Here is a 144,179-nt window from a genome sequence, read left to right on the forward strand (position 1 = left end):
AAGCTCTCTTGTTTTGTATTGCAATGCTGGTGAGCTTAGGAGGTTCACAGTATATTGCAAACTAGCTTTTAAAGACAGCAGTAAACAGTATAAATAAATATCCGGATCAGAATCCAACTTTTGAAGCCATAGGGAGAGCACAAGTGTTTCTATAACCTTCCTGTGGAGTTTCCTGTTTTAGACATTTAACTGCATTACTTTTATAGCCTTCTGCATTTCTATTTCAACCTCTGGTAAAAAAAAAAATCTGATAAATCACCTTATCTTTTACTAAATGTTTTTCATTGTTTATCCCTTATTCCTTCAGCAATGTTGTCTGCAAGTTTAATCTTAATTAAATATACGATCAACTACTTTGCTTGATCAGGGTCTTATACATCACATAAGCTGGTGTTTTTCCAGTTAAACTTTTTTTTTTCAGTAGATGTGATTCGTAACACATTTTGACTTGAAAAAACAAGGTTTCACTTGATAGCAAAACACATCTGTACATTTATGTCATGAAACCAACCTTGTACACATGAATATGTATATAGCAATCACATATTTAAGTTTTAGATGAAACAAATAACAAAATCACAGAAAAGCAGACATCTTAAACAATCATGACAATCATCACATTTTTGTATTTGTTATCAAAGAAAACTTGACACTTAAGAACCTATTTATATATTCAAATTTTGATAGCAACTGCAGCTCTTGAGTGCATTTTTCTATACTTGTCACATAAAATATTTTCAAAACCCAAAATTCATTAGCTTAATAAATTTAATGGTTGAATGTGTCAGCCTGATAACTTATTTACCAAATTTCAGCATATTTCTGTCAGAAAATAAACTCTTTGGTCTTTTTCTTTTTTTCCACATTCATTAGTCATAACAGCAAGGTGTCCAGCTACAATTAAAGTTCAACAGATCTTTGCAGAACTGGGGACAAATTCACAATTATTCGAGAAATTATATGAGAGAAATTGATAAAATTCTCAACAGTCTATTTCTAAAAGTCCATTACTACCAGCTGAATTCAGTGCATGAGGCTAATGTAATCGAACACCTATGTTAAAATCTGTTTATCTCTGTATCAGTGTAACACCACTTACAGCCCTAGTTCAGGTAAACAATATTTGAGACACAATGAGACTTAAGGACATGCTGCATTTAAATACACTCAAAAATTGGATGAATCTGGGATTTGGCCACTAAGGTTGTTCATCTTCTCTATATCTGACTTTATTCTTCAAAGAGTAAGAACAGACATATTCCTAACATAACTTAATGGAGTGATCTGTTAAAGCACATCGTATTTTTAGAAACAAAGACTGTCTACTGTTGTAATACCTTTTGGAAATGATATTTCTAGGTTCCTCACCCTTAAAAAGGGGCGAAATTGATCATATTGGACTAATGGTAGGTATTGAACTTTACTGTGTTCTTAAAATGTAAGATGAACCATAAAAAACTTTACTGCCTTTTGAAATATTACACACATTTCAGACTGGAACAGCAAATTATGTTCTTAAAGTTCTCTCTGGCATTTAAAGTTGTGTCCTCATTTTCCAGTTAGGTTAAACAGCAAATGTAATGTTAAAAAAAAGAGAACTGTTAAAAATGACTACTTTAAGACTGGGACATATTTCACAGAAAATGTGGAAAATCTTGTTTAAAAATCATAGTAAACAATCAAGTATTCTTCAGTGCACATAATTAGTATGTACATTATAATTTAAAACTGAGTATTGATGACTGCTGCTGATGATATTTTAAAATCTCTTACGAATAGGATAGCCAAGAGAGGATAGCTGATAAACCATGACATGAGGTTCTCTGGTTCTCTTTTCCTCCTTTTTTTTTTTCTTCTCCTCTCTTCTCCACTTGCGCTGAAGTTTCTTCTGGCTTCTTCAAGAAAGTGCACACACATACACACACAAATTAATTCCAAAACCATTTTTCTAAATTTCCAATGGACTTGTATTCCTGGTGTCTTTTCACATGATCACAAGCAAGACATGCGTGTGATTCCCAGAACCTAGGAAGGTGCACTGAGAAATCCTTCTTCCAGTTGAAATAACTAAGATACATCTTGTTATTTTTGTCAAGCATCAGAAGGTATTCTGCCAACTCTCTGGGGGAGAGAAAATCTTCCACATGTATGAAAGAGTCTGCTGGAATGTAATTCTCATAGTTTTCTCTGGAAGGGCCCAGTACAACTGGTACTGATCCGGCCAGAAGAGCATTGTAAAGTTTCTCAGTAATGTAATCTTTGTGGATTGAATTTTCAAAGGAAAGGTAAAATTTGCAAGTGGAGATAGTTGGAATCAAGTTTTTATCATTGACATAGTCTCCAAAGGCTTGTCCGTAGGTATGGATTTCAATGTATTTGCTAAGCTCATTGTAATACTTGACTCGAGCGTGCTCAGGGTTCCAGTTACTTACAACCCAACAGACCAAGTTTTCCTTACTTGGAACTTCGGATGTAAAGGAACTTGTACCGACCATCATGAAGCCATAAGGCACCTGAATATCTGAATCACGCCGGTAAGTCAGGGTCAGGTTAAAGAGGTGTTCAATGCCACTCTTTTGTGGAGTGTGAGTTGGAGACTCCAAGTTCATCCAGATCCACTTCTGGAATGGTGGCCTGGCTTGCTGAGGTAAGTTAGTCAGATCCCAGCTAATATCCCTGTGATGAATGAGAACAGCATGGGATTTGTTATATAGTGAGCGGTCAATAGTCAGATGGCACCCACGGATATTGAACATTGTTTGGCAGGATGTTAGATCAAATGTTTGACCAAATGGCCAAACCCAGATCAAAACAGTAGTTTCATTAAGATTATCAGTTTTGGAAGAAAAAAAGCTCTTCATTTTCAAAACTGAACTGGCTGATTCTATGGGACCAGAGATCCAGCTATTTGTTGGTTTGATATAAATTAGTATCAATGCCATGAAACAACCAAGGACAATGAAGATAATAAAAAATGGCCGGAAAATTCCTTTAGATGTCGATGTCATAATTTGTTCTGAGAAAAAAGAGAAGAAGAGAAAGAGAAAATAACATCAGGTATTAAATTGCATGTCCTGTTAAATTATAATGAAATAATTATAATTGAAATATATTTTAATGTATCAATTAAATATGCTCATAATGGTATAATTACATTATATGTCTGGTTAAAGCAATCAATCAGACATGAGACATCAAAATGGATAGAACTTCAGTATCACCAAGCTATAACCTCAGAAATTTCCTTTGAGTGGATAGGGTAGAGGTTCTTGCATGTTATTCGTAATGAAGTTACAATATTTCTCTTCTTCACATTAAAAGCTAATTGACATTAATTAAAAGCAGAATTTTAATGCATTTCATACTTGGTATAAATCAGTATGTATCTTGAGAAGTCTTTTTGCTTAGAACCTAGGCCAAGAGTTTAAGAAACACATTACCCTTTGATTCTGCCCTTGTGCCTGTAAGGGATAGCATGCTGCAGATTTTGTCCACCAATATTCGTGTGCGTATATGTATGGAAGATATAAGATTAGAGGAATGAAAAAGGAAGGGACTGGAACTTAATTCTGGAATCAGTAATACTGTAGAAAACTAGTTCATGTCTACATGGGGCTACATGGGGATGAACATTCATGCCTTCTCCAGAAGACTCCTAAATTAGCTAGGGAAGTATAGCAGCAATAGAGCAGCAATAGAACAGCTCGTCTGATCCCTTATGCAGCCTTACATAGTTCCCACATAAAGAAAAATTATTAAAAAAAGTGTCCTTAAGTATTTGATTATGTTTTTATGACACAGCTCTGTGTTAAAAATTAGGAAAAGTAGAGGTATGCTGCATCTTTGTGAGGTACCATTTTTTTCCATGGGGAAAAAGAGGTGAGGAGTTCATATAGCTTCCTTTGTCCTCTCTCTGGTTATCTCTTTCTGAGGGAAACAATAAAGCTCTTTCCAGAACTTCTATTCCACATGGTTCTTGTGAAACCTAGCGAAGTTAGGGGTTGCTTATTGCTAACATTTGCTTCTGAATGTAGCCCTAGAACTTGGAGGTGTTCTAAAAATGAAAACATGTAACCAAGGAAAAAGGAGTGGAAGTTAGTTTCCAAAAAGTTTTCTGAATATACTAGTTTACTGTAGAAAGGTAATTCTACAGCACATTTCAATGACTATAAAATTTGTCTGCCTTCCTTTTTCTGCATATTTTTCAATTATTTGGGGTTTTGTTTTTGCTAGCTTACTTACTTTACTAGCTAGATCCACATTTTTTTAATAGAAATCCCATCCCTTATATATACTATATAATATATACTAAATATATAATATATATGAATATATATATACAGTTGCAGAAAGGGAATTTCAGGCCTTTTAAGCCAGTTTCACAGCTCATCTCCTCTAACCTGTGAAATAAGTAGTTAAATTCAGAATGAAGACATGTTAGAATGTGATTCAGAGGTCCATTAATACAACATAACTTTGCTGCTGTGTGAGTGTGAAAACTAATGTGTGAGTGTAGCACTACAGTTACAACAAAAATGTTTTCACATTCATTGTTGAGGAAATGAAAAAGGAGAGAACATCACGCTTAGCTTTACTGTAACATTATAACTTGAGGAAAAAGGAATGCGCCACAGTGCGTTATCTGTTTTGGGAAGGCAAATGGTCTTAATTCTGACTTTTGTTATTGTGGTGGGTTAACCTTGGCTGGCTGTCAGACACCCCCCAGCATCTCCTCAGAAGGACAAGGGGGAGAAAATAAGATGAAAATCTCATGGGTTGAGGTCAGGACAGGGAGATCACTCACCGACTACTGTCACAGGCAAAACAGACTCACCTTGGGAGAATTAATGTAATTTATTGCCAACTAAAATAAGTTTGGATAGTGAGAAACAAAGACAAAAGTTAAAATAATACCTCCCTCAGCTTCTTCCCAGGCTCAATTTCCTTCTTCATTCCCAACTTCTCTACCTCCTCCCTGTCCCTGAACAGCGCGCAAAGGGATGGGGATGGAGGTTTGCAGTCAGTCCAAAACATTCCTCTCGGCCTCTTCTTCCTCCTCACATTTTTCCCCTGCTCCAACCTGAGTCCTTCCCATGTGATACAATCCCTTCAGGAAAAAAACCTCTGTTCCTGCGTGGGCTGTCCATGGACTGCAGTTCCTTTAGGGCATATCCCCCTGCTCTGGTGTGGGGCCCTCCTTGGGCTGCAGTGTGGGGTTCTGCTCCACTGTGGTACTCTGTGGGCTGCAGGGGAATCTCTTGTCTAGTGCCTGGAGTACATCCTCCTTCCCCGACCTCGGTGCTCACAGGGTTGTTTCTCACATTTTTTCCCCTTCACTCCTCACTGCCTATCCCTGCCTTTAAACACGCTTCCCCAGGGGTGCCACCATCTTGACCATGGGGCCCAGCTGTGCCCTGTGTTGGGTGAGTTGCAACCGGCTGTGCCCTGCATGGGGCAGCCCCAGCCTCTCCTCACACAGGCCCCTGCAGCCCCACTGCCAGCAGCTGGGCAGGGACTCACAGCACAGTTACATAAAATGTACTGGTATGTTGAGTCTCTTTTGTCTGGGCCCCTTTCTTTAGGACATAGTTAACAGGTCCTCTCTGCTCTCAGCAAAATGATCCTGAAGGGTTTAAAAGGAAGGAACTGCAGCGCCCATGGCTTTTGCGCTTATCCTCATCAGTTTAAATACCTCTGAAAGAAAGATGTGGCTTTACAGCAACATCACATAGGATTTCTTTAGCCTATTTTGGTTTTTGCTTGAAAATATGTTTAGAAGGGAGGTTTTGACCTACAAGAGCAGGAGGCTGCTTCCCTGCCTTACTATAATGGAAGTCAGAATGGGGCCTCTGAGGAAGAAGGGATTTAGGTTGAGCAGCTCTAGGAGATGAAGCTCAAGGAAAAAACAAGAGGCTGAGCTGATCTTCACGTAACTTCGTTCTTCAGTTCTGTGCTATTGAAACCAACACACAGAATAGGTATAGCTTTTAACCGAACAGATAGCATGAGCTAAATTTGAACAATAGGTTGGGAAAGGTTTCTATTCACGGAGACTGATCATTTTCTAGGGATTTAAATGGATGAGAAATCAGAAAAGGGCCTTAACATTGTGCCTTGTAACTTAGTCACTCTCCAGTTAAAAGCCCTTTGACACGAGCCTCTCTGATAGGGATTATTTTACACTAAGCTCTTCTCCTAACTAATAAAAAGCCCTGCATCATCACATGGCAATTCTTGCCACATCGGATATAACCAGATATTATGTAGTCTGTTCTCTGCTTTAAATTCTAGTGTGTCACGATGTTACAATTGTGTAGGAAGCTTTTGAATTGCGATGCCAATGTGAGGATAAACACTTGCTGTTTGTGCTACCCAGAGCACAAGTATTAACATCTCACAACACTGAACAGGTGAATATCCCCATTTTATCCCTTCCAGATCTGTTTGCTCACATTGCTTTGCTGCCCTGTGCCCCTTCCTGATCTGGGATCATGTTTCGTATATTTTGCCTTTCACCAAAACATTGGCCTACAGCCAGGGTAGTCCTTTCTAGTTTTTCATTGTTTGGGTTCAGAGAACTAATCATTTATTATGCAGACTCATGCATCCATTAGATGTATAGGCATCTCTGACATGCTTCACTTTGAAGCTACTGCTAATGGAATGGTGGAAAAAGGTTGTAAAAGCAAGACCCATTAAAACCTGGAATGAGAGGTTTGCAAGGAAGCAGAAGACCTGAGCAGACTCAGAAACCCCAAGGAGCTGGACAGAATTTTGTCATGGAACTCTATTTTTCTATTTCATTTTGTGTTAACTCCAGTGATAACTATGAAGATGTATACTGGGATTAGCAGTAGCTTTCAGGATGAAGTGCTAACCTCAGATACAATAACTTTTGTGCTTCATAAAGCAGGTTGAGGAACCTATGGAATGGACCAGCAAACTCTACCTTCATGGCTTTTGAGACTGAGTCCTGTACACAATCAGGCAGCAATACAGTGAAGGCATAAGGTAAGCCTTCAGTTGATAAATACTATTTTCTTGAGAAGTAACTTGTACTTTTAGGAAGTATAGTTGCAGTTTTTTGTTTACCCACTAGAATTCATGGAATATCTTTTTCCCAATATTCTCCAAAATGTGGAGTCTTTTCCATATTTCTTTATTTCCTGCTTCTCTGTCATGCCCAAGGCAACTATTGATCCTCCTGCTGTAATTCTCACTATAAGGGTGGCTCTAAGGAGACATTTGTTATAAGACATCCAGCCAAGTAACCTTAGCTCACCCGTCCTCTTCCATGGTTTTCCTTCTACCACAGAATCACAAATTTCCTTCTTGTGGATCCCCTCCCCCATCAATCTCTGGCATTCCACACTCTGAAAAGTAAACTTTGTCAAAAAAGAAAAAAAAAAAAACGTGTTTACTGACACTTTTGCCAACTGGAAGAATTTGGTATTTTTGATAATTTTGTTATAAAGCGCATTTTGGAATGTTGTGACATAACAAGTATTTTCTAGATGCTTTTTTCCCAAGTTGAAAGTATACTATTTCATCGGTAGAAGACTATTTTTCTTGGTACAAAACCTAGCAAGGCTCCTTTTTAAGTGCAAAACTTGGCGTTCCATCAGCAAGCAATTCCATTTACTAGCAACACAAACAGGGAGGTAGTAATGGGGTACCAGCAGTGTTAACCCCAAGTACACCAGCCAAGGCTTGCAAAAATATATCTATTTTGTGAAAGCATCATGTTCACTAAGAAATAAAATGGAATTTTATGAAAACTGTACGGCTTCATTACCACAGTGACTTCTCATTCATTCCAGAAGAGATAGGCATGAGGGGTTTTTTCTGGTTATGTTAACACTGTGTATGGGAGAAAATGTAACCTTTTTGGTCAATAAAATCATTGCCTGTTTCCCTGGTATATTTTTCCATCAGTTTCTCTGGTATACCTTCAAGGTTTTGCCATTAGCCCAAAATATATCACTACTTGCAGAGGTATATACTAGTCTAGAATATATTTTCCTAAGGAAAAGGACAGTATTTTAAAATTAAGCTGGAGCAAAGATTTTTGAAATCGTGACATGAATAATGAATAAAAAAATATCACCTGTTACTTTTCTCATCTTAGAATTCTTAAATGTTCAGGGCTAACTCTTTATCAGCACTGGGTCTCAGGGTAACTCAAGAAGAAATACTCAACAACCTCAAGATAGTCTCTGAAGATCACTCCTGGGATCAGACCAGGCATTTCTGAAACAGAGGACTTGACTTACTTAAGAAGATTTTGGAGCAGAAGAACACAGGGGCAAACAGAGGTGTAGGCCCATTTAGAAGCAGATAGCTAGCTAGGTAGGTACTCTGAGAGTATTAAAATGACAGTCAAATGCAGTGGGAACTGATAGGAATCACAAGCAAACAATTGTTAGAAAGAAGGCTTATTTGAAATTGCTCTCCCTGTCCTCTGGCATGTTTCATCAGCTTTGGTCATGGCATATCTGCATTTGTGCTAAGAAGAACTCTGTTTTCTTAGAACACACTTCCAATTAACCGGAGTTTTTTCACCTGCAGAACTAAAAGAAAAATTATAGCCTCAGGATAGCCTTAGTGGGACTTCTTATCTCCAAGTCGCTGCTGTGTGGACGTGCCCCAAAATGCTTTGCTTTAGCTCTCTGAGACTGAAGAATGCTTATTTCTATTGGAATTAACTCTCACTGCTCCTGGTTATTCCTCATCTGTTGCAACTGGAATGGCGGATTTTCACCCCACTATCCAAACACAGGCTTGCTTCCAGTTCTTTCCACGCCTGTCCCACAAATTTTTGAAAGCAGCCCAGTATGAAAAGGTTTGACAGAGCTGCATACAGTTAAAGGCTGAAAGATGAATGAGCTGCTAATCTCAGATGGCATGTTTTTACTCTATTGTTTGCAACATTCTTTTCTTCCCCTCTCCTCCTTCTTTGTTTTTGTGTTTGTTCAATTCCTCAGATTCCAGTTTTGTGTATTTGCACTGTGAGAACAGCATAGAATAATTTTATTCAATAGTGGTAATTTTTATTTTTAACAGTTTTAGAAAAATTATCTAAGAGCACCCTGAGGACAGGTAGCCATTAAGAGAGATTGCTTAGGGATAGAGCTGAACCTATCACTGGGGACTGCTAAGAACAGGATACACAGGCACCACTAAGCAATGAGACATCAGACTCTGCCCCCAGGTCCAGAGGCTGGGCTAAAAGACCTCACTTTTCATAGATTCATAGAATCATAGAATCGTAGAATCATAGAATCAACTAGGTTGGAAAAAACCTGTAAAATCATCAAGTCCAACCTTTACCCCAAGACCATTTGCCTTCCCACCACTAAATCACGCCATTTGATTCCTTCCAGCCTTGTGCTCAGTGATAATATTAAACACAGATTATTGTAAAATGCACCTAATAATAACATAAATCAGCAGTCTAAAACTGCAAAGAATTGCTGAATAAATTAGTAAAAAATTCTCCCATCTTGAAACTTACATTGCAAACTATGAAATAGCCATAATGTGCACAGTGAAAATGTGAAGGAAGCTGAAAAATTGCATGGACAACAACAACAAAGCCCCTATTTTCACAGGCTAAATGTAAGGCTTCCTGGCAATTATGAGCTGGGGTGCTGCTGATTTTTGAGAATCTCTGAATCTTGCCCCCTCAGGCTTTGCTGAGGAAAACCCTATTCTCAGCAACCTTCTCCCAGTTGCTGTGCAATGCACAGCATGCTGCTACGGCTCAGCAGCCCCAAGCCTTCCCCTGTGGTTGCCATCTATCCTCTCCTCCCCACAGCAGTCACACACTGTCACTCTCCAGCTGCTTAGGCAACAGCTCAGTGGTTCCTTTCTGCAATCCAACTGTACAGCAAAAGGCATTAGCCAGGAACACAGAGTGTCTCAGAATAATGGATGAAATGGCTACAGCACTGCTGTCCGTACTATATCCGCCCCTACTGCCACATATCAAAATAAATAAAAAAAAAAATTGAAATCCTGTCAGCCAGGAACTTTTTCAGGCAATCTGGCATAAGTGTCAGGACACCCCACTCCACACTGCAGTTGTGTCTTTTTGTAATTTTGACCTTTTAGGTTTGTCTCAGAAGAAACATGAATACTCTCCATTCCCTCCCTGGCACACCTGGAAAAGACATGCATAGCACAAAGCTATCAGAAACCTAAGCAGCATTGCAGCCTTGGTAACATGCAGATACAGGATCTTTTGTATCTTAACTTCCATGTTGGCTTGTTCACATCACAGCTAATTTACAACTAAGCATTCTGTGAAAGGAGTGGTGGTTTTCCATAGTTTGCTACCTACAGAAAAGGGAGTTTTTCAACACAGTAGCTTAGTAACAAACTTTATCTGCTTTGCCAGATTTTCATCTTCCTGAAGATAGAGCTCATGCTAGTGTTACAGAGTAAGACAGTCCACGCTTCCTTCAAAAACCCTGAAAAGGCTCTGCAACAAATGAAGCTGAACAAATGAAGCTGAGAAAAGCTGCTCCAGAAGCAAATGGTCTCTTTCTCTCTTTTTTCCATGTGGCTTGAGGACAGCAGACTGCTGTTGTCTCTGATTCTACCAGAAATGCAGAAAGAGCTCTCCCGTAGCTTTGTGACTGGCTTGTAAAACTGCAACTGAGCAGCTGAAATATGAATAACATACCTGCACAAGCAGTGTATCTGTGATCGTGACCAGCCCACCAGAAAGTCCTGGTTAACTCACAGTAGCTGTGAAAATGGTGTGAGGTAAGCCAAACAGAGGTGCAGCATGAGGTGGCAGAAGAAGAACCATAGGCTTTCGTGTATGTGTGCTGAAGTCCACATCCCAGAATCATAGCTGCTTCTGGCTGATTTCCTGGTATATAGTTCCCTAGTACAATGGAAAAACACCTCCCCATGCAAAGCAGGCAAATCAGAATCAGGAAAGAGCAGAGGATGTCTGCTTATAATGGTGAACACTTACTGTAGGGGACATGACTTCTGTGGCAAAGCAAGACTTTCGGAGCTCTAAGCAGCAGCTGTTCGTGTAGATATGATTAGAGGCTGAGTGCAGTAGTTACACTGCTGAATCTTGCTGCATAGGCAAGCTCAAAAGTTTTAATTGGGATTTAATGCTGCTTTTTTTGCAGATACAACTGCATAGATCTGGAGGTTTCTGCCAGTGGCAGCATAACTCCTGAGACAGCTCTGTAGCCGATGAAGAAAGCCTGAGAGGCCTCTAAAAAAATACCATAAAATCCTCATAATCTTATCTCTACTTAACATTTCACTTCTCTGCCTGCCTAGCACCTTTTCCTTAAGAAACTCATTATAGCTCTGGGTTTAGAATCTCTACTGATGTAACTGGGTTTTTTTAGGATGCAGGTCAATGTTCTTGCTGTAATTTGCAAAGTTGTAAGTGCTACAGATACTAGTTGCCAGAGAGATAACAATTGCCCTAGAGAGAAAAGAAAGCAACTAATGTACTTGAACCAGTTGCAATTTGCTCTATGGCTGAAAGGGAGAATGGCATTTACTAATACAGTCAGAAGAAATGTGGTGAAGAGAGGTGATGATTTATAAGCCTATTTTTTTTTAAAATATGTTCATAATCTTTGCAAATAAGATTTTTTATCTTTTTTTTTTCTTTCTCCTCCCCTCACAGGGTGGAAGGATGGACATTTGTTTTAGAAATCCAGCCAACTGAATTGGATCTCTTGACTATCCTGAACAAAGAAGTAACTAAGTACTGGTCAGCAGAACTCATGATAGACAAGAGACCTTAGCCAGGTTCTACTAGTTGTTGTCTAAATGACTCAAGCAGACATCCTCACTGCTCTAACTTTCAGTATAAGAGCATCAGTGACTCAAAGCTTCGGGTTAGAGCCTGTGTATAGAGAATAAAAATCCTTCATCTTATACTGAATGAAAAAAATGATCGTTCCTTATTTTCCATCTGGGAAAAGTGCATTTCAACTAAGTGGTGTAATGTAGACCACCGTGGGCTATTGGAAAAATCATTTTCCTATTGCGCACCAACAGCTACATTTTCAAGGTGCCTTGTGTTGGTAGTGCTAAGCATTTTAAAGAAAGAGGCTGGTGATTCTAAAACAAGACTCTTAAATGAACTGCTTTGTCTTGCTGGAGCAAACAAATTTGTAATTCACTACAAAGAATAGCCAAGTTTGGACACTGAAAACAAGAACAGAAGACTTTGAAGAGTCCAGTCCGAGTGGCTTCTTACTCATGCATAAAGAGAAAGAACCCATAAAAAGTAAATTCAGAATCATTCCTAATAATATTATGAGAAGTTTAAATATATGCACACACAGAACACAAATAAAATGAAATCCCCCAAAACCTGAAACATTAAATAGGAAGAATGAAAGCATATTTTAAACAGAATATATATTTTAGATAGTGTATATAGTAACACCAGCAAAAATAACAATTCCTAAACCTCTCAAACTGCACACTCCTCTGAGAAATCAAAACCACAGATGAGAGAAAACAGTGGTTAATTTCTTCAAGTGTCTTTTTGTGTGCATAACAAAAGGAAGAGCAGAGAGCTGAAACTAGTATAAGAAGCTGATCAATACAAAGCTTAACAAAAAGTCACTGAAAAGACTTTTTATGTAGAAAAAAATATCTTTCAGAAGAAATAGCAAATACATAAGAGGAATGGGTTGAGGGAATAACAGTCTGAAAAAATCCGCTGGTAGTTACAAACTCCTGCATGTTCTAAGGTGATGTCTTCCTGTTACCGCTTACTGTCTGGTTTGCACTGATGCCTCTGAGAGCAACTCTCCAGGTTAGAATACAGGAATGAAGAATATTCTGCACAGGCTGTTGACAGTACATTGTACAAAGCAGATCAGTAGTTAGTCCGGAGATCACACTTCATTTGAAAAAACTCAAGCTATTTGCTATTTCTTAGCTTATAATTTTCCTTTTTATGTTTGTTAAAAGTTAAATATTTGTGGTGTAAGTAAAAGCAGTTCATTCTGATGTTCAGTTACTGGGTTTTACTGTCATACATTATTCTACTCTTAATAGAGCAAAAATTCCACAATGAATTAGTAAAATTTTTACCACCACTTTAACAATTTAATGTAAAATTCTTTTCTATATCTTGGGAATAGAATTTGCCAAGCAGTCTTTTTCCCATCTTAAGATTTGCAGCCCATAGTCTTTCTATGATACAACCCTACTGTACAAAAGAAAACCAGGTATTCAAACAGGGCAAAGAAAGTTTTCTTTTGTTCCTTCTACATGAGGAAGACTTTATATAGCCATCTTAAGCAGAAAGTAACTTTCTAAGGAAAGTCAGCCGAGACAGCTAAAACGAAATACAAGGGAAAAAAAGAGAGAGCAAGAGAAATAAATTGGAAAAGGGTAAAAAAAGGAGCTAGATAAGAGGTCAGCAGCACTCTATTTCTGTATTCTGCTTTAAGGACACTGGTGTAAAGAAAGATTAGTCAGGCAGCTGCTTTTGCAAACAGTCTGTGAATCCCTGCAGTTAACACAGCTTACCAAATGTGGGTAGGACTGATTTGATGACAAGAATGGTAAGAGGGACCTAAACCTCGGGTTGATTAGGCTACCCCAGGCCCCAGACCAGAGGCAGGCACTACTAGTAGCTATCAGGGAAAATGCTGGTATCTGGCTCTGAAACTGCAACCCTGAAAATCTCTGGGTTTTTTTTTGTCTTTTAGTGTGGTCATGCTTAAACTCTCACTGGCCCTCTGCCTTTCAGGCTCCTGTGCACTTAGCAGCCTGCTGCTGGCACATCCCCAGAAGAGGCTCATTCTTCACAGGGAAGGGCCACTCAAAATTGATGAATTGAGCTATTACCTCAGTTCTCAGCCCTAAGGATGTAGATGTGCCTAGAAGAGCAGACTTCATCTTCAGTGTGATGGTAACAACTGTTTTTTGTTTGTCTGATTTTTAAAGAAAAAGACATAGTATGAAGTCCCCTTATGCAGTAGTTAAAGCTATGACCTATTAGGTATGGAATCCTGCTTTAGCTTGTAGTAATTCAGACCTAGATATTTCACTTTCCTTACAGATTTCCTAGCTTCTAGGTGACAATGGCTGTCGAATTTAAAATGTGTGAAGAGCTTTAGGATTAGAGACGAAGAATCCTTTCCTCCTTATTGGTGCCCCAGCTGCTAATCAAGAAACTGTTTTCCCTTGACTTCTTTCTGTCTATTGCTTATTGATTCCCTAATGATTTATGCCCAGGGCCACATCTGCATCAGTAGAGGGTGGAATCATCTTATTTCTCTGCGCAGTTTACAACCCTCTAAAGGTAGCAGAGGTGGTTTGAATTTCCTTTTTTTGGAAAGCTCACTAAAACTTTTTTTTTTTTTTGTGAATCCTCGACTGGCTGTGTTCCAAAAGGTGCAATTCCCTAATTTCTTTATAAAAGAAATGGGCCAGGGCTCCCTGATCTCAAGGGAGGATTCCCAGCTCTGAACCCCACTCCTCCAGAGCACTGGATGTGCCTTGGTGAGGGATGGAGGAAGACCATCCCATTCCCGTTCTGGGCAGTCTCTTCTACTGCTTGTGCTGTGTGTCGCCATCCTTGGGTGCCTAACTAATTTCCTGTATCAGGTAGGTGGTCTAGTCAGCCTAAGGAGGCTTTTGGGCTAACAGCCAGGCATGCTAATGTTTGGCCCACAAGCTGGCCTTTGAGTGCAGCCTTTGGTCTGCATGATCAGATGTGGTCAGATGTCACACAGAACAAAGATTAAAATGCCACAAAGTCTCCCTCCCAGACAAAGTAAATGGAATTTCTGCTAGAATATATATACTATAAGTTTTGCCAGGGCAGCTATAGAGCCTGCTAGTGCCCTGACAAGTCTGGCAGAGGACAAAGTGGTAGGATGACTTCCTGGCTCTTCTGTCAATTTAACCTGAGTTTAGTTGAGTGAAATTTAATTTATGTTAATTTAAGTGTTAATCACTTTCTATCTCATAGACATATAGCATGATACTAATGACACTTTCCCTCATTTAATTCTTTAAAATCTGCAAATTAAAAGCACAATAAAATGGTTCTCTATTAATAACAATAGTTCCATTTCTGAAATGGTTTCCACTAAGGAATCTTTCGGACTTTTGCTAGCAGTAATTAAGTTCTAATCACAGCACAGTTAGAAAATTATTACTGAAACTGCTTTATGTGTAGTAAAGGAGGCATGGAAATCAAGTACGAAAAAGATAAAGTGATTTTCACAATATCACAAAGATTTTAACAGATATTTGACAATGATGACTTCCATTTACATCAAAACATTTGAGTCTGTGGAATAGAATATTTTCCCTCAAACAAATGTCACCAAAACCTAGTCATACCATGTTTATTAAGATCAAATATCGCTGGCATGTATTTTTGTTTCAAATCTCTGAAAACACATCCTAATCTTCTTGATTGTAGTAAATTAGTAAAGGGAAATGGAAGATTTAATTAGATTAAAGTCAATGACACCTTGATCTGTACAATCACAGAAACCACAACCCTTTTTCAGAACTATAGTTGAAACTGTCAGCAAAACTGAATTTGCTGAAAGACAAGAAGTATCAAAGATGCAATCTTAGTCACAGAAACACTGGAAAACCTATTAATTTCAGTATGCTTAGGGTTTTGTTCTTTCAGTTGATTGCAGCAACATGTAAGAAGTGAGAAAAAGAGCTCAACAGCTATTCCTTTGTGATTAAAGTTAACTTAGAAATGAAAAACCTAAGGCAACTTGGGAGACAGCAAGACAGATGTAAGTCAGAGCTCAGGGAATCTAAACACTGGAACAAGTTACAAACAATAAACACTCCCATATACAGACATATACACAGGCACGCACAGTCTGTAACCTTAAGAAAGATTTAATCACCCATTAAATGTGCTTCACAGTTTTCACACCTGCAACATTTTATAAATAGCATAAATATAGATACAGATATAAATATAAACATAAATATAAATTAAAATATAAATAAAAATAGAAATATGTACACTATTTGTGTGGCATTTATAGCACCCTTAATTCCTTAGATTCCCTGAAATGTGTCTTACCAATTCTGCTTTATATTTCTTTGTATGCATACCCTTACATCCATCTGTATGTATGTAGTATATACACATGCACACATGTTTGTGAATACCTAGGGAACTACTGCCCATCCTTCTGGATGTGAACAGAGGCAGTTGTCCTGATGAGATGTGCTACTGCTTTGCAATGTGACAGCCAGCAGGTGCAGAAGGCAATGGAGCGACTACTACTGCCATACTGGCAAACAGGAGGAAGAGAATCAGAGTATTGAATTCACTGAGGCACTGAGCTGGGGAGGGAAGAGGCGGTGGAAAGTGGGGACAGGGATTATTATTATATGAGAAATAATATCTTTTTCTTTCTTATGAACCTGAACTCTTTTATCAGAAAGGCCATTGCAGAAGGCAGTGATCTCAAGCAGTTCCTTCAGCAAGAAGCAGAGCAGCAGGCTGAATCCTGCAATCCTGAAGATTATTTACAGCATGAGATGCATGAGACCTCTGTATAAATATCTGGAGATGGGAAATCTGCCTTTACACTTTTGGAAAAACTCTAGCAAGGAAGAGAAGGCAGTTGATGATGAAGTATGTCATGGGGGAATGGGGTGGATTTACTCAAGAATCTTTCCTAATAAAAAAGCAAGCACGTTTATTGACACAGTTGATATAGATAGAAAGGTTCAAAGATAAAGGATTCTTAAAATCCAATTTGGTTTTCATTTGTATTATGCCCCTTTTTGTACTTCCAGTGTCAGCAATTATAATCAGCTTCATTTTTATTACCAGCCTGTTTCTTTCAAGTTTTCTACGCTTTTAGGTTTTGAGTCATGAGTATAACATATATGATAATTGTTTTCAACCATCTATTTCTAGTGGCTTAATTTTAACTGCAATTCAAAGGTTTAAGATTTATGTACGTTTGGTTTTTTTTTAATAAAAAAATCTAAGGACATTGTAGAATAGACTCTTTCAAAGTTTTTTGTTTCCACATATTTCCTCCTTTCATGTAATCTTAATATCTTCTGTTCATTTTCTGAATTATTCTGTTCTGATTCCTACGTCATGACCAACACCTTAGCATATGGTTTTGTAATTTATTGTTCTGAAATCATGCTCTACAATGCCAAAAAGGAAGATTAAAATGTAAATAGAATATGTGGGAATTTATTCTATTTAAACAATTCTGTACTCGCAGAGGTGGCTGTTTTGCTCTGTCCTGCATGCAAGAAGAGGATGACCTGAGTGCACACATAGAGTTTGCTTTCTTAGCACTGTTGAGACTAGATGCCTGCCTGGGAAATGTACCTTCAGCAGAACTCGGCTTCTGTGTAGGATCAGTCTCTTACTGACCGCAACCTTCAGCAACAGAGAGGGTTTCTTTCATGGAGCTTTATTCATCCTGCAGACTGATTTGCCACTAGAGAAAGTTTGGCCAAGTCAGAACAAAGAAGGCATTGTATAAATATAGATGAAGGCAGGAGGAGTTTTTGTAACTCAGTCTTTGGTGTCCATTATGGGATAATCAGCAGGTGGCAGCTAATATGTGCTTGCGTAATAGGTAAATACACCATGTGTAATATGCATGTTAACTGAATGCATTTTGCTTCCTTTAAACAAGTAGAACAAAACATGCTTGTTTCAAACTGTTAGAAACTAGAAATATTCACTAGAAATGTGAGGTTGAAAACCTAGCTGTGAGTCATTTCTACCTTATGTCAATCTGTTTGAGCACGTAATTAAAGTGAATTCATGATTTTAGTTCTTGGATGTTGAAGGAGTGGCAAAGAGCCTGACGATGTAGTTGCTGGCGGCAGTGAAGAGGAAAACATTCATAGCATGTTAGAAAGTGGATGGCCCTTTATAAAGCGTGAGAACCATTCTAGGCTGCTGTAGGAGCTCTGGCTGGTTTGGAAGCCCTGTTGCTTAATGCAGGAAGGGTTCATGCTGAAGGACCCCACGCTAGTCCAGCCCTCACCTTCATTTGGAGCTGAATATCCTTATGAAGCCATGGAGAAATTTTGAAACAAAGCCTCTGACTACTTCTTAGAAAGGAAAATATTCTGTGCACACATAAATGTCTTTAAAAACTGAACCAACAGCCAGCAAGGGAAAGCAGTCAGGAAATCCTTTTCAGAATTGCAATATGGCTTCAAAGCAGACCATTTATGCAGAGAACAATCACAGCAACAGTCACAAGAATAATTAACCATGCTTGATTATTTTCTTACAATCTCAACAGCAAAATATGCCAAGACCTGGTATGTTTGCCAAAGGAACAAAAATAACCTGACGTATTGGATGTATGCCTAATGGTATATAAGGATAGTGTATCTGCAAGTTATTTCTGAACTTGTTTGTAGTTCCTAGTGAGCTCCCAGTGACACCTACTATTAGCAATTGATTCAACAGATAAGGAGAAAGACTACATTTAAAGATCAGAGGAGTACTTTTAAAAATTGAGTTACTTCAGATTGTTAGAGGTGTAACTACATGTGCAGAATACTTTTTCTAGTTTCCAAGTACTGTAAAATAAACTGCAAAACACAGTTTTTCAGGTACTCATGAAATATTTAGAAAATTCCTTACAGCTCAAAGGAAGTCTTTCTGCTTTAAGCTGTTTGTCTGAATGCCAAGCAAGCATTTATTCAATGTCCATGGGGTAAGCATTTAAACAGAAAGTAAAAGATTATTTAACAGAACTTGTGTGCGATTGACAGATATTGGAATTTGACTGCATTTCTGAGTTATTTAAGATGATAACAAATGAAATGTGTGCATCCAGAAAAGCTGGTTTTGGATGGATGACCTTTGCTTGCTGATGAAAGTAAAATGAAATAAATTACATTTCATCTTCTCTGAAACTGCCATATAATGCTGAGCTGAATTGTAAATATTTCACTAGGAGACTTCTAATAGGTTCTCAAAGATTTTCTTTTTCTTTTCTAAATAGAGAACAAAATATGATAATCTCCCAGGAGACTTCTGCAAAGATACTTTAAATTGTCATTTTGTGCAAGGAAGCAAGACAGAGTTTTGCAGAGCTGATGTGTTGATAGTATGATTGCTCTAGCTAGATTTATTTTTCCATTGGGATTTTACACCACTGTTTTATTTAACTGCCACATATAAGGGAAACTACATAAAAGGAATAGTGTTCAGGCAAATGTGGCACAGAATTTAGCTTTGGAATAACTTGACTTTTACAAAAGCTAAAAACAATAGCAATGTTTCCACTGCTATTATTGTTTGGAATGCAGAGGAAAGATTTTTTATTTCTTTTACAGATTTCTGCAGTGTATAAGCTGTTTTTCTCTGCTAGTGGAGGACAAACTCAAATTCACTGGACAGTTTCTGTAAATTATGTTGGAAATTACTTTCTTGTTTTCATTGGACAAGGTGAACTAAGTGCCCTTTGTTTCCTATTCTCTCTCCATACATTGATTCTCAAATGATTTTGGATTCTGATGCACTGGGCATAAAACTGTATTTTGATCTATGAAAATTCAGGGAGACTTGATCACAAAATGTTTAATTTTTTTTTTTTTTTTGTCCATTATCAGTTTGTCAAAACTAAAACGTATCTTGAGAATGCCACATTTGTTAACATTTTCTCTGGGATATTTTTTGTAAGATTTTGAACAAATTTTCGGGGAAGCCCATAGCTGCTTTAATACCTGCTGACCTCATTAGGGAGGGAATGGTTTGAAAGATTTCAATTTTACTCTGATAAAAATGAGAACATTTTCAATATCGCAAAAATTTTCAGAGGAAAAGAAATCATTCCAGCTATCAATTTATGATACACTTAATGGCTGGAAGATTTCTCACCCCCTGTCAAGCCTGAAGGACAGGAGCACAGTGTCACATGCTGACAGGATGGGATATGACAACAGCACCATGTCTTTCTCCTTGAGCTATTCAACTGGATTACCTTCTAAAGCAAAGCAAGGGTAGAAGAAATATATCTCTACTTGATATAGATGTAGCCTGAGTAATTAGCAGTTTCCATCACAAGATAATCCAGCAACTGTTGCTCTAGCAGCAAGCACCCAGAAAAGTACCATGCTTCCCAGTGTCCCCTAAGCTTTTAGATAAGGGTACCTCAAAAAATCTGCTTAAAAACTTGTAGCTGTAACATGCACACATACAATACCACTGAGATATCTTACGAAAATTTCAGTCTCCTCACTGGTCCTATACTGGTAACCTCTAAACCAGGATGATTATAGTGATAGCTTCATGGTCTCAGTCTTGGACATTGTGATTCTTATTAAGAACAGCTTCAACCCACTCTCTTACCTACCTACCTCTTTCTTTTTTTGTTCTACTGCTACTGAAAAAAGATCTTTTCTTCATCCTCTGACCCTGTTTTCATCTTTACTTCATTCCTTTTGGGGGCAATATCACAACCTTTCTCAGAATTAGCAACAATTAGGGAAATCTGGCAGTTCCAGGAGCATCCTAAAAACTTACTGAACTAATCTAATACTACTGCCAATGTCACTTTTCCTATTCTTTGTCCTGATTTAGAGTTTGCTATTTTCTATGTATTTGCCCATTTTAAGGCACATCGACAGAACTTTGAGTGTTCTTGATAGGGCCCAACACGTTAATCCAACAGTTGTTAGATACATAGAAATTGCTGGAATAAAGTCCTGTGAGAAGGCTGGGAGAAAAGGACTTGGAAGCAATGCATTTTTTTATTTCTGGTATTACTCCTCAGAGAGGGGAAAGATTATCAGTGCTCAGATAACTAGAGCTAGATAAAGAACTGGAAACCTTAGGACTTCAAGAGGTTCAGGAAAAACAGGATCTTTAGACTCGCCCTAAGTAAAGGTTGCAGAATAGAAGCAGTTTCTTGATAGTGTTTTTTGTTTGTTAAACACATTTTGTATTACATACATATCCTACTGTGTTATTTATTCTGTATTATCAATTCAGAACTGAAGATCTATGGCTTTACTGTGTTATTTGCCATGCAGAATTAATTTCCATGCCTACAAGTGTATACTTGACTAAGGTTGCTAGTTACTTTCACGGAGACATGGTACAGCATGTATTACATCCCTGACATTTCCTACAAACTTATTTCTTAATCTTATATGCACTTCATACCATCCTTGCTCTGCTAATTATTCATTACTAGAGTTATTCCTCATTCCCCCAGCAGCAGACACTCGAAGTTAAAAATGTCTGCAGGATCCAGACCATCGATGCTTTCAGGCGGAATCTTCACCTGATTAATGAGCATATATTAAAATCCCATTAATTTAGTTATAACACTGGTGTTTTGCATACGTTTTCTGGACCTATGATTGTAGTCTTCATGTAGATTGCTATGTAAATGCCTGATTTGAAATAAGAGGCATTATGTTCTTCCACCTGTGTTCAGCTCTGTCTACTTCTAACCCCAGTTCCCTCCCTGCTCTGCTTCTCAGGTCTTCTGGAAGATTCTAGGTGCAGGTGACAGTGCTGCCACCACATAATGCTGCTCTGAACCACCAAGTCAGTTCTTCCTGTGTTCCCCAGTAAGCCTGTACCAGAGTCCTGCTCTGGCCTGACATCCAGCTGACACAGGTCCTGCTCTGATGTTTAGTGGGGCTCCATGCTGTGCCTCACTTTTAATATGTTTTTACCTTGCCAAATGGGAAGTGCTGTTCTTAAAGTTACCCTAATGGTTGGCACAGTATAAATATGACCATTAAGCTATCAAGATATTTATAGCCCAAACCATTCAGGCTATGATACCACAAAAAGCAGCATAGTAAACAAAGACACAGAATAATACAGAGAATAACTAATACCAAATTGAAAACAGCACACTAAAGCAATTCCTGCTGTAGCTGCAAAAGGAGAAAAATCACTTAGTTACAGCAAAGAAAGGGAGGCTTGGAAAATAGATCATAGAATCATAGAATCAACCAGGTTGGAAAAGACCTTCCAGATCATAAAGTCCAACCATTACCCTAGGATTGCCAAGACCAACACTAAACCATGCCACTGAGGGCCTTGTCTGCACAGTTTTTGAACACTTCCAGGGACAGTGATTCCACCACTTCCCTGGAAAACCTGTTCCAATGCCTGATCACCCTCTATGTGAAGAAATTTTTCCTAATATCCAGTCTAAACCTCCGCTGATGCAGCTTGAGGCCATTTCCTCTTGTCTTATTACTTGTTATCTGGGAGAACAGACCAACCCCCACCTCACTGCAACCTCCTTTCGGGTAGTTGTAGAGCGCGATAAGGTTCCCCCCTGAGCCTTCTCCTCTCCAGACTAAACAACCCCAGCTGTTCCTCATCAGACTGGTTCTCCAGACCCTTCACCAGCTTCATTGTCCTTTTCTGGTTGTGTTCCAGCATCTCAGTATCTCTCTTGTAGTGAGTGGCCCAGAACTGAACACAGGATTCGAGGTGCAGCCTCACCAGTGCTGAGTACAGGGGGATGATCACTTCCCTGGTGCTGCTGGTTACTCTATTTCTGATACAGGCCAGGATGCTGTTGGCCGCCTTGGCTGCCTGGGCACAAGCTGGTTCATGTTCAGCCAGCATCAATCAGCACCCCCAGGTCCTTTTCCACTGAGCAGCTTTCCAGCCACTCTTCCCCAAGCCTGTAGCATTGCATGGGGTTGTTGTGGCCCAAATGCAGCAGCAGGCACTCCCATCCAATGTGGTGTCACCTGCAAACTTACGGAGGGTGCACTCAACCGCCTCATCCAGGTCATCAGTGAAGGTATGGAACGAGACTGGCCCTAATACCGAGCCCTGAGGGACACCACTAGGGGCTGGTTGCCAACTAGATGTGACACCATTTACCGCCACCCTTTGGGTGCTGCCATCCAGCTGGTTTTCAATACAGTGAAGGCAATTCTTAGCCTTCTGTCTTTGGACTTTAATGGAAAAGTGTCCTAAGCAGAACACTTCCAAATGGTGGGATAAGGAGGGGTAACAGAAGAACTTTCTTCTAAGTGCGAAAAGATATGGGCACATCTCCCACAAATGTGGGCTTCCCTGGTCCTCAATCAGCACTTTGCATTTTGCTTGGCAACTTTGAAAGCTGTTTTGTTATGCCCTGAATAATAAGGCCCACTTTCTGTGTATTAATGATGGCAGATGTTTGCTACCATGCATCATAAGTCTGAAGGTGTATTTCCATTGTAAATACAGAGTATGAAACCTACTATTTGAATGTCATTCCCACAGCTCGACTAACACTCTGTCACTGTCATTTTAGCATCCTAATTACATCAACATTGTCCTTTGTGACTCATACTGCAGATTTCCAATCAAAATGTCTCTGATGAGGCAAGTAGTATTATGGCAATCAAGCAGCTGAACAACATCTCTAAATAATCCTAGCCTGTTCAACATCCCAACTGCACTGTAGAGCATAGATCTGAACAGCTAAATGTGGCAGGAAGGTGCGCATCACTATGAACTGCTCTAGCTTAGATAGCTATTGAGGAGCAATTAAATATGCATGAGAATTGCCAGACTTCAGTGTATCTCACCCCTGGAACCAGATAACATCCAATGATAGTAAAGAAACAGCAAGAAAATATAATTTATGTCCGTTGGTATCCTTCCTGTATGCTTGCATACATGCAAATGAATTCACCCAAAAAAATTCCCACACCATGGACATACTACAAATGTTTTCCCCGGGAAGCCTTATGTTCCTGGCTACTGCAGCACTGTGAATGCACAGAACTTTCATTTTCCCAAGGAAATAAATTTCTAGGAATCACAGCTGTAGAACAAAGGTTCAAAAAGTAACCTGGTGTCCTCCAAAAACTAGAGAGGAAAAAAATGCAGTACCGATTAAAAGAAATCCTATTATGGGACTGTGGGAAAGCAGCTCCAGAGTTTCACTGTTTGTTACTTCCAATACAGTTTACAGAACTCGATTCTTGTTCTCTCAAGGCAGAGGACTTTTAATGTGAAGGTTTGAAATCATCTCAAACAAATGCTCTTTTTTTTACTTTTTTTTTTTCTTTTCCTTAGATGTCACACAGATCTGAACCATGACTGCAGACTACTTTGTGTCTTGAGCAAAATTAGGCTGAATACACTTGGCTGCAATGCTTCATTAGGAACTGGTTCAGCAATTGAGTAGACCCAGAGAAGAAAAATGCTTGAGTGAAATTCTCTGCATTTTGGAACTCATCAGAGATGGTCTGAACTGCTCTAGCACTATTACTGTCACAGGATGACTGCTACAATTTGGAGAAATTTGCCATTGATTAGATGCTCCTGTGCTGTTTTACCGCGTGTTAAGCCTATGCTAGTTAGGATGAGCTACGGTGTATTTTCTGCATAGTTTTGGGTGGGGTTTTTTTTTGTTTTTCTCCTAAAATGATTCATGAAGTTCTGTAGTGCAGTGTCGCATTTTCTGTTCAGTACTCCAGGACTAGGCCACTGGTGAAGCAAAGATTCTTCCTGCTTAAGCTTTTCTCCTCCCTGAGAATGGTATGTCACTGCTGTCTGCACAGGATTGCCATTTGGTAAAGAAAACAATGCCCGTGGTTTGCCAGCAATTCTAAAATCACTGCCCTCACTTCTAAAACATGAAGTAAAATGAAGAATGAGTTTAGTTTGTAATAGTGCAAAAATACATAGAACTTTTGTTCTGCTAGAGAAAGATATCCTGAAATGAAAAAACCTCAAATGTTTCAGAGCTACTTATGCTATAAATAGCTAAAAGTGATCTGAGATCTGTTCTTGGGCAGGAATCTCATCTTCAACCATCAGAACTCTCTGTTCTGAACAGAACATTGATCTGCAGCAAGTCTTCCGAAATGCTTCCCCATTCACATTCTACTCTTTTCCACAGATTTTCCTCTGATTTTCAATCTTAACTCTCAATCAAGATATCAGTTTTTAAAATTGCTTCCAAAGGATTGCTGACTGTTACAGCGTAGGTTTGGAAGTGCTGCTATCTCTAAGGCATAGTTAGCCTGTAAACAAGCCTCCTTTTCCAAGTAACTGTGGAAATCATAATGACTGGGCTGGTATTAAATTCTGCTATGAATGAAAGATTTATCTTACATAAGTAAAATCTCCCTCTATACTAACAAGGAGAGGTTTATCTCAGTGTAACTAAGACTGGTTCCCTTGTACTGATTGAATCCTCTATTAAGTGAGTAATTGGGATCTGTGGCAGCTTTGGGCTTGCAAATCAGCACAGATGAGATCCAGCAGACTGGAAAAATAAAAAGGGAAAAGTAATCAATCAAATTACTTCCTAATATCGTTATCATGTCAAGTGCATGAAATGGGTTGTACTGATTGCAGAAGAAACTGAGCTGCACCTCTGGTATGTCCATATCATTGGATCGTAGCCTCGGCATGTGTGCCCTCCAAATAAGCCCAAAGTAAGCCATTTAGGTTGAGATATCATGTGAGCACAAGCTGTAATCTATGTCCTTCAGGAAAACTGTCTGTGCTAATGCTCTAAAACACAACCCGGAGCAGAGCTGGCTTGCTTCTTGAGTATGGCCAGAACAGTTATACAGCACAAACCTTATATAGCATGAATACTGTGACAGTCCTTAGAAATTATAGTTTTTTAGCGCTTCTATTAATTTGTGCAAGAGGGCAAGGAGGTCAGAACTTGCTCACAGAAGGTATGTACTGGTAATGATACACTACACAGCACTTATGTGTAAAGGTTTTGCCATCAGAAAGATTGTCATGCACTTTTTTTATGGACATCAAGCTTTTTAATTTGGTAGAATATAACCTCTATTCCAGTATGACTTGAATGCCTGAAAGAAGCAGTTCTTAGTCTCAAGGTGATATGAAGAAAGGATAGATGGATACAGAGGAAGAGCACAGTAGGTAAAAACACTCCAAGCTTATATGTAGTACCGCTATTATTTTTATGTTTTCTCTCCCTTTGTAGATTGTATGTTTAGAGACTTTGTGAAAAGACAAACAATATGCTATAAAAAAGCAAATGTTAAGTAAAGATATAGTCATCACAGGAAAATGACCCAATCTATCACTCCATTTTCTGAAAGAGGAGTAGCTAGTATCAGCAGTCTCTGTTCATCTGTTCATTACTTTCAGAGATGTTTCAAATGCTTTTTAGTCTGCATGGATCTAAAAAAAAAAAAAAAATATAGGAAGAAAGGAAGACAAAGAAGCAGACTGTGGCAGATATGCAGTAGTAAAAAGAAAGAAAGTATTTATGGATATCTCTCCTGTGATAACTCCTTACTGCATGTTACTGTTTTGTTATGCCATTGTGACCTGTTGTTATTAAGACACAATAACAAAGGAATATTTTGAAAAAGATTACAAAGGTTTTGGTTGGGATGGACTCCGCTAAAGCAAAGTTATCCCTAAAGCAAAAGTTATCCCTACCTGCTTCCTTAGTTCTCTTCTCTCAGATAATTCAGATTATTTCCCCAAATCATGATTTCCAATTCAGAGCAATTACAGCTGTGATCACCGCTAACGCATTTTTCTGTACTGTAACTTTGACACTGTCCATTACAAATCTGTAAGAATATGCTGTTTGTAAACTCATAATATTGTTTTATAAACTTAGTCATCCTGTCATCCATATGGTTTAGAAATCCACCACTATTTTCAAAACTAACCTAGGCATTTTAATTAACCTGGGGACTTCAATTTCCTAAAAGTTAGGTGTCTGTTCAAAGCTGATTTTATAATCCACTTCTTATATTAAAGGAGAGAGATAGAAATCTCAGTAAGTAATTCAGCTTGTCATAAAATAACTGTCTGGGAGGGAAAGTAGATGCTTATTTTTTATTTCCCCTGGGGCTGTAGAGTCATCAATCCTCTTTTGGAGTCAAGTGTATAAAGCAAGGTCAGTCCTTTCTGCATTGGCAGGTAGGGGATGTAATGAGCAGCTGTCTATAACACTGTTCTGGAAATAGGAGAATCAGATCCAAATCCCTTCTATGTGTGATCTGGCTTTATTCAGAATATTCAGAAATAAAGGTCTTCGTGTATTCCAGGTGAAACTTAAATGTTTAACTACTGTAGCAAAACATGAACCTAACCAAAACAGTATGGTGGTGGAGACAAATATTCTCCATCCGTGATGTATCCCAGAATACAGCAGCTTTATGTGAGAGCCTGCAGAAGATGTAAATCTCTGCTTCAAAACGTCAAATAAAACAGATTTACATATCATGGCATTGTAGGTGAGTACTTTCAGCTACATGTCAAACAGATATCCTTCTCCTCTCTCCATGCTGGCTCATGTGAAGCTCAGGAATGCTCCAAAAATGGCAATATCAGGTCCAAGAATGCAGGTAGCACGGGGAGAACACATTTGGATTTGAGAATCCTAGCAAGGTAATAGTATGACCCTGGGCTTTCAACAGTTCAATCGTGGTAAAAGGGTGTGTGGTTTCCTCAGAGCTCAGAAGCCACTATATGGACTTTTATGCTGAAGACTTCAATGGCAAAGTCTTGAATGCAGAGATCTCCAGACAGGGGAAGCCTATGTGGCAGCTGAGAGGGTGTAATATCTCACAGGTGCCTAAATGTTTGAATTTAAGAACATGAAGTGTCTATAGGTTAAATGTTCTCCTTTTATGTCAAAACTTAAAAATTCAGCTAATGTGCCAGGGGGAATTTTGTAAAGTTTCTGGGTATTATTGTATTCAGTGATTAACATTCATACCTTCAAATACTGCCTTCTCCAACCCTTGTACTTTTGAAAATGAGAGTTTAGAAATTGTTGCATAACATGCTTTTAAAAACTACCCTCCCATTTCTTCAGAAAAATATAAAGCTTTTGGTGGTTCAAACAGTGCTTTAATTTTCATAACAACGGGTTTGCTTAGAATGTTATGGAGAAGAAATAAAGAAGGAGAATGTAAGTGCTAGTCTTTTAGGGCTTTGATATGTTTGAAAATGGAATCCAATTAAACCTCTGTATTTGGTAATCTTTGTCTTAATAAAATTTCTGTGGGTGTTATTGGCTGTTTTTACCATGAAAACATGAAAAAACAGAATGATTATTTTCAGATTTGTGTTTTGATTTTTTTGCCATCATAATTGCATGAGAAAACTGCTTGAATATATTCAATATTAAAATCAGCAAATACTTTTTAAAGGAGAGAAGGTAATTAACTTCCCTTCTTAACGATGCTTCTAATTTAGACTATGCATGAGATGTACCATGAGTGAGAGAGATGTTGCAGAAAAAGACTGGATAAAGAGCCAAACTGGGAATCAGCAGAGTTTAAGTTTATTTTCACATCTTCAGCAGACTACTGTGTGACCTTAACCAAAGTATTTAATTATTCTGCTCCACAGTTTATCTGTGAAATGGAAATAATGACAGTCAACTTGCTGAGAGGTTGTGGGGATTAATTATTTAATATTTAGATCTTCAGATGGAATACACATAGAATTGCAGAGTATGACAGATGATTAACATTATTTTGCTATTACTGAGATCTGAAATTATTTCCTGGCTAATTTATTGCAGAAAAATCTTCACTTTTTATAGTCCTTCATCCAACAACTACCCTGACTGAAATGTATTGAGCAACAAATGTGAAGTCCTTCTCTTGGCTCTTAAATCTAATTAATACCCAAATTACTCTTAGAGGCAGCAGAGAACAATAATGTGCAAGTCTACCTTTGTTGCTTGCACCTGCCAGTTCCACAGAAGGATGAGTTAAGGGTATCTTTCAGATAATGTATATTTAGCACAATCTAACAGTTTAAAAAATAACCAAAATCAACACAGAGCACATTGACTGCAGGCTTAGAATGCAGGTCCAGGAGATGTAAAAAACCCCCAACTTTCTGCTGCTTGTCAGAGCTGGAGAGTATGCTCACAGGCAACAGAAAATACTTGTTTTGAAGGTGCTGGGCTTCTGAAACACAGGTCTAGCCCACACAGCTGCTGAATTTGGCTACCTCACATAGCATATTAAGCAAACCTCTCAAGCAGTAATTAAAAGAAAAAGGCTGCATATATGCCCCAGAAGTGTGCCAAATGCACTCTCATTGATGCCGATGCGTTGTTCGGAGTGATGTACAAGTACTGCCATTTTGAACCAAAAAGTAATTACCAAAAAAAGTCTTTAAAAATTTCCGACATAGTTCTATTCAATATACAGAGTTAAATGGTCTTTTTAATCCAAACACGTTCTTGCTGTTATTGACTGTACTTCATGAGTTATTACTTTGGATTGGGGTATGTTGGCAAAGGTCTTCAACTTCTTTAAACGCCTGATGTAAGGTTTGCATCAGGTACTGAAGCAAGTTTAACTTCCCACCTGATTTATCTGTCAACACAAGGTGGCATGTATCATTTCTGTTATTAAAAGGAATGAGGTGTTGAGTATATGATTGGTATATCTGTGACCATATCCTAAGATGAGTCCTACATACCAACGTCCTGCTCCTGACTATGGTCAAAGCACACAGTAAAGCCCAGGTTAGCTTACAGCTCATCTGTGGTCTCTCCCTACATACATGCAAGGAAAAGTGATTTTTACTGTAGAGCTGAGGCACAGTTTGAAGAACAAAGAACTCATGCAATTACTTTGGAGAAAAGAAGAGAAAGCAAGACTCCATTCTTTTCTAGCAAGGCACCCAACAGATTTAGAATAGACAAGAGAGAAATCCAACGGTTTTACCTTTGCTACTCTCATGTCTGAGGATGACGCCACTAAAAGGGGAGTATATCAACCTCATATCTTAATATGAAATTTTTACAAATGCATTTGATTCATGTCTTCATGAACAAGGAGGTCCCCTGTGAAAGGAAGATTAATTGCAGGAGCCTTGGGAGACCAACCACTGTGATGTTTAAAGCAGGGGTAACAGACATAAATTAGCCTATGATCTTGCAATGCTGCTGCGAGCAAAGATTACGCTACATGAAAGGATTTGTCTGTAAGGGTTCATGAAGCTTCAATACACAGTCTAAATGACTTTTCTTATTTTGTTACTTTCCGTGAACTCCATTTCTGAGTGTGGCAGTATAAACATAGATAATTTTAAATACCCTAACCTGTGTAAATGCCATGTAGGAAAGGTCTTCCACCTGTGATTTGAATCTCTCTGTATCTGTATCACCTTTGGACTTGGAAACTCTTTCTGATAACCCTAGATCCTGCTCTGCAGTAAATAGGGATTCTCACCCCCAGCTGCCTGGGAAACTTGTATTTCTTGGTCTTGATGAGGAAGCGAAAGTCCTGCTAGTTCTGCAACATGAAAAAGAGTGAAACCAGGCATAGCTCTGAAGCAGCTCAGTTCTTGCATGACTGCTGCTCAGAGACAATCATGCACTAGGCAGCCAGAAAAATGTAACATGAAATTGCACTACTTTTTCTCACATAGAACAGAAATTACTGTTTTGAGGGCAACTAAGCCCACCAGAGAGCCTTATTCAGAGCCTATGAAATCTGAGGATCAAAATCTGTAAGGTAAATCCTGCCAGCTTTTTCTTCTTGCTAACAAGATCCCAGATGTGGTGATCACCAATGTGAAAAGTCATCCTAGGGCTAAGGTTTTTTTGTCCAGTAAAGAGAAAAAGAAATCCACATTTTCATGGAGAAAAGTCTAATATCATTATAAAAAGCATTTTCTTTAGCACAGAGAAAAATCTAATGCTATCACATAAAATATGTAAGTACATAGATGCATTGTCATGAGCAGTAAGTATGAAGTGCAACAACATCAGAAGCATTCTACACCTTGTCTGTAGACTCAAATGAATTGTATAACTTGAACTGGTATAAGGTGGAGGGTAGTGTATATACACCTCTTGTCTTTACATGTCTTATTTAGCTTCTTTCAAAATAAAAATTTAAAGAACAGTGTCACTAGCTAGAGTGTTGCAGATTTTGAGGAGCTTGTTATTGATTAACTGCCAGCACTAACCCAGGATCTAAATTCCATCATGCAAACAGGCCGTTGTAAACATGAAATGAAAAAAACCTCAGAAAATAAAAGCTGTTCACAATAAACACAGATCCAAATATGTTTTATGATAGTGTTGCAGCAAAGAAAATGTCAGAATAAAATAATTAGAAAGTAGGGAACAAAGACTGCTGTTTACTTATTCAATTAAAATGATAATTTCATTTTTGTCATTTAAAATGGTATTAGTGACATGCAAAACTATAAATAAGTTTTACTGTGATTAAGAAAAACCATGTCTTTTCAGGACAGAATCATAACCTTTTATATCAAGCTCATACAGAATTAAACATATGTCAGTGTGAACATTATGAAATTCACAAAAACTAATACAGGGAGGAAGAAATTACAATTTCATATTGTTGAATGACAGCTATGGACATCAGACCCACTGGCCATGATAAGCGAAAAGGACTGATTTGAACCACATAATAAATAAAGCCCAAATATGTTTTGTAAACTAAGAAAGCAAAGGAAAAACCTCCACTATTTCCAACTTACAGGTCAAAAAATTGGGGATGCCCTTAGGATGACAAGATGCCAATACTTCAGATGAATATGATTATATTCTTAACATGTCGATTACATCTGCAGCCCTGGATACACATTTGCAATCTATCAGATTAATCTAACTGTCAGATGTGATTTGAAGCAACAGAAGGAAGCAATGCAATTAGAATACTAAAAAGGCACAAGATGTTTATCCCTTTTTTTTATGTTCTGTCAAAGTTTCCCATGTGTTTGTCACACCTCTCCAGTCCAAACTCCAGGAAATACAACCAGAACATCAAGTATCTTATTTTGCAGACTCATAACTTTTTTTAATTTTTTTTTCCCCTTTCGTAAGCATTTTGGAACCATTAAGTATTTCAATTGTAGTTTAGGTCTTTTCAAACTTAAAGAGAAGATTTAAGTTTGTAAAGGTTACGAAAAATGTTGATTTTTGTATGCTTTGTACACACTAAAAGATTTCACTTAGTTCACTGCTGTTGACTATCTTGGTAAGTGCCTCAGTGTTGCTCTTGATTAGTCTCTATTTTTCTCTGGATTATGCCACATTCTATTTCAAAACTGAGGTCAAAGCCTTTTGAACATTCCCAGCTTGCTGCTGTATAGGGCAAGCATTTCAAGTTAATGTTGAAGCTTGCATCTTTTTGGTCTGCTATAAGGATACAGCTAGGCCTGTGCCAAATGCGCCAAATGCACAGGAGGCTTTGGGGCACAGCTCCAGGAGATAACAATTATGCTGTACACCCTTACCTTCAAGCACCTGAAGAACTCTTGGGTTAGAACATGTATTAGATATGTGCTTATAATGCAAAAATTGTACTGCAGGTAAACATGCTAACTTAAAATGAAATTAACAGCTACTTGCTATAGTAAGGTTTACCAGTGAGGAGTCTCCTGGATACCCTGAGCAGTTTCTAACACAAAATATTGAAAAAAGGCAGCACAAACCCTCTCAATTCTCTACATTTACAGATGGCATTTTTTTCCACTCCCCAAGCTCCAACAGACTTTTATCTCAGTGTCTCTGTTTACCCTGCCAGAGAAGTAAAAAGTGTGTGTCTTTGTTCTCTTTTGCTCCATCCCATATCGTATTAGCTCTCAGTCACCCACATTCTCATGAGCTCTCAGTCTGATCTCATCTAGGAATCATAACCATTAGCTCAGCTGAAACAGCAGTTTACAAAGTCATCACTAGTATAATATACATAGTACAGAGTCAAGGTCAGATTGCTTAGTGTATGCATTTGTTCAGGTGTTTTTGACTTACTTTGTGCAAATGTGAGCTTGGGGACTGGGTTAGCAAGTTCGATGCTCTCAGAGATCATAAATGGAAAAATTAAAGGTAAGTTTCTTCAGAGACATCTGCAAAATTGGGGTTTCAGACTGGGGTTCTAAGATTTCTTGTGGTGTTGTTTTAAAGACCTTTTTTGTTTTAAATGTTAGCTAATATGTATAGAAAAGACATAAAGTCAGAGAGCATTACATTATCTGAGAAATACTGAAATGCATGGAGATAGTGACTGTACTATAAAACACGTGGAAAAGAATAAGGTTAAGACTGCAAATGTAAGTTGTCATTTCCTGATGTCTCTAATCTGTGCTGCTATATATTACCAGAAAAATTGTCACTTCCCTCCCCCCACCACATACCACACAGAGATGATTTAGGTCATTTGGAAACCTGAAATACTTTTTTGTATATGATATATTTTATTATGAATGTTATTAATTCAGTGAAATTTGCCTTGCACTTTTCTATTAAGAGTGCTGTCTACCTTATGTAATGGATGATAGGCAGAGCCTACTTCAAAACTGAGCTGATTTGGGTCATGAGGTGGCTCAAACTTCTTTAATATTTTGCAAAAACCACATGAGCACAGAACCCTCTCCTTTAAAAAGGTGTATGGGTTTGGCCAGCTGATGTACCACTTAGTTATAGTTTCTAAAATAGCATAGAAATAACATATCTTTTGGCAGGTTCCTGGAGGACCCCATCAGAGCAGAAATTTGATTGTATTTGTATTAAGAACATTCACACGCAGGTGGAAAATTTGCCACAAGGAATGATTTGTCTGAGCCAAGATAAAATAAAGGATTGCTGCAAAAGATAAGACAAAGATAGCAGAAGCAAGATTGATATATCATGATATATCAATCATATTGGGCAGAGAAGAGATTCAGAGCAGCCCTGCAGAGAAGGACTTGGAGGTGTTGGTTGATGAGAAACTGAACATGAGCCTGCTTCAGTGTGCACTCGCAGCCCAGAAACCAGCTGTGTCCTGGGCTGCATCAAAAGAAGCGTGACCAGCAGGTCGAAGGAGGTGATCCTGCACCTCTACTCTGCTCTCGTGAGACCTCACTTGGAGTATTGTGTACATTTCTGGTGCCCTCAAAATGAGAAGGGTATGGAGCTGTTGGAGCAAGTCCAGAGGAGGCCATGAGGACGATCAGAGGGCTGGAGTACCTCCCGTGTGAAGATAGTCTGAGAAAGTTGGGGCTGTTCAGCCTGGAGAAGAGAAGGCTGCCTGGAGACCCATAGCAGCCTTCCAGTGTCTGAAGGGGGCCTACAAGGATGCTGGGGAGGGACTCCTCATTAGGGACTGTAGTGATAGGATAAGGGGTGATGGGTTTAAACTTAAACAGGGGAGATTTAGGTTGGATATGAGGAAAAAATTCTTCACTGTGATAGTGGGGAAGCACTAGCACAGGTTGCCCAAAGAAGTTGTGAATGCTCCATCCCTGGCAGTGTTCAAGGCCAGGTTGGAGAGAGCCTTGAGCAACCTAGTCTAGTGGGAGGTTTACCTGCCCATGGCAGGGGTGTTGGAGCTAGATGATCTTAAGGTCCTTTCCAACCCTAACCATTCTATAATTCTCTGATTGTTTAGTATATTGTGCACCTGCAATTGGTAGCCATAGTTACATAGTTACTGCATCTTGGGCCTGGGACAAAGTGAACCTCTTGAAACAATAAGGAATTCATGGGCAAAACCAGATCCTGGTCTTGTTTGAAAGATGAAGGGAGAAAATTCGAGATTGGTAATACTAAAGGATGAGTTATTTGACATTTTGGCAAAGTGACCATTTGATTACCTAACTTTGCAATGAAACTAACTTTTCAGGTGTCCTGAAGTGAACTGCCTTCATTATAATACTAAAAATCACACCCACAGGTCAAAAAGATCACGGCCCAGGGGAAGACCCCTCCTCTGAGCATGCATGGTGATTAGAAGGAATGACACAACAAATGTTATAATTATATGAGGATAATGGATTTAGACCATTGCAACTGGGAGTGTACTACCTTGTAATTTTTGTGTATATATATAATGAGAAAGCTGGCATTGGTGTGCTTGATTTGTAAAAAGATCCACCGAGCACACAGGCATGAATAAACACAGTATCTCTCCTGTGGAACTGGGTTAGTGCACGCCGGGCACGAATCCTCTTTTCAGTCAACAAGATCATGTGTTTAATTATGCATGTCCAAATTGCTTTAGAGAGTTTAAAATAGATCTATATCAACCATTCCTTTTGCTGGTGAATTCACAGCAGTCTGCTCCCTTTTTTTTTTTTTTACTTTTTTTTTAGGTACTTTTTTGTTTGGGTTTTATTTTTTTAAAAAAAGGTTTATTTCCACACAGTGTGTCCTTAGATGTTAATGGGAAGATCAACTTTAGGAATCTATTGCAGCACTAAGGGGCTTAGGAGGAATCTGAAAGATGTTTGCCACCAACCATAGCAGCAAAGTGACTAAGGGTGGACATGTTCCAAGGTGATGTGCAATGGCAAAAGCACAAAGGCTGCCTCTGATGTGGTAGGAAACAGGGAAAGAAGGTAAAGCATCAATACAGAGGCGAGCCTGCCATAATAACCAACATGACTATTTTGGCAGCTCTATTTTATATGAGCAGGAAAGTGCAGTGAGAAGACTAGTTAAAAACCCAAGATGAGAGCTTTAGCAGCAATCGCAGGAAAACACAACGTAAATTCTTTTGGAGGAACAAGTGGCCATAAGTAGCCTTATCATGGCAACAAAGGCAATGCAAAAGGAGGAACTGAGAATTTTCTCTAGCAAGTTGAGGGATCACTGTTGTTTATACCATTTGGGTTGGCCAAACACTTTGCAAATAATGCCTTGTGTCAATCCAGACTAATGGTGAGAAGGAATGGGCCATCTGAGTAAAAGAAACACAGAAAACCCTTATGTCCACATGCTAAATCAATGCTCTCACTACTGCTCCTCAGTTTATTCCCTTTCTCTCCAGCGTACTTTACAACTGCTCTAGGTAACAAATATTCCCCAGCATGGTCTTAAGTATCTCCAGGCTGATTTCTATTTGCAGGAGGGATTTTCACCTGTCAGAAGGTGAAACACTTTGATGAGTAAACCAGTCCAGAGCAGGACGAATCTACAACTCTATTTCTGTTACAAGTAAGCATCTTAAGGTGGTAGGTAATCATGTTTCTTAAACTACAATAAGAACCCTGAAGCCCAGCACCTGAACTTGGCTGCCAAAGTGAGTGTTGGCTGACCTTTGCTTCCTATGATGTAAAGGACACATGACTGTAGAGTACAGTACTCAGCTGGAGCAAGTAGTCACAGAAGATTGTCCAAGTCAAAAAGCAGTAACTCACTGTGGAAAGAAGTTAGTGAGATAATTTTTCTTTTTTTTTCGCTGTTGCAACTTGTCAGCCAAGAATATAAAAGACATGGAGTCAGTTCAAAACCAAAGCTTGAAAGGCTTGTATCTTGCATATCTTGGGAACACAGAGCTTTGTGTTTATAATATTCACCCTAGAAAGAGCATGCTAGAGGTCTCCTGCCAATGTCCTCAATTGTAACTACTCAGTAAATGTATTGCTCGACCTAGAGATAATTGGAAAGATAAGAAGTGAATTCACCCTGCATTGAGGAGGAGGCATAAAGCCAGCATAGTTACATTGCCTTAAAACACTCATCTTCAAAACAGAAGAAGCTGCCTTGCTTGAAGAAGCCTGGTTGCTACCTTGAATTTATACTTGGAAATGTTTATATTTTTCCATTTGAACCTTCTGAATGTTTACACTTAAACTCAGCAGAACTACTCATAAACTTAGCGTTGATTGCAGGCAAAGTATTTGGATGGCCGCGGACACAAAGTCAGATACATGATGATTAGTAGTAGAGATGGGTTTTTCAAGATACATCTATCTAGGTTAGTATAGACTTATCTCCCTTACCTTCTAACTCATATATACAACTGGCATGGCTACTTTGGCTCCAAATGACAAGGTCCCTATTTGCTTCTGGTCTGCTGGGAAAGCCTCTCTTCGGGAAAGATCTTTGTGAGTCTTGTAAACCTTTTTCTACTTTCTCCAGCTTCATTCAAGAAAACCTATTTGGTTTTGATCTTGACACTATGTAAATCCTTTTGATGGGAATCAGCCTGTATGATGTTTTCCAGAATGCAACTAGCCTCTTGAGACCTGAAAGCTCTTCTACATTAAAGGGCTGGTTGTTGATTATTTCTTTCTTGGTTCACATAGGCATAAAAATATCAATAAGCATTTCTGTAAATGCCAGGATTAGTCTAAATATCATTGAAAAACTGATTAAGACTTACTAGTGTTCTGTGACAAAAAGGTACGCTATACTACATAATTGTCTTTATTAAGAACTAAACCCTTCACAACTGTATAACATTTTATCTCCTTTTGCTGCCTGTGAGTTCAGCTGGCATATAAAATTCAGTAATTATAAAAAAAATTATGTATTTATGTCTAAAGTGAATGTCTAGTCTTTTTATAAAACAAATCTGCTGCTTCAACCTCAGATAGTTACTCTTGTAGCATCATTAAGCTGATTGACAGCCAATCCACATTGTTCATCAGAAAAGTTGAGAAAGTCATTTGCATCACAAGTTCTTCTCTTACTTTTAAAAGATCAAATAACTTCCTGTATCTTTCTAGCTGAAATGGCATTCACCATATCTAAGAATTTATTTATTTTTTTTAATCCACTGGTTATCTTCATTTCACTTTTTTTTTTTTTCAGTTTTATGCTTCTTTTCTATTGTCCCAATTTATTCTAATCCTGCTGTTGTTAATTTTTGATCTTTTTTGCTATTTCTCTTAGTCTGTAATATATTTTTCTTATGCTATTTCATATGCTTTTATTTAACTGGTTATGATATATATCTACTCAGCTCACAAAAGATGATTTAACAATATTTTCTTAACTAAGTTACTTCAAGACACAGAATAGATGTTAATATAGTTTGCAATAGCAGCCAAACAATTTCTATAAATTAATAACTAGAATCACTTTGCCTTTCTCCACTATTCAAAATACTATAAAGTTCTTAGTATTCCTTAATGCAGTAAGTTTCTAAAGGAACTATCATTTACATTAATGCATTCTGGTAATTCTACTGAACTGTTGTGTAGAATTAAGTACATGCAAAAGCATTTCACAGGAATAATTTTAAGACAACAATAATCTTTGTGTAGATATTTAGAGAATACTACTCTGGAACAATTTGAATTCAAGCACCAGATTTTTGGTTTGCAAAAGGCAAAACTAAGACGCATACACATCTTTCTTCATACCTGCATATAAGTGCTAATATTTTTGGCACCCTGACTAAAAAAAAAAAACCAAGAGCATTGCTTAGGTATCTGTAATGTGAACAATATCATTGTAGCTTGTCTATATGATATATATAAAAAAATGGCATTGGATATCCTTCTAGAAGTTCTGCATGAGTGAAGAGTTTATGACAAATTCCAAAATCAATTCCCAAATCAAGGCTTATAAGAATATTTGCCCCCACATACATGTTTGTGTCCTGTGCCTCTTGAAGACACTGCAGCTACATGTAGGTAAATATGATACATAGCAGAACAGTCTTAATAAAAATCAACAAGAGATTTGTTTGAATAAGGATGATCATGTTATTTACCAAGAGGCTGGCAACTATCCAAGGCTACAGGACCTTAGAGGGAAAGAATACTCTACACAAACAGTGAAGACAGGCTGACATTTATGGAAAGTCTTATTTTAGAATTTGAGAACTACTTTCTTGAGATACATAGCAACATTATATTTCTGTTATATTTCTGCAGTGCGACCTGTGTTGGCCCTAGAATTTTCATTTGTATGTATTAGGGCAAACTATATACCTCACAGCTATATTCTGCTCACAGTTTCCTATTATTTTTCCTTAAAACAGAGGCACATGACACAAATGAGTTGGCAGTATTAGAAGTAGCACAAGTTAATTGACTTTTTGATGCATTTCTCTCTTATCTACCTAAAAAGATTAGGTGATGTAGCATGTAGCATAGGTTTTATATGCAGAAGATTTTTCTTACAGAAAATTATAAAATGTTTAAATCTAGTTGTATGAGACTTATCTTTAACAAATAAAATGAGCTGAGAACAACATGGAGTTAATAAGTGATTTTCATTGCTTTCTCTCAAAACTGTTAAACAGTGGCACTGTGTCCTTTCACGTTAAGTTTTAACTGTAGGCATATTTATGCTACAGTACTAGAAAGGTCTATGCACCTTCTTGCCACTTTGCGTTGTAGAGATGTTAGTTAGTTAAGCTAAACCTCTGAGCGTGCCTTTGCAGGATCAAAGCTTAGCTGCTTCAAATTTCGAACAATAATGACATGACATGCCTAGGTCAACTTCTCTTCTGTTTCAACAATCTGTTTCTGTAGTTTTTGTTAAATATTCTGTACTAACTAGCATAATTAAAGTTGTAGTTCAAATTCATATTTATTTAGTGACTTACTAAAATAAAACTGAAGCTACCTCTGCTTGGTAACTGGTTTTGACAGAAAACCACAAAATGAATAATGCAAGTCAAAATTTTCGCAGGCAAAATAAAACCAAACCAACACGTTAGGTAGCAATATAGAAAACTTGAGACTCATTTAAAGACATGCACATAAGAAATCTTAGAATGAAACTGGAAAGACAAAATTGTTTGCTTACAGATTAAGAGCCTGTGAATAGCACAATGCAAAGATTGCCCAGGTATTTCAACTGAAAGCATACCTATTTTTCAAAGCGTAAAACAGCTCCATAACTGGACAGAAAATAAGTAATGGAGTAATGCACAATTTTTGTTTCTTTGTTTCACTCTAACAGATTCTGGAAGTGCAGGCAATCAGATGAGACTTATATGCCTCATATTTTAAATCATTTGCAGGAACCTTACGACATGACTGTCTTACCTCAGAAGATTTTTTCTTCCTTTTGTTTAGACCTACTTTGTGCATTCATACCATAATGGTTTGCTTGCTGGAAAACTGAATGTCTTTAAAACAGACTTCCTGATCTGGGAGCTTTGCTCTGTAGATAAAAGGCAGAGTAGTTAGACTTTATGTCAGGCACGCATGAATCAACTTGACTAGGCCTGTCTATGGTGGATGTTAAACTGCTGATTGGTAACAGATATAGAAGTGAGCTTTATTGGCTGGTATAGCATCTAATAGCTTAGAAATGTCCAAGAAACCTCCAGTTTATGAAATGCTTATAATAATAATTAATCTTGTCTCTTACTGTGATCAGCCTTCAACTTCATTATAAGCTTGGAGAATATTACGCACATGAGACAAGATTTGTGCTCTTCGTCCCCAGTGTCACAGTACTGAGTGACCTGTGGAATCTGGGAGAAAAAGGGAAAGTCCTTTTCAGTCTGCACAGGTCTGGCATGTCGCATTATCAGTTTAACTAGGGTTCAAGTGGGGGTTTTTTTGTTTGTTGGTTTGGTTTGGTTGTTGTTTTTTTGTTTGTTTGTTTTTCAGGTACGTTAATAGCTGTGTTATTGAGCATATATGAACTGAAACACCTAAACCAGAAAAATCTAGTTCACATGACTGAAATTTTACAAATTGGCAAGGAACTGAAAAAAAAAACCCCAAACCTGAATATATGAAGTATTAGCTCTGGCTATTAGAAATGCCGTGATCTTGTCTGTCAAGGTCTGTCAAGCTGACTCTTAGGCCACTGCTTCACCTCTTCTTTTTGCCTTCAGAAGACATTGTCAAAAATCCTGGGTGGTCGTACTGATTGCTTTTGATTCATCCAAGATTTCTTCTGGACTAAGTGAGCAAAGTGTTTGGCATTATTTCTCAGATCCCGTCTCCTGAGTTTGGTGATCTATGGACTTTTCCAGATAGTGAATAATCTTCATAAGGTAGTAAGTAAATCATAATCAGAGAAAAATAGTGTCATCTGAGGCTGAATGGAAGTGATGTACTTTCCTGTGTCTAATGATCTTCCAGCTATGTTCCATATACTGAACTACCTGATCATCCACAATCTACTTATCCTAGTGTTGCCATGCTCTCTATGTTCCTAGCACTAAAATTAGCAGCATGTTTGTTTCTCCAGCTGCTTTACTGAGTAGCAGTTAAATACAACTAAAGACAATTACTTCATAATCTGTCTGTGTAACTGGGCTGTCTTATCATTTGTTTCAAACTGTGCAGGATATTCGCCATTATCAAATAGAATATGGAGGAATATTTGTGCTGTTGCAGAGGTGTGTAGTTGTGCAACTACTGACATTAATAGAAGTCACACAGCTTGATTCTTTTAAAGCTTTCTATAATATAAGCACTTAAAAAATCAAATACTTGTTTAGGAAAACATAATTTCAATCAACTTCCATGTAAAATATTTATCAGTACTTAGACACCTTGATGCCACTTCTAAATATTCTCCCACTTCACCTCTGTCAAGTGAATATCAGTTTCTCTTGGATCATTTTTGTGCTATTGGCTAAAAAGACTTTAGCTTTCTTTCAGGACAATAGTGCCTTTTGAACAGCTGATCCTTTATTTCCTCAATCACTTTACAAGTTTTGTGCAGAGTGAGTCAGACGTCATTTGGGAAAAATAGTATGCAATCATGTAACTAAAGTTTTAATATACGCATTCACATGAGGGTAGATTGAAGACTGACAAACAGTCTTGATTCTAGCATTTTCTACCTGGCAGTGTTTTGGTTTTCCAACCCAAGTAACGTTCTTCGACCTATTTTCTGTGGGTCAAGAATTGATTTGTGTGAGTGAACATTTGTAGGAAGTGTGATTCATACAAAGGAATAGTCTGAACTAAATTCAAATGTTGCACAACTTCCCAGAGAAGGTGATTTCATTGTGCATCATGTAGACGAAGAAACTTTTCCTATTTTGCTCTCAAAATGCATTTGACTTGAGATCATCATGTTTCTCTATATCTTTCTGTGCCTCTGAGGCAAGTCCTCTGCTCTTCATCATAGCATGTAATTATTTATCTTCCTCCCAGGTATGTTTATCTGTGGCTATCATCTGTATATTCAGCTTGCAGGTTACAGAAGTGACTTGATTGGATTTCCAAGTTAGTCTACAGGAGATCAGTATTTGAGCTTTGAAGTTTAAAGGCAGAGCAATAGCAACTTTGGAGGGATTCTTATGTGTCATTACTCCGCTATGCTAGATTTTGGTAGAAGCGAGCCTGTTTGGTGCAATTGGCTGCATTCTGAAGTAAAAAATGTACTCCTAAAAATCTATGTAAGCTAAAGCCTAAGAACCATATAATCGCCCATATCTTTTTGGATCTATCTTACCTTGAGGGAACTGAGACCTCTTTCTGACAAGGAATCCTTGCTCAGTTCTCATCACTCACCACAGCAGCTTGATGGATATTAACTGAATATGAGTTCAATAGCTGTAAACAGATACCAACAGGATAGGATTTTTTGAATGCTACTATTTTGAGATTACATTTGAGTCTGCAATTGTCTTATTAAAATTAAGTGAGAAAACGAAAGCAGACAGGCAATTGCACATATTAACCCAAGCTACTGGGCCATAAAAAGATGACATATTTACCATAATTTTAAGACAGCTTGAAACAAGCAGCAGATATTGGTCTGAGTGAACAAAGCTCCATTGTTTCCTTAGCATCTGGACCTGTAGATTTCTAGAGCAACAATGCCATAATAAAGACAAAGGTACATGCCATCTGTTCTGTTTTATGGAGATTATTTGTTGCCTTTGTAATCTTGGAAAGTTTCCAGCAAATGTCGCAGCAAATTTGAACACAAAAATAATCACATATGAGGCATATGACCATTATTGTGCCTGATGTACTATAAAACATGAATCAGCAACAGAACACAAAGGAGAAGATAAAAATAGAGCACCAAGAAAGCAAATGTTAATAGAGATAAAGGATATTTGGCATTTTTATAATTTCCACTGAAAATTAATAATTCCATGCATAGAAAAAGGCAATGTTAAGGTTGTGATTTCAAACAAAAGTATGCTGTTGGTGAATTCCTGATCAACTTCGCAGAGGTCCCTAGTGGCTTAAGGGTAACTGCACTGCCTGAGAGGAGTTCAGGCAACTGTAAGGTTTGGAGCTTGTGACAAAGACGACAAGGTACTGACGTCATGTAAAACGGATGGCAGCAAACAGCTCTAAAAGAGAAGCTCTAAAAAAGTATATGGATGACACTTTAATTAGAAAGAAATTACTATGAAATCATTAGGTTTGGAAGAAGAATTGATAAGTTAACACACAACATTTCTCTCTTTTTGAGACACTGCTCTTTTAGTTTGATTTCCTCAAAATTTTAGTTGGAAATCTCTGAAGACACAAGAAAAATATGTAAAAATACCAACCACTCCTCAAAACCTGCATGGAAAAAATCTCAGATTTCTTTTTCAGTTTGTCTGAGTTTTGTGAGCTGGTATTAGATGTTTAGTTAGTGCCTCTAGAACCTGGAATAGAGCTAATGCAAGATCTAGAGTGGTTATGCAAAATGAACACTGCTGTCTCAGTTCTCCATCAGTATAACTATTCTTACTCTTACAAAATTCTCCAAAATTGCCATTAGCATATTTGACCAGCCAACAAACAAAGAAGGTGTTTATTTTGAAAAGAGCAAGGCTGTCATCCATGGTGAAGACAATACAGGCTGCCAGAATTTTCAGGGTTATCAGAGAAAAATATGCTCCAGTTCAGGACTGCTTTCTATGTTTTTGTAGGTAAAGCCTGTTTTCATTTTAAGATAAATAAACCCAAAATAGCATGTAACAAAGGGCTTCTTTTGCATTATAAGAAATAAAAAGCTAAAAAAAAAAGAATAAAAAAAAGAGAATACTTCTCTGTACCACTCACAGAAGGACACAGTTCTGGACATGAAGGCTTCAGAGAGTGTTGTTGAAAACAGAGCAAGACCATGAAGCGGAAGCAAAATAATAAAGAGTTATGGAGGAATTGACTTATGAGAAAGATCAGAAAGGTAAAACAAATCTATAGCTAAACAGTGATTAAGGATAAAAGAGAGCAATGGAATTTGGCATGCTTTATAGCCGTACACAGATAACAGGACTAGATTTTTAATTTCAAATTTGTTAGCAGATTAATATTAAATTGGAGCTGGGAGAAAGAATTGATGGTGCTGGCTGCTATAGTGGCTGGCCTTAGCCTGCATTAGTTGCCTTTTTTCAGTGATCACCTCTTGCATTAGGCAAGGAAAACATAAGGGTCATGTACACCTACAATGCTAAGTTGCTTGTGAGACAGGAAAGATACAAACCAAATTCAGTGCATGGGACTGTGGAAAGAACTGAACCTTGCTCACTGTAATTAGTGCCTAATTCTCTGAAATCATCTGCCATAATCAGCCAATGTCGGGGACAAATGAATGACCTCTCACTATAGTGACCACAAAAGGATTGCCATCCACTTGGAAAAAAAAAACCCTTTTGTTGACCTGAAATGAAATACTGAAGGACTTGTCTGGTATCTGAGTTGGTGGAAAGGTCTTTTAATAGCAGTGTGAAAAAGGGCACTCCTGAGTTTATAATTTGAATTACAGAGTTAGGCAGGTACATCTGTAGGGGGAAAAAGCCAGGGGGAAGGTGTTTGCTTTTTCTCTTTTGGATGAGATGAAACTCCCTGGATACTCTAGTGAGGGAAAAGCACTGCATGTATATGAATGGAGCTGTCTGCCAATGACAAGCATGGCTCCAGGATTTCTGGCACTGAAAAACCAATGAGTGGGATTTAGTGTATCAGGAAAGGGAGAAGATTCAAACAAACTCAATACTGCTTTCAACAAAGCTAGTTCAGATCCTGCGTTCTGAAGCAGACCTATTCAGAAGAAAAGCAAACCCCAAACGTGTGCTGACTCAGCAGTGAAGGTCATGTGGGGGCACACAAAATGGACCTTTCACTAAAAATCTGTGTTACTGTGGATTAAGAGTGCCTTTAGCCTTCATGAGCTCTCCAGTTCTCACTGTTCTGTTGACTTGTTGATAACCATTACCCATGCACACCAGTTACACCAGCTATGAGGCTGCTACACTTCACAGAGGATGCAACTCCTTCTCCAGGAGCCTCTTGTGCCTGTGAAGCCATAAACATGTTTGTCCCCAGACCATAACCTAAATAAAATTCTTTCAGTGCTGAAATTTTTCACATGTAGCACACAGAATCTCTATGAGCTGGGTATCAGAAAAGCCAGACACTTGGCCAAATTTCCTATGAGAAGAGACTCAGTCACCTCTTCATCTGAGAATTTTCAAAGACTTCTGTCTATATGACTAAAGTGTTTTTTGGTAAGAGATGTTCTGGTAAGATTTTTTTTTGCCTTGGTAACAAGTATTAAAATGCTGAGGACTGTCTGGTTGGGGAACAGCTCTGCCAAAAAGGACCTGGACCTTGGCAGACAGCAAACTGAACGTGAGCCATCAGTGTGCCCTGGCAGGAAAGCAGACTAGCAGCATCTGGGGCTGCATGGGAGAATAGCCAGTAGATCAAGGGAAATGATTATCCCCCACTGTTCAGCACTCTAATGATACCTAAGTTCTGTGACTGGGTTTTGGGTCCCCCAGTACAAGGCAACCTGATAAACTGGAGTCAGTTCAGTGAAGGACCACCAAGATGCTTAGGGGGCTGGAGCGCTTGCCCTGTGAGGAGAAACTGAGAGACTGTTGCTTTTTGAGCCTGAGAAGTGGTGGCTTTTGGGGCACTTAGAAACCTCCCAGACCTATGAGGAGGTCTTTAAGAAAACTACACCGTGATCGTCTCTAGTGGTACATGGTGACAGAACAAGAAATGATGGGCATAAACTGAAAAGGGAGGTTCAAACTAGATAGAAAAAGAAACTTTTTCATGCTGAAGACAGCCGAGCAATGGAGCATGCTGCTCAGACATGTGCGTTGTCTATCCCCGGGAGGTTTTCAATACCCAGCTGGACACAACCTGGGATGACATGAGATCTGAGACTGCTTTGAGCAGAAGATTGGATGAGAAATGCCATGAGGTCCATTCCTACCTGAATTATCCTATGGTTCTTAATAAATGCTGAGGAAGTATACGAAGCACAGGAAGGATTACCTAAAGGGGGCCTACAAGAAATCTGGAAAGGGACTTTTTGCAAGGCCATGTAGTCTCAGGACAAGGGGGAATGACTTTAAACTGGTAGGGGGGAGATTTAGATTAGACATAAGGAAGAAGTTCTTTACTGTGAGGGGGGTGAGGCACTGGAACAAGTTGCCCAGGGCTGTGGATGCTCCATCCCAGGAAGTGATCAAGGAGGGTTGGAAGTAGATGAGCTTTAAGGTCTCTTCCAACACAAACCATTCTATGATTTCATGATTCTATGAAATTGCGAGTTCAGGTGGGACATCTTGCATGGTTTATGCAATTGGAATATACTGAAGGATTTAAAGGAGAGTACTAGATCAAACTGAAATGAAAGAGGACAGTAGCTAACGAGTTTACTAGAATACTAGATTTAATAGCAAAATCTGCTGAAATGTATCACAGACAAATAATTTCAGCAGGACTTCAGTTGCACCTTATTTAAAAAAATAAATAAATATGTAAGTAAGCTGATTTCTGCTCACAGGTACAGCAACGCAAGTGCTTGCTTTTCCATGTTATTGCATATGCGAAGAGGAGTACTTTCAGTGATATCCCAGTAGCAACTAAAACATAATAATTCAGTGTGCAATTAAGGGAAAATGAGCTGCACATGGAAATCATATTACTCTTTTCTGGTTTACCTGTATAATTTATAAAATCTCTAAAAGAACCCCCAACCAACTAACCAAAAAGTCTTAGCAGAAAGAAAAAAAAATTTACTTTTTAATGGATTGCACCCCAGAACAAGATTCACCCTATTAATTCTGCATATTATTTAATCAAGTAATACAGAACTCTTGTTATGCTACAAAGCCATTTTAAAAAGCAAGTTAATCATGCTCAAATGACTGACAGTGCAGCAGCACTTTCCCCAGGCTTCATTTTGAAGCTAATTTATTTAATCCAACAAGCATAACAATGCAGCAGGCAAGGTAGTCCTCTCCAGTTTAAGTAAAGATATGGAAGGGAAGAAACTACATATTTCAGAAACTGTAAAATTTAACCTTTTTGTTTGATTTGCCATCCACAAAATTGTTTTAAATAAAAAGATGTTAATTTTATCCTGTAATTACCTTTGTCAAGGTTACCAATTTTATCCCTAGGTTTAGCCAAAAGAAAAAAGCTGCTGGTTTTTTTTTTTTTTTTTGTTATCTTCTTCTCTGCTAAAAATATTATAGTTGAAAAGAAAGGCAATCACAGTACACCTGGAAAATCTAAGTTCTGTACACACTATCTATATTAACATACACTGTCATTATAACAAAGGTGCAAAAGCAAATTTGTTATGAATTGGATTAACTTGGTTTAAGAGTAGACACAGATTTTCCTGTGTTTGTTGTGCTGGGTTACGAATCTCTGTACCAATAATAAATATGGATTAAAATTATCTTTTTGTGCATTCACTTTCTTTTTACCTTCTGAATGCTTCCTTTATTATGTGTGTTTTCTCTTCACCTCCTTTTACTTTCTGGAAGTTATCCATGTTATCTTTATATTTGAACTGCACATTTCTTTTCTACTTATTCTCCAGCACTCTCTTTCTTTTCCCTTCTTTGGTACAGACTCATCTCCCTTTTATTCCAATCCATGACTTAACATTTGTTACTCTTAGGACTGGATGTCCTGGAATCTGTAATATCTCATAAGAGATAACAGCATGGAGCAGGACAAGCATGCAGACTATTGAAAAGAGGAATGGACAAAAAGTCAGTATAGGAGGGTGGCTCATCTGAGAAGATGAACAGCTGTGTCATGAAACACCAGCAGAGTGGCTGTTCTGATGGCCTTGTTCAAGACAAATAGGAGGAAGGCACTATCATAACTAAAATGTTACACACACATATATATTTGCCATCATTACTATTATATTTCCTGTCTTTGAGTTTCTGCTTTCAGAGCTAGGAAATCTCTGATATTCCTTTCTGTATAATTTGATATCAGAATTAATCTCTTTTCAAACACTGTGTTTCGGTTGTCAACTGCATGCTTTCACCACAGGCTGCATAATTAAGAGACTATTGTGACTATCCTAAAATAATGAGTAACGTGCAAATTAGATTGCCTGTGGAAGATGTTAAAAATTTCTCATTATGGAATTCATCCCCTTGGAATATGAAAACATAAAAGTAAACAAGTCACAGCACTGCTTAACTTTCATTCTAAGAACAAGACTGTAATTACATGCAAGTTATACACAAACCCCAGGTATCAAACTATTTATTACAGCTATGTTCTCAAGTCATATTAGAAACATGCTTCTGGAATTATAGTAAAATAGAAAGGTATATACTTTTTATCAGAAGAGATGTGATGCTTCGAACTTCTGATGAAACAGTTACATTACAAAATCACCTGCATTGTAAAATGCAAGAATTATCACTTTTCTTAAATTGAAATTAATTTTATATCACATTAAAGATGGTGACAGCTATTTTTGTAAAGTTGGGTAGTTTCCAAATTATACACTGTAGGATATTAAAAAAAAAAAATCCATCAAGCAATTAAGGATAACAGGAGTCACTGTCATAAGTAATGAGGACATTTTGATTGCAAAATATTTACTAAGATTTATTCAGGACAGGAAGAACTGATTTTTACTGGGGAGTGAAAAGAAAAAGATACTTTTTATGAGCACTTGAAGTGATTATACATCCTACACAAGTTATTACGGAAGTACTGCATTCTTTCTGATGAAAATATTGAAATAAACCAAGTTAGAGGAAAATGGATTTTATTGGTCCAGGTAAATCACCATGTGTGATTTCTGTCTCAAACTGATGTTTTTTTAACATAGTGACCCACTGTGATTTTAAAACATGGAATGTCTGCTTTCAAGTCTGATATTGAAGCACAAAGATTTGAATTGTCATTTTTACCAATAATAGAATAGGTGGTCACACCCTACTTCCATGGGTGTAACATAAAGCCCTAGGTCTGGTGAGTTGTATTAGCCAACCTTCCCAAGAGAATTTGGAATCATGCTTCAACAAAAATTGAGTAAGGTGGCAAGGACATACCTGAAAGAAAGAAATACTGCCCATTACAGGAACACTGTGCAGGCCATCTGGTACTGAAATTTCAGAGCAGAATTTAATTTGGTTTTAAAAATTAATTAAACATGCAAGTGTGGGATAACATACCATGAACAGAAAGCTTTTAAAGCATGAAATGCTCAGAATAATGAGGAACTTATAGCTCAGAATGGAGAAACAAAAGATAACTCCACAGAGATGTTTGCGAGCAACTGTTCTGCACAGTAGATGTTAAAAAAAATGCTGTTCATCTCTTGTTTTAAAGATCCCTGATAGCCATAATTTTCATTAATATTCTATTAACATCTTTATAGAAGAGAAAGATGAGACATCTATGTGTGCCATCATACACAAATTATCCCAGACTCTCAACGGCATCCAAAAGACCTCAGCTTCTCTTTCCTCCCATGTGTTTCTTCCCTCATAGTCACTAGGGATAACGTGGCCTTTTGACTGTGAAGGGGAAGAAGGGACAGCTCCTGTCCTGCTAACTAAAAGACATTCTGCAAGAGCCCTCCCACTGGTAGTTCACACTAACAAAAAAAGGAAGAAAAGACACGTTTGTTGTGTGACTCAACACTCTACTAAAAGGAAAATTGTCTCTTAAAATTGTAGTCCTGACACATTTTGGAGTATGTGTAGGCAAAGGCATTTTAATTAGGATGTTGTGATCCCAAAGGGGAAAGACCTCTATGAGATAAAGCAGTGCTTCGAAAGAGCTTTTAAGTTTTATATTGGGTTCTTGGACTTATGTGCTAACATTGTCACCGTGTTATCTGAAGTGCTATGAGAAGTGTCTTCATTTGCAAGATCACATGCCATTTCTTAGATAAAATGCTATTACATCTCCAACCCTGCACAGATGATCTTGTAATTATGTAATTTATTTTTCTTAGTTCCTTTTTTACTGTTTCTATGCTAGTGCTACATTTCATAATTCTAAATACATTTTATATTGAACCACATTTTTTACAATTTATATTGATCACACATTGATATTTATGTGATCTTCCCTTTATTCTGATGCATGTGTTTCAGTAATTGTCACTATGTACATTTATTACACTATTAGCAGAAAATGTTTCTCTTTTGCAGATAAATCCCTATCTGACCTGCAATCGATAATACTATTTCATAACTCTTTCTTGTGTAGCTCAAAGACTAAGTATAATTTTTTGTATTTCTTTGCTCTCTATTCTCCAGACAGAAAACAGTAGATACTGCTTTCCCAAAGTACTGAATATGTCTTCAAAATATTATTAAACCATCTAATGAATGGAAAGCATTTAAAAATATATACTTAGTACTGTATTTATATTTAGAGGAAAGCAAATATAAGGAAAAATGTACTTTTTCATCTTTGCAAGTTGACTCATTTGTGTTTCCAGTTGCAAAACCTAATTAATATTGCAGTTTAATGATGATCAAATATTAGTTCTGAAACACAAGGATCCTTACTCAAAGAAAATATGCCAAATTATTCTCCATGTAATGTAATGAATATAGAATAAGGAAAGAGGGCAGAAAGATAGAACGATAGAAGTAGCAGTGTTCACTTCATACCAGGATCAGACATTTGTCACAACTTGGCTAATGTTTGGCAGGATAACCCAAGTCAAAATTATTTATTATGCTATCTGGATGGATAAAACATGTCTAAGTAGATAAAAAAATGGTGAGATTCTTGTGAGCATCACAGAAGAATGAGGCTATTCAGAAGGGATTTAAAGGAAAAGGTAGAAGATTTGCAGCTATTTCGAGAATGGTATATAGGCAGAACACAGAGGAAAGAAAGTGTAATGGGAGAAATGAGAACAAGAAGTTGAGGTTGAGGTACGCACGCTGAAGAAATTGAGGTAGTCGCGGAGCATGCAGACTGAATTACCACTGAATTCTGCACCTGCGGGCTAATAAAATGGAAGGAGTGCACACATGTATAATGCTAATGGCAGTGAAAAAAAGCACAAAACTTGGGAATAGCAAAGAGGAATTAGAACCAAAGGAATAACAATAAATACAACCAGTGACAAACACTTGTAGATTTTTAATCTGTATGACAAAAAAAGAAACAGAAAGAAACAGTGCAAAGACACATCAGTTAATGTTCAGGGTTTAGGAAGAAAGTTGTATCAAGGAAAATAGCTCCTGGAGAAAATACAGTTGCAATTTATTTCTGAATATATTGCTTTACAGAGCAATGTGAAAATGTGCTGTCATATTGATACCATGATACAGGTCTATACGGTAAGTTGGAACTGTGTTTCACTCACAGTCTGATTATTGAAGTTTTGCAGGGAAATAGTTTACTGGGCACAGAATAAAATGTAGTCCTCCAAGAACATGTACAAGTGACTGCCTATAGGATAAAGAGGAAATAGTGCCTGAGATAATGTTTGATTTGAGCAATGTTACTCAAATACAAAACATTACAAGAGTACAGAAATCTTGTAATGCAAGGATTCTGGCATGTATGAGTAGTTTCAGCCTATGGAATCTTTACAACTGTAACATTTAATTTCAATTAATTTAGTTTCATTTACTATTTTAGTTTCCCAGAGAACACTAATCTAAAAAGTGTACAAAGAAGGCACTTTATCTTGGACTGTGCTACTTCCCGAAAAAAACCCCAAAACAACAAAGGGACATTCTTGTCTTCATTCAGGTCAAGAGCCTGAACTTGTGAATGCAAACAAATATCTTCATACACATCTGGATTCTGCAATCACCTTTGCCTTGCTGCTAATGGGGATGAAGTTATTCATCTGCTCAGTGAATCCCAGAGACAATACTTGGTCCCTGTCCCAGACCTTCTGTGAGTATGGAGGTATGAAATGTAAGTCTAACTCATGTAGCTGCCTAAAAACTTTGGTTCCAGCAAGTAAGTTCTATTAATTAAAAAAATATTGTTAAAGAATCCAAGAACACTTTTTCATTTGTTCCAAAGCTCCAAAACCCTATTTCCTCTTTAACTCTGGTTCTGGGCCATGACATGTCACAGGGACTGAGCAATTTGCTAAGCACTTATTATTCTGTGCAAATTTGCTCAAGTGCCTAGCTAATGAGTTTAGAAAAAACAAGCAAAGGAATAACCAGACTGTTTTTTATGAAATTAATGTCAGTGCCTTAGCCAATTTGCATGTGGGTAATACCTGTCTATACTGCTTTTGCTGTTCCAAGTGGAAAAGCTGTTCTTCATTTTTCACCTTCGAACTTCTCTGTTTTGTTGATATGTGCCATTAACCTGATGCTGCAGCTTAACTCCAAGCTGTTTGGTTTTGTTTGGTTGTGGAGTTTTTTTGTTTGGTTTTTTTGGTGTGGGGTTTTTTTGGTTGGTTTTTTTGTGGCTTCGATCAACAGAGTTCACTAAATAAGGGGCTGATCCTTTATCTTCAGTTTATATCTATGCTCTTTTTTGATTTACATTTGTATTTTTTACTTATCTGTGCTGTATAGTCATAAAAGTATCAGTTTGCAAAAATGACTTTTCAACTCTAAAGTGCTTTCAGATGAAACAGGAATTACTGTTCTATAGCAGATTCCTAGGGTCTCTACTGCAGTCTCTTGCCTCTTTTTGTAACCAATGTTACAGTACTTTAGACAAAGATTTTAGAAACACACTTTTTTTCTGTGTGTTTTCCTCACTTAGTTCTTTTCTCCATATCTTACAGCTAGAGACTTGTTCCAGCCTCAAAACATGAAGCCTCAGAACTTATCATGTTTTTAAGTAGTAATGGCAATAATTACGGTAGATCTTGGTTTTTATTCGCTTTTTATGGAATGACACAAGATATAATGCAAACATGGTCAGCAAACATGGTCAGTTCTCACAATCACACATCTTGTGTAAACACTCACACATCTGCTAAGTTGATGTAAAAATCTACACCATCACAACCGTGATGGTCTATGTCTGTCCTGGAACTACTTTGCACTAGTAAATGTGTGTTAATAAAGGTGGGGGTCAGCGGGAGAGAAGACAGAGAACCAGACCTCCCAAGTTTAGACAGAGTTTAGGCAGAGTTTCAGTTCATAACTGAATCCTTGTAAATTATGATACTAATAAGTGCCTCAGCTCCAGTAAGCTAAATGCCTTCTAAATTTTGTTTCTAGGATGAAATTGCAGAAACTGATTTAATTTTTCTTACAATTCAAAATAGATGTTTCTAACTTGATAGAAATAAGATTCCTTTGCAATGTGGATTATTGGAAAATATTTTAGACTTGTTATCAAATACTCTCAGTTAACTATTCAAAGAGCCTTGCAATTTTCATTCTGCATCAGGAGGAAAAGTCTTGAACAGTGAAAGGGGTGGGCAGAGAAGATAACACATTAGCTGAACATGACAAAGGGTAATCAACAGAGAAAGAAAACACGCTTTAAAATTAAATCTTGCTCTGTGTGCTGTGTATCCTATATCTTATATGTTCTTTTTACTGTTCTTGAAGTTCTCTTCCAGTCCACAGCCAACAGTTATTAGTGTAACTAATCTGGATGAATTTGCACCATATTTCATAGCATATATTTTGACAAATAAGGTTTTTATTCAAATAATCCATATCAACATATAATTATCAACCACAACTTTCTCCTGGAATATTACCAGTAAATTACTAATAAGCTGGCTGAGAAATAAATATAATTTAAACTCTAAATAAATATAATATAAGCTCTATTTCTGTAGAACTTTGAGATCAATACCTCTGAGGCTGTGGAATACTCTAGTTTTATAAATATGACATGAATTAAGTTACTGCCATGACTGATGTGCTAAAATGCATTATTTATTATTTCATCCCAGTATCATTGAAATCTTTGGTCTGTTCTGATATAGAACCTGAATTTTGCTCATTTTCTACCAATTACTAACTGGCACAGTCTATAGAATTGCTCTCAGTAGAGTCTAAGGCAAAACTTCAGTTGCTTCAGTAGTGCAGGGTGAGTTCTAGCAGTCATAAAATAATAAATCTACTCAAGAACAAGATCAGCTTCTGAACTGATCTCTTTTATGCTTAAGATATACTCTCTGTAAATGTGTGTACTGATGAAAGACATGCATATGAAACCAAAGCATGTGTACTGGTAAGTGTATTATTTCAATATGAAGGTGGAGTTTAAATGTAGAATATGTCCGTAGTTCTCTATTTCTGGGTATTTTCTGAAGCCTTGAGCGCTGTTTGAATATAAGTTCCATGATCTTTGGTTTGAGAAGTATCAGAGCTAAAGCTGATGAAAATGTGAGTTTATAAGGTTCCATTTCTATTCCAGCTATGCCATGCCATGCCATGCCATGCCATGGTACGCTATGAAATGCTACGCTGCGCTACGCACTATGCTATACTATGCTAGGCTAGGCTAGGCTAGGCTAGGCTAGGCTAGGCTAGGCTATGCTACTCCTGTCAAACTGTATCCATTTACCAAGTCTCCTGAACACACTACTTTTTTCAATAAAGAGACTTCAAAGGGACAAAAGTTTCAGCTTGGCCAGCAGGAGAATGTATGAAGAACTGCTCTGAGGTGGTAGCACTATTTACATGGTGGAGATGATCCATAGAGAAAAAAAATATGTACAAGTAGAACCAACCAAAAGTTGTTTGGTTTTTTTTTTTTTTTTTTTTTTTGTTTTTTTTTTTTTTTTTAATCTTGTGCAAATTTAGGGAAGGAATGAGGAGAATTTTCTGAAATGGAAGAGGAGGGGTGTTTCTTAAGAGCCAACATTATGATCAATGTTGGCCGTCAACCTTGGGAGTTTAAGTTCAATTCTGAGGCATTTAGAGTGGAACTAGATGTAGACTGTGCATCTTATAGATCCACTGTAGTTCTGCTCTACATCTATATCTAAACTGTAAAATGACTTCACTACAAAGGATAGAATATGATTTAGAAACAACCTAGCATAGTTTCTGTGATATCCGAACAACTTTTAACAAGACTTGCCATGAGTAGTAGAGTCTAGTAAGTTTTTTAAGGTTGTAAGGCAAGAGGAAAGAACTAGTAGGCAAAAGAGATGGAAGGGTAGTAACGAGAACTGCTGGAGGAGATACAAAATACTGGGTCACCTGAAAAAAAAAAAGAGATGTTAGAAAAGAATGCATTGGCTACTGTAGTTTTAGATGCCATGTACTGCCAATGCTGGTAGATATGGATGTCATCCTTAGACATTAACTCAGCAATAGGAATGTGTAGAGGAGTGAGCTCTGATTTTAATATAGTAGATCAATGGAAGTAGCTGATGGACTGGTCTGGTATTTTCCATATTTCTGACACTAGAATCATACTTGGCAGTGTACAGGTAAGCATGTACCTATGTCTTTACCAAAGAGGGTCCTAAATTTGGATGTGGTAGTGCTACAACAACTCTGAGAGCCAGCTTCTGACTGTTGGATGTGTATAAATGCTGAGTCATGAAACAGCATTAGTGAAGATCTTATGCATTTTATTTACTTTTTCAAAATGATGAGCTGTGGCTGATCAATAATACTTCGAAGTAAGTGCGTAGCACACGATTCAAAAATAAATACATGCAGTAAAATACAATTTTGCTTTCTTTCACACAATAAAAGTAGTAAATACGGACAGAGAGATGGAAAACCCTATAATTCAAAGGTAAATAATGTTTTGCTTTTGGAACAAAACATGAAGCTCTTTGAGCAGATTTGGATTCTATATTTTTCTATAAGAAAATCATGAGTTGTCAGAACCAAAACTGTTCAGTGAAAGAACAAATTCAATGAAATATTTTTAAGGGAAGTGGTCTGCAATCTGGAATGAAACCTCTGGTCGAAACTATGAGCATGACCAGATTCCTCCTGTCTAAATTATCTTTAACCCAGGATTGGAGGATTACAGTCAGTTATTGAAGACCCAATTCAAGTATCTGATTCAAGGACAGCTTATTGCGATGAATCTAAAGTCACATGTACAGAACAAAAACCAAGCCAGAGCCTGAAAATGGCTTATGACCACATGGCCGTGCACAAACCTATTTCTCCTAAAATGGGACAGATTTATCAATACAGCCAACTGAGCTAGTTCTGTGTGTTTTGCCAATCCCCAAACCATGTTTGGAATTTCTTAGCACCAGATAAAATCAAGCCAGGGAACATGGTAAAAACTAAGCTACACAGGATCATGCTAGTGACTTGCTTGTTTTACTAGCTCTGATATAGCCTTAGTGTCCTGTCTTCCAGTCTTCCCTTCTTTTTCAGGTTCAGCAAATGTTCCCCTTCAAGTTCAGCAAAATGCAAATATTCATTCTCAATAGAAAAGGGCATGAGAAGATCAGCTTAAGACACTTCAGTACGGTCATTTCTGAATCCGTGAGTACAAAGGCGCTGGAGACAAAGCATATGAAGCAGGATTGAAGAATAATGGTGGTGTTCATTTTGACCAAAGTAAGGTCAGTACTGAGAAAGGCCTTAGCCTAGTTTTTTGACAGCACTTCCAGAGAAGTCTATGAGATATAACAAGTTATCAAACATCCATGTGACTCACCTCTCTCCTTTATTTAGTGATCTTATTATGATGATTTCCATAGCAGAGAATATCCCTGCGAGATTTACTCTTCTGATTCGTAGTGCTAGTTGCTCTGGCACTTGGCTAAACTGATGCCAGGAGTTTGCTTCTTAGAGCTGGGAACCTCTATATCATGCACCAGTGAGCTGCAGACACACCCGTCCTAGTGTTGGTTGAAATAACACTGTGACACCGATGGCTACCCTGCAGCTCTATATCATGTATAAGGATGCATATGTTGTTTTATGCTGTGAGTACCAGTGTCTTTGTAACCAAACACTCAGGACTGAAAGCACTGCAGTATGGTTTAAGCTGATGCAACTGCTCATGCTTAGAGTGAGACGATGTGTTCTAATTAGCCTTTTAGGTACTACTATTAGATGAATCTGCTTTTTAAAATGGGTATCATAACATATACAAATTACTGACCATAAATGGATTTTGCTTGCACAACTTTTTTTTCCTTTCTACTAAGTAATCATCTCACCTGTGATGATGTTTTTTTACATAATCTTTTCTTCCAAGATCAATTTATGTTGACCTTTTTTACACATATATCAGGTTTCACAAGGTTCAGGATTTAAATTTCTCTCAATACCCTTGATAGCAACAGCTATGAATACATCTTTTTGATTCTATTTTCCCCCCCACTAATCATTATTACAGATGCTAAGTAAAGTTGCAATAACCAGCTAAACTTACAGGAAATACTGAATAATTAATCAGATAATGCACTTTTGCTTATTCTTTTATTTAGTCTTTCAGAATTTGCGCTATATAAGTTTATAATCTTAAATGAAGGCAAAACAATTCTGCCCAACTTTTCATGGAATTCTATGAATTCTTTTGGTGTGAGACCACGCAGATGAGCTACATCTTTGGCAGTTTAACAGCATATCACTCTATGTAGATACTAACAGCATAGATTCATATAATACTTCATAATCCTTATAAGAAGACCTGTCATTTTGTGTTATAGAAAAAGTATATTATTAAGAATCATTTAATCTACACATTTACGATACAATACAGAATAAGATTGCACCATTTTACCTGCACTTCTATAAATCATGTCTGAATTGTCAGCTTTTTTAAGACTGACAGGATTTTGGTATGATTGTTACATCTGTACATCATGATAAGAATGTAATTTAAAGTAATTCCCATGGATGTACAAGATCCTTTTATACAGCTGCTTGAGAAATTTTTTTGTGAGGTACTAAGCATGAAAAGATATAAATTCAGGCAGGTGAGCCATGTACTTAATTTTTTAAACAGATTTTTTCAATGAGATCAGGCCAGAAACAGTCTTCCTCATCCAGCAACATGTTGTCACAGAGAAATGTGAGCTATTCCTTCCATCCTCCCATCTCCTTTCACCTCAGGATCCTGGAATTATATGTATATATATAAAAATATATATATAAAAATACATCTTCCACTGGCATCTTGTCACAGTACTCTACACTCAGTAGGAAAAATTGATATTCATCATGAAAACAAAAAGAAGGTTCCTCGCAGTAGCATCGAGAACTTATTCATATTTTTAAAATGTGTGCTTTCCTTAAACTCCATGTAATACACAGTTCTGATGAGAAAAACTGGTTTGAAGTCAATGTCTCGAATGAAGTTCAGTCACTTCTCATTACACAGCCTACTGTACCAAAAATAGCTAAAGAAGACAAGGGAATTTATTAGTATTCAAGTGACCTTTTAGACAGACTGTATGGAAATCCTGAAGGCTAATTTACAGCTAAACTAATTAAGATAGCACACAATATACAAGGTCAGACTGTGGTCTTTCCAGAATTTTTCTGTCTGAACAAGATGCTAATTCTTCATTGTATTATTAAAAAAAAAAAAACCAAAACCCCACAAAAAAACTTCTCTGAGTCCTAAGACATGCAAAAGATTTAGGAAAGCAAAGAGTAATGAATCTCAAAAGGACTTTAATTCCAACCTCAAAACAAAATACTAAAAAACTTCCTCATTTGTTTCTTGAAGGAGCAATTGGTATTTTGTAAAGGGCAAAGGAGATTATACTGAACTCATGAACTGTCACAACTGTGAGAGGTGCTGAGCTCTGTCATTCAATTATATTTTCAACAATCTTTTTCTTAAATCATAAATAAATGCACAGTTGTTAATGATGCATTAGTACAAAGGCTGGGGAGGGGGGGAATAAAGGGGGTGAGAAAAAATTAGAAATGATATTCATAGGGAAAGGGACAGATCAGAAAACTGGTAAAATAGAGCAGTGACCACAAACTACAGGAAGGAAAAGCACTATTGTTTATATATATTAAAATATCAGTCCTATTTGAGTACTTGTGTCTATTTCCATGAAATGAAACGGCATCTTATCTGAACCCATTACATTCTACTCAAGAGAATGAAAATGATAAAATACTGAATTTGAATCTAGAAGTGGAAAGCACAGGTTGGGTAGATACGGCCACTTTTTGCTTTATGAGTATTCGAAGCCTCCACAGGCCACTATTGACTGAATAGGCCTATCAGATCACATGGTGTCTCCTTTTTCTTTCGACCACAAGTAATCATTACTTTTTTCCACAGCTGCGGCCCTGTAAAAGTCATTGATCACTTCATAGCATTTAAGGCCAGAAGAGAACACTGCAGTCATTTAGTCTGACATGCGATGTGGCACAGGCAGTAAGACCTCACCCAATAACATCTACAGCAAGTCCAATAATTTGTGGTTGAATACAGTACACCTCTCAGAAAGAAACCAATATTGATTTAAAAATGTTGTATGATGGACAGAAAATCTACTACTTTGCTTCATAAATTGACCCAATGGTTATTTTCTCTCACTGATAGAAATGTGTCTCATATTTCCACTTTAAATGTGCCTATCTATAATCTGTAGGCAATGTTTTTTGTTGAAGTTATAAGTAACATGACATCCATTAGCCCTCTCCTATTGTGTACTCCTAATTTAATATTATGTTATAGGTCTGTCTCTTTACTTTCCCTCTGATAGATAGATTACTTTCTCAAATATTTCCTTATGAGGGAGACTTTGATTCCCATGATTTATTGTTTTGAGTAACAGAGCTCAAGCTGAGTTTTCAGCCTACTCCTTGGAACTGTAAAGTAGAGATCTTTGATGTATATAAGCTTTTGAGTCTTGTTTTGTACTTAGCTGTATATACAAAATGTAACCTAATATCTCTTCTAATGATTTTAGGAAGATGATTGTGGCTCTTGCAAATGTTTGTCTCAATAGGGAAACAGCACCTGAAGACTGGCAAATGGGATAGAATTCACAGAGAGCCAAGTATGAAAAAAACGAACTATATTAAAGTTCTATAGTCTGAAGAGTTTTCCTTACCTGCCTGAACTATCCAACAGACTGCGGAAACAAAGATTCCCAGGAGGGAAGAGGTTAGAGAGTACCTGTCCTAGAGTTAATTTTCTTCCTAGTAGCTGGTGCAGTGCTGTTAGCCTGAGAACAATGCTGATAATACTCCAATGTTTTAGTTGTTGCTAAGTAATGCTTACCCTGATCAAGTACTGTTCAGTCTCATGCTCTGCCAGTGAGGCGGGGCACAAGAAGCTGTGAGGAAGCAGAAACAGGACACCTGATGCAGGGTAGCCAAAGAGGTATTCCATACCACAGCACATCATGCCCAGTATATAAACTGGGGGGAGTTACCCGGAAGGGACCGATCACTACTTGGATTGGGCTGAATATTAGTTGGTGGGTGGTGAGCAACTGTGTTGTGCATCACTTGTGTTTTCTGAGCTTTAATTTCGCCTTTTTTTGTTGTTGTTCCCCATTATTATTATTATCATCAGAATTATTATTGTTGGTATTCTTTCTATTATCAATATATTTTATTTGATTTCAATTATTAAACTGTTCTTATCTCAACTGCTGAGGTTTACATTCTTTCAACTCTCCCCATCCCACCCAGGGCAGGGAGGAAAAGGGAGGTGAGTGAGCACCTGTGTGGTAGTGAGTTGCTGGCTACCAAAAAAATGCTTTACTTTATGGACCATAATACCTACTTTATTGGCACTGGCAGCATCATCCTGATTGCAGCTTACTTTCATCTGTATGTAACATTGGGAGAAATGCAAAATGTATATTTTTTATTTAGTGTACACTTTAAAATTGGGGGGGAGTTTACTATTAAGGGCTAGCAATTAGGTCTAAGCTTGGAATGTTCTTAGTAACTCCTCAGGTAAATGCACTGGCTGGTTTTCTGTCCTTATACCCTCCTGAAATGTATTGTAGAGGTCTTATTTCACAAGGGCCAGTAAACTCTCTATTCTAGATTTGGAAATAAGTTTTTAGATTTTGAACAGTCTTTTTCTAAGTAAAGCTTTCTCTCTTCTTTCGGAACAACCCAATTTCCAGTTTAAACCACTGTTCTCAAGCACTGCAAAATCAAATGAGACATGGTGGATTTTCTGAATTGTTCTAATGGTGTAACCTAGTTTTCACAAAAGGCAATGGGAGAATTATCAATTACTGGTTAGGGAGTACCTTTGTGGAAAAGGACCTGGGGATCCCGGAAAAAGGCAAGCTGAACGTGAGAAGCAGTGTACCCTGGCAGCAAAGGCCAACAGCATTGGAGGCTTTATTATCAGGAGCTCAGCCAGGAAAGCAAGAGAAGTGATTACCCTCCTTTACTCAATATTTAATAGACAATGCCTAGATATAGTGTCCATTTTTGAGGCTCTTCCTCCTCCTCACCTCATTCCCCACCCTCTCAGTCCTGGAAAGGCATCAATAACCTGGAGAAATCCCAGCAGAAGCCACCAAGATGTGCAGTGAGCTGGAGCACTTGCCCTGTGAGAAGATGTTGAGGGAGATCAGCTGGAGAAGGAGCAGCTTTAGGGGCACTGAACAGCAGCCCATTAGTAGCTATGGGGAGGTTATTGAGAAAGTGGAGGTGGTCTCTTCACAGTAATGAAGAGTGGAAGGACAAAAGACAATAGGCATAGGCTGAAAAAAAAGTGGTTCAGACTAGATATAAGGAGAAATGTTTTCTTCTGAGGACAGCCAGACAGTGGAATGGGTTGCCTGGAGAGGCTGTTCTCTCTCCATTCCTAGAGGATTTACAGGCCCAACTGGATAAACCCCTGAGAAAGAATAGGTCAGACTGGAGATGTTCTAAGGCCCCTTCCATCCTGAATTATCCTATGATTTTAACTCTTCATAAGAGCTAGTTTCCCTCACAAGGTGCCTAAGCTATGGTAAGAGACTAGCTTAGGTTAAGATGTCTGACTTTTAAGGTGCTGATGACAAATATGTCATCCTATTAGGAGACATAAATGCAGCTAACAAACTGAGTTAGTCATAGAAAAGGACTCTTAAATGACAAGCCACTACTCCAGTCTCACCCTTACTATAGTAAGGGTGTCACTCACTATTGTGTTTTCCCTTGGAGAAGCCATTTTCTCTTCCTATCACGCATATTTATATGTCTTCCTCCTTCACTCACAGCTTGGTATGTACACTAACAATGCAGAAGCAATATCAGCACTTCCCTTAGTTTCTGAACTGTATTTATGCCTGTTTTACTTACCTCAGCAAGCAGAAAGTTACTATAACTCCTTATTTATGGCTGGTGACGTGAGGGCCCAAAGGACTTGGCTATTGCTGTTTCTAGGCTACTTCTATTGTCGCTGGCCTATCCTTCTTAATCCAATGGTCTTCTTTGAAAACTATCTTTCTACATAACAGTCTAATCAGGTAAAATAGTCAAGGACAAAAGTGCTGCTGATCATGCTTTATTCAAACAGTGCTGTTTCTCTCATGTCTAATTTGCTAGCTTCCAAAGTAGTACTCGGCTTCAGGTTCAATGTTCTTATCGACGTCTCCGACTAGCTTTTGGCTTTTAGCCCTTTACAACTATGAAACTATGATCTACTAACTCATTAATAGAAGAGTAGTTAAATTACAAATGAAGTGTCCTTTGGTGTCAAGAAGGACAAATGTCTTAAGTGACAGCAAAGTCAAAAACATTTTCAAGGAATATAAAGAAAGTTATTGTCTGGAGCAGATGTGTGATGATGAGATGAACACAACAAGGGGAACCGATAATCTGAAGGGATAGAAAAGGATAAATTATGCATGTTTAAGTCTTAGATGAGTATTTTACTATCTTTATTAAAAGGTAGGACAAAGAGATATAAGATGGAAATAGCCTTGAAGATTTCTATAAAGAGGCTAGCAGGAAGTGGCAGGAGCAGACATGCAGCCTTCTTCTTTCCACTCTGAAATGAGCCTGAAAAGCTGTATATGTCTATGAACAGCACGAAAAATCTGAAGAAAAAATATGGACTCTTTCTTCATAGGAATGCAAAAAAAGTTATGTGTGGCTTAAGCCTTTTAACTCCATTCTTTCCCTTCAGCAGTTAGGAAATTAGTAAATTTAATTTGTAAATAATCAATGAGCATTTCATTTACATGATTCCAGTATACATACATTAACAAATTACACAGCTTTGAAGAACTCTGTCCTTTCTCATTTTTAACCTCCGAGTCATGCCATCTGGTCCTGTGCAATGGCTGCTTAAATTGTTCATTTCCTTTTTAAGCTGACTTTGGGTTGACTTATTCACATTCCATGTAACTGATTAAATTTAGTGGCAATTATTTTCAGACATTATAACATACTCTTAATCCTTTTTCATGTACTTGCCAAAAATCTAATTTTAAAATTAATTTGCACATACAACATTTTTGCTATTTGCTTTGTGTGTATAATTATACTTGCACCTCTGTGCAGGCACCTTCAGTATGTTCTAAATGGGTATAAAAATCTGCCTGTAAACGCATTCACAAAGGTAATTTTGGCATCGTCTTTCAAATGTACAGGTAATGATGAAACAAGGGCAATCATATGTTCTTTAAAATTAGGTGTGTAGTAATGCATATGTTCCGGTAGATTAATGTCTCAAGGAATGTAATGTGTAAAATGCCATCTCAGTCATCTATTCTATTCATGTGAGAAATTTCTTGACTCTTTGACATATGCTGAGGCAATCCCAATTCAGTTGGCCTGTCAAATTACTGAATAAAATTCAAATGTCATGTGGGCATTTTGTCTTCATAACTTGATTTGGTATTGTCATTTATACTCAGAAGTTATTATAAATTAATTAAAAGACCATCTGAAACCCCTCAGGTAATTTTCAAACACAAGAAGAACCTCCCTTGTAGTGATACTGCTGTCCCTGTCAGTCTGTGAAGATATTTTAATCAGACATTTTAATTTTACTCCACTAAAATGAAAGGGGGAAATATACTATTATGGTCTGTGCCTACTGTCAGTAAGGCATAAATCTACTGGCAAAAGTAGGATGCACAGGGTGTAAGTCAATGGCACAAACCCAGTATATTATTTCCTTTGAAGTATAGCAGCCTATAACAAAGTAAAACATATTCTGTGAAGGCTGTCATGTGTAAGAAAGCCAAGATACAGAAGGATTTGTTTGACACCTTTGGCAATTAATATACATACGTGCTATGATAGCTCATGGAAGCAGTTGGCAACAGTACCCTCTAAAATAGCAGTTTAGCTGAGATGCTTAAGGATTTCAGGAAACCCACTGATGACAATTGATGTCTGTCTGAAAGCTGCTTTTCTCCACATCTCTCTCCTAGTCTTCTTCCTTAAGGTTCTCAGCATGCAATCTGATTCATGAGCTGTCATACTGCTGGATGGACTGGAAGATGATTCTTCTCCTTCTCAAGTTTTCTCTTGGTTTGGTTTTGTGCAATGTTAAGACACCCACCACCTCCTTCTCCAGGCAATTTTGCTCCCAGATGCCAAATAACTTCAGGTTAATGAAAATATAGTTCATGTGATGGGTCTTTTACTGCTTTCCTGCTCATGTTGACATCTCTGTATTGATAATTAGCCATTGCAACAGGTGCTTGAGCCTTATTTTCATTTCATTATATCAGTATGGAGTCAAGACTCCCACCGATTAACAGTGGCTTTTAAAGATGTGCTGTCTTCCTACACATATTGACCTACTGCTTTTACAAAAGTGGAAGTGCAACCTCTGAGTTGCCACAATTCATAACCTATGACATTTATATGAGCGCCATTCATTTCAGTTTAGTATGATATGCTGAGCCACAAGGTGTCATGAATAGGAGGAAAATATACACTTACTCCTGCTATTATGGCACGAAAAATACAGAGCAAATAAATACCAATGGTAATTTCTTAAAATATGTCACCTGGAACCAGGCGACCTCGTTATTCACAGCTAGCTGAATTTTTCCTTCTGAAGCTATTCCTATTCCAAACCTAACAGGTTTGCCCAGAAGAAGTAAATTTTTTAGGAGTTGTTCTTCTAGAATGGAGAATGACAAGAAATTGCTAGTACCTTGCAAACTAAACTGGAAAGAAGCAAGTTATGTTTTCATTAGAGTTGGTCTATAGTTCAGTGGAAGCTTTTCATATCTTTGAAGGAAGCCATGTTTCTTTAGCTATTCCTAATAACTTATAATACCTTTTGTTTAATCCCGATTCCCAGACATGGGTGTTTGAATCTATAATCTGGATGAGATAAAAGTAAAGTAAAAAAATGACAAAATTTCTCAGGCCACTTACGTGCTTTGCTGTTTTGTATTTTCATCCTCTTTTTTTTTTTTTAAATAAAAATGCCAATATTTCCTGTTAACCACATGAAAACGAATATGACAGTGAGTGTTAGCAAACTGCTCTATAGAAGAGTCAGTCCTAACTTGGGTTTGGGTTTGGGTTTTTTTCTGTTACTCTATTGAAACCTGTACAGAATCAATGCAGAGAAAAGAGGAGAGCAAAAGCGAAGGGGAGTCACTTTTTGAAAGCTGATCAAAGCAACTATCTCTAACACAGTTTAGTTTTTGAAGGAAAGTATATATCTTCCAGGCCTGGATACAAGGATTGCAGTTCTACTCCTAGGCTCTGGTACCATCTTTAAAGTAGGTGTAGATGTTTCTAAGGTTAAAATGTGGCAGATAGCAAGCTACTTTAGGGATGTTCCTGAGGCTGAATTCCACACTCACTCAAAATGGAAAACACTTGTTCTGTATACTGGATGTGCAAAGTCACGTCATTTTTGTTTTAATTAGCCTTTAACCACTGTTCTTTAAGAGTGTCATTATCCAACACAGGACTACTGCCATTGTCTTGTAAATTAAGTGTTTAAAAACCAGCTTGAGAGGAGTGTGTCAAAGAGTAAAAAATAAAATAAAATAAAATAAAGCAAATATCATATATTTAGATATCTACCATCCACAAATACATTGTATTGTTTTGGGGTTTTTTTCCCTGTTTACTTAAAGTTTCCTATTTACTTAAAAGAATTTTAGCACAGTATATCTATGCCCACACTTAATGTGGGATTGACTTTTCTTTCAGTGGGACTGAAGACATTTATATGAGCCTATCATTTACCAGTGCAAGGTCCTATAATTCCAGATAAATGACCATGCAGAACATGTAAAGCCCAGCTAATCATTCAGAATACCACTTTGGATGCATTTTAGTAGCTTTGGAAGCAGCATTAAAGCAAGCATCACTGTAGGGTTCACAAGCTGTTTAGGGGGATATCAACCTGCTGACTGTTTAATTCGAAGAAAGGAAACTGCCCAAACTGCCCAATTGGGAATTCAGTTAATTAGATCTTGTGGAAGTCAAACAGATGAGAATACTTTTCTTTTAAAAAGCTCAAATACTTTTTCACTATTTACTCACAAACAGCACTAGTAGAAGGCAATAATTCCAGGCTGAGTCAATTCTAGTATAGTTTATTCTTTCGGGGACCAGTGATGGTCCCATTATCGGCAAGAGAAATTAATTTTTAAGAGGCAGTTTAACAGCCTCGATTACTCAGAGGAACAGATAGTATAACAAGATGCTGGTAGAACACCACTCCTGCTAAAGGAAAGTTACTTTTAAAGGTTAACAGCATATCATTTACAATAAATTTGTTCTCTTGACTCTAGCAAAATATGTTGAACTCTCTCAATGCTAAGACTAAAAAGCATACTGATTCACATTTTTTTTCCCAGGTCTTGAAATTCCTTCATCACTTTACTCTCCTAGAACTTCTGCTTTAATGTGACATGCCAGAAAAGCTACATTAGTGAATCATGTTAGTCTGTAGCAGTACTTACAATACAGTCTGATGTTATAGTCTTAAGTAAGCAAGTAATGGGTTGTTTTAAAAATACATTCTGTTGCTCAGCCACTTTTAGCATCAGTTACTAAAAAAAAGGAAAAAGTTACATCTTTTCATTCTTAAAATATACTTTCTGGCAGTGAAAGAATCCAATCAACAAAGAATTTCTTTCAATCTTGGGCACAATTTAAGTGTGCACTTAAATTTGGTGAGTAGGTTAATGTCCCTCCAATTGGATCTCAATTACATACACTTCAGTTCTCGCATTTAGATCATTGTTCTCCTTAACAAATCAAGAAATAATTCAGCTCCCTACAGAACCCACTATTAAACAAAATCCAGTAGACTTTAGGAAAGGTATGTTTGAATTTTCTAAATAATATTGGAAGTCCTTCATCAATTGTTGTGCAAAGCTTATATAAAATCATGCTGCTAATGAGACCACCTTGCAGTTACATTGACATCACTTATTCATTTTCCCAGTACAAGCCATTCTCCTAATTTATTTTTTCTCAGCTGTTTATTTTGGTTAACAAAAATGAAATGGCATTGCTCATTTTTCCTCAGCGAACACTGTTTTACTTTGCAGCAACCAATTATCATTATTTATTCATGACACATCCTGAAGTAGGCTAATGCCAAAGAGAGTCCTTCACAGGACTGTGAGCACTGGGGGACCTGACTACCCCTGCCCAGATCCTCCATGCCAACCCCTACCCTGCCCACAACTCAGGACCCTATTTTAGCACTCTCCAGAGATGCTTCAGGGTCTCCAGCCCTGTTCTTGAACAGTTATTTATATTTCCTGGCTTCTCCTTGGCCCTGGATTGTTACCTTGTTTTTGGCTGATGTTCATCAGCCTGCCAGGAAGGCCTGTTGCCATCACCACCCTGCCTGGCCCAGATGGTTTAGGCACTGTGGGACTGCACTCCAACAGTGTGGACACAGCCTCCCTGCACCATGGCTGACCTTGGCTCCCAGTACCCTGGCCCTGAGGAAGTCACTGGCCTGCACAGCACCCTGGCAGTGAGCTTAGACCTGGAAACTGGCCCCTGTGGTGGTCCCGTAGCCCCTGCTGTCCTCCAGAGCTGCCCTTGCACCACACCACCCCAACCCTTCCACTCTCACTGATCAAGGGTACGATGGTTTCTCTGTCAGATGTAGTTAATACTCCTTGCTTTACCCAGGGGGACAACAGGTGTTAGTCCCCAGCACCATTCACTCCTGGCTCTCAGGAAAGGCCCAATATGGCATCGCCTCCCATATGGAGACAGTGGCTGCCTGTGACTGAGCCACAAACACAACAGAAGAAGACTCAGAAGACATGGGTATGGATGATATGCTCACAGTGCTCAAATTGGGTAGAAAGTGACCACAGTTATGGTAAAGGAAGATGAACTTGAGCTGGGAAGTTGCACTAGGTGTTCTCAAAAGGTCCCTTCCAATGTAAACGATTCAGTGAATCTGTAGAAGAATCAATCCAAAGGTGTACTGCAAAGCCAAAGATGGTAATAAAAACAGAATTGGCAAAGGAGCTTTACCTTGGCATACAGTTTTCTACAAAACCTCACTCTCAGAATTTGCACCTTTAATATGAATAACGTATACAAACAAAAACTGCTACAATGCTGCTGAAAGGTAAATTTAAACCTAAAATTTGTGACCCACTTCATGCATTATAAGCAAGAATTTTAATATTTTACCTACTAAAGTCTGAATTACTGCTTTTCAAAGTGAAGTATTAATTCTGTGGTGCTTGAGATGACTTCATTAAATCCCGGAACCACTGAAGTCTATGGAAGTTTTGCCACTGTCTGGCAGAATTTTGCATAATTTACTGTCTAGTAAGAATCATTACATATATACGTTGAAATTCCCATAGTGCACCTGTAAATATTTTAATGAATTAATTCCTCCCATTCCCCTCCATTTTAAGTTGTCTTACTAGTGTGTACATTTTCCCTAGTGGAGAGGACACCTGCTGAGCTACTCTGTCTTTTCCATAGCCCCAGTAAAGCTCTGGGCCAGTCTGCTGTGTCACTGCTATAGCACTATTAGCACCACAATACTGAGTAATTTACTGAACACGCTGCCTGTAGAACTCAGCACTGAAATGAAGTACTGCAGCTGCATGAGACATCTGGATTCTTCCTCGTAGCATGCCAACAACTCTGCCAAGACTCCTCAACTGCCCAGCACAGTCAAATGAGTAGAATCAAATGAGCATTGGAGACTCCACATAAAATTCTGCAAATCTGATCTACGAAACACTTTTGCAGACTTGTCTGCACAGCCTTGGTGTCAGGTTCTAGGGACAGCTCATGGTCTCTGTTAGTCCCTACACATTATGACAGTGAGATACTGAACAACTTCCCGTGACCATAGTGGAACACGCATTGGAAATTAAATTCTATTAAAGATGACACCACATGAAAAAGTGTTAGGAAAAGTAGAAAAATGTGACAGATTGGATTCACTCTTGGCAAGATATGACATGCTTCACCTTTTACCACTGACTGGTCTAAAGAAGGAATTGTGAGAGAGCTGACTTCTGTCTAATGTAGTTGGAAAATCCCATGCCAGGGGGTAAGGAGTGATGAGAAACAAAGAAATATTCCATGTAAGCAAAATAAATAAGCAACCAAATGAACAAAATCCTGTACAAAATCAAAATACCTAGAAAAACTGCCTCTATTGTAGAACCTGCTGTTTTCAGCACAAATTTCCATTATGTCTGAAAAAATAATTCTGAAAGCATAGCACAGTTATAGACCTCAGTGTCTATCTGTAACCACCAATGAACATTCAATATCCTAGTCTTGACTAGTACATACCCAAGACCACCGATTTGCCTTGGTGTGACATAGGATAGTGAGGGGTTTATTTACTCTCTGCAGTTCATATGGCTGAAGAACTAATCTGTGTTTCTGAAAGACTGGTGCTCACCATACCTATTGTACTGTCTAATTAACATGAGGTGTGAAACACTTGTGTAATGGACAAGGTTGGAAGGATACTCCCCAGGCCAACTGGAGAGAGTAGAGGTTTTATTAGTGGTTGTCTCTAAAGAGTAATTAAGCATCATGAGCAAGTGTTCCTCAGGGTTCATTTCCAGGGCCAGTCCTGTTCAATATATTTATCAGTGATCTGGATGCAGAAATTGTATGCACCATTAGCAAGTTTGCTGATGAAACCAAACTGGGAGGTGTTGTTGACTCTCTTGAGGGACAAACTCCCTTGCAGAGAGATCAAGATAGATTAGAGCGCTGGGCTCTAATCGAATGAAATTAATGGGATGAAATTTAACAAGCTGAAATGCTGGGTTCTGCACCTGGGATGGAGCAAAATATACAGGCTGGGAGAGGAGAGTCTGGAGACCAGTCCTGAAGAAAGGGATCTGGGGGTGCTGGTTGGCAGCAGATTCAGTAGGAGTCATCAGCAGCCAGGAGGGCAAACCACAACCCGGGGTGCATCAAACACAATATAGCCATCCAGTCAAAAGAGGTGATTATCTTGCTGTATTCAGCACTGGTTCGTCCTCACCTTAACTACTGCATGCTGTTCTGGGCTGCACGCTTTAAGAAGGGTGCGAAGGTCCTTGAATGCATCCAGAGGAAGGCAACAAAGCTGGTAAAAGGATGGAAGGAATGTCCCATGAGGAGCAGCTGAGGACTTTGGGCTTTACTAGTGAAAAGGAGGCTGAAAGGTGGCCTCACTGCTCTCTACAGCTTCCCAAGGAGGGGAAGTGGAGAGGGAGGTGCTGAACAACTCTTCCCGGGATCCAATAACAGGACATGTGGGAATAGTTCAAAGGCGTGCCAAGGGAGGTTTAGACTGGATATTAGGAAGCATTTCTTTACTGAGAGGGTTAGCAAACACTGGAACAAGATTCCTAGAGAGGTAGTTGATGTCCCAAGCCTGTCAGTGTTTAAGAGACATTTGGACAATGCCCTTAGCAGCATGCTTTAACTTGGTCAGCCCTGAACTGGTCAAGCAGTTGAACTCAATGATCACTGTTAGGTCCCTTCCAACTGAAACAGTCTATTCTATTCTAACAAAGTAATGCTTATAAACTGCAGACTGCAAGTGACTGACCGTAGATATCAACTTTCAACCAGAAGTGGAAACTTCACCCATGTAGCAGCAAGTATTTCCAAGAACTTTCTGCTGAGCATAGAAGTAACTTCTGATTTACTTCAATTCAGCTTCCACTGGCTGATCTCTGCTCCTAGGTGGATTGTGTCTATCAGCTGCAGTTGTTAACTGCTCCTGAATCAGTCCCTATGGAAATGGAAATAAAACTGAGATCATACTAAAAGGTTGCTAGGAAACAGCCAGATGATTATGATGATGAGGACAGTATCCTGGCCTCTCTTCTTCTGCATAGGCCTCTAAGGTTTGTCAATCAAGACTGCCTTTGACAATTTGCCAGTTACAGGTGCCACTAAAGAATTCTATTAAAAAAACATCAGGAATACTTTTTGTACCTGGGCCTAGTAAGACAAATGCAGAATTTTCTTTCTAATAAGATTTTGCTGCCTTCCTCAACTGTACATGGAACTACTCTTAAAATTCATTCTAGCTCAGGCTGATTCAGAATGCAGTAGATTATTTGACAAGTTACATAGTACATTTATTATGCTTCCTATTTCTCTTTACAACACACTCGGAAACAATATTTGAGTGTCTTCCAGTAGTGCATTAAGCAATGTGACTAATGCTTGTTATATGTTTCTTTCATTCCTCTCCCCAGGGAAAGATGTGTCTACTGTGCAATGTTTTGTTTTACAACATATAATGCTTGTCTGACTGTTTGTCTAAATGTTTATGTTACAGAAGGAAAGGTTAAGAAAATCCAATTTACACTTGGAAAGGAAGGTGACACTCAAAGTTTTGCTGGTCCTTGCCTCCTGGAGAAGTCAATTTCTCAGTCTCAGACTGGCCCTAGCAAAAGCACTCTTTTCTATTTGATAGGATTTAATGTCCTTGCAAAGGTTCCCCTTTGCCAGTAGAACAAAATCATCAATCACTGTTTTCATTCAGTTTAGATAGCCTGGGCTCTGGCCAAAAAAAGCCTCAGAAAATCAGTGCAACTTTGAATCCAATTCAGTAGCTGATGAGACTGGAAATAACACTCTGTAAACTACATCAGCTGCTTGTCAGCTAGAAGAGTTAAAAATTCTCCACAGCTCACCATTGTCCTACCAGAAAGACTTCCTCTTGCTACACAACCTGCAAAAGCACTGCAACCAGGAATTACTTTTATCGAAAGTAGGCTTCTGGTGGCATATGCATTGGGAGTAATGCTTATTTGTACAGGAAGCTTCTGAATATGAAAAATCTAAGGATTGGCAGCAGCTAGACTGCCCTAGAAAAATTAGATTCTGGAGAAAATAATAGCTGGGAAGAAAGAGAAAGGGTTTGTGGTCCTGTTTGTTTTGATACATTGTTTAATTCAAAACCTTTTGAAAGACATACTTTCTCTGATTGATTTTTTTAACTATTTTTCCAATACAATGTAGAATTATTTAATGATTAATCAATGTCATGAACCATAAACCACTAGATCCTGATTTTGAACATTTGTTCTGCTAAGTTTGTAGTGAGCTGCAGGCATTTTTATAAAAGGAAGGTATAAAAGAGATATTGATTTCAGTTTTATCTTTACTTTACATGTACTTTATAAATAGTAGAATTTTTAAATAAAATTCTTACTTCATGTTTTATGGTATTTTTATATTTTAGTTGTATTCTTGTCATTACTATATTTTATATGTCACAGAATAGAGTGTTTCTCAGAGCAATAGCAATGTCTTTCTCACTAACAGGCAGTATCATAAAGGCCCTTGAAAGTATGGCATTACGTTTGGAAATCAGCTTTGCAGCAATCAGGACCACATGCCCAACCTAGAACATATGGAATGGCCACAAGGCTCAGGATTTGTATATTGGTGGAACTGAAAATAAAGGGTTTAAGCAGATGTTAGAAAAATCAGAAAAAAAAGGCTACCTTCTCGGAGCAATGAGTGGATCAGGGTCTTTTTGTAAATACATGCCACTCTTATCTTCCTTTTCACATGGCAAACAGCTTCTCATGTTTTTTTCTTTGCAACTTCCAATAATCTTTAAAACTCAAAAGAGACTAATGAATTAAACCTATTTTTGCAAGTATTTTCTAGGGAAAAAAATTATGACTATTCTAAGAGATTAACACTTTTTTCTTCTCTTCTCCCTTTATATTTTGAGATATTAACTATAGTTTGTCAAAACTGTATCTGAAATGCTTGCCTTTCTGAAAGAATATAAAAATAAACCTTTTGTCTACTATACTCTACTACAGAAAAAAATCCATTCTCTTTTTATGTCCTGTGTTTAAAAACAATATTAATGGGATATATGTAGGCAGATTAAGATTCCTTTTCATATCTTCTTATACCATGAAAATGTAATTTGATGTTGGTAAATGTAACTCTTTAACATAGCCATTTTTGTGATCTCTCCAGTTAGTTACTAGTAAATCAAACAATCAAACAAATCCCATTGGTGACAGTGACCTATCGTTTACTGTAGTAGAGATGATGGGTCCCATGGTTTAAATAAATAATGTTGCTGTGGGCCACAGGATTGAACTGAAGTGTTGAAAAGAGTTTACTGCAACATCAGTGCTACAAAATTTGCTGCCAAAACACAAATTGACCTGCTGGCAATTCTCTTCTGAATGCAGCCCAGGATACCATCATGATTTAATGACAATGCAACTATTTGTGCATATGATTATATTCATGATTGCATGCAGTGACAATTGGTATAATTGAGATGTTATTGGAACATTTATTCATCAACCGATGATATCTCAATTCAAAACCTGCACACAAACTAAATGGGACAATTACTGTCAAGAGTTATAATGATGAGGACTAAATCTGTAACTGCTGCTACCTGTAAAAAAATAGTAACAAAAAGTGGTCATTAGCACCATCACCATACATGTTGACTGCACCCTAACAGTATTTGCTTTGCAAATCTCCTCTGGTGTGCATGCGCTTTGGTTTCAATAAGAAATGGTGAACATAATTTTAGATTGCTGCTAACAATATTAGATGCCTTGCTAACAGCCAGACATTTCTTTTTTTGGGTTCAGCTTTATCAAAGCATTGCTGTTCCTTGCATGTGCTTTAAAGTACTACAGAAAGTGATTTACCCCTGTAGCCCAGAAAGAGAGACATTCCTGCGGTCACTGCCTCAGAAATCATGTTACCATTGCTAATCTTTATGAGGATGTAACCAGTCATCAGTGGACTAGGATTCACTATCATTTCTATTTTGGGATTTACAAGAATTCAATGGCCTGGATAAATTAAAAACAGTAGCAACAGAAGTAGCTAGTTATAGGACCATGGTCTGAGGGATGAGAAGTAACGTGAAAGAACATGGAAGCTACACAATGTGCAGCAGAGAGAGGAAGAACTGACAGATAAGAAGGACAGAGCAGAATTAATTAATTAATGAAAAAAATAGCATGGAAGGAGAAGGAAAATTCCAGAAAGGTAGAACTAAGTAAAGTTAACATTAGAATAAAAATGAGCTGTAGTTGGAAGAAGTTGGATGAGTTCAGCAGGGACTGATATATTTAATTGAAGAAAACAGAATCCTGAAAAAATTTTAAATCAGTGTATATGAATCATGTAAGCTTGCTTTGTGCCGAGGATGAAGGACAGTTATTGGGGGAAGTGACCTTGAACTTGAATTTTGAAGCAGCAATATGTTCTATATAAGAGGTTAAATGAAGTGTATCCTCAAAACCGTATTATGCAGAAGACAGCCCTGACAAAGCTTGATCTGTGTAGTTTAAGCCTAAATTTGAAACAACACAAGAGGAAACTGTGAATTATCTACAAACTATTGTTCCATACTGTCCTGCTTTTTTACTATTATTATTTGTGGATAAAGGCAGATGGATGAAATAACACATTTCATTTATAACGGTCAATTTTGGCTGTAGGGCCTTGAAAAACCTATGTAAAGTCAAATGCATCAAAGAATTGCTGCTTAGAGCCTTGAAAGTTTGGAAGCAGAGCAAGTTTATTGCTTCTAAATATCACCATTAAGCAGGAAATACATATGCAACCAGATCATCTAGATTTATGTACCAATTACCAGCAGTATTTGCATGCTTAAACAGCTTTCCTCAAAGGCTTACCCACCTCTTTTTATGCTCCCAATTACACAGACGATTTCTATTATTAGGTAAGCAGTACAGATGTATCTGTCAGAAAATTGAACTTACAAAACTTAAACGGAGAAAAAGATTGTTGAGAACTGGTAGGCCTTTTACAATTAATATCAGACAACAGGCTCTGCCTCTCATATTCTCTCCTATGTCATGTACCTGACATGGAATTCAGGTTCTAGAAATGAAATCTTATTCCACTGAAACCCACGGGAGCTACACCACCTGCTCCCTGCCTCTTCAGCAGCAAAGCAGGACCTTCAGCAACATTCTGCTGGAGAAGACACTGAAAATTGAGCAATAAAGATGCCATTTTTTGTGTTAGCTTTTCTTCATCTTTATGCTATAATCAAACAAGGCTATCATTTATAAACTTTAAAATATATGTCAATCACCAAAAGTTTGGCAATATAGTACACAGATATTTGTGAATGGGAATATATCTTAAAACAGTTTGCATAAGATGTGATTGCTTCTTTTTCCAGTGAATTTGGGATGACTTTTATGAAGCATGGAAAAGGGAAAATTCAAGGTGTTTTTGGAAAGGATGGCAGTTAGTTAAAGAAAACAGTGTATCTGCTCTTCTTACATTCATTAGACTAACTTTGCAACTATACTGGTTTATTTCAAGAGCTTATCTTCACATAAAGATGTTCTTGAGTGCTATCATGTGACATGTACAAGACCATCAGGTCACCGGGCCCAGTCAGCATGGATTTATGAAAGACAGGTCCTGCTTGATTAACCTGATCTCCTTCTGTGACAAGGTGACCCACTTAGTGGATGAGGTTGTGGATCTTGTTGACCTAGACTTTAGTACAGCCTTTGACACTTTCCCACAGCATTCTCCCGGAGCAACTGGCTGCTCATGGCTTGGAGAGATGTACTGTTTGCTGGATAAAAATCTGGTTGCATGGTCAAGCCCAAAGAGTTGTGGTGAATGGAGTTAAATCCAGTTGAGGGCTGGTCAAAAGTGGTATTCCTCAGGGCTCAGTACCAGGGCCAGTTTTGTTTAATGTCCTTATCTGGAGAAGGGTGTTGAGTGCAGCCTCAGTAAGTTTGCAGACAACACCAAGTTGGGTGGGAGTGTTGATCTGCTTGAGTGTAGGAAAGCTCTATGGAATGATCTGGACAGGCTGGTTCGATGGGACAAGGCTAGTTGTGCGAGGTTCAACAAAGCTACAGGCTTGGGAAGCCTGGAAAAAAGAGGCTGGAAAGCTGGTTGGTGGAAAAGGACCTGGGGGTACTGATTGATGGCTGGCTGAACACGAGCCAGCTTGTGCCCAGGCAGCCAAGAAAGTCAATGGCATCCTGGTCTGTACTAGAAATAGCATGGCCAGCAGGGCCAGGGCAGTAATCATCCTCTTGTACTTGTTACTTGTGAGGCCACGCCTCAAATCCTATGTTCAGTTTTGGGCCACTCGCTACAAAGGAAAAGACATTGAGGTGCTGGAGTGTGTCCAAAGAAGGGCAACAAATCTAGTGAATGACCCTATAGGAGTGGCTGAAGGGACTGGGGTTGTTTAGCCTGAGGAAAAGGAGGCTCAGGGGACACCTTATTCTTTACAACTACCTAAAAGGAGGGTGGAGTGAGGTGGCTGCCGGTCTCTTCTCCCAAGTAACAAGCAATGGGCAAGAGGGAATGGCCTCAAGTTGCAGCAGGGGAAGTTTAGAGTGGATATTAGGAAAAATTTCTTCACCAAAAGGGTTGTCAAGTTTGGTGTTGTCAGTATGTGTGCCTGTCTGTTACATCCCAAATCCTTCTCCTTAACATTTCCAGCTAAATACCTCTTCAACAGTCCAGTCTTATTCTTGCTGTAAAAAGCCCTAGTCACCAGGAGAGAAATCTCTGCCTCCCTGATGACATAGACCCAAATTCCCATTTTGGTGTTGACCACCCCTTGAAATGTGTATCGACCTCATACTTCTCCAGTCTGAGCATTACACAGACTTTCAGTATTCAGAGCATACAGCCAGGACTACTCCTGAAAACAGAAAAATCATGCCTTAGAATGAGATAAATACTGCCAGTCACTTGATAGTCACTTCTACCTATCGTAACTACAAACCTCCATTCAAGGAGGCATGCTTTACATTAATCATCCTATGTTATGCAGCCATCGTTTATAAAGATGATTAGAGTTGTGGCCTTTGCGTGGTTATTGACAAGTCTCACTGTGCCTTGGTGTTGAATTGCTCTTATTTTTTTGCTTCCTACGCCTGTTTCTACACACACAAACCAGTATTTATCCTTCGGGGTATGTCATAGATTCAGCTATGATTCTCTGTTAATTAGACACTTAGTATTTATGGGAATGCCCCTTTTTATTTGGTTTTAATATCTTTGCTTAAGCATGCTTTATGTAGCAATTATTGAATTTGAGTTCTCTGCAAACTAGCTATAATTTAGTTTCTCTCCTTTCTGTGCTTACATAAAATACTATTAGCAGCTTCTTTAGGTAAACAGAAAAATGTGTAAAGTACATCATTAGCTGGGATATATATAAAAAAAAAAGAAATGTTTCTGTAGTGAAACTAGTTTTGATTATGCCTTCTTTTCCCACACATTTTCCAATCTATTTTCAGCTCTTTTCTCATAGGCACAAGGGATTCTGCACTATAATAGCTTCTTCCCTATCCTCGAAGGAAATAATAGAAGTGATAAAACCCTTTTCTACTAAGCCAGCAGCAGAGAAGCTAGCATGATGATAAGATGTTAATTTTTTTAAAGTTTTCTCATTTCCGTTTTCTAATATTACTTCATTGTAGATAATTGGCCTTGTGTGCGTGTTTGTAGTTTTAAACCCAGATGGCAATTGTGTTGTCACTTGTTTTCCCACTTTAAAATATTTGTAAATTAATCCATTAACACTTCAAACATTCATTTATATATTTTTCACACAGGATTATCATATACTTAGGTTTTATCCATTTTAAAAGGTTATGCTGTGTTAATTCTTCAAAGTAATCCCAAATCATTCAATTATGTCCTTAAATGTAACTTTTTCTTGTTTTGGAAGAAAGCCAGTTTCCCACTTTTTGTTCTCTTCCTCACTGTGCCTGTCCACTAATCCCAGTGGTCATGAAAAGAGCTTTTCTTTCAACATCAAGTTCTCCTCTCTTGTTAAAAAAGTCAAACATTTCCTACTAAAAGTGACATTCTTATCATACTGCTGATTCTGCTCAATGAGACAACTTCAGACAAAAGGAGCTTTTTTAAGGGAACTATTCACAGGAGGCACTTCATTTCTTGGGAATGGGGAAAGCTTTACCTAGTGACAATTAAGGGCACCAAAACAGAACAAAACTGAATGCAGTAACAGTGCCTCAGATTTCCCAAGCTGAAAGCAAATGTGTTCAGTTACAGGCTCTAGCACTGACCCTTTAAAGGTAGAAGATAATGAAGCTGAATATCAAACAATAAAAGAAGGTGGGTGAAGCTAGATGATGTGATATTTCCTCTTCTTAGCTTTTAATGCTATAACCATTAAAAAAGATACAGAAAAAGGAAGACTGAAAATGTCACAGCTGCAGAAGAGACGTTAAAGAGACTGTTCCCTGCTAGTAAGACCATTAGCAAGAAGCAAATTAGAATGAAAAAAAATTTATGTGTCTTTGCTAGTAAGTCAAGACTTAGAAGTTAATATTTTGCCTAATTTGGTATTCAAACACAGCCCTGCCTTAAGGTAATTTGGCTGTTCATTTAGGATTAAAAAGAAACAATTCGTCACCTGCTATATTTGGCTTTAAATAGAACTAGTGGAAATTATTTTTATCATTCATTAATTTGTTTGGCCAGCTATAGTCATATAGAGTCAGGGGCTGTTGCAAGGAGGGTCAAGCATGATCCCTTTTTTTGGAGGTTTCCTTTCCACAACACTTTCTTCAGCCAGTCTAAATCTTTCTTAGTGCTCATGACCAATACAGAAGAATTTCAGCTCTTGGTAGCAGCCACCTCCTGTGTCTGACAATGACGATCCCTAAATCAAAGCATAAACAGACTCTGACAAATCCCATAGATTCTCTAGAAAAAGGACTATCTCTTCCTCTTATTTAACTGTGCAATTTAAGTACCAGTCACTGTTAATATCTTTAAAATGAAACAAACAAAAATAATAGTTTTTTATATAATGTAATACTTCAGCAACACTTTAGCATTGAATCTGAAAATTTGGTTAATTACACTAATAGAGAAAATAATGTCTTTGACTACTTTCAGAAGTTTACTGAAGTAATTTTGGATTTATTATGTATGATTTCTTTAAATATATTTGAATACAAGTTTTCTTAGATTTTCTGGAACAGAGGAATATATTTAGTGCTGTGATGGGATCCCTGAATTTGGAAGGTCTTTCTAGCCCCAAGACTAGGCTTCATGTACTGCAGTACCCCACAGAAGTTTGGTGTGGAATTTTTAGCTCATCAAACATGTATGGGGAACATCCATCACTTTAAACTAGCATTGGTCTACATCTATGAACATGAAAGATGGCCATCTAACTGGAAATTATATCTGATCCCATTCCCTAGTACCCACTTCCTTATTTCCTAAAGAAGAACAATCTACTTTTAACATAAAACAGATTTAATTTTTCCCACTGAAAAATCCTGGGTAAATCTGCCATGAGTGACATGGACATGACCACTTTTGCTGCCAGTCGCACTGGTTTTCTTTTTTTTTTTTTTTAAGCAGAGTCCAGCTCAGTCTTTTCAAGTATTTAATATATAACCACCCTCAGAAGGAGATTTTGGCTGGAATTTGGGGGACATTTGCATTTATATACTTCAGAAATCAGGCTGTATAAGCTAGGTATATGGCACCCATATCTTCAAAAATCATTTATCCCTTAGAATTTATGCTAACAGCTTGATTATTTTTTTATAGATCTACTTTTCTTTCTTACTAATTTTAAAGGCAATTTCTGTTTCTTTAACTGAAAACACATTTAGAAATTATTTTCATAATTCAGCCATTGTGGTTTCAACAATTGATCTGCAGTGGCTGTTGCAGTCTTTGATACTTCCAATTACTTCTCTGTCTTTTGAAAGGAAAAACTGGTTTATTTAATTTTTTTCTATCTTTGTTTTCTTTAAGACCCTTTTCTGGATGAACATTCTCACTTTGTTACATGCTGCCAGTGTTTCTAGTCAGTAAAAAAATTTTTTATCCCTGCATCTTTCCACAACATTGAAAGATCATTAAATCACCCACTTTGAATGAAAAGTTCACTGTAATTTATTCCTGGTAAAAATCTCTAATCATAAAGAGACAAATCATCTTGGACATAAAGTTGTCATTCACTAACTAAGTTTCTCTCAATCTTCTTAAGAAGCAGACAAACCAAACTAAATCTTCATCACGCTGGCTTCACAGGGAAATACTACCTGCTTGAGAAAATTGCAGAGCAGCCATGTTCATAATCACTCAACTACAGTAATATTTGAGGAGTCCACATTAAACTACAGATATCTGAAAAATGAAGTGTTACATCTTAAACTTGTCTTTATTCACTACAATTTCTGTTCCTCGCAAAAAAAACCCAACCCAAACAACAAAACAAGCTACAGCCCCCCACAAAATCTGTTCAAACAGATGAAGATTAAGAAAATTTCTATACTTTTAATCACTGAAGCTGTACTTGCTTTTCTTTTATTTCAGTCAATGGCTTATTAAAGGTCTCGGAAAACAGCTAGTGTGAATGGAAACATAAACTACCTTGATTCAAAATGAACTCTGTAAGAAACTGTTTTGGTGGGGTTTGTTGTTTTGGGGTTTTTTTGTTGTTGTTGTTGATTTGGGGGGGGGTTTGGGGGGTGTTTTGTGGTTTTTTTAATCAAGCTATTTGTATAAATAAGAAAGTTCTAAATTTTGAGTTGAAAAATGGATTCTTAATCATCAGTGCAATAATTTCACCCAGAAAGCAGATTTCTTACATTTGTTATCACAGCAGGAGCTTTCTATATTACCTCCAAAAATATATGCGGAACTGAGTTTAATTTCTTAAATAAATAAAAATTATTATTGCTGTAAAGAGATGATAGTAAAAATCAAAACCAGAATAAATCTGAAGTGCTAATAAAAAATAGGTTATGCTGACCATACCCAAGCAATTTTTTTAAAATTAGCGTTAAAGATCTAATCATATTCATGCAAAGTTTCACATTATTTAAACTAAATATATGTATATCCAGCATAATTCAGTTTCGTTTAACATTCACTAAGCATTTATATGAAAAACTTCTTTTTTTATCCAATGAACACATCTTGACACAGTCATAAAAATAATCTTAATTTCCAAGGACTTAAATTTATCACTTTTAGCAAGACTTGGCAAATTCTGGAGAATGGGCTGATAACTATACTATGGCTGTAACACACAGAAATCAAACGACATCGAATACAACAGTTAAGTTCCCTTAAACAGTATATAGCAAAGACGACATGCCAACTGTGGAATATTTTGGCTAGGAATTTGTGGATGGGGTTTCTTCTGGTTTTGGGGAAAAAAATCATTTCCTTAATTAGAAAATAATTTAGAAAGCAATGTTATTCAACAGGTGTGCACAGTAGATGATCAGGATTTCTCGAAGGACAGGTGTAATGGGGGCCTTTTCCTTCCGTTTGAAAACAAGCATATAGACCATGGTTGGTTCTGCAGTCTCTGTGAAGCAGCAGATCTATTATCCCAGACCTTCCAAGACTGTTCTGGGAGCCTGGAATAGTGCTAGTGAAGGACTGTGAGATTAAACTTTTCCCTTCATCTCTGTGGTGAGTTCCTCATGACAGCTCCCCATCTGATGGGTATCTGCAGAGAAAGCCCAGAGGGCACCCAGGGTAGCTGTGCTGGCTGCTGTGACCCTGTGTGACCAGCTTGAAAGAGCAAGGAGTAGCAGATCTTCAGGACACCAATGACTGCTTCTTTCTCTGGATCCTCCAACACATCTGTGATGCTCTGATCTTCCACAAGGCAATTGGGTCACAGAGCAATGGGAATGATGCTATAAAGACTTTTCTAGAGGCCTGCACTTACTTTATGTGCTTGCATGGCTCCCTAAATGGAAGACTGCTAAACCGAAATAACAGGAAGAGTATGAAGCAAAATATGCTTCCTTTGATACTATTTGCCAATGTCCAAAGCAAAATTATGTGAGCTGCAAAACATGACTAGCATTCAGGAACATAAAATCTTTCAAAATACAGATCAAAACTGAACATTCTCTCCTTACTCTGAAGTCTGGTGCTCATCTGGTGCTCATCAGCATTAGTCTTCTGAATCTTATCCAATGGTGTTTTATAAGAAAAAGGTGATAACTCAGTGCTCAGGACTTTCTTAATACCAGAAGAAAAAGGGTGAAATCTATCAAAAAATCTGTATTTATCTGTCTAGCCAGTTGATGATCCTTCAATAGATATAATAGGACAAGAGCACAATGATCCCTGAGTCATGCAGAGGATACACTGTTGGGCTACAAACTAGCTAGATATCACACTAAATGAATTGAGGTTTTCTATTTTCAAAATCCATTTGACAAACAATAAATAAATAAATAAATAAATAAACCCCTGTGAACCAGACTCCGATTTAATGAGACTGTAACAAACCCCATAAAATTCGATTATCTGAATAAAGTACAGCAAACCAAAAGTTTTCCTGAAAATGTTGGAAAGAAACAAATTCCTGTATGTCACATAGCCATGAAATCACTGATTTTTATAAGTATTTAGAATACCATGGTCTAGAATGTTGTATGGGAATAGAATTCAAAATAGAAATGGTTATTGCTGGTGGGTATTATTACCAGGAAAAATTTGAAAAGATTTTTAATTTCTAAAATTATCAATAGGTAATGTATTTAATGTGTTACAACACAGTGTTAATAATAAGTTAAGAATATACAGATGCTTATGGAGCGAAAAGTAACTAAACTGGTAAAACACACATAAAGCTAAAACTCAAATACAATCCATTGTAATTAATGATAAAAGATAAAAGAAATTACTTAGTAAACATGAAGCGTAAGTCACAGAAATCTGCTACCTTTTTTTCTTACGCAAAACTCAAACAAGAACCTCTCCTGTGAAAGTGGGAAATCATCAGATACACAAGATATTAAACAATACTTCTCCGTCCATTTGGAGGGCTCAGAATGAATGTTGGCAGTACACAGCCAAGGACCTGAGTATTTTCCAAGTGAAACCAATAGTCAGAGGAACAATTTGCAATAAGTGGCATGTGCTCATGTGCAGACATTTAGGTCTTCATAATACTGGTTTAGCTCTTAAAACTGCAGTAGAAAAACATACACACCTAGTTTTCTGCACCCTCGCTATTTTTGTTACAGCTGAGCACCCAGTGATTCTGACCCCTTTCCCATTATTTTCTTCAATTCTAATCTAAACCTGCTTATCCAAACTTTCGGCAACTTCTGCAGAAGCAAAATTGAAAACACAGTTGAAAATACTTGACCATCTTGAAACATACAGTCGAATAAGTATAACAAATGAAACAGTAATATACAAAGAGCAAGACCTAATGAACAGGTAAAATACACAGAAAATCAAAGGCCTAGTATAGAGCATTATGTATGTTAGGAAAAGCAGCTGCTCTGGGAAAGCTGCAGCTCATGGCATCGAATCATAATAAGTCAGCACTGCCAATTCCCCACACATTATCCCATAACAGAAAGACAGACTAACCAAAGATTCAAGTGTAAGGCTTAACTTTAGCTATGAAGCAAGATGAGCAGTCAAGGGGAGTACTACTTTGCAAAAGATTATAATTATAGCATTAGAGATTTCCATGCTGATTACCGACCCTGTTTTATATTCCTACTGGTGAGTAATCACACTGATGCCAATAGTACTACCTGCCTAAGTATATGATCATCAGAGTATGGAAGGTAAATTGGGATTAAGATTCACCAAGGTTAAGATAATTCAAGTTTTATCTTAAAATGATAATTTCTTAACAGTTTGCTCATGAAAACTATTCTGTGTAGAAGTGCAGCCGTTTTATTCCTACTGACCTTACTTTTTTATCACAAGAAGCAAAACTTTTAGAAACCAGAAAGATGCTTTTATTTCTGCACAACTTCGTAGTTCTCCAAAGGGGTGAGAAAATAAAAATACTTGGAGATTTTTCATATTATATAAAGAGTATGTGTAAAAAAAGTCTCCTGTCCCATTTTTGAAACACAAATTTATCTGACTTCAGTGGATTCACCGAAAATCATTGTGACTCTCCAGGGTCCATTTTAACTGCCACACAGGTACAGACTTCAGAACTGCCAAAGGAGCCCAAAAATGGTAATTTCAAGCCATAAGAGACTACAAGATTTGCTCTAAATTATGTGATTTAAATAGCTTTCAAAATACGCTTTTCTTATTTTTGTTTTGTTTTGTTATAGGATGTATTTTGAAGCTATTGTCTGCAGTCATGATACCTAGAAACCTAGGATTCATAAACACATCATCCTACGTCATCCTCTTGCTACAGATATGATTAACTTGAATAACTTTCACTTACCCTCATCACTCCGCTAGCTGAAAGTTATAACTTCTGTGATCCAGCAGTTCTATTGCTCATATTAGTATATGCTCATATAACTTGCTTATAATTTGTTTCAGACTAAAACATGTCATCTAACCTAAATACTTTAAATAATATTTGTTTGCTAACATAACTGAGAAAACAATAATATTTAGTAGGCTTACAATTTGGAAAGGATTTTGCATAGAAAGTGTAGCATGTATATTCCTAGCTTTCTCTTTTGTTCTGTCTGGCCTTTGAGATTTTCATACAATGCTCTGATTTTTTAAGTTGGAGCATTAAGAGAAAAAAATTCATAGAACATACCATAAAATAATAAGATTAGGTATCACAAGTCCTTTCATGTGCCCATAAACAGTAGGGAAATTACTCAGCAAATTTGTAAGTGTAAAGTGAATGTAAAGATATTGCTGTTATAAAACAAATTTTAGTTCCTTTTTTTGTATGTCTTTTTACATTTAAGCCAAAATTCCAGTAAGGCACTTGTGTATATATGAAAGATTTGAAGTCAACTTTCTGGTCCAAGAAGACAGAGCTGGATCTCAAACCTGCTGTTTCCATTCTCTTTTCCTGTAGCAGATGCAAGTTAAGGAAATAGGCAAATGCTCCTGCTTTCCTGACAGTTCACAGGAAGGGGCATTCGTGATTCCTTCTCAGTAGATCAACTCCCAACTCACCTCTGCTGAGAATAACAGTGATAAAATTAATTGAGCCCTATGTTTAATTGGTTTAGGATTTCCTCACACATGGATTTTAATTTCCCAAGCTAGAAGGACTTTTTGGTGAAATAACATAGTACAATCTTTGTGAAAAAGAGTAGTAAACCAAAATGGGGAACAGTCTCCATCCCAATGTAAAAGACATTTCCTTTGGCAAAGACAAATTTGATTCTATCCAGCCAAAACAATTCCTCTTAAAAAACAGTAATATGTAGCACTAATATTATAAGCTCTAATTTAAATGACATCCATTTAGAAGGCAAAATGATAATAACTGCACAGAAATTCAGATTTGCATTCCAGGTTTTCAGAGAAGATTGCAGTTTTAGCCTCCACACCCTTGCAAATCTAAAAAGAAGTATTGATAAGTCACAAACAGCTTCAGAAATCTTTGGAATAGTGCTATGGGCATTTATTGTGAAATTCGTGTTGTGTATCCTTTCGTTTTAGGAATAATTAATGGTATGCACTTGTCTATTAGCATTCAGCTTGTCTTCATTCACACAAATTAATGAAAGGACTTTTCTGTAATTAAATTAAGTTGCATTACTACTACTACTCCGGAACTGAGTACAAGGATGTTCTCACTTTTTCTATGATTGGATATTCCTTAATATAGATACACATACATATAGAAATGGCAGGAAAAAAAGTAATGATTGCACTGCTTCTTAGGAGAGCATGTATTCTGTAACAGAAAACAACTTGTACAAGATGTGTCTAAGCTTGCTGCATTTTTGTGATGATTTGTTCAAAACCAAGTAAGAAACTGGAAGAAAGTGGTAAACTGCAAAAAACTTGCTAAATATACAGACTATTCTACTGGTCTATTTGCTATAAAAAAATTTCATACAAATTCGGGTACTGTGCCAGTGAATGAAGCTGGTTTCAGCAGCATTTTTTAGCTTGGTGTGCAGTGTTGCATGAACACAGCTGTGCTGCTCCTAGCCCCACAGTGGTTTCTGCACTGCCACTCAAATATCTCTGTACTATACTCCACTGCTTTCCCTACTGCAGGGATAGCACAGCAAACTCATCTGGCTCCTTTCCTGCTCTCTACATGCAGCTCAAGTCAATCACAGGTGATTACACTGGAAACTGAGAGTCTTATATAAATAGAAATTATAGTCTTAATACCATGGCATTTTTAAAAAAAGTTATTCTCCATGGTACTCACTGAAGCTCCTTTATAGTTCTATACAGATTTTCTCCTATATAGCGGGATGACCTCTCTTAAGAGAGAAGTCCAGAAAGTGCAATCAATTGCCCACTGGAGATGTCTTTCTCCCTCCTAACTACAGAGGAAGCCTCAAAGGTTAGCTTAGTTTTTGTTGGCAAAAGTTAGGTGGAAGGAAAGTCACCCATGAGTGAACCTCTCCAGGCTCACAAGTTTGGGTCAATTATAGTATTACAAGTAGGATCATTGTCCTCAGTGGTAAAATACTGTTAAAGGAGATGGGAAAATACAGAAAACAAGAGGCAAAGGTGCAGATTACTAGTGACAGAAAAGGAGAGAAAAAAACCTAGAAATTAAAATACATTGCCGTGTTTGTACATAAATTTAAAAGATGGCTTCACATGGAAGATTAGGCTGTCTTTTAAATTAGTTAAATACTTCACGGTCAGAGGCACAACTTTAACTTCATTCACTGCCTTTAAAAAAACCTCAGGGACTTCAAAATGCAAATATTTAAAGTTGGCTTTCCCAAGCATATTAATGTGCAACCAATTAGTAGCCGAGGATTTGACTAACAGGAAATAATGACCATTCTAGCATATCTATGCTTCAAACAGAAAAGCTAGCCTTTCTAGAACTCAGAAAAAGACATAAACCCAAGAATAATTTCTCAGATTAAGATAGTGTAAAATAGATATATTCTAGTCACTGAACTATAAGTCTTGGAAGAATCCAAGTTGAAATTGGTCTATCAAAGAATTGCAGGCTACTCATCCTAGAAGAATTATACATGCAACTATGAAACCACACACTATAATTAGAAAAATAATATTCTCCAATGTGTTACAATTTACATGAAATTTTTGCATGAAAACACTTTTTCTTTATGTTGTAGGAGGTAATAAAATATATTCCTACTGCCTGCCTACCACCAACAGATTTCCAGCCATTGACAAGATAATTATCTGGGAAATTCTAATGTTCTTGTCAACTTATTCCTGCTTCAGAAAGGTTTCAGTCTAAACAGGGAGCAATAAATTCCAAAGGTTTCTTCTATTATCTATACCAGAGAAGACTTACCACAAACATTAGAGCTTTCACTGAATCATATCTACGATTTGATAATGGCTCAAGGAGCATTAGGAAGTATGAATGCCTAATTCAACTTGAAAAAATCAGATTTCTAACGACTTCATCAAAGCTTTTTTAGTGCTACAGAAACTTAAGCAAGAGTTTGCTTCATAAAATAAGATATAAAAGCTAGGTTGGATTAAGTCAAGTTACCATGTTAGTACATATTGTTTTCAAGGATACAGGAGCAAACACGACAAAAGTCTCTGCCACAAAGACTTAAAAATCTTAAATAGTGACAAAAGGCTAGTAAAGACCTTTTTGAGTAAATAGTCTGTCAAAAATTAGTATCTATGGCAAAGAGATAGATATTTACTTTCATCTGAAGCATAATTCCCTGAACTAGCATTTTTCTACTCCTCTGGACATTAACTTGTTTTATGCCTTTACCACAGACTTGAATACCTTCTAATAACAGATGAAGACACGGTGGTGAAGCAGTGTGGGAAAGCTTTGTTATGACTCATTGCACTATATCTACTATGTGAAAAGAGATGTTCAGTTTCACAAACTGGATACTAAGCACTTGATACATTACATTTGCTGAAGGTTTTCATTATTAGCAGCTCTCTGTATTTCTAAAAGCTCTTAGAAGCATTGCTTTTTAACACCCTAAAATGAAGTATAAAGTATAGAGTATAGAGTCTATCAAGGGATTTAGATGCCGCTTTTGACAATGCTAAGTAGAGTGTTCAGCCAGCTCTAACACTTTCCAGCGCCTACTCAACTGCACGTCCAAGCTGGTGGTACTCACATGCCAGGTTGCTCAAGCCCTGACCCTGCCAAGGTTCCTGGAGTATGAGCTTGCTCTCAAGGGGCATCAGTCTTGCCCTACAGAGAGCACCAATACATTTTCTGAGAACATACTTGCCAGAGGAGATGCCACATGTATGGGGGGAGAGGATGGGGAGAGGGGTGAGGGGGGTTGAAAAAAAGTAGGAAGCAAGAAAGCAAGACTTTCTGAAACCACAGTAAATGAAATTCTCTCTTGGGAGACAGACAACCCCACTTCATCTAACCTATAGAGAGTATTAGATTTGAGACTGTCTGCCTCCCAGGAGGTTCCTATTAACCAGAAAGTACTTGTTATTTCGCAAGACAGCTATTTCATTTTTCCCTCTTGGAATGGTTCAGTTTGCTTTTAAATATTTATTCAGCCAAATAGCAAGCAATTGACTCCACAGAACAATGTTAGTCCACTCTTCTGTGAAGAAAGGGGGTCAGGTTTAAGTTCCTCTTCCATTAGCTATTCAATCAATTATCCAAATCGGCAAAGTTTCAAGGGGAGAAAGTCACCAACTTCATCCTAAAATAACCATTCAGTCAGTAGTTAGGGCACACTTGTGACCTGAAAGTGCCTGTGAGTGCAATTTTTCCTCCAACTCAGAAGTGTGGGTATGCTTTTAGAAGATCTTCTACCTCAATGCTAAGTGCTCTAATTATTTGATATTTGGGCATCCATTAGCAGGATGTTCTAATTATTTTGGAGAAAAGGCAGATCTATCTAATGTGCTTCTTTTCAGGGAACAGTAGACACTTCTCCAGTGCTGAAAGTAGACGTCTTTAAGGCGTAGCTTGTATGTGTGTTACTGTTCCACCATATTCCTTTGAAGCTCTCCCTTCTTCTACTTGCTGATTTCTCTGGATCTCACTCTTACTCATCTATCTCCTATGCTCTGCATAGGAAGCCTAACTCAGGGTAGAGAACAAGCCTTAATAAAGTACCTGTCAGTAGATATTTGCAATGGTTGATTGTTGCATCCAATAAGAAGTTTGGATATTAAAAGGCAGAGCAATTCATTACGTTATTTTTGGCATGTTAGCTAACGTTAGGCAAAGCATAAGTGTTTATGAGCTGGACATCATCCCCCAGATTGGTAAGTGGTACAGATTGGGTACTGGGTAACCTGCACACAGAGCAGAGGGCTGCATAAAGTCATGACACTGGACAGGTGGTTTGATACAGAGGGGAATGCTAATCATAAATTCTGTTTTAAATTTCACCCAGACAGAAGTTAAACACCCTGCTTAGAATTTGAAGGATGTGCATCTGCCTGTCCAGGCTTCAGAATTTGTTAGGAAAGTAGACTTTTTTTTTTCAGAAATTGGAGGCAAGACGAAAGAAATGGAATAAATCTTTTCTTCTGTAACAAAAAGAAAAGAGATGTGCTGCTGCTCCCCTAGTAACACTATGATTAGGTTTGCTGTTCAAAAAGTTGGCAGCCTGTGTTCAGTTCTGCTGATTCCGTGCTCTGGCTGTGGCACTGTAACCTGCTACTCCCAGAGACTGTTCTGAGATAAAACACTGGACACACCTGTAGGAACCATGTCACTATATAGTTAGAGTGCGGGAATTAAATATTTGTTTTCCCACACAGAAGAGATGAATGACTGTTTATCGTAGTGCCTGACAGAGCTGCCCCATGAATGGGTACCTCGTTGCAGTACTTAGTCCATGAGCTGGCACAGTGAAAGATTTACGCAGTCCTTGAACTTGTCCAGTTTTCAGAAAACTGAAGATTCTTCTGAGGACCCACACGAATACAAATTTTAAGACTAAATAATGAGCTAGGTATGGGCAATTCTGGGGCAAGGTGGTGGTGGAGTTTGCTTCTCAGAGCTTAGGAGACTGTCATTTGACTGGGAGAGGTTGTGTGGGTTTGCAGTGATTCCCAATTACCATACATAGGTTTGGTTTGGTTTGCAAAGCAGTCTCAGTGTGTATAGATTAGATTTCTTTTGAAGCAAAGAAAATTCGAAGCTCTGCTTACAGACTGTACCAAATGTACTACAACCTGCAGTGGGGACAAAACGATCTGAACTAATTAGTCCTTTGAACAGCCTCAGACTACATACAAGGTAATAACTTTTGGTCCAAGATACCAAACTAAATCTAGTCCGTAGTAAAACACATTGATCACATACCTTAAATATAAGAATCTCAGGAACAGCTGCTTTGATCTACCAGTCTGTTCCTATTGTGCTGAATTACTTGCTAACACAGACAAATATGTCCAAGTCACATCTCTGCTGCCTAAAACCTTTAATGCATTTAGCTGTAAGTCTGTGCGGATTTTGCCCTCACTCATCACATATAATTGTTAGTGAAAACTTCAAGTTCCCTTTTTTTTTTTTTTTTTTCTGGGGCAAGTAAAATAACTTGTCAATAATTAAGTAGGAAGTGACAATTTGGTAAATTATGCAAAGGAAAAATTGGAAATTAAGAACTGAAATAAAGCATATCTGAGGAATAAAAGAAACAAAGTTGGGAAGAAAGTGTCACAGAAGTTAAGGAAAGATCAGTAATAACTAAGAGTAAATGGTCTAGAAAGCAAAACTGGTAGCAATGAAGCAGGAGGAAAATACTATTTTGAAGCAATACTTTTTAGAAAGCTTAAAACAATACACACACCAGGAGATAGCACAGTTTACTATCTAGACCAATCAGTGACTACTCTCTCAAGGCTATACAAGCCTTTTCTCATTGCTGCTGAAATAGCTTGTGATTATCATGTATTACCTTCCCCTCATGGCATCAAAATTGTTCTCCATATTTTGGGGAAAATCTGTGCTAAAACAATTTCATACTGTAAGAGGAGGCATGACTGGAGCTACAGACTGGGAACCTAGTGCCTCAGCTTCCATTTCTAGCTGTGCATCTCTGACCTTCAGAGAGACATAATTCTGGAGTCATTTTTTCTACTTACCTGAAAACTACTGATAATCCATAACCATTACGCAGCATTAAGCACTTACAAAAATGGGGCACAAACATAAAAATTACATATTCTGTAACCACCCAGCAAAAGGAACAAATATTATTTGCATAGTAATGTGAGCAAAAAGAATTACAAGTTAGGCCAGTCCAACAAAGGTAAAGAAAAGAGATAAATTCATAAATCCACACAGGGAATTGTTCTATTAGGGGTTGGGGGGGGGGGGGGGGAAGTAGAAAAAAAGGTAGGGTGTCTGAGGATGCCTGAGGAGCTCAGCTGCTATTATGGATCAGGAGGAATAGGAGAATATACTAATATGTGTGTGTATGTATATACATATGTATATTCCTATCTAAGTGTGTATATATACTTATATGGTTAAGACACAGTGATTCTGTCCAGCTGATTAGACTATTGTCTTTATATACCTTAAAACAGACAGCTGCAGATTTTCCCAGTAACATCCAATAGGATATCATATTCTTCCTGTAGATCTAGAGCTGCATGAATTATTTTCAGAGGAGTATGAAAAATACTTTGATGTTTTTACATCAAAATACCTCCAGGAATTGTGCAAATTTCAAGAAAAAATTGATATGAAGAAGTGAAAAGGGTATATTTTTCAAGTTTCTGTTCTGAAATAGCTTTCCACTGCAGTGTTTTTTTCACCATGCAAAATAACAAATTCTTTTGGTCTTACACAATCAATCTTCTAAATTTATCTACAACTAGCTTGTCCTACAAGCAGAATAACTGACTGAAAAAAATAACTTCTTAATCTGGAGAAACATCCAACTTATGTTTTTGTTCTTTTCAGAACAGAAAACTGGTGAAACAGTAAAATTTCCCATAAACAAAATGATATTTTCATATGGTTGAGTCCTTCATTACTAACTGTGCAACAAACTCATAACATTTTTTTCCCTGTGTACCTTAGGTGTTAAGGAAAACAGATTTTGCTCCTCAGTGATGAACAGTATGCATAATATGGTTGCAAAATCATTATTTGAGAAAGTGAGTTGTCTCCACAGCTAGTCTGTTTTGCCTCATAACAAGATTGAGAGGAATATGGCAATGTGAAAGCTGATAAATTTAGGCTGATTTGAAAGTGTCAAGATGATGTGGGATGAAGCAACCTATTTTAATAATAGGTAGTCTCCCAGTTTCAAGTTATACTTTTAAGAGTGGCATTTGTCTCCATATTTTGTAATCATGTAAATGTGAAAAAAATGTGACTGCTGTTATCTTCTTTGGTTACCCACTGATGCAGCTGGCAGTTTTTGGTCATCTTTCTTTTTACTGAATTGAATTGACTCATTAATACTGTAGTTTATAGGTACACACACATACCAAACATTTTTTTATTTATTTCATTAATCGCATGAAATCAAATTACTCTCAAGCACATGCTGGATATTAACAACTGTGTAAAAATTCCCAGCCCCAGGTTTCATAGCAGTGCTGCTGTGTTTGACTCTAACATGCAATCAGTTTGGAATTCCTCCCCATTGACTACTGGTACTATTTGTCATGTAAGGCTTAAACTTGTCTTGTCTGGAAAGATCTAAAAAACAAATGTAATTATTGGTGTTCAGGGTGTTTTTGTTACAATTGCTGTAACAATATGGATGTTCTCAGCTGCTTGCACTTGCCTCCCTAGGATACCTGTGGAAAAAAGGTTCTTCATCTTAGTGGGGCCTGAAGGACACACACTTCACCAAGCTATGTGCATTTCAACTGTCAAAATATTTTAAATGTTACTTTGCAATCTTCTCATGCCTTTCTCCTTAAATATTCTTTAGTTAGAATCTCAAATACTATCAGCCTGCTGCAAGCGCACACATGGGCCTATGCTGGAGGTCCAGCAGGTCAGGAAGGCATGTACAGAGCATCCAGGCTCAGCAAGGTCAAGACATGGCGAATTTTGGCTGTGTCCCCCAGGAAGCTTTACTGGGGAGGCAGCTCATCATTCTTTTGCTCCCCACACATGCTGCCCAGCAAGGGTGACTGATAAATAGCTGTAGGGGGTGTGTGGAGACAGTACAGGCAGTGAGGTTTAATTCCTTCCCTAAGCTCCTCTCTTGCAACTCTAATACCAGTACTAATACTTGGTGTTAGGACATCAGCTGTCTCTTAGCGTAGCTGCTTGAGGCAAATGTTGTTTGGGGCAAGCATTCTCACTTAAAACTCTCATAATAATTTCAAGTTCTAGAATTAGCAAGATTTTTATGCTCCAAAATGGCATTTGTTAGATATTATTGCATTTTCTTTCCCCGTTCAGCTAAAAATTCAGTGTTGCTTAAAAACTCTTTTTGAAGTCTGGTAGTTGCAAGAAACTAGCAGTTGTGCCAGACCAAGCTTACTGTGTTATACTTAAACTCTGGTCTTTAACCTATAACTATTTAGAACTGCTGAATAATAGTCTTAAGCAGTTAGTTTGTGAAAATCCTGTATTGCCAGATTAAATAAATTGCTAAATTGGTATAGCCCTAGGTTGATAGCTTTGACTGATAAATTTTATTCCAAACATAAAAATACAGGCAAAATAATAACTTGATTGCTTTCTAAGTGTAGTTTGATGTCCTCCCATTCCATTTAAATGCAGCATTAATCAGCAGTGACCATAAAATATTTTCAATTTCAAATTCTTAATTTTGAAAGTTTGTGATTTTTCACTTTTCAAAATTAAATTAGGTTATTCTATTACTGACCCACACTAATGCCAATTCTAAGTTCAAAGCGTGAATTATATCTGTTGAAAAATAATTTTGATGGAGAATTCCAGATCAATTTCTATTATCAGTTTTACTGTCTCCCTCTAAAGCCAAGACCTCCACTGCTTTGCCAAAGAATAGAAAGGACTCAATTCTGATAAAGTCAGAATACTTGTCACGAGTAACTTGATGTACACAGTCAGCCAATTTATTGGAACACACATATTCCTAAAGCTCTACATTTACATAAATAGTTTCAGGATTGGTGCCTTCATTCAGCACACCCTTAATTTTATGGAAGGTCTTTCTTCTTCTGTAGTTTAAGCCACCGAAGAAACTTCACTGAAATCCTATTGTCGGAATATGCATTTCCATTGAAACCACAGTGCTCCATGAAATTGAACCGATTTTGCTGAAGTCTCGGTTTCAAAAAAAATCCTCAAAAAAATAAATATTTAAATTGTTTCTTATACACTGGGATGTGTATTACAATATTGCACATTTCAGTCTATCCAAAACAATTTTGGGAAGAAACTTTGGGTTTTGAGGACTTCTAAATTTGTGTTATTCATTTCAAAAGGAAACATTTGTAATTTCAAAAACCTCTGAAACGTCGCCCTGATAAGCAGAGAAAACTGGTTTTGTTGCTTTATGAGCCTGCTTCACCCCATGGTATCTGGCATGGTCTATTTGCCACCTGCATCCATCTGTCCTTGGTTAGTGATCTGCTCTGGGTACTGCTGTTGGTACCTGACTTCCTAAGATATGGTGACTCATCTGAAGAAAGTCTTTGAATATATAGGGAGTTAATACTGCTTAATAATTCAGAACCTATTTTAAAATATTTTGAACTCCTACCCAGTGCCTCCATCTGGGGTGAAAAAATAGGTGAAAAAGAAAAAAAAAGCTGCAGAACGAACTGTAAGGAAATGTAAAGACAAAAATGTAAAGACAAAAATGTAAACAAGATGCTTAGTGATTAAGTACAGGCAGAGTTTGTTCAAAGTAGTTTAAAGTTCTAACTTGAATTGTAGTTCAAATCTGTAAGAAAGACACCATGCATTAAATTCTGACTAGATTCATGCTTTTTAGCATCATTTTCTTAAAGAATATTTAAGCATTACTCACTCTTAGCCATTAAAGCAAACTAATCAACAGTCAAATATATGCATTATACAAAATTTGATGCTGTTTTTTGCTAATTACAAAGAAGTCTACATCTGTCATTTGATCAGATTTTTAATTTGGACATTTTAATATGGCAAATGATGATTAATGTTTTAATGTTAGCTACATGCTTTGTGATGGAAGTTGATATATAAAGAAAATATTTTCTAGGATTTATTAGGTAAATAAAACAATAATAAAGGTGCTAGATAAATGCAAAACTAAAAAAATATTTAAAAAAACCCACAACACACATCTTAAATAAGAAATAATTTTGAAAGAAGTATATGTTTAAGTCATCACGTCTTTCAAAGATTAGATCTTATAGATCTCTTCCTCCATCCCATTCCCATGGAATAGGAAAACAGGCTTTCCAGTGGTTTCAGTTCTAACACATTTTCTCAGTTTGAAATTGCTATAGTTGCTGTCCTGGATAAACTAAAAGAAGAAGACATCTGCAGAAAAAACAAGAGACCTTTGAACATCTGGATTAGCACTTAAATATTCACTTTTGGTGTGCAATTGGTGCCTTCCCTTAGTTCAATAGCTTTACTTACATAGTAGGTTTAGATTGTAGTATAAAACAATTACAGTGGTTTTAAGTGGATTTTTTTCCAAAAGAGTAGTAAGTTTAATTTATACAAAATAAACCATTGTATATATAGATCCATTATAAACAACAGATTTTTATTTTATATTTATTTAATTTGTTTTCTGAAATTTTCTACTGTTGAATGGCAGACATTAGGGGGAAAAAAACAACACACCAAACATTAGTATTGGAATGGTTTATTTTAGCCGGGTATGGGATTGCATGAGTAAATTGTTGGCTACTGTCAGATAAAAAAATGTAGCATTATGTGGTAATGAAATATAAACAACTATACAGCTGTTTGCTTATGGATTATATATGTATTTCAGAACCAAATAGCTGACAATATGGAATTAACAGTCTCTTTACAAAATAAAATTAAAAAAAAAAAAAAGAAAGAAAATGAAAAAAAGAAAAAAGTGTGAAAGATTTTTTAAAAACAAAAAATATTTGTGTGTTACTAATTCATTTTTCTCTCTGCCCCCATTTGTGGAATACAAATACAAGTATTTCCAGTAAGATATCCTTGAAGAACTAAATGTCTCAGGAGATTGGTAATCACATTTTTGGAGCCTTTCACCTCCAGTTCACTGATTCGAATACAGCCAACATGCAGTAGTGATGGAAAATCATCATGATTTAAAAGCTGGTTTGTGGCCTGTGTGAAACGAACGGGTTATTTCACTCCATTTCTTAGAGGATCTCAAAAACTTACTCAGCACTTTTGAAAGCAGCAGTGCTTTCTCTAAGGATGACAGAGGCTGAGGATAACAAACAAAATCCTATTCTAGGCAAATTTCTTTAGTGTGTTGGGCACTTGGAGCAAAGAGGTCCTTAGCCACCTGGAAGATCTTGGTATGTGAAGATTTTCTCCATGTCAAGTACTCAGCCAAGCCAGGCTGAAATGGCAGTTCCATATGGGGTCACCACATTGCACTGTTGCTCTCTATGCCTCACAAATGCTGGGCAAAAACAGAGTTTCATTTTCCATTTCTGCCAATCTGGTACTCTTTTCATTAGCTTTAAATATATTTAATTTAGGAGGAAAAACAGCAGAAACACCCCACAGAAATGACCATGCTTTTTGAGGGAGAAATTGCATTAGTGTCTTTTTTTACACAGAGGTACATACCGAGGTAGGAACAGTTAATAAACTGTCCTTTGTCAAAATGATACCTTCCATATTCTAGAAAACCTACCTGATGATAGTTTTTCTAACTGGCTACAAATTATCTGTGTTTCCCAGTGAAGGTTTACATTGTCTCCTTTTAGGATTTCATTTCCTTTACGTTAGGGACTTTTCTTCATAAGAGGTGTATCTCTTTTTAAGAAAATATACTCATCATTTTTTCTGAACATTTAATATTTTGTATTAGGAGTTTCCACAGAGGAAAGAAAGAAAAGTCTATCTTCATTAAACACTAAATATAAGTGGGGAAATTAAAACACTGGGATGTCATGTCAGCTATATACATTGTCTTCTATGATGTCACATTTGATTTTCTTTTTTATGACTTTGACAGCATAATATTAAAAATGTGATTGCAAAATGACAGTACTGGCTTTGAATTATTCAGCTTATGAGTGCACTCGTACAGGCAGACTGTTTTGTATTTCTTGCCATTTCTGAAAAACTGACATTTAAAAAAATGTAAAAGGAAAGGGAAAATGATTGCTAATAACTAATTAATAACTCAAGCTTGGCAAAGGTAACTTCATTTAAATAGAATATCACACAAATTAAAACCAAATTAAGTATAATATGCAACGTATTTCAAAAGTCACTTGAAATATAATTCTCAGGGTGACATTTTTGCCCCAGTGAAATGAATGGCAAGACTCCAACTCAGTTTTGGTGGAGCCAGGACATTCTCCTAAATGAAGAAAATCCCTACATTTCCAATTTGAGTTTAGGAACTACCTGTCAGAATTCTTATGGTACTTAATTAAATTAACTTTACCCATCCATTCTGTTAGAATACGCTCCAGCTGTTAATGCTTACTGAAGTCAGGGGGGCTTTTTCTATTTGGCTGCCATAAGGGATTCAGAACCTTAAAGTTGGAACCTCTTGGGTAATTTTTACAACAGTCTTTCAGGGTTTATACTGTGTATTTTCCTATGATGACAGGGTTTTTCAGCTTTCTTTTTTGCTCCATTTTACCTCTGTCTAATGTTAAATAAGCGCAAAAAAAGTAAGTGTTGGTTCATTTGTATCAAGTAAGTTCAGCTATAACCCTTTTCAGAGTGTCCAAATTTGTCTTTTCTTCATTACAATTTAAGGTTATTTTTAAATCATGAAGGATATTTTTAAGTCGCTGAAGTTGGAAACATCTGCTCTCCAGCTTGATTAAATTCAGCTAGTCCTTTCATATCAGAACCATAAACCAAATAATGCCATTTTAACATGCTATTCCCTCCACCTAAAATGAAATTTTAGTGGTATCAGATCTGAAAATATCATTCAAAGTCAAACCTTTTCTCCAGTTAACATGACTATTATTTAACTAGTTGGTCCCATTGACACTGTCCCTCGCTGTATGTATATTATTCTTTCTTACAAGAATTATCTCAGCTGAGCTGTCTGGACAGGTAAGAACTATGGGCTTGAGTACAGCTCGGAATGGTAAAGTGTAGAATATTCCATATGAGACATGAAATAAATCCTTCTAGCTATGGCAATAGGGAAAAATACAAATGATCTTTTCACATCCTGGTTCCTCAAAAATGGTTAGCAGACATGTCTTTGATTCTGCTCACAACAGTGCCTAGGGAGAATCTCATCTGATTTAGCTGGGTTCAGAATCATGACCACAGATATACCAAGAAATGTGCTGGCATTCCCTCAGAAATATCTGAGGTTTATTCAGGAGGTTTTTTTTTGTCATTAAAAATATCTGTTTTGCTGTTCTTCATCTCTCTTCCAACATTTCTCTTTTCTAGTTTGAAGATGACAGGAGTGCCTGTTTTCATTACAAGCAATGAAAATTAGTTACGGATCACCTGCACTACATTATTTTAGTTCACCTATTTAACCTGAATCTAGTGTCTTTCAACACATGAATCATCCTGGGACAGCATTTTTTCATTCTTAAACAAACAGTTACACACTCGTGTTCCTTTCCTACTGATAAGCCAAACTTATTGCAAAATGTACAATTGGAAACAAGATATCACAATTCAATAACATTTTATCCTTTAATATCATTATTAGTCTGCAAATATTATGCCGGAAATAAAAATGCAGGAGCTTCCAGGACAGAATCCTTCTGCCCTTATCATTTACTGCTTAACCTCTACTCAAGCAAAGTGCAGTTGAAGACAACAGATGGTACCTATACAAAGACAGAGTAAAAACTGCAAAGTAATATAGCCTTCTACCAATTTCATGTGGTTTTAACATCCGTCCTCATCAAAGGCTTCATGGTTTAAATGCTGGTTCAATAGAACACTACTGGCTAAACTGAAATCAGAATCAGAGTGTTTCCTTCACAACTATTTGTGTTTTGGCTGACAACAGACTGACCATCACAGGTGACAGAGAAACTTATATCCGTAATAACCTCTAAATCTTATTATTTCAGGGTGCCACCAGTCATGGCAGTTAAGATGTGATGAAACCTTTCTGATCAGTCTCATGCAGATTCCTCTCTGTGTCGCAAGAAAAAAATTCATCATCCTGCAAACTCTACAGAAAAGCTAAACCTACAGAATTACAAGCTTTTCATTCTGCAAATGTTGTCCATTACTTGTATGTGGAACAGCATGAATTCCTTTACCCAGTGCAATGCAGGACTAAGAAATCTTCTGTGAGAAAGGATGCTATAAAAAAGTATAAGTGAAAAACAAACAAACAAACAAAGAAAAACCAAACAACAATGCAAACCCAAGCAAAACCTCCAACACAATTTAACAAAAGCATGAATTGTGGGGGAAAAAAAAAAAAAGAAAAAAGATGTTTTCCAGCAGCCTCCTTCAATTTTAAGTGTTATCACAGCACCAGCTTCTGGAGAAGGGAGTGAAGATTTAGAGTAAATTTTATATTCATACTTGTTGGCTATTTGGCAAAGAGGCAAAAGGTTGTTTCTTTATTTTTATCTTTTTTTTTTTTTTTTCCTCCAAGGCAGTTTCCAGGTCTTTAACATTGCTCTGAGCCAGAGATGCTAAATAAAAGAAGGGAGAAGTGCTGCTGCCATAACAACCCTTCGACAGGGAACTATTGGGATACGAATAGTTACTACACTACCTACAACCAGCCGTGTGCATCATGACACATAAAAACCAGAAAACGCTTTTCAGACACAGCATCCCATCATTTGCGGGCTCTGGGCAGCGAAAGCAAAACAAGCACGGACTCTTTCTCCCACCCCGAAGCCCCCAAGCTTTATTTCATTCACTGTTTCTGGGGGAGGCTCAAAAAAGTCCAACCGAGCGCCGAGTCCCGCCCGAAACCGCCCCCCGTGCCCCGCGGGAATGGCCGCGCTCCGCTGCGCCCGGGGCCCCGGGAGGGGGGACCCGGACCCTCCGCCGCCTCCCGGGTGGGACTCGGGGGAAGCAGCCGGGCCCACCCCGCATTCAGACGGTCCCTCGCAAAAGTTAAAGCGCTACCCCCCATCTCTCCCGAGCCTTCCCGGGTGGGGGGTGCTGCGGACGGCGGCGGGGAGATGGGGGGTCAGGGGAGTCCTGGCCCCGGATGGGGCGCGGGGCTGCCGGGGTGTCTATGTGCGCGGCTGTGCGTGTGCAAGACCTCCGCGGGAACGGATAGCGGGGAGAGATCCGCTTCCCCCGCAGCCCCCGGGTCCGCGGGGACACCCCAGCTGCCCGCGGACCTTCCGCCACCGCGGGCATGGGCGCGCGGAAGCCCGCGCCGGGACCCCCGGCCATTCCCCCGGGCCGGGGGCAGGGTTGAGCGCGGGGCCTCCCCCCGCTCATCCCCGGGGCCGCTCCGGGATGGGAGGCGCGGGGGAAGGAAGCGGGGGGTGCACGGCAGGTGCTTTTGGAGGGGGGAGAAGCAGGGCCCGGTGACTCACCCGTCCGAGGCGGGGGCTGCGGGTAGCGCGGTGGCAGCGCTGCCCCTGGGGCGCGGGGGGCGGCGGGGCAGGCGCAGCAGCGGGCGCGGGAGCAGGGGGGTGCGGCGGGGCCCGGGCTGCTCCTGGGCGCGCTCTCGCTGCCCATCCCCGGCGCTGCCGCCGTCGCCGCCGGAGGAGGATGCGAGGGAGAGTCAGCCCCGGGCGCGGGCACGCGCAGCAGCGGAGCGGAGAGGGGGAGGTGGGGGCGCGGAGGCGCGCAGCGGAGGGGGAGCAGCTGGAGAGCGCGGGCGCTCGCTCCCGCAGCCCTCCGACCCTTCATCCCTTCTCCCTCAGCACTCATTTTCTCAGTCTTCCATCTCTTCTCCCTCCGCCCCTCATCCCTCCATCCCACGTCCTCCCATCCCTGCATCCTTCACCCTTCCATCTTTCCATACGTCCATCCCTCACCCTACCCTCCCTCTAGCCGTTATCCCTCCATCCCTCACCCGTCCATCCCGCCATTCGTCGGTCCCTCCGCTCCCCCCGCCGCGGAGCCGCGGTCCCCCCCGTGGTCGTTCCCCCCTCTCTGCACTCCGCTGCAGGGTAGCCCCGGAGCCCCCCAGGGCCGCGGCGGGCGCGCAGGCAGCGCCGGTGGGCGCGTAAGCGCTGCTGCCCCCGGCGCGTCCCCGTGGCGCGCTCTCTCCCCCGCCCCCCATTCCCACGGGAAGGGCGACCTGCTCCTCTGAAGGGCAGGAGGTCCCCAGAGCCCTCCAACCCCGAAAGGAAAACCTCTTTTAGCCTTCGCCCATCTTCTATCCTGCTCTTCCTTTTTTCTTTCTTTTTTTCCCACCAGGCAGGAGGAAACAAACCAGTGATGTGGTAGGGAAAAAAGGCGGTAAACAAGAGGAAAACATACAGATTACGGTCATCATTGACTGTATGAGGAATGAACCATACAATGGAATAGTTCTCAAAAGCAGTCCTTCAAGCCTTCACCCGAAACCTAAAGAACTTCCTGGATGTTTATTTAGAGTCGAGAGTAATGATTTTAACATTAAAAATAAAAGAAACAACATATCAAAGTGCACTGTGTAAACAAGAGACCTGTAAATCAAGTGTGTCAAATAAACACGCACACCAAAGCTGGCCATCAACTCTTTATCCTTGCTCTGAACTCTCTCTGCATTATGTAATGTCTATAAACTGCTGCGAGTACATTTGGGGAAAAGATACAGCAGTGATGATGAGAACACAGCGCTATTTATTAAAGTACATTAGCAGCCTTACCTGCCAAGTAGTTGCTTCAGAGGTTCATCTGTGTTTCTCGTGAGCCCTCCAAGTAAGCAATTTACTAGCTGCTCAATGCAGACATATGATTCCCTGGTGTCAGTGTCTCTGTCCTAGACGTTTCTGAATGGCTTGTGGATTATTAACTTTTGATGCTCTGCTCTGCATTGTACCAAAAGCCGTGCAGGTATCAACAGCTCCCACTTGTGAAGCTAGGGAAGAGAGAGATTGGGTAGATTTCCACGCAGCTCCACATTTCCAACTGCTGATTTGCTGTAAGGGCTACAGGCGCTTAGAGAATTGGTCTGGTCTCCTAACAGGTTTATTCCAAAAGAAAGGCCTGACCCAAAGTTCACAAAAGACAATTATGAATATTTCTGTAATCATGGTGGGAATTGGTTCAACCCACTGTGAGCTCACTGTTGGGGTGAACAAAAGAAGCCCTGCCACTGTAAACAGGGGGACTAAATTTATGGAAACATTACCAGTGGAAGAGCACACGTTTCAGTACTGCATGCCACTGTAAGAGCTAGTAAGAACTCCCCGGGAAAAGGAAAAAGTACTAAGCTGTGCATCTTTTTCATAAAATTGTTGAGAGAAAGTGAGGGATCTGCTTCTGATCCCCTGCAGCTATTGTCAAAAATATGTACTTAGAAGGAAGGTTACAGCCCCTGGCCAGAGGACGCCCTCTGGTTTCCATAAGCTCAACCAAGCCACCATATACAGTAGGCAAGGGGAGGGGGAAAGGGGATGTTGTAAAATTATTAGGTCCAGTTCTGGGCATCTGTAAACCAGTAGGAGCAAGACTCAATGTTTCATTTTAAGGTGCTGCTGCTCACAAGGAAGTTCTTAACAAATTAATCTTTCAGTGGTTTTCTCTTCTCTGGTCTCAGTCCTGGGATTAGATCTGAGCACCCCTATAACTTGCAGATTTCTGTAACTTCCCCCATACTTACTGCCTTCAGCAAGGGCTAGAGTCTAGTAAAAGAGATGGCAGGGAAGGGAAACCAGGCAGCGGGAATGATTTGGGTTCTGCATATATTGTGACCTCTTTGAGCGAGAATTTATCTAGTGTGAGTGGTACAGAAATTTATGCCTCTTTTTTTTTTCTTTAACATAGTTAATACAGGGGTTTAGTACATTTAATGCAGGTTTTAATATAGTGTTTGGTTTTTTTTAGCTCTGTAGGTGCTGATGAACGGCTCTAGCAGGGCCAACTGAGCCCAGTGTAATAGTCACCTGGTAGTTAGAGTAATTCCTGAGAAATGGGAGATGGAGTTTTCCCAGAGATTCACAATAGAAAATGAACCGCTGAGGTCCTGTCTGTTCTCAGGTGAATGACTTTAGCTCTCTTCTAGCTTTGACTACAAATTGAGTCTGCATCAAAGCAAGCACATATATGCTCACAGAAAACTTTTTTTCACCAAAATTATTTTGATGGAAATTCGTCAGTTCTTCAGGAAATTACAGGGCTCACTTTAGATTCTTGCATGCTTTTTATATGTATGTAAAAGGATTTATGTTTCCTTACAAGGATTTATCAAGATTTTATGTTTTTAAATTATAGTAGTATTCTGTTTATGAAGAATATAAGCATTAACCCTTACATTTCAGACTCATTGTAGTGAACTGGTTTATTCTCAGATATGAGGTTACACTTCTTCTATAAACCCTTTACATGAAAGCAGTAAATATTTTTTTTCATTGGAGAGAAAGTGTACGCCTTTTGTGATTATACCATTGCTACCTAAATTGCCTTTGAAAAAGCTGGCTGCTGAGCTTGCCACCTTAGACTGGAAATATGCCTATTCTGTTTTCTGAAGGTTCCAAAACATATTTTCTGAGAGCACAGTTTGATAAAAGGTTTGATTCACATAATGGAAAACATGTGGATATTAATAGATGTTTTAAAAGTAAAAAAAACATAGAAAATAACTTTCTAAAAAACAGGATAAAGATCAAAAGAAACAGAACACAATTAAAAAAATAAACCAAAATGTAACAATCCCCTCCTCTAACAGCTCCCCAACCCCAAAAATAGATATTTATCAAAACTATGTAAAAGAAAATGCGGGTCTATTTTTTACCTTACATGATCTGAACATTTATGTGAGGCATGTTTTCAAAGTAAGAAGATTTAAGCATTTACTAAAAACTTACATGCAGTGCTGAAACATGTGCTCTTCCACTGATGATGTTTACATATAGTTAGTCCCACCAGTGTTTGCAGTGGCAGGGCTTCTTTTGCTCGTGGGAGTCCTGTGTGCATTTTCCTATTTGTAATTGATTGCTGGCTTGCGGGTTAACTGCATCATTTAAAAATCTATCATCCTTTGGCTTACTGTTCTCGACAGTCATCAGTTATGGCTTGCCTTAAACTTGGCCCTGATTCCTGGATTGACTAATGCCAGTACCTGGTGCTGTGCAATCAGCCTTAATGACCTTGGTGCAGTTTGCAGGGTTGTGGGACAATGAGTAGGATCCTAGATCTGGATGGGAAGTGTGTTGTACAATGAAAGCTGAACCCAGGCTGAGGTTTTGGATATGATTAAGATAAAAAATAACACAAAATATTACTAATATTTGAATCTGAGAAAGAACTGCATGTTCTCAGATTTTACTTTACAGCAGGTTGAACACATTTAACTCTCATATCCAAGTGGTTTGAGTCTCCATTCTTAGGCGCATTGATAGTATCTGCTAATGCCTTTATTTTAGAGAAAATAAAATAAATCACTTCTAAAAATATCTTCTGTGTAGCTAGTGGGCTTTATTATAGCTTTCATTTATTCACCAAATATTTTGTTTGCTCCGTATGTTTTATCGAGAAAAAACAAAGATTAAGTGAAATTATGTAATCTATGCTACAGTGGTTTTGTGATTTGGGTTTTGTGTGTGTGTGTGTGTGCTCACAGTGCCATTTTTGTTGAGTAAGGCTTTTTGCTGAATAGCAGTTTCACATTATACAGACAATCAGATTTAAAATTAGATGCCTTTGCACTATGTCTCATAGAACCGATCCTGGAAAAGTGTTGTGCTCTAACAGCCCAAGATAAAGCAAGGATTTCACTCGTGAATCCAAAGTGGTCTGGGGTGTCACTATCTATAGAGACATGCTTTGTGGCATTCAAGCCTCAATCTCCACTGAGGACAGACGTGAAAAGTACAGCTTCTCTAGTTAAGACTTTCTGTCATGAGTTTTTTCATTTTCTCATACCAAACACAAAGAACTTTACAGGTAATCTTATATCATCTGGTGAAAAATGAAACAAAGAGAAGAAATTAAATACAATTGCCCCTTTTCCATTACAAGAACAATTTAGGAAAGGGAAGATATCATCAAAAACGAAACATAAAATACTGGTATAACTTTCTTCCTATTTTAAACAAATGTAAAGGGGACAAATAATGGAACTAGGGAACTTCAACATACTTACAGATTCTCATAATATGCAGTAAATCTTTACAGTTCTACTCTCCAAGGAGATTCTTGAGTAAATAATAATGACTTTGGCCTCTTGGATAAATGAAGATGGATGTACTGAGAAAAATCTAATTATGGATTTCTCCTGCCTTGACTCCTATCTTGAGTGCCAGTATTATATTGTTGATGCTACATATATATATATTCCAGCAGTGGTGTACTAAAATTAAGCTTAATGCAGGAAAAAAAAAGCATAAAAACATCAGCAATTTGTTTCTTTAATAATTCAATATTAAATCTGGGAATTTTGGAAACAAAGAATGTACCATTTTCTCTGAACGTTAGCTAATACAACCAAGCCAATACAGCTACACTGCAAAGTCTAGTCTGTTCTGTGTATCGCCAACACAATTGTTCATAAGGACCATGTCTTCACTAGGAATGATTTAAAAGTATTCCTACAGTAGTGTACCATAGCAGCAACTCTTTCCTAGTAAAGACACAGCTTATCTTGTGAAAGCTATATATTGCATACTTTATCTGGTTACCTCTGAGATAAACAAGCTAAACAGCTGAGCAAATTCAACTGCTAAAAGCTCTAAACTTCTGGATTTTATTATTTTTATTTTGCTTTAAATACAAGTGGGTTTACAACAGCAGCTTTTGGAAGACATTTTCATATCAGTGGCTCTCAAAGCTATGTCAGCAGAAGTCTACAATATAGGCATAGCTTAACATCAGATTGATACAGATGGCAGAATATTGGAAATGTTACTGAGTGCGTTACTGGAAGAAAATATCCAAAGTCCCAGTTTGTCTGGCAGTCTTTACTGCTAACACTGAGGAGAATAGAAATATAACCTTTTCATGTAAAGCCCAGTCTGGTTGGGCAGAGCCTACAGTTAGAAAAATGAACATGTTTTATATTTGAACCATGGTTCTGTATGTATAAGACAAACTATTGGAGACAAGCAAAGCATTAAACTCCATAGAACCCCTTTTTACATTGTCCTTGGAGGGATATATTAAACTTTAAAAGTCTTTTCACCCATGTGAGAGCTAATCCTCTATTCTCTCTGAGTGTTTTTCTTCAGAATTCATTACAATGGTTAATGATTAATTATAGATCTGTCTTTTTGTTCTGAGCTCTTCTCTAACATTCATGGCTTCATTCGTCTGGAAGGACCATGAGCTGTTTGGAATCACAAACCATCTTTTTGTTTCACATTTTACAGTATGTAGGACAACAGAATCATGGACCACCAGTATGGTTCCAAATAACAGCTAGTAATAATGATAATGTATCAATCAGCTCCAAATCCTGTGTTCACATCAGCTAGACAGCTGGGAGATGTGAAAAGCCTCAAGCTCCTTTGATGTAAGAAAAATATGCAATGGAGTGGGAAGCAGCCATGAAAATTTGTGTATGCAGACACGTCAAAGTTAGTAGCCCACAGAGGGATTTGAGAAGCTGCAGGAGATGTGGTGAAAAAAAGCCACTTGGTGCTCTGGAAACTTCCACCTTAAGTATGTATATAGTCAAAGATTTTAATTCCTATTAATGATAAGTTAATGTTCAAATCTTTGCAGATTTGCAGAGCAAGTAGAATATTTCAAATTGTTTATGCTGGTTGAAGCTAAACACATAAAATCATTAATGCACTTTATGAATCATTGAGAAATGATAGTCACAAACTAAAAGATATGTGAAAATGCAAGAGTTTCAAAGTGGCTAGCACGAGAATTTTCTCTTCCCCATTTATCAGTTGTTACTATCTCAATTTTTGTCACTCTTAATTGGCTAAAATGTCCCAGATGGAGTGTCCAACAGAAAGTGGCTTGTTCTCTGTGAAGGTTTTCTAACTACCTTTTAAACTGCATTGAATTGTAGGAACATACAAATTAAGATGAAAATTCATGGTTGATACAAAGGGATACAACCCCTTCAAAACTAATGGCATACATTTATTTATATATTTACTTATGTTTAATGCTGGGAAAAAATAAGAGTTAAAAAAATCTATTCTTATCATCTATATTACCTTTGAGAAGAACTATAGTCTCTGGAATACCTAAACCCTTCATTTATTTTGAAATAATGTCATTGAAAGCAAATGCAAGTAAATGACAACAGAAGCAAAAACCAGAAATGTCATTGCATATGCCTGAATGTAAACAATTATCACACTATAATGTAGTTTATTCTTTCCTTCTTCTTTGATCAGCTTATTATTTAATTGATGATAGAGTAGAAGTCCAGGACAGTGTTTTAATTTATATTCATTAAGGATCAATGACTACATGCTATACATCTTATGGTATGTGCCCATCTTTGGCTCATCATGAAAGGCAGACAAGTATAGATATATTCGTTTTAAGACAGAGGAGATGACACTGACTTAGTCTGGATGACTGCATATCCCAGGACAGACAATGATGTTCCTCTGCAGGTAGGAATTATTCTTCCCTTTTTCTATCTAGCACCAGAATTTATTGTTTGTGTCCCACCCTTTGGAAAGTCATTCAATGTTGAATTACAGAGTTATGATAAATTTGCCTCTTCCCTTGGTAAGCTGCACCAATGATTAATTACCCTCCTTGCTAAAATTTGATTCTTCTTCCTAATTTGTACTTTTCTGTCTCTAGCTTATCCAGAAACTGAATCTTGTTATGCTGTTGTCTGTCAGATTATAGTGTCCCAAATACCAGAAGTCTCCTTTGGGTCCTTATGAACCATGATCAAGTTGCCTTTTAAACTTCTGTTTGATACACTAAGTAGCTTATGAATCAGGATAGCAGAACTGGTGAGATGATGAGTCTCTTTCATTGCTGAAGTCATTCTGGCTCAGATAATGGTGTGAAATTTGAAGAGTTTCTTAAAGATGTCTGTATATTTTTTAATAGTGGGTTTGGTTTTTTTTTTGTAATTGAAGTCACACATTCCTAAAAAAAATAAAAAAAAAAAAAAAAGAAAGCAAAAGCAGAGAGCACAGATCTCACCCCTCAAAATCCTCTTCACAGGCCTGATTCTGCTGAGTAGCTATAGCTTGAGTTGTATTTTGTCTACATTATCTAAACACTGCACTGTAGGGTAAATCTGCACGTGATCAGATGCTAAGATGTTTCAATAGCTTGCTCACCCTTGTTTCTGAATGCTTCGAAGACTTTAGCTCAATGTATCTTCCTGACAGCCCTGTGACACAAGATAGTATTATTATCCTTTTTAAACAAAAGGAAGTGAGGCAGAGAGTCACTTAGGCAAACGCTGCCAAAAATATCAATTCATTTATGCTGCCAGCTTTCAGATACTTGGGGACAGATTTTTTTTAAACCTTAAAAGAGCAGGTAGGCAAATTAGTCCAAGGAGATCATTAACCTAAGGAGATACTAACGCCTCCTCATGGGTTTCAGGCATCTAACTTCTCAGGTCCTTTTGGAAATCCCTGTAGGCAGGATTTTTGCAATTTTTGATGCCTAAACATATTTAAAAATATGGCCCCTGGCAAACTTATTTTCAGAATACTTAGAATTGCTATAGCACTCTGTACAGCCAGAACACATCTCAAATACACCTCACTTGCAGATGTGAGCACTCAGCACTTTTAAAAATCAGTCGCCATATGTCTTGGGTTGAATATTTACAAAAATTCTTTCTTCTTACTTATCTTTCACTTATTAACTAATTTTTTTCTCCAGTCACTGTATGCCATTGTTTACTTTTCCCTTTTAATTCAATATTCTGGTTACTTCAATACTCAGCATCTCAAGTCCTTTGCCAGGAGGAGAGTGATGTCGATGGTTTCTTCCTCCTCAACCAAGTGTAAATCTGGGGCTATTTAGACTTTGTAACAAAGCTTACACCTAGCTCTTTCTTCATTGACTTGAATTTCCAATTCCTTCGAATTTTATTGTATATGCTGTATATTACAAATGTCATACACTTGTTCCCTTGTTCTCTTAGTGACCCCTGAAATCAGTTTCACTGATCTCCAGAAGCTGCATTCCTTTAGTGCTCAGAAGTTGATAAGGGGCAAGTTATGTAAAGCCCTGAAGCCTCTGGGCCCACACATCCATAGCCCCTGCTAGCATCCTGCACTTGTATTGCACTACACTGCATAATTATTCTGGACTCATAGATAATTCATTCTACATAGATTAATTACCAGAATAGCTACGTGTAACCAGTATCTATTATTTACAGGAAATATGTCAACATTACCATAGCAATAGGTGCTCCAGCACGAAATTATATAAAGCTAAGCAAGGCTAAAATAAATTAGATAATGTCCACTTGGTCATTAGGCAGTTGCAGTTTCAACTAAATAAACTGAAACCACCTTGTGAATGACAAAGCCAATTATTTAAAACCCTGTATCTTGATACTATCCATGGTGATACTGCATTTACTTGGCTAATGGGACACACTAGATACCTAGGTTGGGAATCTAAAATTAGATGAGGTAAATCTAATCTTTGGAGATCAAGCTATGACCAGACTACTACCAATGGTGAGGAGCAGATAGGTGTGTTTGCCTGTGATACTAATCATGTTAAAGGTACAGCTTCAGAGGTCTTTGGGTTGTACCGGTCAGATACCTGTACCGGTTGTACCGGTATCAGATATCATCTGATAATAATGAGCTTTCCAACATTTTAATTTCTAATGTTGAATAATTTCCTATGAATTTCCAAGAGTTAAATTCCTACTGTAGAAGTTGCAAGGTGGAATTTCTATCTCACCAACAAGACTGACATTTTTTTTTTTTAGTCTTAGTCTAAATTCACTACCCAAAGCAATGACTCAGTTAACTGGCTAATGATGGCCCAAGCTCTGCTATAAATTAATAGATACATGCAGGTTGGGCCATGAGGCTGAGAGAACGAGGGTCTTTGCTATGCAAATTGTGGGGGGAGTGTAAGCCATGCTGGTACATATGGGTGGTTTCCTGTTTGGCATGGTGTGGGCAGACTCTAGCTCTACGTTTGCATGTGGACCATAGTAATAGTCTATAATAGTAATAGTGACCTTGGCCAGCACTGCAAAATTTTAGAAAGGAAAACCAAGCAACATGTGCAGTGCTCTGAGGTCTTGCCTCGTGTATCTGCAGCATCAATGTTTCCAGATGTAGTCTTGTCCAGGCTGCATGAGGAATGAAATAGTTTTATTTTTTGGTGTTCACCTCCAGCATGCTGAGGGTACTCCAGCATTGGCAAATGTCTGCATTTGAGAGATAAGGCCATAAGGATTCTGATGGAGCATTTTGGTAAAGCAGTTTTGCTGCAGCCAAAGACAGACACCTGAAAACACAATCTAGGTCTTTGAACTTCCAGCCAAATCATTAAGCAAAAAAAACCAAACTACATAGAATTAGATTCTAGGCTCAGGCTCACATCAGTACCTACTTTTAAAGTCACTGGTAATTGCCCATCTACATCCAGAGGAAGAAAGTGGTCATCAATAGTAATTAAATTACTCTTGTTTATTGCCATCTGTTGATTAGTGTGGTGAATTGATGCAACCTGTGGGAAACCACACAGCAGGCACCACAAAGCACAAATGAAGCCTCAGCAATTTTCTCTGAGAATTATTTTCAATCCTTTGGACATGTAACTTCACACCACATCAGTTCAATAGACAAAATTCTCACCTGAAACAGTCTCAGGACTATCTCTTTGTAACAAAGGCATATGCACAGTGTCTTCTGAGAGACACTGAAGTGCTAATACAAAATGCAGTCCATTCTTGTCCATGTTCAGAGTCCGCTACTATATGTATTACACATGTAAATATATATTTGCAATATGATTTTGAGCCATTTTATGGTCAGTCTTTAAATATCTTAACATTTTCTTTTCTTTTTTTATATCTTTCCATATAAGTGGCAGCTGAAGGAAGCTTCTTTTTGCAAGGTTAGGTACCATGTACTAAGGTTAAGCTTTTGTTTATTTTATTTTATTCTAGGCTATAAATTGGCCTGCAAGATGCCTCTTAGCTTTAATATTTAGTTATTGGTAAGTGTAAAATTAGTCATAAAGGGTTCATCTTATAGCCCATTGTGTGGTTCAGTATTTTAGAGCATGTTTTAGACATTGAGTTGGCTCCAAAATGTGTCTAAGACAATGAAAGATTTCTATTAGTTGCAGTGGTTTTGGAATATGTCCAAAGCTATATTGACTGGAATCACTAGGAAAACCCTTTCAGCCTCCAGAATTAACCTACTTTAAAACTTCGATGATGTATAGAAGAATAAAGGAAATAAACAAAGAAATAGATCTTTGGCTGGCACTGGACTCATACAGCTTCTTGTGCAACTCACAATTTTGTAATTCTGAAAACTGCTGTACTTGCTGTTTCTTTACCTTCCAGTGAGTAGCAATGTGGAGACTTGTTTTTCTTTGTATTTTCTTTGGGTTTTTTTATTTATATTTGGACAAGGGTTTATTCACGTTTGAAGTGTTTAAATCAAAACTGGATGCCTTCTTAAGGGCTATGCTCTTGCTCAGCTACAAGGTAGGCACAGATTAATTCTAACTTGCACTGTAGAAAAGAATATTTCTGTTTGTTGCAGGAACTATTAGATGAAATTCTTTGGCCTGCACTAGGCATCAAGTCAGACTAGATGAGCTTAGTGGTCCCTAGTGGCCCTAAAATGAGAGCCTGTAGCTTGCTTTTAGTTGCCACTTAAGTCCTTGTCACCATTAGTTTGAGTTATTTATAATTATCAGAATTAGTTCCATCAATCTGAAATTAGTGCATGAAATACTATTTTAAATAGGATTTTTTTTCCCCACTTAATGATAATCTCAGAGGCCTGGACTTGCGCTGGGAATTTTGGCTCAGTGCAGCAGTGAGCCAGACTACCTCTTCAGTTCTACTTAGCAGCATCCCCAGCCACAAGTTAGGTAAGTACATTTTCCCCATAATGATTAGAAAAATACTTAATGACCAGGAAGGTACCTCAGAACAGGATTCACAAAACCCAGCATACAGAACTTCTAAGGAAATTAGAAGAGTTGCTGAATTAAAGAACTTAGCTTAAAGCTCCCTTCTTCATCAGAGATGCCTAAAACCAGTCTGGGTAGACACATCTCTGGGTGCTCATTAACTCTTACCTGGGTTTAGGTACTGAAGGCAGTACCCTTTTGTAAAGGGCTAAACCACTCAGAGCAGGTGGAAGTTTCATTCCCCCATTTGCCATCTCGTATCTGCTATCAAGTTATAGGATATGGTATGACATTAATATTAGTCTCTGGTGATTACATCCTTATTTATGTAAATATTTTAAATATTTATTCCAAGCCAATGCTCAAATCTATGGTCTACTAATTCATGCATACTGTCCCTGGCTCTAGATCAGTTCAAAGTGAATGTGTTAACTCTTGTGTGGTCAGGGATATCTGCTCCTGCAGGTTTATGCCATGTGGTTAGAGCACATGGTCTAGATCAGAACCCCATAGCTAAGAAAGAGTAAAGGTACTTGTGTGTCCCACCTCATTTGAGGCACAAAACAGGCACAGAACTGTTCACTGTGGCCAAGAATTAGGTAATTCAGTGTCATAGGGGTTTTGTTGCTGAAATGGTGGGTCTTTAAGTGACTCCCATGAGGCAATATCAAAATTAAGTTCCTTAAGAGGCAACTGTTTGACCAAACCCCCTGTTCTTGATTGTTGAGTTAGTATTTTTCCCCAGAAATTCTCTTTTAAGCTCAGCATTTAAAACCTGAGACAAATGCTGTACCTGTTCTGATGGGGGGCCAGAGCACTGAAGGTAAAAAGAGATATTGCACTGGAAACAATTCCCAAAGGACAGAAGTAAGAGAAAAGGCTTTGGAGTTGCATGCAAAGAAATGATTCATGGATCTCATTATTGGAGATACAACATGCCCTCTCTCTCCAGTGGACAGTTTGAAATATTGTCTGGCAGAACAAAAGCATCCTGCTGCAGGTGCAACCAGCCATGCCTTTTGGGAATGTTCAGTGATGCTAGTAGTGGGCCAGGTCCCTCTCACTTGAGAACAAATATTATTCTAACTGCTTATATATGCATGTTTTCAAAATGGGATAGTATATCTCTGGCCTCTGATTCTTTAAGAACACACAAAGGAAACTAGGCTCTGACCCATCAAGTATAATTTGATGGCTTATTCCCATCTCGCTGGCACCAGTCTTAGGAACTTTAATGCAGAATTTAGTACAATAAAATAATAAAGAGTGAGAATTTGAAAATTTTCTGTTTCTATTTCCTGGTAGAAAATAGAAACTTATATCCTAGGCTGACATGGAAAAAAATATAAAGAAAAAAAAAAGTCAGTTAAAGTTAAGAATTTTTTTTTTTGCACTGAATTACAAGAAACACTGGCCATACTCTCAGTTAGACTGTATTGGCACTGGTCTGTTGCTATGACTGACAGCAATGAAAACAGACTGACCTTTAGCAATGGAGACTCTGACCTGTCATGCTTCCTTTTAATCAGAATTTTGACTATGGCAAACACAAATGACACTTTTACTACAAAATGAGTGTACAGATATACATATGTGTGTGCATCTGATGAATAGAAAACTGAAAATCTTTTAAGGACCAATTATTTCTAAACTAAACAGAATATGCTTCTAGCTCTCTTTCTGGCACAGGCATCCATCAAACAATAAGAGGGCATCTGTTGAATAGATATGCACATGCAATGCAAGCAGGCTTAATTTTTATTTGTTGCTCATAAAAGATGTTGCCACAATTTTATACATTCAATTTTGTATAAACATTTAAGTGAATAAATGAATAAAGTACAGTTACAATGAATAAATGCCAATAAAGATTGTGATTAAATACAAAGCAATGCAGCAGGAATTTCAATAGGTTGAAACTGTAGTTACATTTGCTCAAAAGGGTGTTAACAGTATGCTTCAGACTCCCTGCCGCTGTTTTGAAGCAACAAGAATGCATGTCTCCCAAATGCTTCCCAAAGCAAATATCTTTATAGGCTGAATTTCTTTCTGAGGGAAATTCAGGTATTGATTATTAATGTCAATAGAGAGCTCTGCTTCATGGTTTTGAATTTGAATTATTTTCTTTTCATTTTTGGTCTTTTAACAGCTTGTAGGGGAGAAGTTTTGATGCATTAATGAAGAACACATGTAGAAGGGAAAGAAGCATGGCTTTACTAATATGTTGAGCATTACACTGATTTTGATTACAGATCTATTGAGCGCAAGAATGGAGCCTGCTCCTAATTCAATTTACAGGAGAAATTACCACCTGTATTGATGCTGAAATACCATGTTCTTTAGGAAGACATAGAATCATTTTTTTTAGATACAAAATATGTAACAATCTAAATGTTTTTGTCATATTTTTATTTAATTCTTCCAAGAATTATTCAATATACATTTTACTACTGAAAAATTCTTTGACCTATTAGTTATCAGTTGATTTCAGTGTTTAACATATAATAAAACATTCACAGCTGCATCCTACCTGGCTGCTATCTCCAGCAAGCACCCTAGCTCTCCCAGCCCAGGGAAAGAAACAGGCTGGACCATACTAGATAAATAGATAGGCCCTCTGAGTTCATACAGAAAAAGATGCATTGGGTCTCTTTGTTGTGTTAATATACTCCTAAATCTTATGTCCTATTTGGCAATTACATTCTACTTTGACTTTAAGATGCTGGTCTTCAGTCACTTTAATCAGCTGCTGCCAGATGCTCAAAGAGAAAAGTCTGATAAGTGTTGGTAAATACTTACTAAAATGCTTACACACTAAAGAGTGTAGCTCAGCCAGCCAGCCTACAAGACTATTTCCTATGCAGAGTAAACTGGGTGAGTGGCACCCACACAGTTTACTTTTCTACAGGTTTAAACATTCCCTCTCAAATTCTTTCCATGTTCTCATTACTCCTGCTTACACGTCTTCATGGTCAAGTCTGATGTTTTTTGTGTTAAATGTCCTATGAACCCTTTCCCATCAAAATTGATTCCCATCAATTGGGTCAATTACAGGACAACCCATCTGTTCTTTGAAAGAATTATAGGATGTTTCTCAAGAAGTAATGACTTCAGTTGACTGGTTTTCTCCATATTCTCTGTTCATGGTAACGTGCATCTGTCAGAGCATGACTCAGGGGCCTTCCAATCAGTCTTCCTAGGTAGTCAGAGTTTCAGTTAGTGTGGGTTTAAATCACTTCTAAAAGCAGACTAAAGGTTATTACTTGTTGATAGGAAATGTAGTAGTACTGACTGGCAAAAACCCCAGTTAACTCTTTAGTGAAGGAATGACTAAGTGTGGGCAGGACAGTCAATGTCAGGGTGCATTTGCTAAATGGCACATTTATCTCACCTGAAAAATGCAGCTGAAAGCAAAAAAAAAAAAAAAAAAAAAGAGGTCATTAAAGTAGTTTTTCATGCCACCTGTGACCTTCTATGAACTTCTAGCAAGTTCATAACCTAAGTGTGCAAAGTGCAAAAGATGCTGTCTCTTCTCCAAAAAAAGTTTATAATTTGAAGAACTGTTCTTGCTACCGGAAAAGTCGCAGCATTCCATATTTTTTTTCTATCACCAAATCCTAGGAACCTTCAAAAAAAAAAAAAAAAAAAAAAAATTGCTGTCCTTAAAACCTGTATCTCTAATAACTGAAGTATTAATGATACTATACTCAAAGGTTTGCATAACTTGCAGCAGTACAACATATACCTCCTTCAACTACAACAGCATAAAAAGTTAAGTGTTGTTGCTCTGTTGCTATTCAGACAGATGCTGAACCAAACGAAGGTACAACCTTGTATGTAGGAATTCCTTCCCTGAAATCTACATTTAAAGATTTTGCATTTAATTTTAATGTTACTGGAAGCTGAAAACCTGTGCAAACCTGATGGAATTTGTTTTGAAATAAAGTCGGGAGACACTGTTAATTTAGCAGTGAAGCTCAAAGGAAGAGTTCCCACTAGTCCCAGAGCAGAGACTCCTGTAAAATCTTCTAAATGCAGTTCAGAGATATCTCAATGCCACTGAAAGCCACCAGAAAGAAAAAAAAAGTCATGTACAAAATTATGTCCCCTAGTTATTTTTATCAAAAAGCAAGGATTTTTGATCCTTACATTTGAATTTCACATGCATAGTATAGCAACAATAACATACAGTGAAAGCAACACAAGACTGAGATTTTGCAAGGCCTCATAAATGCAAGTGAAAAATGTGGCACTGGTGAAAAAAATCTTCAGGAAGGCAATGAAAGATTCAGCACAGAAAAACAGGTAAGGAATACCAGTAGAGTAGGACAGCATGTGTAAAAGTGTTGCAGGGTAAAAAGAGAGCTGCTTTACAACCAGGTAAGAGTTTAAGCAACATCAGGGTACTGGAAAATGTGAAAAGAAATTGCCTTTATCTTTCCAGAATAAGGAGATATCCTCTCCAACTATGAGGGAAGATGAAAGAGAAGATGTATATTATATCCAGGCTATTCACAGAGGAGTCATCACTTCATCTATTTTCTCTATGTGTTAATTCCAAATTTGAGTAGGAATTGTTTCTAATAGGAGTAAAAGCCCAGAAGACCAATTTGACACAGCTCAATTAGTTCATTGATCAGAGCTATGAGACTGCAGACAATCAAAACAGTAACATATGTGTTTCTCACACATATTGGAGTACCCCAATCTCTGCTGGGGTATTCCAGTGGTTTGGGTTAACCAAAGCATATTTTTCTTGTGTTGAGTAATTTTTCTTGTTCTTGAGTTCCCGTGTTACAATCAGCTCTGAGTAATTAGGAAAAAATGTAGAAAAGAGGTTTAACTGACTGGTTTAACTACTAGGAAGGGATAGGAGAGATTAATGAAAAGGGAAAAGACATTAGAAAAGGAAAGGAAGAGACAGAAGAAACAGGGGAGGGGAATAAAGATAAGTTGAGAATAGCTCAAAACCACTTTTCAGAAGCTGAGCAGTTCTTTGATCGTGTTGGTGGATATCCCTTTGCCATGTAACAAGTTGCTGCCACACTGCCAACTGCATGTTTCTGTCCCTTTCTGCATGGTATCCTGTTCAGAAGAGAGTAACCTTCTGCAGCGACTGCCTAACCTTTACTTTTAAGTGTTAGAGTGCACTATGCTGCATATCTGAAATCCTGCTTAATCCTATGAAGAGGAGGCTCATGAGGCAGGGTCCTTCAGGAAAACCCCTTGAGTAATATTTACACAGGCTTCCACAGGAAACCTTATTTGTGTCTTTTCCTAGCTTTTAAGAAATTCTGATTTGCACTTTTTTTTTCCAGAGAATTTTGGTCAAAATATATGTATATCTGTGCAACTATCTGCATTCTCTTTGAAGCTAGCCTTAGCTATTTTTTCCCAAACAGCTGACTTTTAGACTCTCAATTAAACTAATTCTGTGTGCTTTTTAATTTTTTCTTTTCCCCAGCAAAGTACCTTGAAAAAAAGATTCTTTTCACCAACTTATTTTATGATTGAAATATTCTTTACCATTATGCCTGGTTACTTTCCACAGCATCTAGTTCTAATAAACATAGCCTCCCAAATTCATAATTTCTCTGCTGGGCTGCTTTTAGCTTCTTGTGTGAATGCACAAGCAGCAGTTCTGCTGTACCAGCTAGATACACATTTTCAGGGGATCTGACACTGAAGAGAGATAATTATGTTTAATTTCAGCTTAGGAAAGTCTATTGTAAAAACTGGAATATAATCAAGTCACAATTACAAAAGCAACTGGCTAAATTCCTTCCATTAAAAAAGCAATAAGGAAGCCTCACATGGAAATCCATTATTAATGAACTAACACGTACAGTACAGAACAGTAATTTGTAAATTGCTTTTAAAATTTAAACAATTTCATTTATAGTACAGCTATACTGATAATTTTTTAAAACAAATACTTTAAAATTTAAACACAAATATAAAAACAAGGTTTCTTTACAACCAATCATGTCAGCTAAGCAGAATTTTTCAGTTTCCAGCATATTTTCAAGAATGCAGTAGACAAATGTTGGAGGTAGAGTGATTTGGAAAACATTATAACAGTCAAGTATGCATCTCTTCTGTATTATTAAAGAGAGGGTTATTATTTGCAGTGGCATAGTAATAGACAAGGGAAAAAGAATGATAGAATATCAGGAGTGCTAGGGACAGAGGATGTCATTCAATTATCCCTCTAAGGCCTATGGGATTGTCTTTTCCCTGTTTTGTTGTTGATGTCTGGTCCCTCCAGCTGTTCCTTTACAACTTTGCCTCACTGTAGCACTTTTAGATATTTTTCTGCATGCCTCTCCTAGGGATCAGGAGTCTCAGAAAAATCATAATCCCTGGCATAATGTGTGAGTTTCAGAATGAGGACAGAATCATTGCATACAAATCAGGATGGCTGGTAAGCCTGTACAGCATCCATCTATCACACTGTGCTTTCACAGGACTGCACCACATATCTCATGCTAACCATATTAAAGGGGCTTTTTCAGCAAGATGTTAATACTATCTTGCCTATGATTTTGAAAATGTAAAGGGTGGATATCAGTCTGAACTGCAAAGCTTCTCAGGAAAAGTAGATTAAATGGACTAGCAAAAGAAAAAATCCTCAAGTTTTCAGCAGTTTTAGGCAGCAAAATGTGAGGTATGACTTCTGCGACAACAGTGATACAGCCAAGTTTCTATAATGTTGCATGATTTCCTTCCCCAGTACTTATAAGAGAAAAGTCTCCTTCTTTTTAGGCAGACAGTGACCAGTGGTAGCATTTTGTAATACTTGAATTTTTTTCTCTTGGCTCCTATTTTGTTCTATCATTCTTTGAGATCTTGAATAGGGACCTTCTAGAAAGAGAAGGAGGAAGCCTTCCAGTAGGAGAATCTACCAATCTTTACGAAGACTGCAGAAAGATCCTGAGGTGAGCTAGAGTACACTAACTTCACTGCCATCTACTGGGAAGCAGTCATTTTTCTTGCTCTGCTTTTGTTGACTAATGTTAAATAGTTCCCAGTATTTCATGCGGTTCTGTCCTGCTCATGCTCAGACAATTTTTCCTGATTGAACAGAAAGCTTACTGGTCTCCACATTTCTAAAGATGTATTCTTTATGCTTGATAAAATACTCTTTATCATCTTTAGATCCAAATGCCACATTTGCTCATTATTTTGAAATTTTCTTCCTCACTGATTCACTCAGCTTAGCAGTTTTATTTTTAGGCATGTTTGAATGCATTTTTCTTGCTTTGATACATGCCGTTCTTATACAATGTTATTAATGAACCAAAATGATCCATTATGTATATTTTCCCTGCTTACACTGCGTGGAAAACCTAATGTACTATTTCATGTTCATTTTTCACTTGGTTTTCTGTTTTGCCCTTAATTTCTTCATTCCTTTCTCTACTCTTTTTTTTTTTTTTGTTTTCCTGCAGGTCATAGATCTTATAATTTCCCTGTGTGAAGCAGCCGTTTGGCATCTTATAGAAAGCAGAGCATTGAATTAGACATGAGAGGGACATAGGTCTTTTCTAATAGTCCCTGAATGCTACAATATAATTATATAATATACCACACTATAAGAAGAAATCATTTTTGTGTAGATGGTGTCCTGTGGAAGTGCTAACTTACATTACAGTGGAAAAATATGGACTCCGTTGTCAAAGGACAAAGGGAGAGTTGATGAATGGCACCAGGATACACCATGAACTCTGAAAAAACTGTTCATCATACTGCTCAAAGAGTCTGAAGTCACACTGAATTTAGCATAGAAGTAGATTCCAAAAGTACTGTCCCATATCTGAGCTAGTCATTGCATCTCAGCACATAGGAAAGCTCTGCCAGTATGGTACAGTGGAGCCTGGTGCATTGCGCAATCTATCATAAAACAAGCTGCTTCGGAGACTGGACTTGCATGGCTGTGCTAGCAATACTGAAGATTCAGGTCTGTTGAGCCCAGGCAGAACATGTTCTAACCCAGCTGTATTGCTCTTAGTACCTGTTTTTTGCCAAAACACAGTCGAAGGGAAAGCATGATCAGAAACAGTGAAATAGAACAACAAAGGGAAGATTTTCCAGTTGAATACATGCCCCAGTGAGTGCTGCAGCGCTATGACAGCAGACATCTGCTGAGTATCTGCCATCAGCTAGTGATTACTACGTTTTTCATCCTCAGTGACAGTGAGATTCCTCATGTCTTTAAATGGAAGCAATTAAATCTCAGGTGTGATGGGTACAAACAACAACTTAGAAGCATGCTATTGTCATACCACCCTGCTGTTCTCTTGCTTATTTTAGTACGTCATTCTTCCTAAGAAAAAAATATTCATTTTACTGGTGATCACATCTGAACTCAGCTCTTTAAAGTAGAGTGGCTATGCTCATAGAGGTTATTTTCTTTCTTATTCATGAGCTTGAGTACCATAGCAAGATTTATGACATATCTGAAAATGAGAGTTCCTGTGATTCGGTTAAGTTACTGTGTTTATTCCTATTATTCATGGAAATCTGCATATAATCATATAATTTTTCAAGTAAATCTTTTGATACTCTGTCCATCAACTACTGGCACTCAGACTTGCAAATAAACATTACTTAACCAGAGGTAATCATGAAGTTTTAACACTTGGAATGCTTGGAATTGAAATATTTATAGTGCTTACGGATTCACACATGAGAATATTTTAAAGTTACATAAGGCATTTCAGAATCTGGATAATATTTTGTAGCATACTATTAAAAACAGAGGTCTAATATTTCCTGCTTGCTCACAGCTGTGGGGACAGCAAGCACAATATTTTCTACATTCCTCTAGGTGACTAGCATATAAACTGGATGAATCTAGTGACACAGCAATTTATGCTGGTAGACTGGCCTAAAGAAAGAACACTGAAAATAGATACTTCTTGCAAATATTATTAATCTAAAATGTGCTCTTTTCCAAAACCCCTTCCACAATTCCTGAATCTGTATAAATTTCTAAGATTTAGCATCCTCTTCTTCTCTATGCACATAAAATCAAGCTGTTGTGGAATTACACAGATTTCTAGTATTCTGCTAGTGCTAACAAAGATGAGAATATTTCATACTAAAGAGCAATCTTGTGCCTCAGACACCTGGGTCCAATTGCACTGAACAATCACAGCTTACTGTGATTTAAACAGGAATCAATGTCACTGAGCATTTTATGGGATCAGGCTCTTCGATAATTCATTCGGTCTACAAGTGCCGTTTGGTATTTTCTCCTCCACTGGATCTTCAGAATCTGAATTTGGGAGACCTGAGTTGGCTCTAAATTGAATTAAAATGGCCTCAAGAAATGCAAAGAGGATCATTTGCCCTGGCTGTTCAGACAGAGAAAACGCTAAAGGTTTCACTCGAATACATTTAATGTCAGCTTCTGCCAGGATTTCATATTTGAAACCTAACATTCAATAACACAAACAGAAGCAACCTGAAATTCTCCTTGAATGCAAGCGAAACTAGCTAACTATTCTTCATCTATCATCTTCTAACAGGATTTTTATGGGATGATACATTTTTTTTTTTGTTAGAAATTATGCATGTCTGATAAGACGTAGTACAATTTGTGAAAAGCTGCAAGCACAGCTTGCAATGTCATCATCATTTTCTTACTGTTATCCAGTCAGCTTGTCATGTGTATTTTCTCTATATAGTAAAGAATATCCTTTGATTATAGGTTGTGCAGCTGCTTGTACATGGGTACCCTAATACCTGACTGAGAGCTCTAGAGCTACCACAGCACAGTTAAGAATTAAAAAAGTTAAACTTTTGGCATTTTTAAATAATTACTGGTGACTCTGTATGCTGAATGATAGTAATATTCTCTGCTGAACGCTGGTCATACTCCTCATCCGTTTGCCATTTGCTATAAAAACTGGTCTAATTTAGCACTACAAAGATCACTGGGCTATCAAAGCTCAGGTTCAGGCATGGACTGTAACACTTCTCAGGTTCTGCATTAATTCCTCGGATATGCTTGGTATTCATTTCAGGCTGCAGCCTCCGTACTTTTAACATGTGCTTGGAAACATTAGTTAGGTTTGTGACATGGTGGGTAACTGTGGGTTCAGGCTGGATTCTTTTTATAAGTTGTAAGTCCTTTTTTATTTTGAGTGAAGAAAGTGACAAGTGTATGTTTTCACAGACTGGGGCTTAGACATACTGCCTCCATCTTTCTTGTTTACTCTTAATATCTTCATTTCTGCCATCCTACAGAATCATGAAATCTGAAAGCTAAAAAAAAAAAGTCATGAATTTTCCAAACAACATGCAATTTGCTCTTTTTGCCTTGACCACTAGAGAAAAACCCCTGAGATCTTCTCAAGTCAGATGAAACACTTGGCATCATGAACAAGAAAAAATGAACATACTGCAGCTTGTCTAATGATGGACACTGGACTTGGAGCTGGAGTACAAGGTCTGAAGCCATTTGAGCAGCTTCTTCCAGCAACTTTGTACCTGTAATCAAGTCATCTAGGTAATCCTACTGTCTTCCGTAGCATCACATCTCCAACTCTGATGCAGGTACCTAGAGGAATTTAGATGGGACAGATGAGAGGATTACTGTTCCCCACTTCCAATCTCCTTAAAGAGCTGCGCCTCCCTTCCAGCAACATAACAAAATAAGAGGAGTATCTGCCTTTTAGCTCTTGCAATTTGCAGCTTATGATTTCATTGTGAATAGCAATTGACAGGAGCGTGGAACACAAGGTCTGTGTGCTTTGGCAGCAGAAGTACAGCCTGGGCAGCTATGCCTGCATCTTTCCTGGGGCAGGGCAGCACAGAGCCCTGGTATGGCTCAGAGCCCTAATTAAAACACAGTTTCTCCAACAGCAGTTTGAAACACAGTTGTTATGACTTAAAAATACTTCCTATTGAAAGGATTTGATTGCAGTTTTACTATTGAGAAAGGGTGGGGCCAGATAATTTTCTGACCATTCTTGAAGTGTGGGAGGGACCCAGTGCTGCATTGACCTGACCCAGTGATGGGGGCAAAAAGCAGCTCCTATGCCCATTCTTTGGGGTGATTGTATTTCTAAGTTAAAAAAGAGCTCCAAGATGATGAAGCAGATAGATTGATTTTTAATTTTTTTTTTACTGCCTGGCAAAATGGCTTCCATTTTACAGTCTGTTACAGTTGGTCTGATTCTACTTATGACTGATCTTTCATAAATAAATTGGTGTTTAATGGAGCTGAAAATGCTTTTAAACTCACTGAGCACACTAAAAGCCCTGTTTTGGGTGGCAGCTGCAAAAAATCAATTGTGTTTTATAATAATAATTACTCTAATTCAGTTCTATCAGCCTATCAGCCTATTTGGGGAACCTCTATCGGCTATTTGGTCTAAACATTATTCGACTAAGGTCATGAACTTCTTCATCCATAGTGGCTGCTCTTCTGCATTGTCTGACCAAAGGAACAAGAGCCACTGCAAATCCTGCCTCAAGGCAGAGAGGGAAGCTGATCAGCACCTGTGTTTGACTTCTTAGTGGTGCTAAAGTATTTTTAAGTGTTCAGCTTGGTAAGTTTTTAGGAAAGTTCGCACTGTCAAACCTCATTGCAAATATTTAACATTTCATTGCATATTCATGAAACACTAAAAATATTTTAGGTCCTGATTCTTCATTAACAAAACAAGAAAACAGGCTGCATAATTCACCCAATATTTAAAATAAATCCATCAAGGTATTTTACATAGTTTTTTTTCTTTCCTTACTCATTATTTTTAAAATAATCTCTTCTCATGTTTGCATATAATTGTGGGGATTTTAGTATTTTGCATAAATGAACTTGTTTTGAATTTCTGAGTGAATTTCTTCCTTCTGGCAATAAACAACTTAAAAATCATTTGTTAAAAATATGTTGAGAACCCTGTACTTAGGTACCCTCATTACCAATATCAAAGTTCATGCTTTTCCCCAGAATTGATAGTCATTTGAAAATCTGGTTTTCCTTTACACTCCTTGCGAAGACGAGTCTCAATTAAAAAAGTGTCAATCTAACCTTTTTTTCCCTTCTCAGTTAAAGTTCCTGGAGCATAGAGCATTTGGCTCTTCTGGCTGCTAACAGAGGAACTGACAGCCTTCTTCTTTGTGAATAACAGGGTGCTCTTTCTCTAACCCTCGCTGATGTTGAAAACAGTGAACTACCTGTTTAAGCATGACGAACCATATCAGCTCTCACTGAAGAGACTGAAGACCTTGTTTCAGACTGATTTAACTGTCGTTATTTGTGCATTCTTCTCCTCTTGACTGTATCAAGGCAGTATAGATGTATTGGGGTAGAAGATATGAAGTCTTTAGTGCTAACCACAGGTGATATGAAATACTGCAGACTGTTTTCTGTACTGATAAAGGCTTGTGGGAGCAGCTTGTAGCTGTTGTGTGGGCTACATGATATTTATTTGATGCTAGATCTCTGTCTATATCTTCAAGAATTTGATGTAAAATCATTTTTTTGACCGAAGTACCTAAATGGCCATCACAGAATATTAGGATAATTCCGTAGCCAAAAAGTGTGCTTCAACGCTTTGCACTAGGGATAAAATTTTTTCATGTGAAGGACAAAATAGTGGTTGGCCCGAGACTTTGGATTTAATTGCTTAGGAACTACCAGCAATCACCAATGCCATCACCTTTTCATCCAAATGGAAAAATTCATGCAGCGGTGACTCGTGCCATAGAACAAAGAGTGAAACAAAAAAAAGGAAAGCACCACTAAAGTTTGACACATCTCTGAACATACTTCTCCTGGGAAAAGACTCAGAGAACGAACAAACAACACATGACAGATGTACTAGACAATACACCGAGTGCATTAGTAATCACAAGATGACTATGAGTCATTGATGTGATGTGGTCATGAAAAAAAAGCCACCTGAAGTTGTAAGATGTAGGTCAGGACAGACAGGTAAGACACCAGTAGAGACTTCCTCAGTACCCTGGTTTTCACTGGGTTAGAGTTAATAGCATACATAATTCTGGTTCCCATGTTTAACAAGTATTATTTTAAACCACAGCAGACAGCAACAAGTTGTGGAAAAGGAAATTAATCTATTTCTTGCAAGAAGGAAAACTATAAAAATTTTGATTGTTTAGGTGAGCAAAATGCTACCAAATATGATCGCTTTCTACAAGTACATAAGTAGGTCAGCCACCATCTTGGGGAAGGCAAAGGCACTTTAGACTATGCTAACACAAGAAAAATGAGTCAAAAATGGTCAATTAATCAATTTAGAGTAGATTTAGGGGCATGTTTCTAAGCTTCTGGGCAGTGAGTTTCTGAAACACTTTTTTGTGATACAAAAAGGGAAAGCAAGAAGCATAATCAGTTTTAAGCAGGATACATTTAAGGGATTACCTGACAAAACGATGACTGGACTTGGTGACCTGGACTGATCTAGTTCCATGCCTTTATTTCATAGCCATATTTCTCGACAAACTAAAAACAAGCTCTCATTTATCACAAAGATGAGTACCCTGTAACATAGCAGAATAGAAAAGGACAGATTATCAACAGATGAACTCATATTAGTTTACTCTTTTTTTCATGTATTTCTTCTTAAGCATTGTTATTGTTTGTTTGTTTGTTTGTTTTGTTACTGGTCATTCTAAAATGTGTATTTTAAGGGAATTTAAGGCATTAATTAAGGTAAATAGGCATTTAAGGCATTTTAAGGCATTCTGAGCCCCAAATATACCCCTTTTTTCACCACTGCATAAATTAGTCTGATAGAGACTATTGCCTCTCCTTATAAACCTTGTCTCTCATATTCTGTATAAAAACACTACTACTCAAGAACATAATTCAGGTGACCCAGCTGCTTAGGCTATGTCTGTGCTAGTGAGGATTCCTGGGTAGCTCAGAGGCTATCTGTGGGTGGCTAGCACCCCCACTACCGAAACAAAGCAAATGATCTCTGGACTCTGCTCAGTCCAAGATATATCTAAGGGATGCTTTAGACTGTTAGAGTTGGTCTGGGCCAAAACTGTGCTAGGGACTATTTTAATAACTGAACAATATAGAGGACTAATTTCTGATGTCCTGACACATTCACTTACACTTCTGAAGTTTCATAAAGATAGGTGTTTCTAAACTGCTAATGCAGTCACTGGTAGCAGAAACTTTTTCATATCTTATCCTCTAAATGATTGTAATTTTTTGCGTCTTACGTAAACATAAGAAATCTTTATAGTCATATAATGAAAGTGGTAGTGAATGAAAATTACCTTCTTCACACTATCCTTCTCAATATTCCAAAAATGTGCCAGAGAGATGTCCTTTTGGCCCCAAAATTAAAACACTCTTAACAAGGATAAAATTGGTGTCAGCAAAAACATACACCATACTGTCCTCTAACAAAATAAGAGTCACAAAGTTCTGGAAAGTCAATGACTATTAGTATGGAAAAGAAGATGTGAAAATTCACATTATAATTTGAAATAAAAATGCTCAATATGAAATGCTTTACAAGACACTTATCTGTAAGGCAGCAATTCTCACACTCACAAATGGGAAAAAAATTTGGTCAGGTTGTTGCAAATGAATGGAACCAAACATATCCTAAATTCCAAATCAGCCCTGGATTTTAATGAAAGAATCTTAGTTCTCCACTAGGATCACCTGGGAGAAACTCCCCTTCCTTCAGCAAAGCACAGAGGCATCTCTGTTAGTCCTTTCTCTTTACACTTGCTGCTTTTACAGGTTCTGACAAAGATATCCTTTCTGAATAGAAACTCAGGTAATTCTTCTGACTGAAGATGAAAACCATTATTTCACCCACTTGTGGATTATAGCATCCATGTCACTGGTCGTTCTGTGAGACTTAAATTTTCCATATAGACATCTTGAACAGTAAAGAGTCAGTGATCTAACAGACACATGTTTAAGCCTAGCCCTGGCCATCAATATCTTCTGCAGTGGATTAAACACAACTTTAGCTCTTCTACAGCTCAACAACAGGCTAAAGCTCCATCCCCTAGAACTGAACCTATGCTCTTATCTTACATCTTTTGCATGATATAACCCCAACTGTGTTTACAAAGTCAAACTTTGCATCAAAGCCTTCCATTTGTCAGCTACTATTTCTCCAAATGTGCTAATCCATCCACAGATTTGCTGCAACATTTTACATTAATCACTTGTACGACAGCAATTATAGCATAATTACTAAATGCAATAATACATCATGAAATTTCACGGTTACATCATTATGACAATTTCCTCAGATTGATATATTTGATTGTCACCTTATCTTAGGTCTTGATTTTTAGGTGTCTTAGGTGAATAATCACATGTGAAACATGCAAGTGTAGTCACATGTCAAGTTTGCATGTGAAATGACCACTGTGGCCTGTAAAACCTTCACCTGCAGATGGTATACGCAGAACGGATAATTGCACATACAAATGGATGATGATCAGCTTCACATTCAGAAACGCAGCACGCACATCAGTAATTGTAACTGCATGCTCCACATGTTTAAAATCAGGGATGTGGTATTTCATACGGACCTGAACTTATTGCACAGAAGTTATAAACAACAGATGAATGGAGACAAAAGCAGACTTTTAAAACTCAGTTGGACTTCTGGGCAGCAAATGAGGGATGATGTAGGTAAATGTCAGACAAGAAAACAAAAGGTAAACACATTTGGAAAGTTATTGAAGCATAGTAATCACAAGTGAAGCTGAGAAAGGTAAGTCTTCTATCTGGCAGGCCATTGAAGTAAACAATGACAGAGGGCTCTGGTCAACAGGAAAAATAATAATAAAAAAGAAAATTTTGAATAAAAAGCCACAGCAAATTACCAGATGTTAAACTTCTCTTGAATTTGAAGGCTAGTATCCAGCTACTGGCTAAAACAGTGTGTGTTGAACATGCTCTACATAAAGCAGGAGGCTCTAGGTTTGTGAAGTCAGTTCTTAGATGCCTGGGAAAAGTTTAAAGTCTTGTTATCTGTTGGTAGAGATATCCAGTGGCATCATTTATGCCAGTGAGAAACACAGCAATAATTACTGTCTGTGTATATGCAAGCTTCTAGATCAGTGGATCTTCTGTTTTCCTTTAAGAGTTAAACCAAAACTTAAATCAATGCTGTACTAAGGACAAGGGGTTTTTTATTTAAAAAAATTTGTGATTCAAGACATTTGTTTGTAATACTGATCAGGAAGTTTTTTATATTGCTCTATACCTTTAAAACTATGTGGAAAACATAAAAATGCAAAAAACCTAATCCAAATCCCAAACCCCATTTACGTTAGCAGACCTCAAATCTTTTTGTTGATAAGCAAGATAATGATATTAAACCCATACAGATCTCCATAGAGTAGAAGTGTGAATTGCTGAAGAAGTAAAAGGAAAAACTTATCACTCCCTATAAAAGTGATAATTTAGATTGGGCAAAATATAAGTATGTGAAACAGATACAAGTTCCAGACCACCAATGTTACCCAAGGAATACATGTATGAAAGCTTTATTAAAAGAAAAAACAGGGCAAAAAAAAACCCAACCCAAAAAAAGGATGTTATGTTAAAAAAGTTATGTTGAGTTTGATTAAATTCTCAATGAGAGGATAGAAAATAATAAAACCTTGGGCCACACACTGCAAAGCTATTTTTTCACTCGTCAAACAGGAGGTAACAGATGCTCACCTTATGGCAATATTTGTAATTTTTTTTCCTTGTGTTCTGAACCCACGTAGACAGCAGTATTAATTGCTGGGCTTCTCAAAGAGTGCATTTTCCAATTTTATACCTCTACATAACTCCCTCTGGTGTTAGAAATGAAGTTTGGCAAAAACACAGTATTGCGTCAATTCTGTGAACTTCTTGGGTTTAACCAGAAACTTTGCTTCCTTTTTCATCTTCACTGTTGGTTGTTTCTGGTACAACCTCCTACTCTCAGAGAAATAAAGATGATTTTTCATATAAAATTAATATTTCAGACCTCAAATTTTTAGAGAGAGTTAATAGAGTCATGAAGAATTGGAAAAGGTTGTTGGCAACATCAGCGCATTGCGGAGACTGGAACTGTAAAGCACTGACATCTTGTTTGAGGTGAATTAGGGACACGGAAGTGTTAGATGTCCAAACCTAACTAAATCATAATTCAAAATACCAGACTTGAAAATTGTGACTCTCAAATGCCCCCCTACAATCATAGTATCATGGAATCATAGTATCCTAGGTTGGATAGGACCTCAGAGATCTTCTGGCCCAACCTTTCTAGGCAAAGCATGACCTACATTAGGTGTTCCAGCACCTTATCCAGTTGAATCTTAAAAGTGCCCAGTTTTGGGGAATCCCATTATTCTGATGGCTGATTGTTCTCACTGTGAAAAACTTTCTTCTTGTGTCAGTCAGAATCTCTCCAGCAATAACTTGTGCCCATTACCCCTCATCATTTCCATGTAACTCCTTGTAAAAAGGGAATCTCTACCTTCTTTGTAGCCACATTTAATATTGGAACACGGTGATAAGGTCTCCCCTGAGCCTTCTTTTTTCTAGACTCTTTTCTCTAGGCTGAACAAAGCTGTTTGTACCATGAGCTGCTGCCTATAGAGAATGGACCTAAAATCTGCTCAGCTATGTTATGTAGAGTACCCTGATGCCTGAGGTTGGCTTCAGCCATGCTCAAAGTACTATGTTTTGACAGCACTGGACTTAACAGTTTCCCATTGACAAGATTCACACTACCTACAGAAGTGCTCTGCCTCCATATTTGCCAGGTGAGGAGCCTAATTTGGCAGCATTTGTACAGCACGATTATCCAATGTAAATAACATGACAAACATAAGCAGCAGAGGGGATAGATGTGCTAGCTCATGTTTGTCCAAGTCATCTACTTGAACTGGTGTCATGCTTGGATTTTAACTCCTTTGTCTTCTTACAGTGCTCTCAAAAGAAAACTTATAAATAAAGGGTGATCTGTCTGTAGCTGGTGGTGGTAGTCAGCATGCATATCAACCCTCTTGTTGAATCTGCTCCAGGTTTAATACCATTCTATGATGAGATGATCCTCTTTCACTGAATATTTATATGTAAACACTGAACTATTCAAGAAATTCAGCCTGAAGCACTCCTTTTTCCGCCAACAGGTGCCCAAATTTTTCAGCACAGACATCAGTGGAACTTCTCCAATAACACTGAAGTCACTTTCCATGCCCTTAAAGAGCCCTGTGGCTTAAGGAACTTGCCTGGAGTTGGTGTGAGAAAAGGGCTCAGTCCAGCTGGAGTAGCATCCAGGATGTCCCTGAATAGGCAGGAAGGGCTGACAGCAGCCAGCATCTTCCCTGTGCTTACACCAGCCAGGTGCTGCAAGTCATGCCTGTAGGTACTCCCACATCATGCACCTGGAGCTTAGTAGCCCAGCAGAGGTGCCAGGAGTCACCCGTGGGCAGCAGGCAACTATCACCAGCTCTTACGGATCTGGTCTGATCAGGATTTAATACTACATAGAGCTCTCTTCAAGGATTTCAGTCACATGCTATTTTATCCTTTAAAGATGATTTTATGAAGGGAGTACTGTCTCATATGACCTTACCACCACAGTTTTAAAAGTTAAATTAGTGGGACTGTGAAATCTTTTGCTTTCGAGATATAGTAGACTCTTAACTGTGTTCTTCCTTTCACTCTTTTTGCTACTCCTATGAGTCTACGACCCATATCTCCTAAACTGGTTTTGAAGTGTAAAAAAAGACCTGTCCTCAAAGGTGAAAGTGTAACAAAAAATACACCATGGTAGTAAAACTCCATTATAATTGCACCTGCCCATGCTCCCAGACAAAACACAGAGGTATAGTTTTGAATAGGATGGAAACATAATTCTAAGGATATGGAGAGAAATAGGGCTGTGAATAGAAGGTGCTTTTGTTCTAATTCTCTGTTAGCCAAGAGAGATTCAGATTTTTAGCAGGATGACTTTGATCTGTAATGGGATAGATGTGAAGGTCTTTTTTCTATTCTGAAACAGGTGTGTTAGCAGGGTGAAGATTTCTAATAGATAAAGCACAATAAAATGTGACATAAAAGAGTGAAAAGTTGAATTGAAAGGCTGAAGTGCTGCAGTGATGGACTCAGGTGGAGAATGAGGTAGCTAGGTGAATTGTTGGGTGTGTTTATAGATTTTTAAAAAGAAGGGTGTTGCAGACAGATGGAAGCACAAAAGGACACATAAGGAGAAACTATTGCTTACTTCCATTATGCTCTTTGAAGTTCATTATTTCAGTTTTCCGTCCTGAGGTGGAGAGGGGGATTTTTCTTCCTCTCATTTCTCTGAAAGCTTCCTTCAGAACACTGTTACTAACAAAACATCCGGTTCCTACCATTCCATTTCAAAATAATGTGATTAGCTATCAGGTGGCTTTGGGGAAGAATTAAGAGAAACTTGTGATTGCCTGTTCTCCCATTTAACTTGTCCATCAGACATCCCAGGATAGTAGTTAATGACAGAGAGGCATGGCACTAGTCATTAACCATATTGGTAGTGAGGTATATGGGTGACATATAAGTATGATCATATTTTACAGTTTTCAAATTATATCGACTACTACATGAAAATATAGCATTCATAATGAATAAGGGTATCACAATGTGTACTTGAAGGATTGCAGGATTCACAGGATAGTTCATATACAAATAACTCACACTAAACCCAGATCTTATCTCCTTAAAATAGTGACTCTTAGAAAAATCGCTTCACATGTATTCCTGTTACTGCAAATTTTCCTTTGGTATACAACAGTAAGTAATGTTTTTAAAAGATGCTGCCTGCTATGAAATTTTCCAGTACAAATAACCCTACCCAGTCAAAGCCAATTACTTTAGAGAAGAGAGGTAGACTGTTATTCACTGAGGAGATCTCTAACTAATTTGGAATTTCAACCCATCTCCAAAAGTAGTGTTATTCTGTTGGGATTTTTGGTTTGTATTTTTTTTAAAATGACAAAAATAATGATAAGGGAAGAGACTTTTTTTCTCACTTACACATTAATATGGTATTTCTGTTCAGAATTACATAGCGAAAACACCTTGGGAGAAAACAACAACAAAAATAAAAAAACAAAAACCCAAGCAAAAATATAACATAAATGTTCAAAAGATGAAAGTTTTTAAAAGCTCTGAAAGAGTTACAAAAAATATAAAATAATAAAAACATGTATAAAAATTTAACAGTAGCAGATTGCAACCAAACTCCACATGATGATCTAGTATTTTTATTTCCAGTTGCTGTTTAAAAAAAAACAAATACAAAGTACAAAATATTGCCAACAATAATAGTTTCAAAGGTATCTGCCAGTATCAACTCACTTTCTAATTTGAGATAAAGAAATAGTTTTATGCTTTCTGCATTTTTAAGATTTTCTCCTATTTTCTTCTTTAGATTAGAGAATTTTGATCTACGGCATCTGACAAATCAGTACTCATGTATGCAGGTGTAATATAATGGATACATATTAAATGTACACATTTTTAATAAAGGCTTCTGAAGAGTATTTTGTAATGCATTGGTATATCAGATTTAAAACTTTTATGATAACTAGGTGAGTACAAGCTGGAAATTTGCAATATACCTTTAGTTTCTTTTTAAACACTATTTTAAAACATAACTATCTAATAGAGGTTTGGGGAACCTTTATTTTCTATTGAACTTCTGCAGAAGCCTAGTGTTCAGTTTTCTATTCATCTTCTGCAGTTACATTCATCGTACTGGACATGATAATAACGTCTGCATTGCTTCAGCTGCATTTTCCATTACTGATTCCTCAGTAAAGATTACTTGCATATTTTCAGGGATTATTTGTTCATGTTCTGCAACAGAGGTATAGTCAGACAATGAAGGAAAAAAGGGAAGCTAGGTATAACATGACTTCAGCTGCATTACATCTCAGCCCTGATGACAGCCATGGCATTGTCCTTTTCACTTATGAGTAAGATTACACAGGAAGAAGCGGGGCTTGCATATAACTCGGTCACACTAATCCCATCCTGTCATTTATTTTCTGGAGTTGTGAAGGCCTGGGAACAGTGGCAGGGAAGCAGAGGAGGGTTTTTTATAGTTCTGCTGAAATTGAGGTGAATCACTTTGCACTTTCCTGGAGTTGGTGGGTGAGCATGGCTGCATGCATGCAAGCTCAGAGGAGTGGGAATGATGCTGCTCAGAGTGGAAGCTTCTCCTGGAGCTGTTTGTTAGCAGGAGGTTAGGGGCAAGATGCTAGTGGTGGATGCAGGGACCATGCCAAAAGCAACAACCTGGTCCTACAGCAGCTGTTTGGGGTTAATGGGTGGGAATCCTGTAGCATTTCAGCGGTGCTCTCTGCTGCTGCGTGAACCTACGTGTGCATGGAGGTGCCATGCCTAGGTGGTAGGATGGTCCACAGGATCAAACCTCAGCTGCCCTACTGCACATTTGACTGCATTCCCCATCCCATGAAGAAAATATGCAGGACTGCATTACAACAAAAAGAAACACCAAACCAAACCAATAAAACAAACCCCAATGAACCAACAACAACAGCAACAAAAAACATTCTTCAATTTAACATCAATTTCATGTTTTGGCTGCGACTCTTGAATATCTGATATGGTCATGATGAGAATATAGAGAGAGTTTAAATTTTCCACTCTTATTTATAAAAATAAATACATCATAAATGAAGAATATCAGCTTTGGGTTTTTAAGATTACAGTTAGCAGATTATTGTCTTACCCAGGTTAGTCAGGGTTACATTGGCATCCACTACAGTGTTCGGTTCCCAATAGCAAAATACAGAGCTATGGTTGTTATTTCGTATATATGGCCTGTTTAGTCAGTTGAAGGGGATCCTATGGCATTTCTTTTTCCATTCAACTGTGCCCTGCCACATCTGTTTGTAGGTGACTTGAAAAATAGATATGATTTCCTATTATAAATCAAATATGCTGACTAGTAATGCAGAGCTGAAGACAGAGATGTAGCACGCTTCAATAAAGACAAAAATAAATTTGCCTTACCTGATGGATAAAACCAGTAGTGCAACAACAGGTTACTAGTCTGCCTTTTCCTCACCCCCACCACCAAGCACTGAGATCTTGGCATATTGGGATATGGAACAAAGTTTATACTTACAGAAAATCGATACAGATCTGGCTGATAGCCAGCTTATAACGTAAACAATATCCAGTTTCATGTGTGGTTCACAGTGGATATTCAGAGAGCAGGAGACAAGAAGATTACAAACTGCAGAAAATAAATATTAATATTGAACAGGTTAAAATATTTTACAATCTCTAAGTAATCTTGAAAGTTTAAAGCTCAGTTTGAAGAAACTTCTCTTAGATGCCTCAGGGCCTTTGACAAACAGAACTGATAAAGAATTATACAAAGAACTGTTCTCTATAAAGAAGAGAGTATGAAGAAAATGACTAGAGTAATGAGGATGAATTGTCAATAAAGTTTTAAGACTGCAAATGATTGTTTTGATTCTGTAATAAATTCTCTGTTGGCAGATCCATACATTCCTACAAAAAACAGCCATTTTGAGCAATAAGCTACCAGAATCAAAGTCTTCAAGTCCATTTCAAGGTCTGTTTGTGTGACTGCATGCATATTTTAGGTGAAATAAAGAGCCACAACTTTCTGAATATTATTTTAATATTATAAAGACTGGTTTTTTACCACATTTTGACTTTTTAACTTCTTTTTTAATTTCCATATAGAAGTAATTTTTATAAGGCAAAATTGAAACTTTTCATTGCATATGTTGACATTTCAAAGTGAAAATTATTTTAAAAGTGTTGTATTAATATGCTCCCTGATATTTTAAAGGAAGATGAATGTTTTGCATATTGATGGCTTATAATTAAGTGCTACCCACAGTTAATGCAGGAATAGATCAGCGATCATGCAGTTATTTTATCGCAAACAACCAGCTTCTATCTCAGTCAATATGATATTTTTCTGATGAGTTTTAGAATAGACTAAACTGAACAGGATGCATACCTCACTCATTACTGTCTTTCAAATGTGTATTTAAAAATCATGGGTTTGGTCATATATTGCAAAGAAAACTATGAGGTACAAAGGAATAATGGGAGAAACTGAAGGACAAAAAGAGGCAGGGAAATGTCAATAAAATAAAAAAGATGTTTTGATGTAGGTTATGACAAGAGATTTCTGGTCTAATACTGGTCTAAAGCCAGATAGAAATAGGAACATTTCAATAATAACATAACAGAGGCAGAGTACTTATTAAATGAAATACTACAGTTGCTGCTTTGGGAAAAAGGCAGAACAGAGCATAGTGATGGCTGTGAGAAGGGGTATTTGCCCTTCAGGACCACATCTGGGACATGTTTTGTTTCTTGTGACAAGGAAGAAGTTGCACTAACATACCGTCTCATATCAACACTGCAGTTGTTTGTAGCCTTCAGTTTAGTATGGTATAAGGATAAAAAGTTTTCAGTTCAACAGATGTAAGTATATGTTAAACAAAGACTAATAAAACCAAACATTTTAAAATAAACAAGTTGAGGTAATTTGCATTCAAGACTTTTAACAGAGCTGGCTGATGATCTCCTTGAATTGTTAGGCTTGATTTTCAGTTCTGAGTTTCACACTGGAAGCATTTTAGTAGTCCCAGAAGTAACCAGGAGATCCAATTCTGTACCACTATAAACAACAAAAAAGTGTAATTATTGATTTGTCAGCCTGATAATGATCTCAGGCAGAATAGTGAAACAGATGATACAGCAATCCTGTTTTGTTTATAAAGGTAATAAAATTGATGGAACACACTTAGTCTTCTATAAGGCATTTCATTTGGTAGCACATGACATGTTGATTAAGAAATAAAATCAAAGTGGCATATACTGAATTGATTAAAACCCAGGCAACTGAAAGGTCTTAAAATATTACTGTAAAAGAAGAATCACCATTCTTCAGAAGTCTGCCTATGAGCTCCACAGGGATCAGTATTTGACTCTATTGTATTCAATATTCTCTTTCACTGCTTGGAAGAAAATACACAATGATACTGATAAAGTTGCAGTGAAAAATGTTGTGAGTGTAGTGAATAATAAAAAGGGAAGTCTTTGATGCAAGGTGATCAAGACTGTCTAGCAAGCTAGGTGCAAACAAACAGCTGAATTTACATATGGCCAAACATAAAGCCATAGGCCTAGCATGAAAAGATGTAATTTCCAATAAAGGAGGAAAACTTTTCTATTCTGGGAAGACTTGTCTGTAAAGCTCAGATGAGCATAATCTGTAATGTTATTGTTATGGTTATTTGTACAGAAAAAAGGAAGTTATGTCACTTTTGACTATTACTGCTTTCAAGTACCATGCTCAGATCTGGTGATACAGATGTGAATAATTTAGAGACATTACATGATAATCCTTGGGATTATCCTACTGGGAAATAAACCCATACAGTACATAACACTAGCAGTTTAATCTCATCTAATCTAGTTAAATTTGTCAAGTAATTATTGTTGATAGGTGACTTGTTCGCAATCTAAAGGTACTTCCATGAAAAACAGAAGTTTGAAACTAAACCAAATTTACTGGTAAGATCTGAGAGCAAGATGTTAAATGAGACAAATTCAGATTAACAGAAAGCTATGGATGTTTTCCAAGTAGGAAAACTTTGCAAAGGTTAGTACCGATTCTCTATAGCTGGGATTATTGAACAGGTAGGACTGCATCCAGGGCATCCTACATCTTGTGTTCAACAGGCCAGACTCTGTGTTCACAGAGGTTGCTCCTGATCTTGGAACTGATGACTTCATATACAGCGGCAGACATTGAATAACACTACAGTTTTGGGTTAAGCCACCACTCTAATGATGCTCTGCTGTAAAATAGGGTATAAGACAAAATAGGTCTCCTCTTTTCTCTGACACCTGTCCTCTTTCGGTTGAAAAATTCTTAAGTGTTTATCAGTTTTTTCAGTCTATCTGGGAAACCATCCAAAACTTTATAATAATTGATTTTCTTCTCTTCAACATGGTAGTATTCTAAAGGGCAAGAGAGCTTACTAATATTTTCTGCCATGTCCAAGTGTTAACTCTAAAGACTCATAATTGCATTTGGTCTTATATACTGCATGTAGTCTGGTGCTAAATAGAAAAGGTAGTAAAGATAAAATCAATATAGTTGTGTCATACACTTGTTCTAGAATACTGCACTACAGTATGGAACATCTGTTAGTTCTAGCGTTGCACTGACTAATGGAAGTAACGCAGTATAAATTAATTTTGAACCAATCTCACTGTATTACTGTTATGTGTTCATGGCAGTCAGAATGATCATAGGGCTATTGTGCTGCAAACTAAAAATGAAAATATGACTTTAATGGTTTTAGAGGCATTTGATCGCTCCTTCTGTTATACATTATTCACAGCCTGGATTCAAGCCACTGCGATGTGAGTATTCATATATGTGTGTGCTGGGAGTGGAGAGAATGCTCAGGAAATGAGGAACAGTTCATCTTTACATCTCAGTAATCAGCAGGTTTTGGAATGGTCCATTTGGGCTGAAGCCGACCAGTTCAAATGAGGAAATCCTGAGGCTTATGCTAAATATTTGTGGACCATCATCTCTCTTCAGTATGATTTTTATACAGTGCCTCATTGACTGTATAAAGCACTCTGTAATTGGGAATACATCATAAAAGGTACCCAGCTGTACATATAGCTTTCAATCTCATCTCAAGTTAGTTAGGTAGTTTATTTTAGCCCTGCTATTATGCCATTATGATTTTGTGATTCCTCTGCAGTAACTGTTAATAATTAACATTAATTACATTTGTGTTCAGTTTGGAACAGTTTTATAAGATATATGTGAAGGACACTGTAGCACATTCTTTTGATTCTGAAAAAGCCATCTGTAATTGTACTCTTACAGAAGCTTGGGGCTGAATCCTGTCCTAAATGATCTCCTTTGAATTAATTTCATGCAATGTAAGTCGAACAGATTTTGAACTTTCTTCAGTTCTGAAAAGGTATTATGTAAAAATGCACCTTCCTATTCAGCAGATCTGCTCTATATTCAGTCACATTTTAATTCAGTGACAAAAAATAAATGTGTTCTACATCCTGCTGATAGAAGCAGGGAGCTGATGCAGATGTGGGAGTGTGGTACGGGTTCCCTTCTGAGTCACGATCATTAACAGAGATGCTGTGTAAGGGCTTGATTTGCCAAACACCCACAGCCCAATCGACTTCAGCTGGAATAAAATGGACAGAGATCTTCAAAACAGAACCCTCCCTATTTGTCTCAAAAGCCAAAATTCCATTGGGACTCTAGATGTAAATGAAGAAGGATTTATCTAAAATAGAGACCTATCAGTAGCAGCCCAGCTAGAAATAAACATTCGAGTTTCATTTTTAATAGCAAAGATGAGAAATCATTAGCCAGAGGGAGAAAGGCAACATGTTTAGTTGTAAACAGAGCTAGTTTGATCCAAAGATATTGAGCAAATAAAACCTGCTTCTGTTGCAAATAAATAGCATTGCGGAAATTCTATTTCTGTTGTCTGCTGAGGTGAAACACTATCCCCCAGAGCTGTGTTCTGACTGTTGTCTTTACAGTGCAGGATTAAGACTTTCTGGAATGCAATGTCTGTATTGTATAACTGTGTAGACACTGAAACCTCAGAGTTCCGTTGTTTGTTTTTTTGGTTTGGGGTTGGTTGGAGTTTTTTTGATGTATTTTTGGGGGGGAGGGGATTGGATTCGTTTTGTGGGGGTTTTTTGTAGGTTTTTATTTGTTTGTTTGTTTGTTTTTGTTTTGGTTTTTGTTTTTGAGCAGATGAGACAATCATCTTATCCAAAATACTCAATGGCTAAGAATTTAAGTAAATTGATTCAGTTTGTAGATCTAGGGGAAATTCATTATACCATCAACTGTTGATACTAAGGAAATTCTTACTCTGAGGAAGCTGACCTTACCCTGATTGCACAGTGCATTTGTGCTAGAAAAATATAGCTAATCACTGCAACTTCAACTCTAATGTTTAAGGCTGTGGTTTAAGTATTGTACAATTATAGTGGCACTTCCCAAGCCATTAAGTCCAATCTCTTGGTATGACAAGTGGCTGAAAGTTCTAATATCTCCTTTATAAACTTTAGCAGTGATTAGATTAAGTTCCTGTTTCCACTGCTTGCTTATGAAAGCTGTTTAAGAACCTTCTGCTTTAAGGCACATTCTTCTGATTTCCAGCCTACATATATGCATAATTAATTGACATTGTATATATATTTTTTCTGTGACATTATCTTTTAAAGAAAGAACTTCTTTATCACTTCAGTATTTAACATTAGGATTTACTTACAGATATTAGGCATATTCCCTTGCAACCTTTGTTTTGCTATACTAAAAAAATGTAACCTCTCTTCTCCCTTTGAATGGTGGGCTTTTCATATAGCCCTCTTTGAACTTGTTTCAGTTTAAATACATCCTTTTTAAATATGAAAGATCAGAGTAAGGTGGTGGGAGGGAGAGGGAGGAGAAGGGGTCAAACATCTGCTTCTATCTGCTGGAAAGACCTTTCTGATCCATTCAAAGATCATACTTGCACATTTTAGTCTTATACTGTATTAATACTTCCACAGTCAGGACTCTTCAGTCATTTCCAATTCTTAACATACAGCAGAAGTGCTTATTATCTGTTCTCACGTTTATTCCCTTTCCTATTTCTCCATTCTGTAAGATCACACAGTTCTTTCTGCATGGTAACCTGAAATTTTCTTTTATTAGTGAGTGCTCTCAATATTATATCATCAGCAAACTTCACAGCCCACTTCAACTTAACACCATTAAAGCCTAATTGCATCATTAATACACATTGAAACAATATCAGCTTCAAGGAGGAGTTCTGCTAAGACTCAGACTGGTATAACCTCTTTTGACACTACCAATGCCATGAGCGCTTTGGCTCATTCCTTAGACATTTTACAATCTCTTTACTTTCCCAGGCAGTGGAGCAGCTCTCTCAGGTCACAAAATGCCTTGTAGATTAGCCTTATCTCTTACATTTCTTCTGCAATCCCCTAGCAATACAATATAGTGAATATTGTATATCCTGTGCTTTGTATTCTTGGTTGCAATGCTGCTGAGGAGATGCACTATAGCATGCAGTGGTACTTCAGAGTTTGTAAATACTTTGGTCATCACACAGTTTCCCGCTTGAATACATGACACCAGCACATCCTGACCACTTGAGGTCAGGATGCATCAGGATGTCCTTCTCAACTACAGGTGAAAAAAAGCAGTTTTGGGGGTTCTTTTTGTTTACCTGGTAAATCCTAAAATATCCATAAACTATGCATTAGATTACCAAAGGGGAGTAACCATAGCTATGAAATCTTCAGAAGATTTACCTTGCCCTCATTTTGTGGTTGCGACTTTGTGCTCTGTGCCATTTGCCAGCGAGTCAACCATGGGACACACAGGGGCCTTCAGAAGCAGAGGAGGGGTAGAGCTGGCCATTATCAGCACTACTGATGGCAGTTCAGTCTATGCTGTCTGACTACTGTGCTTACCATGTCCATACAGCACCCAGAAAAATATCTGTATCTATATAATCTATATGTATCTATATCATCTGCATCTATATCTGTATCTATCTTCACTGTTTCTTCTAGATTATTTTAATTCTATTATTCATTACATTATAGTAGTATAGTAGTATTATTATTATATAGTAGTATAGTAGTATTATTATTAACCATTTATTATTTTAACACAAAATATATACAATCATAGATGTAAATGTTATCTATATATAACATAGATAAAAGACTTAAATTATGGTCTAAGCCCCTCTAAATATCTGCTATCTTGCCAGTTATTATTCGCCTAGTAGAATGAGGAGACCAATTTATTTCTTATCAAAGCTACCCACAGTTAAGCACTCTAGCAGTGGCACACACTTAACAGCATTTTAAATTAATACAGTAGAAGACAGAAACAGACTTTGGTACTTTAAGTATGTAGTCAAATTAGTCACCTTCAGTATCCATCCAGTGAGATGTACTCATATGTAAACCCACATATATTATATTAATGAGAATAAATAATTAATAGATTTTTTAAAAATTTTTTTTTGCTTATTTTTCCATATTCTGATATTGAATATTTACAGAAGGCAAAGCTTCTGTCACTAATATATCCTGACAAAAATATATAGATTTGTGTCCATAAGAAATGAAATTTGGAATTTTATTTCCTCATGTTTTAAAAATTAGTTCATCTGATTTAATTTAAGAAAGTCTGACAGTTTCTCCTTAGATATAATGCAACCAAAAGAAAATGAAAAGTATGCAGAAGATTAACTCTTTTAAATGAAGCTGAAAGCTTCAGTAGATTTTAATTAGAACTGCATGATAAGTTTTACATATAAAGCATATCCATTCAAATTTGGCTTTTGGCCAGTTCTGCAAAAGCAAAATAACATGAAGAACTATGCTTTCACTTCACTTTTTTTTTTTTTCTCAGAAAAAACATTCAATATGAAGTTTGTAAAATCAAGTCATGTAATAAACTCTGCAATTTAGTTTGACGTATTTTTTTTTAATTAGGCTGAAATTACGCAAAAGGCTGAATATGTTCATTAAAAGACTCTATAGTTATTGTTTGGTAACTTACTTCCAGTCAAAAATTGGTTTTGATTTTACAGAGATCAAGTTGGGGGTTTTTTTCACTGAAAATGAACACCCCTATCATCAGGTATTCGAAAACACTGCCAACACGGGACACCAGTCTCTATCAGGTTACTTTTAGCTGCATTTCTAAGCACCTTTGCAGATGAAATCATATTGCACTTTACAGCATGACAGGAATCACATCCAATGTCAAACGTTCAATTGGAGATGAAGATTCAGATACGAAAAGGCAAGTTTCAAATACCATTTCTTAGGTTACAGAAATATGGCTCCCCTATTGGGACTCTTAGATTAATATATACGTGTGCTTCAGATGGGCACCTGGTGTCTCAGACTTGCTGATTTTTAGCATTCCAATATGAAACCAAGTTTCTTACCTCAGGGTATGAGTTGGAAACTTGGTAGTCTTAGGATAGACTCTGTCTGATCTTTTCTCCCCAGGATGACTAGTGCTTGGCACTAGTTATTCCACTAAAATGGTTTCATCTCACAAAATGTTTCATCCACAAATAGATCAAAAAGCTAACCAGAGCCTGTCTGGTCCATCAAGAAAGGCTGGTATCGCTGAGTTTTAAGTGTTTTAAGGGAGTTTTTGAGAGTTGGGTTTCAAGCAATTTTAGCAGATGTCCAGGGAGGCCTTGCTTACACTTTTGTATTTGCTTTTCCAGATGGGGTAATGTGCATTACAGAATGCAGCAAATTATCATCTGGTTTTGAAGTGAAAATCCAAAACCCCCAAAAGCCTTGGAAGTAGTTATTTCTGGTGTTTTGACTAGGAATTCACCTTTTCATGTTTAGCAACTACATACAATGTCATTTTTTTTTTGCAAGAAATTAGCTAATGATTCTGCTCAAGCACATGTTGATGTCTTACAGTCCTACCTTTTGTTTTTCTTGCAGAGTTCATTAAAATTCTTGTAGTTAAACAAGTCTATTAAGTATATTAAATAGTAAATAAACATTTGTTCTGTGAATAGTGAATATCTGTTACATCATCTAATTATTAACTGATAAAAACTTCTGTTTATCACTATAGGTTAATTGTAGCTCTGCAGTGCTTGGCATTATGAGTTGCACTCTAGAGGCATCATTCTAGTTATCACAAAGGCTGGTAAAGGATGGTAAGGCAGATAGAAATTATAAACAAGTAGCAGTAGACTGGCCAAGGTATCTTTGCAGTTCTGTCAGATTGTTTCACAGCATAATTTCACCAAGTTTTGCATATGTTTTGCCTGTGGCTTATGCCATTATAAAAGCGTTGAAATGGAATTTACAGCCTTCATAAAGAACATAGCAGTTGTAGAAACTGTTTTAAAACAATGACGGTAAAATTTAAATTTATTTTTTTTTTAACTGAACTTTTCCGTTTCTCCATTAACAAACATCTGGAAGAAATTAGATCTGACTTCAAGGAAAAAAAAGCCAACAATAACAAAAAAGCCTGCTTCCCCAACACCATGTTAGTAATTTCATTATGAGAAACATATCTTGAGGTGTACATTCTGGTTCCACAAATCAATGAAAGATATACATGCTGGAGAGGGAAACATTAATGATTTTCATTATGAATAGGTCAAGGACACAGTTGTCACAAATTTGGAAGAAAATAACAAGGAGATACAAAAAATAAACTCTACCTTAATGCTATCCACTACTGCAAATTGCAATATTGAAAGAGAAAGTGGGTAGGATAATAGAAATAAACTAAATTACCTTCTTTCTCCCAGGCTGGAGAGGTCTGCAACATAACTATACTTTTTAGGAATGTGTTGTTAGTTTCATTTTTTCAATTAATTTATGATTCACCAGGACATTCAACTGGAAAGACCACACTTCCTGGCAATTGTGGAACAATCCTGCAAGGTTGTTCTGTATGTAAGATGTCTGCAGTATTATTTTGTCCCAAATTTTATGAAGATCATCTTTACAAACAGCATCTGGAGGAAGTAATTGTCTTTTCTGCAGTTCCTCAAAAGCACGGAAATTTCCCTATATTCCCCTTTCCCTTCCTTTATCTTCCTCTCTCTCAAAGTCTAGGTACCCTCAATACAGCAAACCATTAAAATCATAGCAATGAAGCTTTTAAATATTTTTAAAGCTGTCCTCTCTATCTTCATTATGTAGTGAAAAAATTATTTTTAGCATTGTCAATAGCTCCAGTTCTATCAAAGGAAAGAACAAATAATAGACTAGAGAGGAACCAAGTCTTCCTTTCTT

General features: G+C 37.6%; 1 protein-coding gene across 2 annotated transcripts; it reads right to left on the bottom strand.

Annotated features, from left to right (window-relative positions):
- Window positions 1–1,847: 1,847 nt before the first annotated feature.
- On the bottom strand, window positions 1,848–100,851 carry FUT9 (fucosyltransferase 9). Of its 2 annotated transcripts, XM_030490071.1 has the most exons (3): window positions 42,093–42,170; window positions 39,713–39,830; window positions 1,848–3,016 (listed from the first exon to the last, which is right to left on the bottom strand). In XM_030490071.1, exon 3 carries the CDS (start codon window positions 3,006–3,008, stop codon window positions 1,929–1,931), a length of 1,080 nt encoding a protein of 359 aa, XP_030345931.1. In that variant the 5' UTR covers window positions 3,009–3,016; window positions 39,713–39,830; window positions 42,093–42,170; the 3' UTR covers window positions 1,848–1,928. The 2 variants fall into 2 exon arrangements, with proteins under 2 accessions (XP_030345931.1, XP_030345930.1); XM_030490070.1 differs by lacking the exons at window positions 39,713–39,830; window positions 42,093–42,170 and adding an exon at window positions 100,639–100,851.
- Window positions 100,852–144,179: the final 43,328 nt, after the last annotated feature.

This window comes from Strigops habroptila, chromosome 6, assembly GCF_004027225.2.
Source record: "Strigops habroptila isolate Jane chromosome 6, bStrHab1.2.pri, whole genome shotgun sequence".
In the NCBI taxonomy this organism is placed as follows: Eukaryota; Metazoa; Chordata; class Aves; order Psittaciformes; family Psittacidae; genus Strigops; species Strigops habroptila.

What these genes read in the sequence shown, in the direction of transcription:
- FUT9 (XM_030490070.1), bottom strand. Translation starts at nt 100,783, where the DNA reads ATGGGCAGCGAGAGCGCGCCCAGGAGCAGCCCGGGCCCCGCCGCACCC. An exon ending in GCAGCCCCCGCCTCGGACGG is followed by an intron (nt 3,017 to 100,638) that starts GTGAGTCACCGG and finishes CTTTTTTCTCAG; the next exon opens with AACAAATTATGACATCGACA.